General features: G+C 42.6%; 4 protein-coding genes across 10 annotated transcripts in view; 1 reads left to right on the top strand and 3 right to left on the bottom strand.

Annotated features, from left to right (window-relative positions):
- Positions 1–2,772: 2,772 nt before the first annotated feature.
- On the bottom strand, positions 2,773–52,283 carry LOC120024342 (inositol-trisphosphate 3-kinase B-like). Its single transcript, XM_038968563.1, has 8 exons — positions 52,020–52,283; positions 48,073–49,262; positions 14,621–14,720; positions 14,017–14,230; positions 12,609–12,813; positions 9,818–9,919; positions 6,057–6,128; positions 2,773–3,249 (listed from the first exon to the last, which is right to left on the bottom strand). Exons 2-8 carry the CDS (start codon positions 49,129–49,131, stop codon positions 3,028–3,030), a joined length of 1,974 nt encoding a protein of 657 aa, XP_038824491.1. The 5' UTR covers positions 49,132–49,262; positions 52,020–52,283; the 3' UTR covers positions 2,773–3,027.
- A 3,228-nt stretch (positions 52,284–55,511) lies between these two features.
- coq8aa (coenzyme Q8A, genome duplicate a) lies at positions 55,512–84,361 on the top strand. The gene is made up of 15 exons (XM_038968382.1): positions 55,512–55,619; positions 67,493–67,650; positions 68,117–68,512; positions 68,605–68,671; positions 74,249–74,323; positions 76,808–76,933; positions 79,049–79,134; positions 79,404–79,544; positions 80,259–80,340; positions 80,687–80,780; positions 81,849–81,990; positions 82,233–82,340; positions 82,537–82,602; positions 82,697–82,783; positions 82,962–84,361. Exons 2-15 carry the CDS (start codon positions 67,510–67,512, stop codon positions 83,253–83,255), a joined length of 1,905 nt encoding a protein of 634 aa, XP_038824310.1. The 5' UTR covers positions 55,512–55,619; positions 67,493–67,509; the 3' UTR covers positions 83,256–84,361.
- Positions 84,362–86,032: 1,671 nt separating this feature from the next.
- Positions 86,033–91,925, bottom strand: LOC120024362. 5 transcript variants are annotated; one of them, XM_038968587.1, is made up of 11 exons: positions 91,840–91,924; positions 91,556–91,650; positions 90,604–90,662; positions 90,428–90,494; positions 90,207–90,334; positions 89,993–90,062; positions 89,683–89,892; positions 89,425–89,463; positions 87,311–87,430; positions 86,727–86,918; positions 86,033–86,585 (listed from the first exon to the last, which is right to left on the bottom strand). In XM_038968587.1, the coding sequence occupies exons 4-11, from the start codon at positions 90,483–90,485 to the stop codon at positions 86,368–86,370; spliced, it is 1,035 nt and encodes a 344-aa protein (XP_038824515.1). In that variant the 5' UTR covers positions 90,486–90,494; positions 90,604–90,662; positions 91,556–91,650; positions 91,840–91,924; the 3' UTR covers positions 86,033–86,367. The 5 variants fall into 5 exon arrangements, with proteins under 5 accessions (XP_038824515.1, XP_038824514.1, XP_038824518.1 ...); XM_038968586.1 differs by having other exon boundaries at positions 91,556–91,727; positions 91,840–91,905; XM_038968590.1 differs by having other exon boundaries at positions 86,800–86,918; positions 91,556–91,925.
- A 28,594-nt stretch (positions 91,926–120,519) lies between these two features.
- The window catches only part of LOC120024385, a 15,114-nt gene continuing 13,737 nt past the window's right edge, over positions 120,520–121,896 (bottom strand). For all 3 annotated transcript variants that reach the window (XM_038968619.1, XM_038968621.1, XM_038968620.1), the window contains exons 11-13: positions 121,877–121,896; positions 121,692–121,776; positions 120,520–120,957 (exon numbers count right to left, since the gene is read on the bottom strand). The exon at positions 121,877–121,896 is cut by the window's right edge and continues 183 nt beyond it. In XM_038968619.1, the coding sequence (XP_038824547.1) occupies positions 120,863–120,957; positions 121,692–121,776; positions 121,877–121,896 (200 nt within the window). In that variant the 3' untranslated portion in view covers positions 120,520–120,862. The remainder of the gene's footprint in view (positions 120,958–121,691; positions 121,777–121,876) is intronic.

Raw genomic sequence — 121,896 nt, 5'->3', positions numbered from 1 at the left:
GTCTTTGAATTCGGAGATAATTCAATATTATCCCCAACAATTCCCACATTCCAATTCGAATTCAATTTCCTCAGGCTTTCAGATCATGTCACTGTTCAGACAGCCTAGCTACACTGGAAATATAAGTTGAAATTATTTCAAACAAATCCTGCGGTCAATGTTTGATACTAAGTACATTAATTCAATTTACTAGGAAATGTACCAATATTGAATTCCAATGCTGATTCAATTTAAATTCAAACAGTCCAAACAATACCATTTCAATTCAATTACAATTCCATAACTTGAAGATAGTTGAATTAAATGTAACTCTCCACTTCATGAGCGAATTAAAGAATTCCAAATTAAATTGGAATGAACCCCAACCCTGCAGAGGATCTCAGGCGCAATGTCCCCACAGTGTCACAGCACAAGGCTGGGAGGGGAAGGACTCAATCATGTCAACCTGGACCAGGGATGACAGATGAGGTTGCTATGGCAATCTCCATGTCAACCACTCTGTGGCCAGCGTAGCCCAAAACCAGGTCTACAGATCATAGGTGTCACAAGGCACAAAAGAACGCCTGGTAGAGTGCACAGAACACAGACTTCTTGTTCATCTCTAAAACATACAGTATTATTTACACATTGTAAGAAGCAGTGAGTCAGGCCTATATTACAGTGACCTACTAAATGATTATATAATGACTGACTTTCAACAAAAATGAAAACACATGCATTAGTGTTATTGTGCAAATGTCACAAAGAAATAAATATGGTCATGAGTATATCATTCTAAGAGACTTCACAAAAACGACAAGCACAACGACAGAGCGATTTGAAAGAAGCTACTGAAGAAATATTGAAGTAAGAGAATAAAGGCAACATATTAAAATCAAATGTGTTTCTGTAAAATGCACCCATGTCATTTGTTTTATGCTGCTCAATGTAATACAATTCAGTAACAGCAGAGGACACTCTACTCTTTATTTCTGTCCTTTCTGGTCCAGTGCAATTGACCTATAGTCTCACTCTCATGCAAATGTACCACAATCCTGTACATCACATTAGATTTAGATTCAGAGAGTGTATTAGTCACATGCACAGGGTTGCAGATGTAAATGCAGGGTACAGTGAACATCTTAAGCTCCGAGCTCCAACAGTGCAGGCCATTAATATCAAGTCATACTTTAACATACCAAACTGTACTTATTTCGAAAAGTTTCAGGTTGATAACCCTGATGCAAAGGTAAAGTAGTTCAACGGCACTCAAAGACAGGACAAGTAAAGCACAAAGTTTTACACCTTGGGTATTGGTCAAAACTATTGGTCCAGTTTGTCCTGCTAGAATCAACTGCCTCAAGCTCCACCCATTAAAGGCCGTGGAGAAGTGAGCTGTTTCTTTAGGACATGATGTTTGCAGTCCTAACACACCACACCCCTCTCAGTTCCTTAGATATAGGTGACAGAACAGTCATTTCAAAACAAGGCCAACCTCACCTCACTCTCATAACTAGGACTATTGTATGTGATATGGCTATTAAAGGTGAATGACTATTAAACCCTGAAGTAAACATTTAAAAAAGGGTATTAAGTTACTCTTTCTATGGTCAATGTCATGCGCGTGTGATCCGACAGTGATCAAAAACATGACTCAATGCTAATTGAATCCAAACAGACAATGATGACAATGTTGACCTGTTAAATGCCTATCTCTCTGTCTGTAGACTTAATAAATAGACAGTAGACAGACAACACCCCATTCGTTTTGTTTGCCACCTCAGGATGTTTGGGCATCAGGCAGGAATGGTATATATGAATGTCAAATTGCCATGCAAACAGCAATCACCATCTGTCTTGTGCACAATAACAGGATCCTAGGAAAACAGGATGGGGTGGGTTCATTCTAAGAGCAGTGACTATTATGGGTGTACAGTGGTAGACGATATACATTAATGACGGAGTCATAGGTGATGTCATCTCTGACTAATGGAATCATTAAAATAAGAGAATAAAACCTAGGCCTGGTTTCCCAAAAGCATCTTAAGACTAAGTTCATCTTAGAACCATAGGGTCCTAGCATGCTAGCAGATACCCATAGACTTTTGAGTCATTGCGCTAATGCTAGTTAGCATTGGCTCGCAAAACTACCTCTAACTTCCTTCATACTGGACACAGAGACATGACAATGGTATCCACTAGTTGATCTGACTCTGGGGAAGTAGACAAAGGGCCTCACTGCCAAGATCCCGAAGTATCCCTTTAAGATGCTATTGGGAAACTGTGCCCTGGTCTTTTAATGTCTGCTGAAAGGCTGAGGCACTTGGCATATTTAGAATGCAAACTCATTCTCACTTGGTTAAGGGCCATTTCCTGTTAGTCGCCCACTCCCTCTGCTTCATGTACATTGACCTCTGAACTGACAGTCACTCCTCAATGGTTTGGATTACAGGAATGTCAACATTAGCCTTAATAAAATAGGTTATAATTACATATCGGAGTGCATTAACTTATGCCACCTTCTCTACTTTCCCTCCAAAGGCACTGGAATGAATATAGGCACATCACATAATCTCAAGTACACTATTACATAATGAGGTACAAATGAATAATAAACATTGGAGAATTCAGCAAGGGAATATTACAAATAGTATTACAAATATTACAACTGAATGCATTCTACTGAAATGTGTCTTCTGCATTTAACCCAACCCCTCTGAATCAGAGATGTGCAGAGGGCTGCCTTAATCGACATCCACGGCGCCCGGGGAACAGTGGGTTAACTGCCTTGCTCAGAACAACAGATTTTTACATGGTCAGCTCGGGGATTCGATCCAGCAACCGCCCAACGCTCCTACCCGCCAGGCTACAGAATCTACAAGTTTACACAAAACACTTGTATGGTTACAGTTTGATATTTGGGGCCAGGTCAGAAGGGGAATAAGGGAGGGAGGGGTAGCTTTTTGGGGACATCAGAGGCGTCATTGTAGTGCGAGGTGGTGGTCCTGTCGGGGTTAGGATTGAGTTGAGGGGGGGGACAGTCCCTTTTTAGAGTGAATCTGGCTTTGGGGTCACCACCATGTGGGTGAGAATGTCTATGAGGTGGTCCAGGCCATAGAGGTAGCCATCCTCGCGGTTGCCCTCCTCCCAGGTGGCCCTGTGACTCAGGACCTGTCCTTTAGGCAGAGGGGTGGTCTTCCCAAAGTCTATCATCCACACCTTGGCCTGCTCACGCTTGTCATGGACAAACAGCAGTGAGCTGCCAATCACCTGGGGAAGGAGAGAGGGATCCATCTTAGTCCTCAAAACACTGAGACCAAAACCAAAAAATCTGTTTACAATAGGCTAGGACAGAAAGTTTCAAATAGAGTTGGAATGTGTGTATGGTAGCCATTTTAATAATAATAGTAACTTATTACGTTTATACAGTGCCTTGCAAAAGTATTTACCCTCCTTGGCATTTTTCCTATTTTGTTGCATTACAACCTGTAATTTAAATTGATTTTTATTTGGATTTCATGTCATGGACATACACAAAATAGTCCAAATTGGTGAAGTGAAATGAAAAAAATAACTTATTTCAAATAATTCTACAAAAATAACCCCGGAAAAGTGGTGCGTGCATATGTATTCACCCCCTTTGCTATGAAGCCCCTAAATAAGATCTGGTGCAACCAATTACCTTCAGAAGTCACATAATTAATTAAATAAAGTCCACTTGTGTGCAATCTAAGTGTCACATGATCTGTCACATGATCTCAGTATATATACACTTGTTCTGAAAGGCCCCAGAGTCTGCAACACCACTAAGCAAGGGGCACCACCAAGCAAGCTGCACCATGAAGACCAAGGAGTTCTCCAAACAGGTCAGGGACAAAGTTGTGGAGAAGTACAGATCAGGGTTGGGTTATAATAAAACATCAGAAACTTTGAACATCCCACGGAGCACCATTAAATCCATTATTAAAAAATGGAAAGAATATGGCACCACAACAAACCTACCAAGAGAAGGCCGGCCACCAAAACTCACGGACCAGGCAAGGAGGGCATTAATCAGAGAGGCAACAAAGAGACCAAAGATAACCCTGAAGGAGCTGCAAAGCTCCACAGCGGAGATTGGAGTATCTGTCCATAGGACCACTTTAAGCCATACACTCCACAGAGCTGGGCTTTACGGAAGAGTGGACAGAAAAAAAGCCATTGTTAAAGAAAAAAATAAGCAAACACGTTTGGTGTTCGCCAAAAGGCATGTGGGAGACTCCCAAAACATATGGAAGAAGGTACTCTGGTCAGATGAGACTAAAATGTAGCTTTTTGGCCATCAAGGAAAACGCTATATCTGGCACAAACCCAATACCTCTCATCACCCCGAGAACAACATCCCCCACAGGGAAGCATGGTGGTGGCAGCAACATGCTGTGGGGATGTTTTTCATCGGCAGGTACTGGGAAACTGGTCAGAATTGACGGAATGATAGATGACGCTAAATACAGGGAAATTCTTGAGGGAAACCTGTTTCAGTTGTCCAGAGATTTGAGACTGGGACCGAGGTTCACCTTCCAGCAGGGCAATGACCCTAAGCATACTGCTAAAGCAACACTCGAGTGGTTTAAGGGGAAACATTTAAATGTCTTGGAGTGGCCTAGTCAAAGCCCAGTCCTCAATCCAATTGAGAATCTGTGGTATGACTTAAAGAACCCATCCAACTTGAAGGAGCTGGAGCAGTTTTGCCTTGAAGAATGGGCAAAAATCCCAGTGACTAGATGTGCCAAGGTTATAGGGACATATCCCAAGAGACTTGCAGCTGTAATTGCTGCAAAAGGTGGCTCTACAAAGTATTGACTTTGGGGGGGTGAACAGTTTTTTTGTCTTATTTCTTGTTTGTTTCACAAAAAATAATATTTAGCATCTTCAATGTTGTGTAAATGAAACAAGACAAACCCCTCAAAAATCTATTTTAATTCAGGTTGTAAGGCAACAAAAATGTAGAAATGCCAAGGGGTTGAATACTTTCGCAAGGCACCGTATAGCGCTTTTCATCGAATCTCAAAGCGCTTAATTATTGTTACCTTTATTTAAATAGGCAAATAATTTAAAGAACAAATTCTTATTTACAATGACAGCCTACCCCGGCCAAACTGTGCGGCACCCTATGGGACTTCCAATCACAGCCAGATGTGATACAGCCTGGATTTGAACCAGTGACTGTAGTGATGCCTCTTGCACTGAGATGCAGTGCCTTAGACTGCTGCGCCACTCGGGAGCCCAAAAATAAATGTAAGAATAAAGTCGGAGAAGCCTAATGAAGCATATCCTGTTTAGTACTGTCTATAATCGCCATATATAATCACGTTAAGTATGTTATCTGCACCGAGTAAATATCTGCCCATTAAATCAACATTCTTCAAGCACCCCTATTATTACTGTAAAGGTCCATCATGATTCAGCTGTATTTGACAATTGTATGTACATAGTTCATTTACTGTCATACTTTATCTTCCGACTTAGAAGATCAGATGCATATTTGATCAAATAGTTCTATGCTTTCTGTAGTTAGGTGACGGGGAAAATACTATTGTATGTTACAGGTGTGTCTCACTACAGTATGTCTGGACAGATGGTTGATGTAAATGGGATTCCAAATAATCGTATTAATCAGCTATTCCTGAGTTTACGTAAAATGTCACTATAAAGACCCACTGATGTAAAATACAGTAGGCATTTTTGAGGGATTAACAGACACACTCTGTACTTAATGTACACACCCTGTATTTGACTCCACCTAAGCAGCAGGACATAGGCTATTCCAGAGAGGTTTGTTCTAGGGCCTGTGTCTCAACCTTTCCTCTGAAACGCCACAGCATCGTCAGAAGCCTGACTACGCTTCCTGTTTAGAATAACAATGTCCTGTGATTGGTTGGTGTTTGTGTGAATGCCATTGTTCATGGGTTTCCACGGCACAGATTGTAGCCTCCTGTATCAGTTGAGTGGTACATGGGCGGATCTCAAATGCTTCCATTTCGGTAAATGTTACAACTCAAAAATACCAGCGGAGGACAAAAAATAGATTTGTTTACCTCGTGGGTCTTGAAGAAGGTTGATATTTCCAGAGTGTCCCTAATGTCCTTCAGTCGGTGCAGATAACAGTTCTGAAAACAGACAGATGAGAGCACAAGATGTATTATTAAAACTACCCAGGGTGACATGGGAAAATCTGAGCTGGAAAGCTTTCAGTATTTCTCAAATTGTAAGGACACAGAAAAAAACATAAACTAAACTATTATTATACTGGATACCGGATATATACTGAACAAAAATATAAACACAACATGTAGTGTTGGTCCCATGTTTCATGAGCTGAAATAAAAGATCCCAGAAATGTTCCATACGCACAAAAAGCTTATTTCTCTCAAATGTTGTGCACACATTTATTTACATCCCTGTTAGTGAGCATTTCTCCTTTGCCAAGATAATCCATCCACCTGACAGGTGTGGCATATCATGAAGCTGATTAAACAGCATGATCATTACACAGGTGCACCTTGTGCTGGGGACATTAAAATGTGCAATTTTGTCACACAACAATGCCACATATGCCTCATGTTTGAGGGGAGCGTGCAATTGGAATGCTGACTGCAGGAATATCCACCAGAACTGTTGCCAGAGAATTTAATGTGCATTTCTCTACCAACGTCGTTTTAGAGAATTTGGCAGTATGTCCAACCGGCCTCACAACCGCTGACCACGCCTAACCACGCCCCTCCAGGACCTCCACATCTGGCTTCTTCACCTGCGGGATCGTCTGAGACCAGCCATCCAGATGGCTGATGAAATTGTGGGTTTACACAACCAAGGAATTTCTGCATAAACTGTCAGAAACCGTCTCATGGAAGCTCATCTACGTGCTCGTCGTCCTCACCAGGGTCTTGACATGACTGCAGTTCGGCGTCGTAACCAACTTCAGTTAGCAAATGCTTGCCTTCAATGACCACTGGCATGCTGGAGAAGAGTGTTCTTCACAGATGAATCCCAGTTCAATAGTACCAGACAGCATGTATGGCAGAGTGCCCCATGGTGAACAGAGTGCCCCATGGTGAACACAGATGAATCCTAGTTCAACTGTACCGGGCAGATGGCAGACAGCATGTATGGCAGAGGGGTTACGGTATGGGCAGGCAAAAGCTACGGACAACGAACATAATTGCATTTCATCGATGGCAATTTGAATGCACAGCGAGACCATGATGAGATCCTGAGGCCCATTGTCGTGCCATTCATCCTCCACCATCACCTCATGTTTCAGCATGATAATGTGCGGCCCCATGTCATAAGGATCTGTACACAATTCCTCAAAGCTGAAAATGTCCCAGTTCTTCCATGACATGCATACTCAGCAGACATGTCACCCAGTGAGCATGTTTGAGATGCTCTGGATCGATGTGTACGACAGCGTGTTCCAGTTCCCGCCAATATCCAGCAACTTCACACAGCCATTGAAGAGGAGTGGGACAACATTCTACAGGCCATAATCAACAGCCTGATCAACTCTATGCGAAGGAGATGTGTTGTGCTGCATAAGGCAAATGGTGGTCACACCAGATACTGACTGGTTTTCTGATCCATGCCCTTAACTTTTTTTGAAGGTATCTGTAACTAACAGATGCATATCTGTATTCCCAGTCATGTGAAATCCATAGATTAGGGTCTCATGAATTTATTTCAATTGACTGATTTCCTTTTATGAACTGTAACTCTTTAAAATCTTTGAAATTGTTGCATGTTGCTTTTATATTTTTGTTCAGTGTACTTTCTTTTTTCCCGAAAGAAATAACAGCATTCTCCATGCACTGTAATTTATAGATGGATAAGAGCTAGGTAAATGAGTCATCCGTTTGGATAAGGGGATTGTAAATACAAATAGCAATTGTTCCCTATATTTCGATTTATGTACATTTTAGCAGACACTCTTTTCCAGAGCGACTTAGAAGAGCAATTAGGGTTAAGTACTGTACCTCCCTCAAGGGCACATCAGTATATTTTTCACACAGACTGCACAGGGATTCAAACCAGCAACTTTTCGGTTACAGGTCCAACACTCTTAACCGCTAGGCTACCTGCTGACCTTTTAGTTTCTGGAGACGAATGTGAAACCAGCCATATGGAATCAAACTGAAAGTCATATCATCATGACATGTATTGCGGCCCCTTTTCCACAGTGAAATAGGCTATAAATAGCTGTGCCATTGTTCCGAATTTGTATTGTGTGCCCTCATCATTTGCGTGGATGAAATTTGGACACCCAAGCCATAGGCTTCTTTAGGGCTGAACCTGCCGAGCTGATGTATGCGCTTTATAATGTTTTAATTATAGCCTATGCCCAGGCTTTCCTCTCTTCTTTTTTACAATTTGTATCATGTTAAATATTAGCCACTATCGGAGGCCACTGTCAGTAATACCCACATACATTTATAACTGTCACTTCAGTGTAAGTTTCCTTCAATTTGTACAGTAGCTTCCATTTTGCTTCAATCCATTCCATGTGTTACACCTTCCATTATTTCATGGAATGAACTTGAATATGACAACAGGATGAATCAAACCACTGTATTTTTTATTCATCAATATATGTTGTGCTTAAAGGCTCTCCAAACCATTTCCCTAACCCTAAAATGTGCCTAAATACCAGTTGGTGCTGAAACGGAGACGAAGATGCATAGATGGCATTCTTTCTTTGATCCCAATTTTCTGAACTTGTTCTCTCAATGTATTCTAGTCTGTGGACAAAAGTCCAAATAAAGGTAAACCGTATTTAAAGGGATGGCTTAAGATAAATGTACTGAAATCCCTATTGAATGAAAACTCCACGAGAAAATCTGTTGGCCAGCAAGTGGGAGGGTTTTCAGCAGTTGAATTACATTTATTCAGCGCGTGCAAGGGAACCACACCTGCAAAGCACATTACGAACCTGCATAATGTAAGTCTGAATACCAACTACTGAGAACTGCGTAGGAAAGCCGTGCGTAAGAAAGGCGTAATTTCCTAAGTTGGAATCGGCCCCCATAGCCTAGTTGATTTGATTATGTTTAAAAGTTGAAATGGTGCTGGAATAGCGGATGCAGTGCTCACTTGTTGTAGCTCTCTGTGGTTCTAAATCAGTAGTTGTTTAGTAAACTGTTGGAAACATTAACTTGATTGACCATGTTGTAGGTCAATAGTAATATGTAATAGTAGTTTTTTCCTGGCTTGGCTTCCACAGTGATTTTACCCACACACCGCTACTGGATTCCTAGGACCTTTTCTGATACGCTTTGCGGATACAGGCCCTGTATTCATTACAGAACATTACCCATAAACAGACCATTCTATGAATTAGGATAACTCCATAGTGCAAAACCCTATGGGACAACAGCTCAGCTCAGTAGAGAGAGAGAGATGAAGACCACACATGAGTGACAGTTAAGTACACAACAGTAGGGCCAAGGCCCACCACACAGTGACAGATACAGTGTGTTTGGCTTGGCTTGCCCGCCTTGGCTTGGGCCTAGTGGTGCTAGATAAACACATGACAAACCAATGTGGAATGGAATGGAGGACATCTTGTTTGAGTGTTTAATTTCCCTTCTCTGTTTCCAGGACCCCGGGAGACCTAAATCACACACAGCCGTCCCGGCTATGACCTCACTTCCTGGGCCATTAGAGAGGTGGAAGTCCTTGGGAGTTCCCTCCAGGGGCCATTTGACCATGGGGCAGGGAGAGGTCTGCCGCAGCATTAGGGGGCTCCGGCTCACACACAAACACACCCCGAAAGAATCACAGAAACACATGCACACACACTCACCAGGATGTTCTGGTTTCCTTTGACAAAGTCGTTGAATGCCTCTGTCACTTGATCCATGCTCCTGGTCTTTTTAAAGTCTCTGTTTACCGTCCCGTCTTCCTTCTGCACAGACGAAGGGAAAGAAAGGCAGATATTTTTAGAGTCCAGCAGGATGGGGCCTCCAACAATTACATGATGTCTGAGGTCCCCCGTATACATGTGACACACACTGGTAGCTTGATACAAAGGCCTCCGTCATTCAAGGGGAGGCTAAAGAGCTTCAGAAGTCAGACCGTGGCATCAGCACGCTTCGGTTAGGCTGGCGGCTAGCGAAAGTCAGCTAAGCAAACCGAACGAGTGTGCTCGCATACTCCCTTAAAAGAATAAGAGGCAATAGTTTGTTCCTTTTGAGAAGCCGTAGCCAGTATACGCTTCCTCAAAATAGTCCGAATTCATCTAAGATAACTAAAGAAATCGTTCATTAATTTTGACGTTTTTGCCGAGGAGATCTTATTTTATATACATTTTATATCTACTGTAACTGAGATGTTTGGTTCAGTATTTCTAACTGAAGAAATGTGCATGAAAACGAGTCATCTCTCGTTAAATGACAACAAAGACTTTATTGAAGAATCCCTACTGTTGACCAATCACCGATGAAGGGGCATAGACTTCGGCTACCGACTTCGGCTTGCCTCCAGAAAAATAATTGTCTGCCCGAACAGCCGAAAAAAACCTCACCGAAGTCTAAAACGTCACAAAATGTCGTCATAATATACTGTATGCACAAACTCATCCAAACAGTTTCGGCTGGGAAGCATGCGAACTCCTTTATTCCTACTACTCAGTACTATACTATTATGCATAGCCATTTCTTTTAAGCAGCAAAACCCTGCTGAAAGAGGTGACTAAAACAGGAAAATGGCCCAACGTTTTGCATCATCTAAGACAGGAGGACGTGTCTCCACACACTTAATGTGCTCATATTGTAACTCTACCACAGCACTGTGCTCTACTGTCTCCGTAGAAATGCAGGCAAATAATAATATGGGCATTGAGCTGGGGCCCAACAGACACAACAGCAGCTGTGTGCTCTCTAAAAACTCACAGAACCTTTTGATTCTACACACAGTCTCCGAGGGCAACCCCTGGTGTCATGACAACAGAGAGAGCCATCAAAGCTCTGCGGGCCGTGGCCATCTATGGACATGGCTGGAGTCGGGAAAGAGAGACAGAGGAGTGGAAACTCCGGACAGCCCTGTTGCTGCTACTGCTCCCTACGCTGCCAGTCCAGTCTGAACTATTCATCCTGCACATCTGTCTTAAGCCCTCCAGAGTCAAATATCAGGGCCTCATTAGAGGAGACAGATTCTGGAAGATGGTGTTACGGCCAAACATAGCCAGGATTTCTCCCTCTTGGCTTTAGGAGGAATTAGACCCATGTCATCTAATTGTCTTGGAAGAATATGTTGCAGATATGCTCTTTTTGTTGTTGCACCCAGCTTTCTCCGAATAGGATTATTAGTGTGCTTAGCTTTACTAAGGCAGAATCACATGATCAGGCTGTCTGTCAGTCAGTCTGTCTGTCTGTGTGCTGCTGCATTGAATCTATTAGTTTCAGCTTGAAGGAGACTGATGGTGTGTAGGAGCAAATGGGACATGTCAGCAACTGAAGTTACTGTCAGTAGAGGTGTCACAAGCAGGCCCTATGTGTGACAAAAACACGCAACACACTCTATACACACTGACACCAAATAGAGGATATTCCTTCCTGTTGGCCCTGGCAACCCTCAGTATGAAGAATGCTATTAAGGGGCGACTGCAGGGTATGTCTGTACACAAACCAAGCAGGACCATCACGGTCAGCCCTTCTAAGTGGAATTACACTCTCAATTTCACATTATTACTGTTTTAATTATTATAATATCAACTAGTAACTACTGAGTGTACAGACTGACAGATGGAGTATTTGGTCACCTTTTGTCACGGCCGTTGGTAGGAGGAGACCAAGGTGCAGCGTGGTATGCGTACATTCTTATTTATTTTAACAAATGAACACTGAACAAACTAACAAAACGAACCGTGAAGCTATATGGATAGTGCAGACAGGCAACTAAACATAGAACAAGAACCCGCAAACACCAAAGGGAAAATTGCTACCTAAATATGAACCCCAATCAGAGACAACGATAAACAGCTGCCTCTGATTGGGAACCATATCAGGCCACCATAGACATACAAAACACCTAGACCTACTATAACCCTTGACATACAAAAACCCTAGACAATACAAAAACTAACGTACCCACCCTAGTCACACCCTGACATAACCAAAATATAAAGAAAACAGAGATATCTCAGGTCAGGGCGTGACACCTTTCCTATAGTGTTTACTTCTTCCAATAACGGACTGTTAAATTAGTTTTACAGAGTATGACTTTATGTCACAATGCATCACTCCACGGCAGGGATAGGCAACTAGATTCAGCCAAGGGACCATTTTTGTCAGAGCGGATGGTCGGGGGGCCGGCACATAATTATAATAATTTGTACTCTGCTAAATTTACCACAACTAAGCCCAAATGTTGTAGTTTTTTTTGAAACTTTGATTACATTGAGACACGCTCATATACGTCTCTTTTTTTATCCATGGCAATAGCTGGGAACAGATTTCCTTGATTAAACAGATGTATTTTTTGCTGAATTCCTGGTGATTTTATAGTCATTTTTGACCCCCCCCCCCCAAAAACACTCCTGTTGCCGACCACTGCTCTACCGTATATCCCAGTGCATGATCTGTCCCGTAGCTTACCTTGATGCCCTCGATGCGGAAGCCCAGGGTAGCGGTGGAGCTGATGGTCTCTCTCCACTGCATGTAGCGGGGCTTGGTGACCGCCTGCTGCTCCTGCTCCTCGGGGGTGGGTGCCAGGGGTTCCACCTCCACCATCTTCTGGTACATGTCCTTCCTCAGACTGGAATTCTTACGGGCCTTGGTCAACTCCTCCTCCAGGTACGTCCTTTGGTGGATAGAGAAGCTACGTCTGTTTGGTACTGACTTTGTTGAATGAGATTTTATGTTGTAACCAGTCCAGCAATCAAATTAATTTCCTTTTATGAGCCAATATAAAGGATAATTTGACTCTACTTCTTAGAATACAATCATTGCACAATATACTGCAAACATTGTGCAATACAATAATGATCATTCAGATCTTGTTTGACAAAGCAATTGAGTGATCATGCCCCAGGGGACAACATGTGAATGAAGAAGAGAATCTGTTTTCTTTCACATAACAATTATACTGTAGAATTATTATTGCAGTGAAGACAATAGGGATTTCCTTCTCTTCAGTTCATCCCTGAATAAGGGATTGTCTTAACCTTTCCTAGATTCATATTCTCCTTCTCATTCTTCCTGCAGTAGCCAGCTACCTCAAGAACAGGCCAGGCTTTAGTCTGTTAGCACTGCACCAAATTGTTGTGTTTGGAGGGGCTGGTTTATCATTTCCTAACATCCCGGCCATTCCAGAGAAGGCTCACACAACCAAAGTTGTGCTAGAGAGGAAAGGAGATGAGAGTAGAGGGATATAGCAGGGAGAGTGATGAAGGCCACCGGGCAACAAAGCTATTCGTCACAGCGGTAGAGTACAGGATACTGTAGCAAAACAGGCCTGACCTGTTAGCACCCAGTTCAAAGTGCCTCAGAAGAGTCTCCAATATTTCACTGGTCAGTAATAACTTTGCAAAGTGTCTCGGTATACCCATATCTGGTATACATCTGATGTAAACGTAACAAGGGAGATTTTGACAAATGTAACACGTACAGTATGTGGAGTTCGGCAGCCCAATAATGAACCCAAAGGAATGGAAGTTGTTTCCCAATACTTTCCCCACAGGCTGATTTAAGTCATGGTGTGTCTGAGAAGGGCCAGCTGGCTACAGTACATCTCTCCTCTCTAGGGGAGTGTGATGGTCACTCTTAGACCTTATGCCTAATGGATGTCTGCCTGATTGAATATTGGACCTTACCCTAACCTGTCAAAATGGAACAAAGAGATCTGAGAGCTACAATGACGTCCAACACTGATTTAAGGTCTATTTTCATTCACCCCCAAAAAGTTTAGATTAGGATATCCAGAGGGTAAACTGAGATATGTGCCTATGTGTAACTTCAACACAGAGATGCACCTGCCTATAAAGGTCCGTCAACCCACACTCACCTGACACCCATCTTGCAGTCCATGACGCAGGGCAGGTCGAACTCAGAGAGCAGATCATCCATCTGGTTGTACTTCTCCCCGTCCTTCTCCACGTCTCCGTGGTAGGCCGGTACGTAGGGACGCAGCACGTCTTTCATCAGCCAATCCAAGCAGCGCTGCTCACAGTCACAGTGCTTCTTCAGGATACGCCCGTTAGCCCCTGCCTTGAAACTGCCTGAGAGGAACCAAAACATGCAATAAAAACATTAGAGGATGTTCAGTGTTCACAGTAGGCCTGCTTTACTTTGTTTTGTCCTGTTGCTAAAGAAAAGGTCGTATCTGATTCTGAATGGACCATTCCATTTCAGATAGCCTAGCTACAGTATATACAAATAGGATGAAACTCTTAGTTATGCCCTAGTACTGAGCCTTTGAATATATGATTTGCAAGTATATCCCAACACTTAGCCTGAGACTAGATTTGAATTCCAAACACACTGGCCAATGGCCACTGTATCGTATCCAATCCAGCCAGGAGAAGGAGAGCGGAACACAGAACACACATTCCTTCCATAGCCTTATCCCAGAATCCCCGCATTCCAGAGGCAGCGTTGTCAAGGCCTACCTGCATGACCCGCCAGCTGGATCCAAGGGTACTTCTTCTTGAAAGACATGACGAATGGAGACCAGTGGACAATGTTCTTGATCTTCTTCCATGACTTGTGCTGTATGGATGACAAACAGAGGACGCTTCGAGTAAACCTACTGTGCGTTGTGTTCCTCGCACAATCCTCGTCTGTTTTCATTACAAGCACTGTAGTATTACAAGAGAAAAAAACACAGAACAATGCTCTGTTGTGTGTGGACGGCATTGTTACTTTATTACATTTAGAATACAGCCCACCACACATTAACATTTGACTCCTTTTGTTGTCATTCATTGATGTAGTTGAATGTATTACTTAGCAGTTGATGATTCAAACAGGGATTTCTCTCACAGAAGACAGTCACAGAGTCAGGCACACATCTTAACCAATATTAGCATACACCACAGAATTATTACAGACCACAGGAAACAACAACAAAAAGTAGAAACAACAACAAAAAACATCATTTGCATACATAAGACATCCAGTGTCTCTCCACGTGACTGCTGAGGAGAAGAATCTGCAATTGTTTACACTAGAGTACAAATGCTTTCCCATATGAAATAAATTAAATTATTTGTGGCTATAGGAAAACGTGATAATACCAGTTATTTCAGTATAACTCAGAAAATGGTATAATATACTTCCTCCAACCCAACTCATAATAACAGTCTGAAGTCAGTATTCAGCTCATTGATTGGGGATAAGAGCTTATTTAGTTGCTCTTGCTGCTTTAACACAAAACAAATGCTGGGTTAAAAACAACCCAATTTGGGTTCTTTGGTAACCCAGTGCTGGGTAAATATTGGACAGGACACACACTGGGTTATTTTGACCCAGCCAGTTGGGTTGCGTGAATAACCCAACATGTTGGGTTGTTGGGATTACGCAAACATGGGTTCATTTAATCATCAATTGGGTAGTTGGGTAGTTATTTTCATGCTGCTGGGTTGATCTAGCAACTGGGTCTTTTTTAATGTAATCCTCAGGTTATTTTCAGGAGGAGTGGCTTATTGGAGGCGTGGATTTCAGATAGATCTTATTGGCCACCTGTGAGAGTCATGTTAAGTTTACAGTTGAAATGTTCCTTGATTTTTTTGGTGCATTTTACACATTATTCTAGAATATAAAAATGATTTATTACATATTATAATAAGGTGGTATCTATCCCAACAATGGGATTTCCATTGGCTTTTAGGGAACTGTAAGCCTCTTTGAAGCTACAAAAATGTAAATGTTTAACCTTAACATGTGTACAGATAAACAGCAATGACATTTACTCTCACGGGTGGCTAAAAGTAACTATATGAAAGCCACGACCCTACTAAACTACTCCTCCAGTCTCCTGATCTGACTCGCTGGGTCATATCTCAATAACCCAGCACCAATAACCCAGCATCAACAACCCAAACCTACTCTTTTTAAAGAAAACAACCCAACTAAGTGACCAATGCCTGCAACCCAGCAGTCGGGTCATCCAGACAACCCAATATTGTTTAGAGTGTAGACATACTGAGCACCTATTCATGCAGAAACACCTCCAGATGGTCAGATTCACACACCAGTCCAGTGCTGCCGATGGTTAGCTAACTGTGCTTGGCAATCTAGTACCCATCGATTTGGGCCACTTTTCAACGGAGAGCCTATCACCTCAGAGAAAAGGTGTTAGGTGTCTGCTGCTATCAAATCATTAGGATGGTATCAATCTAACTAAGGGCATATGATCAGAGCCATGGTTAACTTCCTTTAGGAGTCTGAAAATATTTGGCATGGGCATTCAAATCCTCAGAAAGTTCTACAGCTGCACCATTGAGAGCATCTTGACTGGCTGCATCACCACTTGGTATGGCAACTGCTTGGCATCCGACCGCAAGGCGCTACAGAGGGTAGTGCATACGGCCTAGTTCATCACTGGGGCTGAGCTCCTTGCCACCCAGGACCTCCGTACCAGGCTGTGTCAGAGGAAGGCCCTAAAAATTGTCAAAGACTCCAGCGACCCAAGTCATAGACTGTTCTCTCAGATACCACACGGCAAGCGGCAAGTCTGGAACCAACAGGAATCTGAACAGCTTCTACCCCCAAGCAATGAGACTGCTAAACAGTTTAAATAGTTAACCAAATAGCTACCCGGACTATCTGCATTGACCCTTTTCGCAGTAACTTTTTTGACTCATCACATAAGCTGCTGCAACTGTTTACTATCAGTTACTTTATTCTACCTCAATTACCTCTTACCCCTGCACATCAACTCGGTACTGGTACCCCAAGTATATAGCCAAGTTATTGTAACTAATTATCTATTTATTATTATGTGTTTTACTTTTCTATTATTTCTCTATTTTCTTTCTCTCTGCAATGTTGGGAAGGACCCGTAAGTAAGCATTTCACTGTTAGTCTATACCTGCTGTTTACCAAGCATGTGACAAATACAATTTGATTTTGATTTAATGGCAGAGTGTGTTTTTGGGTTCCAGCCTAGTCGCTGTGCTCTGCTGATGGTTACACTGTATTATTTCCTCACTAGACGTCCCGGAGAGAGCTCTCTTTAATTTTCCGTCTTGGCATGGCCAGTGCATTCTTCACTCCACTAGCTGCTCTCCACCATGGATGGATGTGGGGTTTCCCTTAGCCACCAACTAACCACAGCACTCTGGTCTCTCTCGCCACAAGCACCAGAGCCAGCAGGGTAATATCGTTGTTCCAAGCCTGGGAGTTCAGTGCCTCCCTCACACACACAAACACACAACAGCAAGGACAAATGCACAAACAAGAGCCGTTCTGGCAAACAGAAGTCAGTCACAAGAAGCCCCTTCTCTCTCAGAGAGACGTTTAAGAGCCATTCTTAAGAGTCAGTACCATTAAAATGTACTTAATCAGAAGTTAGATACAGTATATTCTTGGCTATATATTTTCTCTCAGCTGACTTTGAAAAAACAATGACAAAGCAACTTCCCATACATGGAAGGATTTATATCTAGATGTGATTATAAGGTATAGGGCTATCTTTGGCCAGTGGACTTCTGTTTTCAGTAACACGGTAGATTAAGTTACATTCAGACGCTCATAAAAGGCACTGGAGTTCCTCTCAGTGCTGGCTTGGTTTCTCATCACGAGACTGTGCTGCTGTGCTCCAGCGGTGGGGGAGTCACTCAACTTGCTCTTCACACTACAGTGGGTGTGAGAGAGTATCAGACATACATGTAAGTGCGCGAAAACACACCGTGCTAGCTATCTCTCTCTCTCTCTCTCTCTCTCTCTCTCTCTCTCTCTCTCTCTCTCTCTCTCTCTCTCTCTCTCTCTCTCTCTCTCTCTCTCTCTCTCTCTCTCTCTCTCTCTCTCTCTCTCTCTCTCTCTCTCTCTCTCACGCACGCACGCACGCACGCACGCACGCACGCACGCACGCACGCACGCACGCACGCACACGCACACACACACACACACACCACTCGTCTTTCAGGTGGTGGAAACTGACTGATCTTGGGGTCAGCGGCAGAGAGGAGGCACTCAGGGGACAGGCAGGGCCCAGCCATCACATATAGGCCTGAGTGTGAGCTTTCCCCTTAGACCTGTTAATGTGTTTTTTAGATAGGCCACGATCATAACAGTAACACAGCCACACCCTCACAGGACAAACACTAGAAATACAGCACACACAAACACAGGCCTACAACAATACATACATCAACGACACACTTAGATGACCACATGCTTTAATGCTTTCCTGACGTTACTCGGTCTAAAAAAGTAAGCAGTTCAAGTATAATGATGCAGTAATAACATCACACGCATTCCCACAGAGGACACACACCAGATATACTCATAAATGCAGTAGTTTAGTTCCACGAAATGAGTGCCTTTTGCGTCCCTTTGATATTTTAAGTAGAAATTCTGCACTAATATTGCATTTTAAAAGCCTGTTATATTCAATGAAGTGTCCTTTAATATAGACCACATGGAAAATTCAATAAATCAGATTGTGTACATGAATAAAGACTTGCTAAAGTGCCGAAATGCAGCATTTAGCAATGGTGAAGAGTACTTAAGTAAAAATACTTTCAAGTACTACTTAAGCTACTAGTAGTCAGCTAGCCACTGCTAGCGGTCATCAGCTAACCTTTAGCCAGGACAACTCCTGCCAGTCTGTACAGCGTGTTTCAACCCAGATCTTATCGGACTTTTGCTAGCCTGCTAGCCCCCAGCCCACTAGCTGCCTGAATCGACGTGTCTCCAGCCCGTCCAGCTACTCATTGGACCCTATGATCACTCGGCTACGCATGCCTCTCCCTAATGTCAATATGCCTTGTCCATTGCTGTTTTGGTTAGTGATTATTGTCTTATTTCACTGTAGAGCCTCCAGCCCTGCTCAATATGCCTTACCTAACCCTTAAGTTCCACCTCCCACACATGCAGTGACATCACCTGGTTTAATTGATGTTTCTAGAGACAATGCCTCTCTCATCATCACTCAATGCCTAGGTTTACCTCAACTGTATTCACATCCTACCATACCTTTGTCTGTACATTATGCATGGAATCTATTCTACCGCGCCCAGAAACCGGCTCCTTTTACTCTCTGTCCCGAATGTACTAGACGACCAGTTCTTATAGCCCTTAGCCGTACCCTTATCCCACTCCTCCTCTGCTCCTCTGGTGATGTAGAGGTTAATCCAGGCCCTGCAGTGCCTAGCTCCACTCCCATTCCTCAGGCCCTCTCATTTATTGACTTCTCTAACCGTAAAGGCCTTGGTTTCATGCATGTTAACATTAGAAGCCTCCTCCCTAAGTTTGTTTTATTCACTGCTTTAACACACTCTGCCAACCCGGATGTCCTAGCTGTGTCTGAATCCTGGCTTAGGAAGGCACCAAAAACCCTGAAATGTCCATTCCTAACTATAACATTTTCTCACAATATAGAACTGCCAAAGGGGGCGGAATTGCAATCTACTGCAGAGATAGCCCGCAGAGTTCTGTCTTACTATCCAGGTCTGTGCCCAAACAAATTGAGCTTCTACTTTTAAAAATCCACCTTTCCAAAAACAAGTCTCTCACCGTTGCTGCTTGCTATAGACCACCTTCTGCCCCCAGCTATGCCCTGGACACTATATGTGAATTGATTGCCCCCAATATATCTTCAGAGCTCGTGCTGTTAGGTGACCTAAACTGGGACATGCTTAACACCCCGGCCATCCTACAATCTAAGTTTGATGCCCTCAATCTCACACAAATGATCAATGAACCTACCAGGTACAACTCCAAATCCGTAAACACGGGCACCCTCATAGATGTCATCCTAACTAACCTTCCCTCCAAATACACCTCTGCTGTCTTCAACCAGAATCTCAGTGATTACTGCCTCATTGCTTGCTTCCGAAATGGGTTTGCGGTCAAACGACCACCCCTCATCACTGTCAAACGCTCCGTAAAACACTTCAGCGAGCAGGCCTTTCTATTCGACCTTGCCCAGGTATCCTGGAAGGAAATTTACCTCATTCCGTCAGTAGAAGATGCCTGGCTATTCTTTAAAAGTGCTTTCCTCACAATCTTAAATAAGCATGCCCCATTCAAAAAATGTTGAACCAGGAACAGATATAGCCCGAGGTTCACTCCAGACCTGACTGCCCTTGACAGCACAAAAACATCCTGTGGCGTACGGCATTAGCATCAAATAGCCCCCGCGATATGCAACTTTTCAGGGAAGTTAGGAACCAATATACACAGGCAGTTAGGAAAGCAAAGGCAAGCTTTTTCAAACAGAAATTTGCATCCTGCAGCACAAACTCCAAAAAGTTCTGGGACACTGTAGTCCATGGAGAATAAGAGCACCTCCTCCCAGCTGCCCACTGCACTGAGGCTAGGAAACATTGTCACCACTGATAAATCCACAATAATTGAGATTTTCGATAAGCATTTTTCTACGGCTGGCCATGCTTTCCACCTGTCCACCCCTACCCTGGTCAACAGCCCTGCACTCCCCACAGCAACTTGCCCAAGCCTCCCCCATTTCTCCTTCACACAAATCCAGATAACTGATGTTCTGAAAGAGCTGCAAAATCTGGACCCCTACAAATCAGCAGGGCTAGACAATCTGGACCCTCTCTTCCTAAAATGATCTGCTGAAATTGTTGCAACCCCTATTACTAGCCTGTTCAAACTCTCTTTTGTATCGTCTGAGACCCTAAAAGATTGAAAACCTGCAGCGGTCATCCCCCTCTTCAAAGGGGGAGACACTCTAGACCCACACTGCTACAGACCTATATCTATCCTACCCTGCCATTCTAAGGTCTTCGAAAGCCAAGTTAACAAACAGATCACCGACCATTTCGAATCCCACCGTACCTTCTCTGCTATGCAATCTGGTTTCAGAGCTGGTCATGGGTGCACCTTAGCCACGCTCAAGGTCCTAAACGATATCATAAACGCCATCGATAAGAGACAATACTGTGCAGCTGTATTCATCGACCTGGCCAAGGCTTTCGACTCTGTCAATCACCACATTCTTATCGGCAGACTCAATAGCCTTGGTTTCTCAAATGACTGCCTCGCCTGGTTCACCAACTACTTCTTAGACAGAGTTCAGTGTGTCAAATCGGAGGGCCTGTTGTCCGGACCTCTGGCAATCTCTATGGGGATGTCACAGGGTTCAATTCAAGGTCATCTATAAGTCTTTGCTAGGTAAAGCCCCGCCTTATCTCAGCTCACTGGTCACCATAGCAGCACCCACCCGTAGCACGCGCTCCAGCAGGTATATTTCACTGGTCATCCCCAAAGCCAATTCCTTATTTGGCCGCCTTTCCTTACAGTTCTCTACTGCCAATGACTGGAACGAATTGCAAAAATGAAGCTGAAGCTGGAGACCCATATCTCCCTCACTAACTTTAAGCACCAGCTGTCAGAGCAGCTCACAGATTACTGCACCTGTACATAGCCCATCCAACTACCTCATCCCCATACTGTTATTTTTTTTCTTCTCCTTTGCACCCAGTATCTCTACTTGCACATTCATCTTCTGCACATCTATCACTCCAGTGTTTAATTGCTAAATTGTAATTATTTCGCCACTATGGCCTATTTAATGCCTTACCTCCCTTATCTTACCTCATTTGCACACACTGTATATAAACGTTTTCTCTATTGTGTTATTGACTGTATGTTTGTTTATTCCATGTGTAACTCTGTGTTGTTGTTTGTGTCGCACTGCTTTGCTTTATCTTGGCCAGGTCACAGTTGTAAATGAGAACTTGTTCTCAACTAGCCTACCTGGTTAAATAAAGGTGAAATAAATAAAATACAAAAATAAAGTGGTTGTTTTTACTTTACTATTTTATTTTTGACAACTTGTACTTTTACTTCACTACATTCTTAAAGCAAATAATGTACTTTTTACTCCATACATTTTCCCTGACACCCAAAAGTACTTGTTACATGTTGAATGCTAAGCAGGGCTGGAAAATGGTCCAATACATGCACTTATCAAGAGAACATCCCTGGCCATCTCTACGGCCTCTGATCTGGTTGACTCACTAAACACAAATGCTTTGTTTGTAAATGATGTCTGAGTTTTGGAGTGTGCCCGTGTCTATTCGTATTTTTTTTTTAAAGAAAATGGTGCTGTCTGGTTTGCTTAATATAAGGAATTTGAAATGGTTTATACTTTTACTTTTGATACTTAAGTACATTTTATCAATTACATTTACTTTTAATACTTAAGTATATTTAAAACCAAATACTTTTAGACTTTTACTCAAGTAGTATTTTACTGTGTGACTTTCACTTTTACTTGAGTCATTTTCTATTAACGTATCTTTACTTTTACTCAAGTATGACAATTGGGTACTTATTCTACCACTGTCATTTTGACATGTCCCTCAGTGTACCTACCCTCTGTGACTTCTAGGAAGATTTTAACCCACTTAACCCCAAAATGTTTTCACCATCATTGTAAAGCCCTCATCGTTATTTTGTTGCTTTGACAAAGTCATTTCTGAAGATTATTATTTAGTTAATGTGATTAGTGATTCATCTACGTCAGCCCCTCATTTTAAGGACACCCTATGACCTGAAACTATTCCTTTTTTTTATTCAAAAGAGACATTCAACATGTAATAGTGAAATCATAGTGTAAAAGCAGGTGAGCTGGTTCTACTCGTTTTGGCTATTTTCTGGTGTTTTGTGGTGGAAAACTGAGCAGATCGAGTATAATACGTCAACCCTGTTACCCACAGATTTAAATAGCTTTTGTGAAGCTTGCATTCAATTGCCTCTCCCTGTTGCACACAACAAGCTTCCATTCCCCCTGTCACAAGGAGATTTATGGCTGATGTAAGATGAAATCGTCAACCCTGTTACTGTCAACCCTGTTACTTTATTTGGCACTTAATATCCACTTACTATAGGAATTTTGTTTTATTTAACCTTGAGATTGGAAAACATGTTGTTGTTTTTGCCTAACTTTTAATGACATCATTAAAAAAATTGTGAAATCAACAACACAAAAATGACCAACTTACACATCTCAAAGGACACCGAATTGGTGGAACGACCCAGTACATGTACATCTGAGCAGAGGAGGCTGGTGGGAGGCACTATAGGAGATTTGGCTCATTGTAATGGCTGGAATGGAATAAACGGAACGCTATCAAACACATCAAATATATGGAAACCACATGTTTGACTTCGTTCCACTAATTCCATTCCAGCCATTACAATGAGCCCGTCCTCCTATAGCTCCTCCCACCAGCCTCCTCTGCATCCGACGTATAATAGCATTTTTTGGTGCTACTCCATCCATAGTGAGAAAGTAGCTAAGTAGTGAGCACAATATAATGGCTCCACCTAGTTCTGTTCAAAATAAATCTCTTAGAAATCCTCAAACCCCATCCATCACTAGTGTTGGAACATTGTGAATAGATTTTCCCTTTGAGTTAACGGTTTAAAAGAGAAGGTATCTCTGTGTTCTGTGATATTTCTGTGCATTCAGATGAAAGCAGAGTGAGTGGCTCATCTGAGTCTCTCACAGCTCAGCTCAGGCACTGGGGTTCTGGTCTGTATCAAAGTTGCTGATGGGAAACAAAACCGGCCAGCCATGGTGGTTTGGGTTGTGGTTGGGGGTGCTTAAAAAGACATTAGTCACACAGACTGACAGGTACTGGGCCACTGCACTGAGCCGACATGGAGGGGTGCAGGAGAAGACGACCGACAGTACCCCTCACAGACAGGAGAGACGGATCAAAACAGCTCAGTGTTAGAAGGAAGCAGAGAGGAGCCATGGAGACGCACTGGAGACTGGGGAAACAGACGATGCAGGAAGAGTCTGTGAGACAGGAACTGACTGGAGACTGGGGAAACAGACGATGCAGGAAGAGTTTGTGAGACAGGAACTGACTGGAGACTGGGGAAACAGACGATGCAGGAAGAGTCTGTGAGACAGGAACTGACTGGAGACTGGGGAAACAGACGATGCAGGAAGAGTCTGTGAGACAGGAACTGACTGGAGACTGGGGAAACAGACGATGCAGGAAGAGTCTGTGAGACAGGAACTGACTGTAGACTGGGGAAACAGACGATGCAGGAAGAGTCAGTGAGACAGGAACTGACTGGAGACTGGGGAAACAGACGATGCAGGAAGAGTCTGTGAGACAGGAACTGACTGGAGACTGGGGAAACAGACGATGCAGGAAGAGTCAGTGAGACAGGAACTGACGGGAGACTGGGGAAACAGACGATGCAGGAAGAGTCTGTGAGACAGGAACTGACTGGAGACTGGGGAAACAGACGATGCAGGAAGAGTCAGTGAGACAGGAATTGACTGGAGACTGGGGAAACAGACGATGCAGGAAGAGTCTGTGAGACAGGAACTGACTGGAGACTGGGGAAACAGACGATGCAGGAAGAGTCAGTGAGACAGGAATTGACTGGAGACTGGGGAAACAGACGATGCAGGAAGAGTCTGTGAGACAGGAACTGACTGGAGACTGGGGAAACAGACGATGCAGGAAGAGTCAGTGAGACAGGAACTGACTGGAGACTGGGGAAACAGACGATGCAGGAAGAGTCAGTGAGACAGGAACTGACTGGAGACTGGGGAAACAGACGATGCAGGAAGAGTCAGTGAGACAGGAACTGACTGGAGACTGGGGAAACAGACGATGCAGGAAGAGTCAGTGAGACAGGAACTGACTGGAGACTGGGGAAACAGACGATGCAGGAAGAGTCAGTGAGACAGGAACTGACTGGAGACTGGGGAAACAGACGATGCAGGAAGAGTCTGTGAGACAGGAACTGACTGGAGCGACTCTGGTATGGAGGGATGGAAAAGGGTGGAGGGAGGATGTCAGGTCAAGATGACCGCATGTGTGGTCAAAAGTATTCATGGAAGTTTGTGACAGAAAAATGTTATGCATTTATTAATTCAATATTATCCATGCTGAATAAGATACAAACAGTATATAAGCATTGCAGTCATAACCTAATTCCTCATATCTAAAAGCACTTTACATATGTCACTGAATTCCTTTTATGACCTCTGACCACCCATCAGAACTTACAAAACATGATAACTTTTTATCAGGATAGAGATAAGACCTATACAGAACACAGAACTAGTTTTGGTTTAATAAACAAGAGTAGCACCTCCATACTGCTATAAAATAAAGCAACAGGCAAGCGTTTCCCATATATTCATTGGGGGACATCGCTGCTAAATTGTTGCCACCGCTACAAAAAAATATATTGTAATTTTTCTTCAATATATATTTCTGCCCCTGCTATCCTTGCCACCACTGCTGAAAAAAATCATAGTGGAAACACTGAACAGGCACTTCAGTATAAACTGATGTCTAAAGCCAGCAAGTTGCTGTTACAGTACCTGCAGCTCTCTGAGGAAGAAGAGGATAGACGCTGAGACAACATCCAGCACAGGGACAACCAGGCTCCACATGTGAAAGACAAAAGACGACATGGTGATAGATGAATGGATGGATGCTGCACTCTGTCTCTCCACTTTCCTCTCTCAAGGATCAGACAAGCTGCTGGCTATAATCTGAGGCTTCACAGGGGCAGGACAATAGGGCTTATGGCTCATTTGTTTCACAAAGCCACCTTAGAAAAACAAAGGGCCATGCAAATGAGTTGGTATGACTTTGAGAGTGAGGACTTGAGAGGCAGGCGACCCAGCGTCCGTAGACATGGCCTTGCCTGCCTGTAGTCAGGTCTGAATCTATGTGCCTTCCGCGTCCATGCAAATCACCTGTTCCTTAAACACACAAATCACAAACATGTGGGCAATGCATAGACAGCAGACTGCTCAGGTAGTGACATGTAAGACACACATCAGGACTAGGGTTGAATGGAGGGAACACGGTTACCAAGATTTACCAGGATTTAACGCCCAAAACCACTCCCTTTTCCCGGGATAAATAACTGCGAGAAACCAGTCAATTCTAATAAATTATTTATTTGAACAGCATGGTGTGAAATGGAACTGTTAAATTATATGCAATGTCTAAATCTGGCTTCTCTACGGCCTCTGCATGATGAATCATCAACGCTCAGGTTGTGAACAGACAGCCCATCTCAGTATGGAGCGCATGTAGATTTCATCATGGTAACTTTTATTCTTGTGACAGGTAGGCTTGCATTTTCTGAAGCATAGTCTATGCTACAGCCTATCACTCGAATATCATTGCTTTAAATCAGTGCATGCGCAAGCAGTCTCTAGCAGTCTTTTTCTCTCTCCATCAACTCCATTCAAATTGCATTCAAAATAGGTCATCCTGTTCTACATTGATATATAGCTCTATATATAGATGTCCTAGCCTACCTCTTTCAGGTAACACATTCAATGCAGCATTAGCCTAATTATTTGCTAATTAATGATGGGTTATGCATAATACGTTTCTAATTTATATCCTCTGTCTCTTGCACACGCACACACTATGCTTACTGGCCTCTCTCCTTAAAAAACGCTCCTTAGCTCTTGGAGCCTCATGCAGGAAAAGCTAGACTAGAATAGCTTTAATGCACAAGACTATTTGAAGAGGGACGCAAGGGCTTTTTTGATGAATGTTAAATACAGAAGCCAATAGAACTCAGGGGTAGTGTGATAGAAAAGCGAACGCGCGATGGCAGTAAGCTATAACCATTCAATCTTCGTGAAGAGAAGTGAAAGCCTTCTGCATCTAATTATAGTCCTATATTATTCAAGGATGTCGTTAGAATGATGAAGATAAGGACAACAAAACGTATTTAAGTGTTGAAAGCGAGGAAGGAATGAAGCAACAATAGAGAAAGAGGTAGGCTAATAACATCAGGGGAAATATTATGAAAAGGGTACATGCATCAGCCTGCTAATTATACAAATAGGCCCTATTATATATCAAAAATCAAATTAGCTAGCCTATACTTGCAACTTTGTAGGTCGCATGTGCTGCACCATAATCGCATGTTCTCTTCTGCTGTATCATGGTTTGAACAATGTTTGTAATTCCACACCATATAATACAGTATAATACAATACAATACAGTAATACAGTTTACACTCAAAAAGATTAGCCTACTGGAGCTAGTATAGTTTATTTAGCCAAGAGAGTAAATAGCTAGCTACATCTATGGGCTTTTATGTTTTTCTGTCGTGCGTAATGTGCAGTAGCCTATATCATATATGTATTGGATAACGGCACAATAATTTGGACGTTTTTGGGCTACGGCTCATAAAATGTATTTAATGTAGGGCTCATAAAATATCTTTAATGTAGGGCTCATAAAATATCTTTAATGTAGGGCTCATAAAATATCTTTAATGTATGGTTCATCAGGCTCAGGTAGCATCAGGCTTGAATTTTCGATCAAAGCTCTAATCAAATCCAGCCGTAGGCCTATTTAAATGCATTATAATGTTTTTGAATGAGACTTCCGGTTTTGGCAGGAAAGACTGGGTTACCCGGGAGAAAAGTGATTTATTCTCAGTATGGAACATTTGTAAAATACTGGGAAAATATTCAACCCTAATCAGGACACAGTGGGACGAACAGACAGACCGACACTCAACAGCACACAGTTAACATACTAAATCCCAGCTCTGTCTGAGAAGGAATGATTGAGGGCGGGGGTGGACTAATATGGAGTTTCAGTGTATTTAGGCTATACTTGGTAAACACTTGGTAGTACAAGAGTAGTGTTTTCACTGTTTATTTTTATATCCAGATTGTAACTGCCACTAAATCCATAAAACACACAGTGGTTTACTTTTAGAATCAAGATTCAGTGTGTGACTATTGGCTAACTAAAGTACTAGAATATACCACGTGTACAAAACATGCTCTTTCCATGACATAGACTGACCAGGTGAATCCAGGTGAAAGCTATGATCCCTTATTGATGTCCTTGATAAATCCACTTCAATCAGTGTAGATGAAGGGCAGGAGACAGGTTAAAGAAGGGTTTTTAAGCATTGAAACAATTGGGAAATGGATTTCTTATTTGTGCCATTCAGAGTGTGAATGGGCAAGACAAAAGACAAAAGTGCCTTTGAATGGGGTATGGGAGTAGGTACCTGGCACACCGATTTGAGTGTGTCAAGAACTGCAATGCTGCTGGGTTTTTCACACTCAACAGTTTCCCGTGTGTATCAAGAATGGTCCAACACTGAAAGGACATCCAGCCAACTTTACACAACTGTGTAAAGTGGAGTTACAGCCGTATTCTAAAATGGATTAAATAGTATTTTTCCCTCATCAATCTACACACAAAGCCCCATATTGACAAAGCAAAAACAGGTTTTTAGAAATGTTTGTAAATTTAAAAAAAAATCTAAACTTCAATATCACGTTTACATAAGTATTCAGACCCTTTACTCAGTACCTTGTTGAAGCACCTTTGGCAGCGAATAAAGCCTCAAGTCTTCTTGGGTATGACGCTACAAGCTTGGCACACCTGTATTTGGGAAGTTTCTCCCATTCTTCTCTGCAGATCCTCTCAAGCTCTGTCAGGTTGGATGGGGAGCATCGTGCACAGCTATTTTCAGGTTCTCTCCAGAGATGTTTGATCAGGTTCAAGTCCGGGCTCTGGCTGGGCCACTCAAGGACATTCATCCCTATCATCCCCTGGTAGGGATGGTGCCAGGTTTCCTCTAGACGTGACGCTTGGCATTCAGGCCAAAGAGTTCAATCTTGGTTTCATCAGACCAGAGAATCTTGTTTCTCATGGTCTGAGAGTCCTTTACGTGTCTTTTGGCAAACTCCAAGTGGGCTATCATGTGCCTTTTACTGAGAAGTGGCTTCGGTCTGGCCACTCCACCATAATGGCCTGATTGGTGGAGTTCTGCAGAGATGGTTGTCCTTCGGGAAGGTTCTCCCATCTCCACAGAGGAACTCTGGAGCTCTGTCAGAGTGACCATCGGGTTCTTGTTCACCTCCCAGACCAAGGCCCTTCTCCCACAATTGCTCAATTTAGAATATTCTTGGTGGTTCCAAACTTCTTCCATTTAAGAATGATGGAGGCCACTGTGTTCTTAGGGAACTTCAATGTTGCAGACATGTTTTGGTACCCTTCCCCAGATCTGTGCCTCGACACAATCCTGTCTCAGAAATCTATGGACAATTCCTTCGACCTCATGGCTTGGTTTTTGCTCTGACATGCACTGTCAACTGTAGGACCTTATATAGACAGGCGTGTGGCTTTCCAAATCATGTCCAATCATTTGAATTTCCCACAGGTGGACTCCAATCAAGTTGTAGAAACTTCTCAAGGATGATCAATGGAAACATGTACCTGAGCTCAATTTCGAGTCTCATAGCAAAGGGTTTGTATACTTATGTAAATAAGATATTTCTGTTATTTGTAATACATTTGCAAAAATGTCTAAAAACCTGTTTTCACTTTGTCATTATGGGGTTTTGTGTGTAGATTGATGAGGACATTTTTTTACTTAATCCATTTTAGAAAAAGGCTGTAACGTAATAAATGTGACAAAAGTCAAGGGGTCTGAATACTTTCCGAATGCACTGTAGGTTATTTACATAAGCTCATTTCCTGAGGATTCTCTGGGGTTGTGTTCAGAGAGGATCTGAGGTCACTCCAGTGGTGTGACGTATTTGGGGTGATTTGTCCCAGTGAGACTTCCTTTTCCTGTATTCCTGGGATGATGGATTCCCCCAGTTCTGCTGCTCCTCTCTGGACTCAATAATTCTCTCCACTTCCATCAAAGTTAGGAAGCACATAATATACCTGTCATTATTCCTACTCAGCAGCCATGCCAAGCACTGGAGAGAAGTGTTTCGAGGGAAAAACTGACAGTACTATCCATTCAAGTGAAATCTAGTCATTGTTTACTTTCTAGTAACATAATCCTTGATGGAATACTTATAGCTGTTACCTATGCAGTTGTATAGTATTTGTCGTGCATAATGAACCATTGTGTTCACACATAGACGTTAAAGGCCACTCTGTCATTGGCAGAGCTGAAAATGGTCAGGTACTTGCATCCAGACTCAGAGACAGATTTGCATGACTATACTATTGAGGAGTTGTTTCTGCTGTATCCATCAGTTTCAATTAGGTTATTGAGGCTGTTTTACATATGCAAGTTAGTCTACTAAATTCTACAGAGGTTGAATAGATTTGTTAAGTTAAAGACAAAAGATCATACCAGGCCAAACACCAGGTATTGAGATGAGTTGAGACTACGTCATTGGGTATCTATGACAATTGTGGCCATTGGCCATAATCAAACTAAGTTAGTTCAATATTGAGGTTATGGGCAAATGAGCCTTAAACTCATTTGTAACTCTCTTAAGCATTTATTCTCCAGATTTTCTCAACCTGCTTTGTGCTCTTAAAAATCTGAAATGTTACACACATCATTGACATCCAGATCTTGGCTCCAGGTGATGTGTTTTGAATGATTTGATGAGCCCAAGTTTGTCTGTACCTGTTTGTGGCAATTATGATGACAGTAGCATATACAGCACATACAGGGCCTTCAGAAAGTATTCACACTCGTTGACTTTTTCCACATGTTGTTGTGTTAAAATGGAGGAGCCCTTTCCTGCAGTCAAATGGGTGGAATGTTAGAAACTTGACTTTTTTATTGTTATATAGTACCAGTCAAAAGTTTGGATACACCTACTCATTCAAAGGTTTTTCTTTTTTGCCTAGAGTGTGCAAAGCTGTCATCAAAGCAAAGGGTATATAAAATATATTTTGATTTGTTTAACACTTTTTTGGTTACTACATGATTCCATATGTGTTATTTCATAGTGTTGATGTCTTCACCATTATTCTACAATGTAGAATTTTTTTTAAATAGAGAAAAACCTTGGAATGAGTAGGTGTGTCCAAACTTTTGACTGGTACTGTATGTGTAAAGCCTCTGAGAATATGATGTCAATTCTTCCAAGCTTTAGTCTTCCCTCAGCAGCATCACAACAGTAACCATTCAGAGGGCAATCAGACAGGAAGACAGACAGACAGACCTAGTCCTGGAGGACAAGGGGTCCTCAATTACATTCAGCAGTGGGCCGATTCTTCTTTGAGCGGATGGTCGGAGGGCCGACACATAGTTTAAAATAATTTGTACACTGCAAATTGACTGCAACAATCCCAATCAGATATAGTATTTCACAAAAACAAAATAATTTCAAACCTTGATTACATTAGTAGACGATCACATATGCCACTATATCTATGCGTAGCAATACTTGATCAGGTGTGTCCAAACTTTTGACTGGTACTGTATATATAATTTCACAATTAATACACTTTTTTATTTTTTTAACAGCAGAATATCTGTTGTTTCTATGTCAAACGATTTTGTTATATTTCAGTCTTCTATGATGTATATAAAGTGTAATATTGGGAAGCCAACTCAAAATTGAATACATTTCAACACTATATCTGACACGGTCAGGTGTCTTTTTTTCTTTAAGCCCATAACCATGTCTGTGAAGTGTATACTTTGGTTTCAAAGTACATTTGTTTAAGACAACCAAGAAACACACTGTGTGACCATGATTTAGCCCACTGCAGTAAAAGGTTAAATTTAGATTTTTTTGTCACTGGCCTACACATAATACCCCATAATGTCAAAGTTGAATTATGTTTTTTCAAATTCAAAATTTGAATAACATTTTTACAAATCAATTAAAAATGAAAGCTGAAATGTCTTCAGTCAATAAGTATTTAATGGCTGTAATAGGATAAAACTGAGGAAGGATCAAAAACATGGCAGTTACTCCACAATACTAACCTATTGTAATTGACAGAGTGAAAAGAAGGAAGCCTGTACAGAATAAAAATATTCCAAAACATGCATCCTGTTTGCAATAAGACACAAAGTAAAACTGCAAAAAATTTGGCAAAATAATGACCTTGAATACAAAGTGTTATGTTTGGGGAAAATACAAGACAACACATCACTGAGTACCACTCTTCATATCTTCAAGCATGGTGGTGGCTGCATCATTTTATGGGTATGCTTGTCATCGGTAAGGACTTGGGAGTTTTTTATAATAAAAATAAACGTAATAGAGCTAAACACAGGCAAAATTCTAGAGGAAAACCTGGTTGAGACTTTTTTCCAACAGACACTGGGAGACTAATTTACTTTTCAGCAGAACAATAACCTAAAACACAAGACTAAATATACACTGGAGTTGCTTACCAAGATGACATTGAATGTTTTTGAGTGGCCTATTTACATGTTTTACCTAAATCAGTTAGAAAATCAATGGCAAGACTTGAAATGGCTGTCTAACGATGATCAACAACCAACTTGACAGAGCTTGAAGAATTAAAAAATAAATAATGCAAATATTGTACAATTCAGGTGTGAAAAGCTCTTAGAGACTTACCCAGATAGACTGCCAAAGGTGATTCTAACATGTACTGACTCAGAGGGTTGAAAACTTATCTAATCAATATATATTAATGTTTCATTTTTCTTATTTTTATTTTTTTACAAATATTAAAATATTTCTATTTCACTTTGACATTACAGAGTATTTTGTGTAGATCGTTGACAAAAAATTACAATTAAATCAATTTTAACTGCACTTTGTAACACAACAAAATAAGAAAAAATTAAAGGCAATATATCTATACATTTAAACGCAAGCCACACAGACAGGACAAATAGTCGAGCCGACTTCACATTCAGATAATGCAGTTGAAGTCAGAAGTTTACATACAGTTAGGTTAGAGTCATTAAACTTATTTTCAAGCACTCCAAAAATGACTTGTTAACAAACTATAGTTTTGGCAAGTCGGTTAGGACATCTACTTTGTGCATGACAAGTAATTTTTCCAACAATTGTTTACAGACAGACTATTTCACTTATAACTCACTGTATCACAATTACTATGTTGACTGTGCCTTTAAACAGCTTGGAAAATTCCAGAAAACAATGTCATGGCTTTAGAAGCTTCTGATAGGCTAATTGACATCATATGAGTCAATTGGAGGTGTACCTGTGGATGTATTTCAAGGCCTACCTTCAAACTCTTTGCCTCTATGCTTGAAATCATGGGAAAATCTAAACAAATCAGCCAAAACCTCAGAAAAAAATGTGTAGACCTCCACAAGTCTGGTTCATCCTTGGCAGCAATTTCCAAACGCCTGAAGGTACCACGTTCATCTGTACAAACAATAGTACGCAAGTATAAACACCATGGGATCATGCAGCCGTCATACCGCTGAGGAAGGAGACACTTTCTGTCTCCTAGATGAATGTACTTTGGTGCGAAAAGTGCAAATCAATCCCAGAACAACAGCAAAGGACCTTGTGAAGAAGCTGGAGGAAACAGGTATAAAAGTATCTATATCCACAATAAAACGAGTCCTACATCGACATAACCTGAAAGGCCGCTCAGCAAGGAAGAAGCCACTGCTCCAAAACCGCCATAAAAAAGCCAGACTACGGTTAGCAACTGCACATGGGGACAAAGATCGTACTTTTTGGAGAAATGTCCTCTGGTCTGATGAAACAAAAATAGAACTGTTTGTCCATAATGACCATCGTTTAGTTTTTGAGGGAAAAAGGGGGAGGCTTGCAAGCCGAAGAACATCATCCTAACCGTGAAGCACGGGGGTGGCAGCATCATGTTGTGGGGGTGCTTTGCTGCAGGAGGGACTGGACTTCACAAAATAGATGCCAGGAAAATTATCTGGATATATTGAAGCAACATCTCAAGACATCAGTCAGGAAGTTAAAGCTTGGTCGCAAATGGGTCTTCCAAATGAACAATTACCCTAAGCATACTTCCAAAGTTGTGGCAAAAGGACAACAAAGTCAAGGTATTGGAGTGGCCATCACAAAGCCCTGACCTCAATCCTATAGAAAATGTGTGGGCAGAACTGAAAAAGCATGTGCGAGCAAGGAGGCCTTACAAACCTGACTCAGTTACACCAGCTCTGTCAGGAGGAATGGGCCAAAATTCACCCAATTTATTGTGGGGAGCTTGTGGAAGGCTACCCGAAATGTTTGACCCAAGTTAAACAATTTAAAGGCAATGCTACCAAATACTAATTGAGTGTATGTAAACTTCTGACCCACAGGGAATGTGATGAAAGAAATAAAAGCTGAAATAAATCATTCTCTCTACTATTATTCTGACATATCACATTCTTAGAATAAAGTGGTGATCCTAATTGACCTAAAACAGGGATTTTTTTTACTAGGATTAAATGTCAGGAATTGTGAAAAACTGAGTTTAAATGTACTTGGATGGCTAAGGTGTATGTAAACTTCTGACTTCAACTGTAGGTATGAAGACATATCAGCTTCTGTTGAGTTTTCAGTACAGCACAGCTAGCACCACGTGAAACCACAATACTTTCCTACTACCGTCTCCCCCGTGCTGCAGCAATCACTCACCTAGTGTCAGGCATGAATAGAGGTAAGCAAGCTGCCATTGTATCCTAGCAAAGCAGGCAGGGAGGCAGGCAGGCAGCATTCATTTTGTTCAAGCGATAATAGATGGGATTTTTCTGTTCATTTTGTTCAGTGACTGTTGACGAAGACGTTGAGGTTCAAAACACCTCCATGTGCAGTGTGTTTTCCTAACTCAAATCCTCAGAGCAGAGCGAGAACGGGTGATTTGTAGTCAAGCTCATGGGATATTACCACCTTAATTGGGATATGAAGTGCTCCTCAGTGCATCAGTCACAGTCATCTAATGGTCTGGCACAGTGATGAGAATCACATGGCCAGTGCTGGAGGTAAATAGTTAGATAGACCATACCAAAACAAGCAACACAGCAGGGCAGAGGCTGGGGGCAGACGCTCAGTATAACCTCTGAACAAGTGTTCCACAGTCTTCATCCATCCTAATAGGCCCACAGATCCTCCCTTCTCCCCCTAATCCTGTATGACTGTTCTATCCTACTGTAAATAAGTCTCAGCCATGGTGGGTTGAGATTCGTGAAACCATTATTCCTCAACATAGTCTACATGTCCCCACATATGTTTAAGTCATAAACTCTATTATACTCCCTGATATTAATTTGAAGTTGAATGAACCAACGTTTTGGCATCCAGTGTATACAGGGGCCCTGACAGAATGGGTGTGAATGTTCAGCCACTCTTTTCAGGACAGCCATGGACCAGAAGACCTCTCTCTTTCTCTACCCCTCACCATCTATCCATCCATCCCTCTTTCTCCATTCCAGCCATTCTACATGCACACTATTAATAGCACCGCCACGTTTGTTAGTTGGGGACTGGAAGAGGCAGCTCTGTATCGTGGGGAGAGCGCGCAACCTCATTGCATCGTGCTATTGTTCTGCTATAGAGACCCAGGCAGCGTTCTATATTGAACAGGAGGAAAGGGATGCCGCTGTTCTACAGTGACTCCTCCACCTCATTGGTGTTGTTAAAGTTTCCACTGAGCACGGCGCCGAGCACAGAGAGGAAGTGGTTTTTAACCCCTCTAAAGGAACCTCTCTAAGAGAGATAGGAAAGTGGTAGGGGCTCGTTAGTGGCGACAGTATTTTCCACATCTGCGACAGAAAATGTATCAAGTGACAAAAAAAGAGAGATCTTATGAAGATAAGTATACAAATTCCACTGACCAACAAAATCTGTCTGTCTGACCTTTATCTGAGCAAAGATGAGGTCCATTTAGTCATTTACATTTGACTTTTATTCATTATTATTTTTATATAGCAGACAATCTTATCCAGAGTTACTTACAGTTAGTGCATTCATCTTAAGATAGCTAGGTGGGACAACCACATATCACAGGCATAGAAAGTTCATTAGTGTCAGAGCAAAGGTTTTCAGGTTTTTTGAGGTGAGGAGGATTATTAAAGATACTTTTTGAAGAGGTAGGGTTTCAGATGTTTTTGGAAGATGGGCAGAAACTCTGCTGTCCTGTCGCCAGGGGGAAGCTGGTTCCACCATTGGAGTGCCAGGACAGAGAAGGGCTTGGACATGGCTGAGCAGGTGCTGCCCTCCCGTAGGGGTTGGAGGGCCAAAAGACCTGTGGTGGCAGAACAGAGTGCTTGGGTTGGGGTGTAGGGTTCCTCTTCCTGTTCCATAGGTAAGCATCATGGTCTTGTAGCTTTGACTTGAAGCCAGTGGAGTGTGTGGAGGAGCGAGGTGACATGCAAGAACTTGGGAATGTTGAAAACCAGGCGGGATGCAGCGTTTTGGATACATTGCAGGGGTTTGATGGCACAAGCGGGGAGCCCAGCCAACAGTGAGTTGCAGTATTCCAGCGATAGAGGACAAGTACCTGGATTAGGACCTGAGCCGCTTCCTGTGTGAGGTAGGGTCATACTCTACAAATGTTGTAGAGCATGAACCTGTAGGAGTAAGTCAATACTTTGATGTTTGCAGAGAATTACAGGGTGTTGTCCACGGTCACGCCAAAGTTCTTTGCACTCGGGAAGGGTGACACTGTGGAGTTATCAATCATGATGGAGAAGTTCCCGGGAGGAAGAGCAGCTCCGTTTTGACAAGGTTGAGCTCGTGGACGTGGGCCGACGTCCAAGTTGAGATTTCTGCCAGGCACACAGAGATGCGTGTCGCCACCTGGGTGTCAGAAGGCGGGAAGTAGAAATGTAGTTAAGTGTCATCCGCATAGCAATGATAGGAGAGACCATGTGAGGATATGACAAAGCCGAGTGACTTGGTGTATAGAGAGAAAAGGAGAGGGCTTGAAACCAAGCCCTGGGGGACACCAGTAGTGAGAGTATGTGGTGCAGACAAACATCCTCTCTACGTCACCTGGTAGGAGCGGCCTGCCAGGTAGGATGCAACCCAAGAGTGTGCAGAGCCTGAGACGCCCAGCCCTGAGAGGGTGGAGAGGAGGATCTGATGATTTGTGGTATCGAAGGCAGTGGATAGATCTAGGAGGATGAGAACAGAGGAGAGAGAGTCAGCTTTGACAGTGCGGAGAGCCTCCGTGACACAGAGAAGATCAGTCTCGGTTGAGTGACCCATCTTGAAGCCTGACTGGTTAGGGACAAGAAGATCGTTCTGAGAGATAATGAGAAAGTTGATCAGAGACAGAATGCTCAAGTTTTATGGAAGAAAAGAAAGAAGGGATACAGGTCTATAGTTTTGATGTCAGATGAGTCGAGTGTTGGTTTCTTGAGGAGGGGAGCAACTCGGGCCATTTTGAAGTCAAAGGGGTTGCAGTCAGTGGTCAGGATGAGTTGATGAGGGAAGTGAGAAATGGGAGAAGGCCTCCAGAGATGGTCTGGAGAAGGGAAGAAGGAATGAGGTCGAGCGGGCAGGTTGTCAGGCGGCCAGACCTCACTAGTCGCAAGATGTCATCTGGAGAGAGAGGAGAGAAAGAGGTCAAGGCGTAGGGTAGTTATGTTTGAGTGGAAACAAAGGACTCAAAAGGCTGAATGAGGAGCGAATGTCATCAACTTTCTTTTAGTCCGCAAAGTCGTCCACAGAGAGGGAGGAGGGAGGGTGAGCGGGTGGAGGATTAAAGAGGGAGGAGAAGGTGGAAACCAGTTTCCTAGTTCCAAGCTAGAAGCTTGAAATTTAGAGTGGTAGAAAGTGGCTTTAGCAGCAGATACAGAGGAACAGAAGGTAGAGAGGAGGGAGTGAAAGGATCCGGAAGTTTAGTTTTCCTAAAATTTTGCTCAGTTGCCCGCAGCCCTGTTCTGCAATGAGTCTCTCAGCCACGGAGCAGGAGGGGAGGACCAAGAGGAAAGGGGACAGTGCGAGTCATAGGATGCGGAAAGGGAGGAGAGTAGGGTCGAAGAAGCTGAATCTGTGCTCTGCACCTTCCCATTAACACCAGAAATCTGTATATAATGATGTGATTCTCATGTCTCCGCCGCAACAATGGGAGTCGTTGTTCCAAAGGCAGGAATGCAGGCGACAAGCTTGGGTTCAAAATAAGCGCATTGAAACGCATTGGGCTTATTTTGGACAGAAGTCCTAAGCCCCTCCCCCTACCACTCAGAACAACAAAGATGAGATATAATTTTCCCTCTCTGACAAATGGTTTAAACTCACTATTTGCATTTGAGGTTTGGTTCAACAGAATCGGTCATATGGACACCGAAACACATGGAGACATTATTTTACTGTAATAGAGGAGAAGGTAACCTTTTGAACTGTGTTTATGTTTCAACTCCTCAAATTTTGAGCAGAGCAGACACTACTAAAACAGATGTACCAATGAACATTAATTCTGGAAAATTAATGCTCAGTTTGTAGCGCGCATCACGGTACCACGTATCACTAGCAGCATTTTAGTCAAATAAAGATTGTTATAGTAGCTGTTTAGTCTGTGTTTTATAAATGTGCAATAAGCATAAAACAATTATATAAAGAATTGGAAACTCGTTCTCATTAATGAGAAATAAGGCAGGCCACTTGATTTCAACTTCTGAACAAAGTGGACAGGCTAGCACGCTGTTCAAACAGTTGGAGACGGACAGAAGGGTGTGTTCATAACAATTCAACTGTTCTACCTTGTTAGCTGAATCCAGAGCTTGTGAAATTATACCTAGATCCAAGTTGGATAAACTTGAAATATAAATATTATCTGGCTACTCACTAGAACGTGGGCTTGTGCTTGAGAGATTGTTCATGAGACCGGTGTTCATTTTCTATAATGCCTGCTACATTATTAGTGAATGTGCCTTATGCATGGTTCTGGTTACATTTGCGACAAAAAAAAGGCTTTTTTATAGACAAACCTGAAAGCCAGATCAGTGATTATTGCAAAAACAAAAAAACAGGTACAACAATTCTGATAAAATAATGTAATGATTAGTGGGTCTTATGATTGTGGAAGACATATAGTCAGCCTTGGTTTAACTTCACAAGCCCTGTATTCATTACATTATTGCTGACTGTTTAAATGCAGTGTTCTTGATCTTTAATTGTACAACAAAGCTTAATTAGAAAAAACATTGAAAAAATCGAGATATATATTGTGAATCGCCCATAAGTTTGAAAACATTGAGATATGAGTTTTAGGCCATGTTGCCCAGCCCTAACCTGTAGTATACTGTGGTAGTAAGAGGAGAGGTTGTTTACAGATATAAAAGTCAAGGAGGGGCTGTGAATCTAATTCTATGAATCCACTTCAAGGAAGAGAGCATCAAAGCAACATCTCTCTGCTTATTTACTGCAGTTCAACTCTGCATGTCACTGTAGGTCATTGTGTGTCAGGCAGCAGCAGCTAGTCACTCTTCAAACACTCCAAATGTATTATATTACTGTACAGCCATATGACTGTATGGTATATCTCTCACCACTCTTCTACTAAATGAGGAATGCATTTACTTAAAGCTGATAACTACTTTCATCTCTAATCCTCAGGTTAAAGGTTCTGTAGAATGTAATAACTATGTGTAAAGCCTCTGAGAATATAATCTAAACTCATCCGGGCTTTAGTCTTCCCTCAGCAGCATCACAACAGTAACCATTCAGAGGGCAATCAGACAGACAGACAGACAGACAGACAGACAGACAGACAGACAGACAGACAGACAGACAGACAGACAGACAGACAGACAGACAGACAGACAGACAGACAGACAGACAGACAGACAGACAGACAGACAGACAGACAGACAGACAGACAGACAGACAGACAGACAGACAGACAGACAGACCTAGTCCTGGAGGACAAGGGGTCCTCAATTACATTCAGCAGTGGGCCGATTCTTCTTTGAGCGGATGGTCGGAGGGCCGGAACATAGTTAAAAATAATTTGCACACTGCAAATTGGCCGCAACAATCCCAATCAGATATAGTATTTCACAAAAACAGAATCATTTCAAACCTTGATTACATTAGTAGACGATCACATATGCCACTATATTTATGTGTGGCAATACTTGGGAACAGATATCTTCAATTAAAAAAACATTGAGCTCATTTCCTGGTGTTCTTACAGTCTTTTATATCCAACAAAACTTGGGGGGACAAATAAAATCACCCGCTGGCCAGGCCGCCTTGTGGGGAACTCTGAAATATAGCATGCTAGTTACTGGCAATAGGCCATAAACAACAAGGAAATGCTTTAACAGGCCTCTGCTAAAATCATACCTTGTCATTACAGTCTTTATTATGCTGATACCCTGAGAGAGGCAGACATGTGGAAACTTGTAAATAACAACCCTAGACTGAAAGCATGCACACAATAAACTAGACTAGAGGACTCCATGTCCCACTTCTGTTCCACTCTACACAGGGTAAATGACTTGCTTTCTATGTAATGAGAATTGTTCGATGCACATCACTTGTGTTTCTTCAATAACAGTGCGAGTTAGACACACAGTAAACAAGGGCCAGGGGTAGGATTCATCTAGGTAGACTATACCTGTAGTATACTGTGGTAGTAAGAGAAGAGGTTGTTTACAGATATAAAAGTCAAGTAGGGGCTGTGAATCAACTGCTATGAATCCACTTCAAGGAACTGAGCACCAAAGGAGCATCTCTCTACTTATTTGCTTATTTGTTCAACTCGGCATGTCACTGTAAATCATTGTGGCAGGCAGCATCAACTATACATGGGTTACCTTACCCTTAGGGTATCTAACAGGTTTATCAATTCTAAACACAAGGTTTTTGAGTGAGTGGCAGTTGCTTACAAGACCTAGGCCCTTGTTCTCACAATCCGTTCATAACACAACTTGCAAATAAATCAACCTGGACTCAGGGGTAGACCTAATATAGTAAATATAAATCTGTCTCCCCCATTTACCATGATATGTTTCGTATGGTATGTATTAATTTGTGGATGTCCATAATTTCGTATGATATATTACGAATTGCAATTCGTATAGTATGTTATGAATTTGGAATAAATATGATACACTATATATACAAAAGTATGTGGATACCCCTTCAAATTAGTGGATTTGGCTATTTCAGCCGCAATCTCCATAGGCAAACATTGGCAGTAGAATGGACTTACTGAAGAGCTCATTGACTTTCAACGTGGCACTGTCATAGGGTGCCACATTCCCAACAAGTCAGTTCATCAAATTTCTGCCCTGCTAGAGCTGCCCCGGTCAACTGTAAGTGCTGTTATTGTGAAGTGGAAACATCTAGGAGCAACAACGGCTCAGCCGCAAAGTGGTAGGCTACACAAGCTCACAGAATGGGACCACCGAGTGCTGAAGCGGAATGCTCAAGCTTCGGCTGGATTGGTGTAAAGCTCGCTGCCATTGGACTCTGGAGCAGTGGAAACGCGTTCTCTGGAACGATGAATCACGCTTCACCATCTGGCAGTCCTATGGATGAATCTGAGTTTGGCTGATACCAGGAAAACGCTACCTGCCCCAATGCATAGTGCCAACTGTAAAGTTTGGTGGAGGAGGAATAATGGTCATGGGCTGTTTTTCATGGTTCTGGCTAGGCCCCTTAGTTCCAGTGAAGGGAAATCTTAACTCTATAGCATACAATGACATTCTAGACGATTCTATGCTTCCAATTTTATGGCAACAGTTTGGGGAAGGCACTTTCCATGAAATGCCCCACAATGCCCCTGTGCATAAAGTGAGGTCCATACAGAAATGGTTTGTCAAGATCGGTGTGGAAGAACTTGACTGGTCTGCACAGAGCCCTGACCTCAACTCCATCGAACACCTTTGGGATGAATTGGAACGCCGACTGTGAGCCAGGCCTCATCGCCCAACACCAGTGCCCGACCTCACTAATGTTCTTGTGGCTGAATGGAAGTCCCCGCAACAATGTTCCAACATCTAGAGTGGAGGCTGTTATAGCAGCAAAGAAGAGACCAACTCCATATTAATGCCCATGATTTTGGAATGAGATGTTCAATGAGCAGGTGTCCACATACTTTTGGTCATGTAGTGTATGTTACAAATTCCAATTTGTTGTGGCTAACGTTAGCTAGGTGACTGATGCTTAGCTAGGCTAGGGGTTAGGGGTTAAGGTTAGGGTTATGAGTTAAGTTAAAGGGTTAAGGTTAGAGTTAGCGGAAGGGTTAGCTAACATGCTAGGTAGTTGCAAAGTAGCTAATTAGCTAAAATGCTAAAGTTGTCCGTGATGAGATTTAAACATGCAACCTTTTTGTTTTTGCCTTAAGTAAGCTTATGTCTCAAGTAACCATACCAAACGTAACATATCAAAGTCATTTGAGTGTCCTGGATTTATGTTTACCATGTTACGTCTAGTCTATGAGACCAGGCTGAATAGAGAACTGGTAAGGCATCGCCACTTCTAAAAGTTGAGTACAACCGCCAACAAGCCTCTTGGAAATGCAAATGCCTTTTCTACGTCGAAGTTAGTAAACACAAACAGATTAGGAGTTTACTGGTACTTTCCCTACCGTGGCTACGCAACCAGCAAGCCTAAGCTCTCTGCTGTGCATTAGGGTCTGCCTCATACACACTAAAAGACACTTCCTGCCTCATGCATAAGAAAGCAGGTCCCTCCCTCCCTCCCTCCAGCAGTCCTGCTCTCTCTCAATTCAATTCAATTCAATTCAAGGGGCTTTATTGTCATGGGAAACATATGTTAACATTGCCAAAGCAAGTGAAATGGGTAAACAAAAGTGAAATAAACAATAAAAAGTAAATATTACAATCACTCTCTCTCTTACTCTCTCTTGCTCGCTCTCTCTCTCTCTCTCTGTTTGAAGCAGGCTTGACGTCACATGGTCTCCCAGGCAACAGGCTACCACAGGAGTGTTACTTTTTCCATTGCTTCTGAGCCCTCAAGATCCTTCCCCTAAATTAACTTGGGTTTAGAAAGTTTACTTTTGGATTGAAACCATGACCAAATAGTGTGTGTGTGTGTGTGTGTGTGTGTGTGTGTGTGTGTGTGTGTGTGTGTGTGTGTGTGTGTGTGTGTGTGTGTGTGTGTGTGTGTGTGTGTGTGTGTGTGTGTGTGTGTGTGTGTGTGTGTGTGAAAGGTGCGTGTGTTTGAGAAGTGTGTGCGTGTGTATTTTGTTAACATCACTGCTGAGTGTGAATAGTGAAAACTGCGATAGAAAAAGGGAGTGATGGGTAACACTTCATATGTCCCTCTCACTGAGCTCAGAGGAATGCCTATCTGTCAAAAAATATATATTGTCTGTAATAAGAGACTGACTATTCCTCCTGCATTGACCCAACTACAATAAAAAGGAATAATGGCGATACAAAATCATTCAAATTAATTTAGACAAATAGTCCTGAGTAAACAACAATAACACAAAACATGTCAATCTCTCTCATTAAAACACATGAGATAAGTTCATTATAAAGTGTGTGTTCAAAGGATATGAGGTCATCTAAACCCTGAGTGAGTGTCATTATCCTGCTAATAACCCAGGCACCACAACACATCACCTCCTGATAGCCTTAGCAAGACAACACCATGTCCAGCCTTGTGGTTGTGATAAGCGCCCTTCATCCTTCCTGTTGGAGACAGGAGGCTGTCATCAGTCACTACAGCCTCATTGACTACCCAGCCCTTTACACTGGTGTGACCAGGAAAAACCCAAGCATCAACAACAACAACAAACTGCTAACACAACAGATAAAGCTACATGGGGTTTCCAATGTGAGTCTTCCTTGTGAGTCTGGCCATTTGGATTCTGCCTGGACTTGAACTGAACTTCAATTCATGAAAATCTGTCAGGTACAAAAAGAACTGGCCACAGTCCAGGAGAAAAATTTAATTTAAATATGTATGTATTCTGGCATGTGAGTAATAGTATTTTTGCCGTCATAATAGAATATTAGCGCACCAGTCAGTCCAACTAATGACTAATGTTATTGCACCACTGTAGAACTCTTTTACAACGCTAGAGAAACGCCTGCCTGCAACACAGTGCAGACAACAGCTCCTCTGGGCACTTGTTATTGGGTCTGTTCCAACAGGCAACCACAAGCCTTCTGCATCTGCACTGCAGAGAACCTTGTTAGACTTCTACTCTGAGTCGCTTGCTGTAGCACGCAGGGCGCTTTCCTCCACAGGCCAGCACAGGAAAAGGAGACACCACCGTGACATGATTTCACGGTGACATGGTTTCAGTACCCCGACCGAGCGGGTGTCACTATGCCCGGCCGCAGCCAAGAGAACCCACCTAATAAGACTGCATACAGGCCTAGTGAGCCTGGTAGCAAATCAGTTTGTTCTCCAGCAAAACTCCTCTGTTGTGTTCGTTGTCATGCTAAAATCTACTACAGCTCAATAGCACATGACAAAGGACTTGGCTAAACGATTAGTTCTGCATCCAGGTTCTAAAAAGCAACCTGAATACTTGATGCTATAAACAATAGAGCTATAAAGACCGTTTAGTAAAAATATATGCCATTTAGCAGACTCTTTGATCCAAAGCGACTTACATTCATTCACGTGTGCATACATTTTACATATGGGTGGTCCCAGGAATTGAACCCACTATCCTGGCGTTACAAGCACCATGCTCTACCAACTGAGCTACAGAGGACCACAATGTAAGTAAGTCATAATAAGCCAATATATAATGAACCGTTCAATCAAGTTTATTTTATATAGCCCTTCGTACATCAGCTAATATCTCGAAGTGCTGTACAGAAACCCAGCCTAAAACCCCAAACAGCAAGCAATGCAGGTGTAGAAGCACTTTCAATCATACGCTTCCTTTACTTTTGTTGTTGGGATTGGGAAACCTCATTGGTACAGAGGCAAGTAGACAGCTCCTGTCTGAATAGGCATGTTATAATGTCGTAGGTTTGGTGTAGTACGTAGTACGTAGTTGCCATCATTTTAGTCTAATGTATACCTCTCCGGACCCACGCTGACTACAGAACGGCACTCGAGCCATAGGCCTGAGATGTAGGGAAACTCCCACAGGAGTGAAACAACCTGTCCAAATGCACCTCTGTGATTGGGACAGGAAGGGGATAGATGCTAGAACATGTTGAAGTGTTTTGAAGAGCTGAGGTTTTCAGTGTGTGAGTGTAAACAAGGATACCTGCCCAGGGACATTCCATTCTGAGATAATCAACCCTATCAAAAGTAAACCAAACCTTAAGGAATGATCTAGTCTTCTGTGGAATATGCTGTCTTTCCCTATTGGACACTGTTCTACACTGTCTTCCTGTCTCTCTCTCTCTCTCTCACACGTATACTACAGAGAGAATACCAGTGCATGACAGATGACATCTCTCACTTAGCTTCTGTTTCTTTTTCTAATAGCAAAACATATTAGATCCTGCCAAGAAAGCCCTAAAAGGTGTGTGTTATCAGGATGTTGTAACATGGTAGCGTCTTTTAAAATGATTCCAAACATATTCCTGCTGGATTCCTCTTCCAGGGAACTTTCGGTGTACTTTGATCAAATCAAATCAAACTTTATTTGCCACATGCGCCGAATACAACAAGTGTAGACTTTACCGTGAAATGCTTACTTACAAGCCCTTAACCAACAGTGCAGTTCAAGAAGAAGAAAATATTTACCAAGTATACTAAAATAAAAAGTAATAATAAAAAGAAACACAATAAGAATTAGAATAACGAGGCTATATACAGGGGGCACCGGTACCGAGTTAGTGTGCAGGGGTACAGGCTAGTTGAGGTAATCTGTACTTGTAGGTGGGGTGAAGTGACTATGCATAGGTAACAAACAAACAGCGAGTAGCAGCAGTGTACAAGAGGGGGAGTGTCAATGTAAATTGTCCGGTGGCAATTTTTATTAATTGTTCAGCAGTCTAATGGCTTGGGGGTAGAAGCTGTTGAGTTGGGAAGAGAAGTGGCGAAGACATTCCAGGGAATTCACAAGGTTCAACTACAACAGTACTGTCCCAAAGGAACAATTACGTAAAACTTTTGAATTTGTCCGAATAGAGAAGATACTATACAGTGATGAACTTGATGAGCAAGAAGAGAGAATACAGGTAACTTCTTCTATTTCAGATCAACAAAATAATGTATCTGGAAAAACTATAGTAGCCCTAGTCTTAGAGGAGGTTCTTGATCTTTTTACACAGTTATCCTGTTATTTACACAGTTATCCTGTTATTTACACAGTTATCCTGTTATTTACACAGTTATCCTGTTATTTACACAGTTACACCCAGTTAACTTGATCTAATTGTAAAGTAGCATGAATACATTGTAAAGTAGAATGAATACATTGTAAAGTAGAATGAATACATTGTAAAGTAGCATAAATACATTGTAAGGTAGCATGAATACAATGTAAAGTAGCATGAATACATTGTAAAGTAGCATGAATACATTGTAAAGTAGCATGAATACATTGTAAAGTAGAATGAATACATTGTAAAGTAGAATGAATACATAATAAAGTAGAATTCAATCTAATAAACCTCTTTATAAAACCAAATATGCCCTTTCAAGCTGAGTTAATTTCTCCTGTCTACACTCCAGACACATTATCCAACTATTTGAGCTCACTGCAAGAGATCAGTTACAGATCAGTGTATCATCGAGTGCAAGAAAATGTCTCTCATTAATAAGCAGAGGTCTCCTAGGTGATGGTTCTGCCATCACGTAGCTTGCTACATGCCTCTTCCCTTTTTCTGAGACTTACACTTTCCTCAGACATTGGCCAGAAATGATAGAGAGAGGGCTGCCTCGCTGTCATGGACACATCAAAGCAAGACATTCCTCTCCAAAGCAAATCCGTTACAGTGTAAACAGCCTTCACAAAACCAGCGCAGTTCCATCCACTTAACTTCAAGGCTATCTTGGCCATCTTGGCCTTGCCGCTCTGCTCTGCATTCATATATTTATTTTGTTTGCTATCGCCAGGCCAGATGGGCACAATGAAGTGTTTTGATTCGGGCGTTTATACCAGATAAGACACCACATGGATCTCCTGGCCACAGGAGGTTGGTGGCACCTTAATGGGGGAGGACAGGCTCGTGGTAATGACTTGGGCGCAATGAGTGGAATGGTATCAAATACATCAATCTAGAGGCGAAAGAAACGCAAACCTATTTAGGCAAGGTGCTGGCTAGCGGAGTAGAACACTTGAACAATTAAAGGAGAGCCACACACTCTAGGAGCTCAGATGCAATAATTTAATAAACTAATATCCAACGTTTCGACAGACAAGCTGTCTTCATCAGGGTATGGTTTCCATGTGGTTGATGCCATTTCATTCGCTCCGTTCCAGACATTATTATGAGCCGTCCTCCCCTCAGCAGCCTCCTGTGCACCTGGCGCACATCCCGTATGCCATGTAGGACCCATTATCCTGCTACTTTAGTCTGCCACTGAAGTCCTGTGTCTGTGTGCTCCAGCTGCATGACGGTAACCAGTGATGCATCTCAGACGTAGAGTCAGAGTCAGACGTAGACAGGCCAAGGAGGTTTCTATGAGATGGCAAATTATCACAGACGATTTCTGAGGTATATTGTAATTAATGTCTCAGTACCTCCATCAGTACACACTCACCACTACAGACATTTATTGGTAATAACACCAATAGCAAATCGCGGTGCATTGTTTAGAATCATTGCCGATCGAGCAGGTGGAAATCACGGCCAAGCAAACTCTTCCAGTAATGTATACACAGCCCCCTCATTTATAAACAGCGCTTTAAGCCTTCTCTTTGAAGGCCGTCCAACAGAGCTCAGAGTCAAAGTGTCTGAGGCTGACGACGGGACACAGAAGTACCTTTGTTTGTGAGAATGTCAACCGTTCCTCAGGGAGGATGCCGACCGGTTTGTTGCAAGAGCGCAGTATGACAAAGAGCTTGGTGAAGAGAGGCCCTCTAACAAACGTAAAAGTTCATTTAGAGATGGGAGAGTCGGCCCTAAATGCGTGCTCTTAAATGTGGCGAAACAGAATTGTCCAATTATTCCAAAGATTTCTTAAACATTTTTATTATCAACTTCAGTCCCTATTCCATTGAACAATAAACCAAACGTAAGACAAAACCCATTCAATGTGAAAGAGAGGATGAATTGATGACAAAGTAACAAAGTAAAGTGACAAAGTAAATAATAAATAACTTTGTTCCTTAATAAAAGTGTGTTACTCACAGCTCTCTGCTGGGTGTTGAGGAAGGCAAGTGACAGTCCCTCGGCTCTATCCGGGTCGCTGGAGATGTCCTCCTCTGATTCCTCCCAGGAGGAGGAGAAGCCTGTGGAGGAAGCTGAGGAGGAGGACAGCTTTCTCAAGCCTCGGGACGACCTGGGGCTCTGCTGGGGCTCACTGCCCGGATCACAGCCTTCTCCCTGGGCCTCCATCCCGTGGTCGGTGACTATGACGGCTGGGATGGTGGTCCCCACTTTTGGGCAGCTCCCCTCCTTGCCGGCCCAGGGTGCTTGTGGCTGGGTTTCCGTTGGCTCTGCTCCTGCCTTTGTCAGGCAGGTCTGGGCCCACTCCGCAGGGTGCTCGCTGTTGCTGCCTGCCAAGAAGCTGCCAACCCCCAGTGAACTCGGGGAGTAACTGCCTGCTGAATTGTCAGCTTGGGCCCAAGTTCCTGCTGATTTGTTCACAAGCAGACTGCCCTGTTCCGTATTTGGGTCAGCCGTGTTATTTTCCACTCTGCCGTTCCCTGTTACTCCCTCCTCCAAGCAGAGACAACCTTTCCCGTTCTGGAGCTCCTTGGAAATGCTTGGAGGGCAGTCTCTCCGTGGGGGGTTAGGGGGAGGCACCTCGGCAGGCTGGCTGGGCTTGGAGGCTGGGACTGTTCTGCACGGGGCTCTCAAGATGTGGGCCTCAAACAGACCCACCTTTTTGTTGACCTCCACATTCAGGAGCTCCTGGTGGATCTGCAGGAGCTGCACCGTGCGCTTAACCTCCCAGTTGGGGGCCTCATCATCTCCGTTGTTGCTGAGCCGGCGGACACAGTTGCCCACGATCTCCCCCAAGGTTTCAGGGTGGCGGCAGGGGGAGCGGGCCCTGGGGCTGCTGGGGCCTGGAGAGGGGAGGGAGACGAAGGAGCCCCCAGGGGAGCCAGGAATCAGGCTACCAGGGCTGTAGTAGGTGGAGCAGTTTGGCACATGCAGCACAGGCCTCCCAGTCCGAGGGCTGCTCGCATTCGTCAGATTGTTGCCATTCATCATAATCAGACTACTCAGGGCATAAGCAGCCATAGTATCAGGCTGGCACTGTCAGTATGGGCTCCCATCTAGCCCTAGTCCTGGTTGCTGCTCTGGTGTCTACACCCCACCATAGCATTTGGTGGGGTATGTGAGAGGAGAGGTGGAATTCCCTGCTGAATCTTCTATGGAGGAGTTGTTGAAGAGGAAAAACAAAAACACAGACAGTAAAAGCTTCAATAATGGCTGTGATTTTATGACTTGCATTTGAATAAGAATAACATGTATTTCCCCCACTGTGGCGTGTGGACTTTCACTTTGTTCTACAAATATTATCCAGCAAATCCCTCACAAAGGGTAGCATTCCTTCCCAAAGCAAGGCGGATAACTTGCCTATTTACAAGATACAAATCAATGTTCCAAGAAATAATCATGTGTTTGCTTTCTCTCTAGCTAAGAAAATACCCAGAGTTGAACTTTTACTACTTAAAATCTACTGTAGATAATGAGACACAAGAATAGATTTACTTGTTGCCATTAGTATTAGAGAGAGAAAGCAACAAACCATATCAGTATTCACTGTAGTTCTTACTACTGTTAACTACATTTGTTATGTGTTTGGACCCAAGGAAGAGTAATGGGGATCCCTAATGAATAGAAATACCCTGGATCAGAAGCCAGAATAATGTCAACCCTGGTGAATGTATGTCACACAAACCAAACATTGACTTAACATTTCAAAATGAGTCCCTATTAACTTTACCACACAGAGTTGGGTTTGGGATTTTCCCGTGAATTATGTAGGTTCTAAATTAGTTTTAGTTGCTTTGAAAATGACACACTCAGTAGATTCAGTAGATTCAGTAGATTTTTACACTGACAAACCTTGTAGAAAATACTACTGTTCACCTCAAACTGAAATGTCGGTTAACGTGGCATAATGCTTCAATAACAGCAGCAGTGTGGCTCCCCACACAATCCTCCCCAGAGTCCCCACCATCAGCCCACACAATCCTCCCCAGAGTCCCCACCATCAGCCCACACAATCCTCCCCAGAGTCCCCACCATCAGCCCACACAATCCTCCCCAGAGTCCCCACCATCAGCCCACACAATCCTCCCCAGAGTCCCCACCATCAGCCCACACAATCCTCCCCAGAGTCCCCACCATCAGCCCACACAATCCTCCCCAGAGTCCCCACCATCAGCCCACACAATCCTCCCCAGAGTCCCCACCATCAGCCCACACAATCCTCCCCAGTCCCCACCATCAGCCCACACAATCCTCCCCAGAGTCCCCACCATCAGCCCACACAATCCTCCCCAGAGTCCCCACCATCAGCCCACACAATCCTCCCCAGAGTCCCCACCATCAGCCCACACAATCCTCCCCAGAGTCCCCACCATCAGCCCACACAATCCTCCCCAGAGTCCCCACCATCAGCCCACACAATCCTCCCCAGAGTCCCCACCATCAGCCCACACAATCCTCCCCAGAGTCCCCACCATCAGCCCACACAATCCTCCCCAGAGTCCCCACCATCAGCCCACACAATCCTCCCCAGAGTCCCCACCATCAGCCCACACAATCCTCCCCAGAGTCCCCACCATCAGCCCACACAATCCTCCCCAGAGTCCCCACCATCAGCCCACACAATCCTCCCCAGAGTCCCCACCATCAGCCCACACAATCCTCCCCAGAGTCCACACCATCAGCCCACAGCATGGTGAGGGTCTGGAAGCAGAGAAGGGGGGGGGGGGGGGGGGCTGAGCCAGCCAACATTAAAGTGGACCAAGTAAGAAGAGAAACAGGCATTCACAGGGACACCATTGTGCCTGTGGCCAGGTGCCTGGGCGGGTCAGTTTCTGTCTACCTAGCACCTCTTTTTCCCAGTCAGACCCACACTGCTCAGAGGCAAAGTGACACTTCCAGTGTCTATGGAGGGAGTAGCGCCTATGATGGTTCCCATGAACCCTCCATCCTAGTCAGCACTGACTAACTGAACTCCCTGGCTCTCTTTCTATGACCTGGCATTTCCATCGAAATGAGGAAAACAGAGTAGAGAAGGACAAAAACATGAGGATGTGCCAATCAATGATACGATAAATCGGGTCCATACAATACATTGACTGTGGTGACTGTATTTCATTGGGATATCGTCAAACTAATATTCAATGATTTACAAGTTAGGTTTGTTGTGATTATATATTTTTCAACTTTGACAATAATTGGTTCACATGGCATAAAGCAAACGCTCTCCAGTACAATAAGCACGTGGTAATCTAACGTTACTCTAGCTGCCATGTGGGTTTTACTGCAAGCTCAATTTGACAATGTTGTTATAACGCTTACTGGGATTCAATCATTACCATTATGACATTCTTTAGCGAATCGACATAAATATTTTAGCTACTCTTAATCTAAAGCAAAAAGAAACCAATAGCAAAAGTGCAGTAGTTTATAAGCCTTAAGCCAATTAATAACTACCATTAGTAATATTTCCTCTGACCTTGTTTGAAATAATAACACTAATAAACAGATGTATTATTATTGTTATTCGTATTATTATTGTTATCATCATCATCATTTTCCCAGCATCGTCATCATCACTATCATCATCTGGGCTATATCTTTACAGTTGAAACATTGTTATAACCAAGTAACAACTTGCTGCTGTTACTCCGTTGTGCGCAATCAATATTGTTGGCTTATGTCCTTGTTGCCAATAGCTACGTAGAGTGCCTATAACGTATTTCTTATTCACAATACTATTTTTGTGAACAGTGTAGGTGTAAATAAAGGCTAAAAAGCTTTAATATAAAGAGCGTTTAATCTAAATAGATTTTACCCACGCAGCTAAATTGTATTTATGCTGACACCTTGCTTGGAAAGTTTGAATGACACTAAACAGACTCATTGGAGATGGTAAGTGCAAGTCTTACCTTGTACTAACAGACACCTCGTCCTAATAGGAGTCCTGCTATATCGAACCAGTGGCTGTCCAACCCTCAAAGCCGTTCAGAATGTCTACAGCACTGAGTGCAATTCAGCGCGATTCAGAACACTAAACATCTATTAAATTAAGCGGATTTCACAAAGCACACACTCTTCTTATTCCCTCACAAGCAAAAGGAAGGCCAGTTCAAGTATAAATAAACTTTTTCTCCCACAGCGTGTCCAAAAATACTTGCTCTTATGACCCCTTGACTTCTTCAACCCTTCGCTTTGGCGTAGTACTAGGCCGTTGTTTGCTTACTGTACTTCAAAAAGCAGGAAGGAAGTAGACGCTTACAGTAATTTCTACGCAACAAGCAGCTTTTCTCTCAACTCTCCAATTGCCTAGCGAAGAAAAAAGCTCGATGCGCACACAGCCTTGAGTTTTGACTTCAACGACGACTCTGTTGTCTGGGCTAGTGTATCTGTTTGGGTCATCACATAATAAAACTTAATTGGAGTGACATTTATTCGATAAACCCAGGACAATGATGATGAACTCTTCTTGTTGGTGATATTATAGGCTAATATCACAAAACATATTTAATATCATGTAGGACCAAACAATTCTGCATGTTTTTTATTTTCTTATTATTATTTTCTTCCACAAACCATGCAACAGGTGACATTTTACCTGTCAATATAACGAAATGTTCAAACATTATGGATAATTTATTACTGTTTGATCAAACAGTGTTTTAATTGCTTTATTTGGCTTACTGATTTTACAGCAACTGTTATATTGAATAAATATTATATAATATAGGCTTACAGTAAATATACCTACAGTAGGCTAAATATTAGCATTTTACAACATGAGAATATAATGTCCTGCCTGTGCTCTTACCATATATTTAGCATATTGCTTGTATTTTCTTATGCTTTATGCTTGTGGCCCTAGGGGTAAGTGGTCAAGGTGGTCATTCCCCTAATGGCTCATCAACTAGCTTATCAAATAAGACCATACATGAATTATTCTAGTTTGTCTTGTAGGCAAGTTGTCTAAAAACATGTATCATTCATAATAATGTATTTTACTCATATGATATCAATGATCATTTTAACCTTTTTGAAAGCAACTTTGGTAGCCTACCACACAAGGTACATTGTGCACAATGTGTGTGAACAGATCTTTGTAAAATGCACAGAGTACTAACTTATCTATTTCATAAATTCAATCAGCCATTTGCTGTTAAGCTGTCATTACTCACCCACGAAAATTCGACCCCATGACTTCGTAGATTAGCAGCCAAACAAATGACGATTTCGTAGAATGAAAGAAGTGTGTCAGCTGGCAGAATAAACTGGATGGAAGATACAGTACAACACTAGTGGCCTTTCTGATTTGAATGGGCTCGGCTGCCTGATAGGCGGTATGAACATCTATATTTCATCCCTTAAGATTTCAGACCAGGTTAAGTCATTGTGGCTGTGAAATGAACATGATTGCCTCATGTTTGACAATGTTAGTGTCTGTTTATGCACAACGTCCAGCTTGCAGCCCCACACAACTCTGACACTTTTATGAAGTTACTAAGGAGAGAACATTTACACACGCTTTAGACATATAGTCACAGATCTACTGTGGTGTATACTTCATCAGAACAACATAAAAATATACATTTCTGATGCCAAGAAAGTAAGATTGTATTAAACCACAGCACATAAACACTGGAAAAAAGGTATGGAACGATGAATTTTGATGTAAATGTTTGCATATGCACATGTGTGTGATGTGAATGTTTACAGACGCACGTGTGTGTGTGTGTGTGTGTGTGTGTGTGTGTGTGTGTGTGTGTGTGTGTGTGTGTGTGTGTGTGTGTGTGTGTGTGTGTGTGTGTGTGTGTGTGTGTGTGTGTGTGTGTGTGTGTGTGTGTGCACCTTACAAGTGGTCATAAACATGAAATTAACTTTCTAATGTGTGCACCTGTCATACATAGACATCACATCATGTGACCTTTCTATGCCCCATAAGGAGGGTATCATGAGGTGAACTTTGAGACAATAGCCCTGTGTGTCAATAAAGACCACATGGAAAGCTAAGGCTGCAGGGCACTACCCAGATCTGTTGTTGACTGAGGTAGAGAAAAACAATCTATATCTGTCCCTGACCTATGCAGATGTTGGTGGTCATCATTTGTCAAATGTCAGATAAAGTGCACTGTGCATGGTCTCTCTTTTAAGTATTAACAATACATGTCATGGAGGGTGACTTTATCCTGTGATTGATCGAATAAAGAAAATAAATGGCAGAGTGGAGAGGGCTTGTAATTCAATTTTTCAACTGCCTGAATGATAGCCATATTGATGATAAGACATTCTATAGATCAACAACAGAATATGGTTCATGAAGCTGTTATGGCTACTGCATAAAGAAAGATTCAGATGATGAACTCTATAAATAGACTAGATACAAATATGAACTAAATGAAAACGTGTAGTCCAATTCCCGAAATTCTTCAACAGTTATTGTTCTCTCACAACTATATTTTACAAAGGTAATGTAATTTGCCTGTCACGTACGCCATCTCTTGACTGATATTGGTACAGCAAATGTGTAAACGTTATTAGAAGAGGAAAACTTTCGAAAAATCACCAGCAGGCGGCGGTAAATATTCACAATAAAAACCTGTCTTTTAAAAATTCCAAATCAAATGTATTTATAAAGCCATTTTTTACATCAGCAGATGTCACAAAGTGCTTATGCAGAAACCCAGCCTAAAACCCCAAAAAGCAAGCAATGCAGATGTAGAAGCACGGTGGCTAGGATAAACTCCCTAGTGAGGCAGGAGCCTAGGAAGAAACCTACAGAGGAACCAGGCTATGTGAGGGTATAATTTAATTTGATGGTCTTCTAGACTACTACATTCCTGTAAGACAACTAATAAAATCAATTGATCCTCTGTGACTTGTATCTCTCTAATAGACACGTTTAGTTTGTAAACTATTACATTTTTGATCCATGATAGAGAAGGTCTAGCTCACAGGTGTCAAACTCATTCCACGGAGGGCCGAGTGTCTGCGGGTTTTCGCTCCACCCTTGTACTTGATTGATGAATTAACATCACTAATTAGTTAGGAACTCCCCACACCTGGTTGTCTAGGGCTTTATTGAAAGGAAAAACCAAAAACCTGCAGACACTCGGCCCTCCGTGGAATGAGTTTGACACCCCTGGTCTAGCTATTCTCATTTGTAACTAACTGTACATTGTTAAAAGTAGCTTCCTTATTTTTCTTTGTCCAGAGCAAAGACCGCCCTTTCAAAGGTGTTCTGACTTTTCATTGGCTTTAAACTTGGAGAGTACACCCTTTTCTTGGAAGATTGGCCAATGAGGGATCATGATTCAGCCACCACCTCTCCAAAACCTGCTTCGCTTAGCGCACGACCAATAGGAGATGTTTAGGGGCGGGGTAAAAGCCCTCTCACAATCACGGTTTAGCGTAGGTAAACAGCGTTTACCTCATGGTGTAAGACAAGACACACTGTTTAGGCCTTTAGGGGACGAGGTAGCATTGAAAAGACAACTAGACAGTCGCAATTACTGGGGGTAAGTGCATTATTTTCCATATTACAAGTAGCATAATGGAATAAATACGTATTCATTTGACAATTTGGACATTGCAGCATTGGCGAAAAAAACATCTAATCTGCCTTGAAACGTGACCTAATTCTCAACTCCACGATATGTAGCTATTGTAACTAGCTACATCACATCTGAGTTGAGAATAGCTGGCCAATGTTATCAGAATAGCTTTATAACGTATCCTAATGTCGGTGAACACAAACAGCCTAACGTTAGCTAGTTTACTTACGTCGTGCGAAATATTTTATGCAAGTCTTTGACGAAATCCAAACATTTTTACTGGCCACTTCACCTGCTTAGTCGATGTTGTTGTTTGCTTGTTTGTCTAGACTCAGTCATGATGCACAGTGGAAGTAATACAACATGAAACTAACTGGCATCAAACTTTCATGTGCGCCAGAAAGCAAGCGCACAGGTCGGAATCTTCTGGCTAATGCATTCTCTGCTAGCTGGTGTGACATTCGGCCAACAGTAGGTCATTTGTGCACATTTTCCTGCATGCATTTCAATCAGCTTGTAGACGTGAATGACAACTGTGTTTTGAAACAGCCAATTTCCATAAAAGGCAGAGTAATCGCACCTTGACTACTGTTCAGTCGTGTGGTCAGGTGCCACAAAAAAGGACTTATGAAAATTACAATTGGCTCAGAACAGGGCAGCACGGCTGGAGAGATTGACTTCATTACTACTTTCGTTTATGACATGTTGAATGCACCAAGCTGTTTGTCTAAACTACTGGCACACAGCTCAGACACCCATATATACCCCACAAGACATGTCACAAGAGGTCTCTTCACAGTCCCCAAGTCCAGAACAGACTATGGGAGGCACACAGTACTGCATAGAGCCATGACTACATGGAACTCTATTCCACATCAAGTAACTGATGCAAGCAGTAAAATTAGATTTAAAAAACTGATAAGAAAGACCTTATAGAACAGCAGGGAATGTGAAGCAACACAAACATTGGCACAGGCACACACACGATAACATACGCACTATACGTACACGTGGATTTAGTACTGTAGATATGTGGTAGGGGCCTGAGGGCACACAGTGTGTTGTGAAATCTGTGAATGTAATGTTTTTAAAATTGTATAAACTGCCTTAATTGTGCTGGACCCCAGGAAGAGTAGCTGCTCCTTTGGCTAATGGGGATCCATAATAAATACAAATCATGAGCATTAAGAAGAATCATCTACGCTATATTGGTAGTTTTGCCTGAAGGACAAAACTCTGTCAATGGTCACAAAGGCCAGGGCTAGAAGAGGAGCTCAGCTGGCCCATAAACAACATTCTGTATCAGTGTCAGTCGTGCCACATGCAGACTACAGGCCTGGTTATTTTCAAAGTGGAGGACTACCTACCAGTATGTGTCTGCAAATAGGCTACATTATATGTGTATGCATTATTAAAATACTGTAGCAAGCCAGATACTATTTGTCCTTTACTATCAGTGAAATGAAATGGATACTATGCATTGCACACTGTACAGTGTGAGGACATTGAATTGTACAGTACAAGCTTTGAATGTCATACTGTAAAACAGATAGTTTGCTTGATTGGGTTGTTAACCTACTGCATTGCCTTCTTTTCATGGTTTGTAAATTTAAATTCTGGATTTAAGTTAAGAGCTGTCTAGTATTCTTATCAGTGGTTGCTTTTATCAATGTGATCAATAGAGAAAGCAGTGACCTACTTAATGCAATCAAATCCAATCATACTGTAGTTGCAGATGAAATCTCATGTTGATTTTGGTGCAGAGGCCACCTCAAGGAGAGAGAGAGAGCTATCTTGTTATGTTGAACATCAAGTGGCAGCTATGGTATGTGCTATAGGTCAAGGTCTAATCCAAGGTGTCATTAGATAAGATATGGCATGTAGGCCTCCCGAGTGGCGCAGCGGTCTAAGGCACTGCATCTCATTGCTGGAGGCGTCACTACACACCCTGGTTCGATTCCAGGCTGTATCACAACTGGCCGGGATTGGGAGTCCCATAGGGCGGCGCACAATTGGCCCAGCATCGTTAGGGTTTGGCCGGGGTAGGCCGTCATTGTAGATAAGAATTTGTTCTTAACTGACTCTCCATGTCTGGTGAGTATGCAGGCCATGAGAGAACTGGGACATTTTCAGCTTCCAAGAATTGTGTACAGATCCTTGCGACATGGGGCTGTACATTATCATGCTGAAACATGAGGTGATGGCGGCAGATGAATGGCATGACAATGGGCCTCGGGATCTCATCACGGTATATCTGTGCATTCAAATTGGGCAACCAACGTTGTGAATAGAGTGCCCCATGGTGGACGTGGAGTTACGGTATGGGCAACCATAAGCAACGGACAACAAACACAATTGCATTTAATCGATGGCAGTTTGAATGCATATAGCCCATTTGTATTTGGCTGCTCTTCATAATCACAACCACTTTTCCACCCTGGCTTCCGCTATCTGATATGTCCTGTTGTTTACACTCACACTCAAGTAGCCTATCTATCTCATGAGGAGAGGCCATTGTTGCTGTGCAGAGCTAGGCACGTGGGCTCTTAGACTGGCAGGAACAATAGGACAATTGTGGTGATATATTGGATAGTAGTGTAGGTGAATGTAAACAGCACACAAATTGTTTAGATAACAATTTCCACTGCTAAAAATATTATTTTCGGTTAGACAAGCTGTTCCTCTTTATCAAATGGGAACTTGCACAATTCAGCCTTCTATTACATAATCAACTGTAGCTTGGCAATATCCTTATGTTTTGCTACAGATTGACACAAACACATTCCTTCTCTGAATACCAACGTACATGTGGATCAGGCTCTGACCTACAGACTGCTTTCAATTGTCTTACAAAAACATTAATTGACCTCAGGAATAAGCCACTCAACAATCCTTTGGTATTCTTTTTAATTAGACCGCTGGTTAATACAGTCCCAAAATGTTTTGCATGTCAGCAGTCAAGTTTTCAAGCTATATGCTGCGTTCAAAAAAACTGGGAACTCGGAAATCTCAGACTTCAGTGCATTCAAGACAACTGGGAACTCGGAGAATAAAAAGGTGCTCTGACTGGGAAAAATAGTTTTGAACGGAGAACCAACTTTTTCCCCTTTGACTTGAGCAACAATACATCCTATTGGTCCAAAAGCAGTTGTGTTGAGGCTTGGCATCACCCATACAGCTGTAAGAAATATGCCTACTGAATAACTAGGCTAAATCATAAAGCAGTGGAATGCTATGGCACTCCCACATGCCTAGCCTAAACAGGTTCATTGTGAGTTGAACTGCCAAGGTACAGAAAGGTGTTTCCTCCTACTCCCTTCGAATCACCCTCAGCGGGTTGGGAAAACCGGATGCATCTGGTTTTCAAGGGAAATTGACGCGACTAAAGCTTCTGGATGTTAACAAGGTGACACTCCACAGCATTTCACTTGCATTTGTGAATAATAATAGTAAAGTAGTATCACATTTATAGTAAAATAAATGCTGCAGTAGCAGTTTAAGTATTTCCGCCATTTTGTTTCATAGCTGGTAAATGAATCGCACAAAGTCTTAACTATGAATCCTATATAGCCTAATCCACTTCGTGTTGCAACACCGCCTGGCTGGGGCTGTGCGCAAGTGAAGAGCTGCGCACAGACATAAAAGTTTATTTTAATTTACTTGAACTGTTTCTTGGCTATTTACATTGTTTTGTTCAAGTTAGGTTGTTTTTCTATTTGAGTTTCAACTGCTAGGGAAGAGAAGACGACGCTTCTACTAGTCAGACTCAATCTCACAGGCACAAACATGTCGTGACGCGCTACCACGGTAACCTCCCGCCCTTAAATATCTGTGAAATTTTGGTTAAAAGACACACACACACACACAAATTAAATTAAACAATATACCACATTACTTGTTACTTGTAAAACATGTATATTGTTTTAAAAACATTACAAAGCATGCTCATCTTTTTTGTGTTATGTTGGTGTAATTTTAGCAGGGGAAAATATATATATTTTTTAATCTACCTGCCACATTGGCTGGTGGACCAAAAAGTAAATGTTATGCCCTGCTCCCTTTGTACTCTACCACAGCAGCTCACAATAGTTTTACCCCTCACTATCCCTGAGTCAGATTATTTACTGCAAACCTACTTGTAGTTACACTGCATACAACCGCTTTTTATTTCTAGCTGGTGTCACAGCAGCTCACAATAGTTTTACACCTCACTATCCCTGAGTCAGATTATTTACTGCAAACCTACTTGTAGTTACACTGCATACAACTGCTTTTTATTTCTAGCTGGTGTCACATAATACTTCTTAAGATTTGGATGAAAGTGCTGGAGCTGCTCTCTGCCAAACTCCAAGAGTAGGTCTTAAATCAGACTTGAAAGAGCCTGTCACTTCACTGGCATGGGTGCATCTCACTGGAACTCATGGCTCAGTCATGGTTCCTATTACTGTATCTGATCTCAAAAGGTAGCCTCACCGTGGAGAACCAGAGATACAGAACACAGTTAATGCAACCCAGACTAGACTTGTACTTATTGAGTTAGGAGAAGGGTGTGCCAATCACATGCATACTAAACAAGCCTCACATGCACTGCAGTCGTCTCAAATCAGCCCCACATCCCCCAAGCACGTGCGGTCGCACACACACACACACACACACACACACACACACACACACACACACACACACACACACACACACGCACATACACACATTACATGCCTGTGCATTGCAATTCCCCACCTTCCTCCATGTTGTTGTTTTATTCATCATGTACAGATGTGAGAGTCGGGGTCAGGTCTGAGCAGCAAAAGGTAGGATTATTTTAGTGCCAGCCAGAAAGTCATTTTGGGAGATTTTATCTGGAGGAGAGTAGCCTGTGTATATGTGTTAGAGGTCGACCGATTTAATCGGCACGGATGGTTAATTAGGGCCGATTTCAAGTTTTCATAACAATCGGTAATCGTATTTTTTGGATCCCGATTATGGCCGATTACATTGCATTCCACGAGGAAACTGCGTGGCAGGCTTGACCACCTGTTACGCGAGTGCAGCAAGGAGCCAAGGTAAATTGCTAGCTAGCATTAAACTTATAAAAAACAATCAATCTTCACATAATCACTAGTTAACTACACATTGTTGATTATACACTGCTCAAAAAAATAAAGGGAACACTTAAACAACACAATGTAACTCCAAGTCAATCACACTTCTGTGAAATCAAACTGTCCACTTAGGAAGCAACACTGATTGACAATACATTTCACATGCTGTTGTGCAAATGGAATAGACAAAAGGTGGAAATTATAGGCAATTAGCAAGACACCCCCAATAAAGGAGTGGTTCTGCAGGTGGTGACCACAGACCACTTCTCAGTTCCTATGCTTCCTGGCTGATGTTTTGGTCACTTTTGAATGCTGGCGGTGCTTTCACTCTAGTGGTAGCATGAGACGGAGTCTACAACCCACACAAGTGGCTCAGGTAGTGCAGCTCATCCAGGATGGCACATCAATGCGAGCTGTGGCAAGAAGGTTTGCTGTGTCTGTCAGCGTAGTGTCCAGAGCATGGAGGCGCTACCAGGAGACAGGCCAGTACATCAGGAGACGTGGAGGAGGCCGTAGGAGGGCAACAACCCAGCAGCAGGACCGCTACCTCCGCCTTTGTGCAAGGAGGAGGAGGAGGAGCACTGCCAGAGCCCATGCTTGGGGTCATTGTCCATTTGGAAGACCCATTTGCGACCAAGCTTTAACTTCCTGACTGATGTCTTGAGATGTTGCTTCAATATATCCACATTTTCCTTTCTCATGATGCCATCTATTTTGTGAAGTGCACCAGTCTATCCTGCAGCAAAGCACCCCCACAACATGATGCTGCCACCCCAGTGCTTCACGGTTGGGATGGTGTTCTTCGGCTTGCAAGCCTCCCCCTTTTTTCCTCCAAACATAATGATGGTCGTTATGGCCAAACAGTTATATTTTTGTTTCATCAGACCAGAGGACATTTCTCCAAAAAGTACGCTCTTTGTCCCCATGTGCAGTTGCCAACCGTAGTCTGGCTTTTTTTTTATGGCGGTTTTGGAGCAGTGGCTTTTTCCTTGCTGAGCGGCCTTTCAGGTTATGTCGATATAGGACTGGTTTTATTGTGGATATAGATACTTTTCTACCTGTTTCCTTCAGCATCTTCACAAGGTCCTTTACTGTTGTTCTTGAATTGATTTACACTTTTCGCGCCAAAGTATGTTCATCTCTAGGAGACAGAACGCGTCTCCTTCCTGAGCGGTATGACAGCAGCGTGGTCCCATGGTCTTTATACTTGCGTACTATTGTTTGTACAGATGAACGCGGTACCTTCAGGCGTTTGGAAATTGCTCCCAAGGATGAACCAGACTTGTGGAGGTCTACAGTTTTTTTTCTAATTTCTTTTGATTTTACCATGATGTCAAGCAAAGAGGAACTGAGTTTGAAGGTAGGCCTTGAAATACATCCACAGGTACACCTTCAATTGACTCAGGCTAATTTACATCATTTATCAGAAGCTTCTAAAGCCACATCATTTTTGGGAATTTTCGAAGCTGTTTAAGACACTAAGTTGACTGCGCATGTAAACTTCTGACCCACTGGAATTATGATCCAGTGAATTATAAGCGAAACAATCTGTCTTTAAACAATTGTTGGAAAAATTACTTGCGTCATTCACAAAGTAGATGTCCTGACTGACTTGCCAAAACTATCGTTTGTTAACAAGACATTTGTGGAGTGGTTGAAACACTTAGGTTGGAGTCATTAAAACTCGTTTATGTAAACTTCCGACTTCAACTGTCTATATAAAAATCAACTTTTTTTGGTCGTCCAATAATCAGTATCGGCGTTGAAAAATCATAATCGGTCGACCTCTAATGTGTGGGTGGTTTGTGTGATTTTGAGTACAGGGGAAGTCTGGCTGGCTAGTGTGCAGTAGATACTCTGTTGCCAAATTAATGAGGCCAAGTTATGGTGGTGACCTTGTTTCCAGATTTAAAGTCTCGGAGTGAGGGCGTCCTTGAAATGAAATTGTATACAGTGCCTTCAGAAAGTATTCACACCACCACCATTTCTTCATTTTTTTTGTCTTACAACCTGAATTTAAAATTTTCTTAAATTTAGATTTTTTTTGTCACTGGCCTACACACAATACCCCATAATGTCAAAGTTATTTTTTTATTTTTATATACAAATGAATGAAAAATGAAAAGCTGTATTATACCCCTTTGTTATGGCAAGCATAAATAAGTTCAGGAGTAAACATTTGTTGTCACATAAGTTGTATGGACTCACTCTGTGTGCAATAAGTGTTTAACATGATCTTTGAGTGACTACCTCATCTCTGTACCCCACACATACAATTATCGGTAAGGCCCCTCAGTCGAGCAGAGAATTTCAAACACAGATTAAACCACAAAGACCAGGGAGGTTATTAATTACACTTTGGATGATGTATCAATACACCCAGTCACTACAAAGATACAGGTGTCCTTCCTAACTCCGTTGCTGGAGAGGAAGGAAAACACTCAGGTTAGGGCCTCATGGTGAAAACCCTAATTGACAGAGTGAAAAGAATGAAGCCTGTACAAAAAAATATTCCAAAACATGCATTCTTTTTGCAACAAGGCACTAAAGTAATACTGCAAAAATGTAGCAAAGCAATTAACTTTTTGTCCTGAATACAAAGTGTTATGTTTGGGGCAAATCCATTACAACGCAATACCGAGTACCACTCTCTATATTTTCTAGCATTGTGGTGGTTGCACCATGTTATGGGTATGCTTGTCATCATTAAGGACTGAGGAGTTTTTCAGGTAAAAAAAATGAGTTGAATGGCGATATGCACAGGCAAAATCCTAGAGGAAAACCTGGTTCAGTCTGCTTTCCACCAGACACTGGGAGATTAATTCAATAACCTATAACACAAGGCCAAATCTACACTGAAGTTGCTTACCAGGAAGATGGTGAATGTTCCTGAGTGGCCAAGATACAGTTTTGACTTAAATCTACTTGAAAATCTATAGCAAGACCTGAAAATGGTTGTCTATCTTTTTAGTGATAGGGGGCAGTATTTGGAAATTCGGATGAATGACGTGCCAAAAGTAAACTGCCTGTTACTCAGGCCCAGAAGCTAGGATATGCATATACTTTTTAGCATTGGATAGAAAACACTCTGATGTCAATTACACACACATATATATATATATATATGTGTGGAAATGAGATTTCTGTATTTAATTTTCAATAAATTTGCTAAAACAACAACCAGACAGTCCTAGCAAAATAATTTCTTGAGAAATTGCTCTTTGCTAATGTAGCAGATGTTATCGTACCTCTCTTGCATTGTGTTTTTAAAGAAAGGACTGTCCAGCCAGTGAGCCCAGTTGATTGGTAGTTTACTCTGACGATAGACACAAGGAACCACATTAAATGTGCAGGACAACAGTCTGTTGATGGCTGTAGATTCGTGAGTCGTCGCTTGCATGTCAATATCAGACTGGGTATTTTGAAGTCAAACATAACAATGACAAAAATAGTACAAAATACAATAAATGTAATAAGTACCTGACGATAGACACAAGGAAGCATATTAGATGTGCAGGACTCCCGAGTGGCACAGTGGTCTAAGGCACTGCATCGCCGTGCGTAAGGGTCACTGTAGCCCCGGGTTGGATCCTAGGCTGTGTCACAGCCGGCCGTGACCGGGAGACCCATGAGGCGCCACACAATTGGCCCAGAGTCGTCCGGGTTAAGGGGGGGGGGGGGTTTGGCTAACCTTGTCCCATCGTGCTCTAGCGACCCCTTGTGCAAGCTGACTATGTCGTCAGTTGGATGGTGTTTCCTCCAACACATTGGTGAAGCTGGCTTCCGGGTTAAGCAAGTAGTGTGTCAAGAAGCAGTGAGGCTTGTCAGGGTTGTGTTTTGGAGGACGCATGCTATCGACCTTTGCCTCTCCCGAGTTCATAGGGGAGTTGCAGTGATGACACGACTGTAACTACCAATTGGATATCATGAAATTGGAGAGAAAAAAGTACAAATAAAAAAAGATGTGCAGGACGATAGAATATTGATGGCTGTAGATTCAGGATTTGTCTGTTACCATGGAAATAACTGAATTAGCAGAGAGCTAATGCGTGTAAAGTGTTGGTCCCATGTTTCATGAGCTGAAATAAAAAATCCTGTGTGTGCGCACACATCAGGACATGTAGATAGTGAACTCGTACACATTTTAAATATGAAAGTAGTGAACAGTATTTCAGAGCGTGACCTACCGCTTGCATGTCAATATCAGACTGGGGAGAGTTTACATTTGCGATCTCCGCCAATCAGAAAGCATGACCAATTGCATAATATTTTAATGATACAGTGCATTCGGAAAGTATCCAGACCCCTTCACCTTTTCCACATTTTGTTACGTTACAGCCTTATTCTAAAATTTATAAATTGTTTTGTTTTACTCAGCAGTCTACACACACTACCACCATAACGACAAAGCAAAAACTGCCATTTAGAAATGTTTGCAAATGTATAAAACATTTACTGAAATATCACATTTACATAATTATTCAAACCCTTTACACAGCTTGGCACACCTGTATTAGGGGAGTTTATCCCGTTCTTCTCTGCAGATCCCCTCAAGCTCGGTCAGGTTGGATGGGGACAGCACAGCTGTTTTCAGGTCTCTCCAGAGATGTTCAATCATGTTCAAGTCCGGGCTCTGGCTGGGCCACTCAAGGACATTCAGAGACTTGTCCCGAAGCCACTCCTGCGTTGTCTTGGCTGTATGCTTAGGGTCGTTGTCCTGTTGGAAGGTGATCATCAAGGATCTCTCTGTACTTTGCACCGTTCATCTTTCCCTCGATCATGACTAGTCTCCCAGTCCCTGCTGCTGAAAAACATCCCCACAGCATGATGCTGCCACCACCATGCTTCACTGTAGGGATGGTATTGGCCAGGTGATGAGCAGTGACTGGTTTCCTCCAGACATGACGCTTGGCATTCAGGCCAAAGAGTTCAAGCTTGTTTTAATCAGACTAGAGAATCTTGTTTCTCATGGTATGAGAGTCCTTTTTGGTCATGCTTTTTTCTGAGGAGTGGCTTCCGTCTGGCCACTCTACCATAAAGGCCTGATTGGTGGAGTGCTGCAGAGATGGTTGTCCTTCTGGAAGGTTCTCCCATCTCCACAGAGGAACTGGAACTCTTGTCAGTGTGATCATTGGGTTCTTGGTCACGTCCCTGACCAAGGCCCTTCTCTCTTGATTGCTCAGTTTGGCTGGGCTGCCAGCTCTAGAAAGAGTCTTGGTGGTTCCAAACTTCTTCCATTTAAGAATGATGGAAGTCACTGTGTTCTTGTACCTTCAATACTGCAAAGAAATGTTTGTACCCTTCCCCAGATCTGTGCCTCGACACAATCCTGTCTCTGAGCGCTACGGAAAATTCCTTCGACCTCATGGCTTGGTTTTTGCATTGACATGCACTGTCAACTGTGGGGCCTTATGTAGACAGCTGTGTGCCTTTCCAAATCATGTCCAATCAATTTAATTTACCATAAGTGGACGCCAATCAAGTTGTAGAAACATCTCAAGGATGATCAATGGAAACAGGATGCACCTGAGCTCTTTCGAGCTTCATAGCAAAGGGTCTGAATAGTTATGTAAATTAGGTTTTATTTATTTTTTCTACATTTGCAAAAATGTTTATCACCCTGTTTTTGCTTTTTCATTCTGGGGTATTGTAGATTGGGGATTGTTATTTTTTTTTTTTATCCATTTTAAAATATGGCTATAATGTAACAAAATGTGGAAAAAGTTAAAGGGGCTGAATACTTTCCGAATGCACTGTATGTAACTTCAACCAACCAATACATTGAATACTTATTTCTGCAGTGTCAAGTGGAGAAACAACCAACCATGTTACACTAAGAAGCAATTTTTTCCCTCTTCATTTTAATTGATTTTCAATCACAGAAAGTTAAGGTACTTAATTGTTACCCAGAAATGATATTGAGATAGATTGCTGCATCTGACCTTTAAGGCCAGCCCAATTATGTAATTTACAGCAATGAGATTTATGTAATTTACAGCAATGAGATTTGAAAAGGGCAGATATTACACTTTTCAGTGGCCTTTCTCTATTTCACTCACTGCTGGAAGATACTTGCGGGTATGACTACAATATATCTCAAAATAATGAATAATAAGGTCCGGCACTGAGAGCCAGGCAAGGGTACTTTCCATGCAAAGCCTTCCTGTTTCCTTCCAGATAATCTTACTGTGAAGCTGAAACATGCTCGTGTTTGTTGTAACGTAACACCTGTTATTCCCGGTGTAGCCCTGGCGTTGGAAGTCGTTACCTAAAGGTTTGTCCCCTTGAGTGAAAACATGTTTAACCTTTGCGAGGTTGTCTTGGCTGTGATGAGCGTTGATAACAGCTGTGTTTTGCTGCCTGCCCGACCAGGCACTCTCTAGTTGTTGACTGACAGCAGTGCTGACCTGATAGCTGGCTATTAGCATGTGAGACTTAAACCTCAGCCAATGGCCTGTAGTGGTGTGACTTTCACGTCCTCCGATAGGCCATTGGTGACCGTACACGATTTTTATTCCACCAGTATGATTCATCTCCTTTCCCTTGGTCACGCTGTTATATTCACTATTGAATTGACATTTACTGTTATGAAGGTTTGTCTTTAGATTATACAAGAAGACTTTCAGCACGACTACTTTCAGTACATCTAGCCTCAGACTGTTGTATGTATGTATGTACATACTGTCGACTTTATGTAACCCCCTTTTATGTAATCTTTCCACGTCTCTGTTCTAGGTGTGAGGGAGACCATCATGGCAGGCGACATGATGTTGGTGATGCGTGGCTTGACCAAGCTGAGCCAGGCCATCATGGAGACTCAGGCCAACACCCTGCGTAATGGAGGAGCCCAGGCCATGGCCCAGAGCATGGGAGTAGCCATGCAGAAGATGCAGGTGGGCACAGCAGGACATGAATGGGGGTAGTGGACAACCGTGATTGTTACAAAGATTCTGTATTTTTCATTGTCAGACAACACCTCCAGTAGCCAGATCTAAAATGGATGACAGAGCTTCAGTGTCAAATAGCTTCCTATCCTTCCTTTGTGCCTAATCTAATTTATACTAAGCACAACAAAAGGTTGATTCATAGAGTTTTGGAATATTATCATGGCTGAGTTATTTGATCGGAGTAGTACAATGGAGAACTAAGCCCCCGCAAAGCATGCTGGGATGTAAATACAGTTTGACTTGAGATCAGATTTATAAATTTATTTATTTTTACCAGATGACCTGAAAATATCTCGGGCTGAGTTTTTCCTGGTCAGGAAACATGGTCAAGAAAAACTCTGGCCCTATCCATACCAGTGAAACCACACCAAGCTCCTCATTGACCTCTTTCACTTCTGTGTATCTGTTCAAGGAGTTTGGTGGGCAGCAGCAGCAGAGTGCGTCTGATGACTTCCCAGCAGACATGGACAGCAAGTATGACTTCTCTGGAGCAGAAGGAAGCAACATGGACAGTGGGGAACACGTGGGGTCAGGGTTCCGGGATGAGGGGGGCTTCTCATCGGAGGGGACAGAGAGCGCAGACGGAGCGACCAGCGGGACATACAATGGCCAGGTCTCAGTAAAATCCAAGCTCTTTGATGGCTACAAGGACCCCAGCAGCCAGTTCTCAGGACAGATCCGTTCCTATCGATCCTATAGCTCCTACCGCTCCTATCACCAGGACAGCTCGGGGGTTGGGGGCCTCACGGCCGAGGACATGGAGAAGGCCAGGGAGGCCAAGAGGAACGAGAAACCACACAAACAAATGGTACATCTACACCTCATCTCACTGTTAACTGTGACTCCGAGATGTGCTGAGTGTGTATCTTGTCTACCATTGTGTTGTTCTCTCTGTTTTAGCTCAGTGAGAGGGCACGAGAGAGAAAGGTACCCGTGACACGGTTAGGGAGACTGGCCAATTTTGGAGGTAAGGCTTCACATTATTTTGGTTTCTACTGTGCTCTTACAAATGTCAAGTGTATTATGTTGTATTTTTAGGAGGGGAAGGTACTGAACATTTTATTGGATCAGTAACATGTTGCTGTTGACTACATTGCTTTGAGTGTTAAGAACTTGATCCTCGTAACTTGGGAATATTGATTTGGTGACATCAGCATAATGACAGATGGTGCTTTATTTCATCTTTGTTTCTTGCTTGAGCTCACCTTTTATCCCCCTTTTCATTTCATCCAAACATCACATTAAAGGAAAAGTATTGTACAACTGATCAACACATGCCAAACCTTCTCTCCTACCCAAAAACGTTTAGTGACCATCGTTGCTGTAACCAGTGTCAATATTTACAATTAGAGCATGTATTTTTGAACCCTCTTACGTCATAAAGGGGGGATGGTCGATGATGAGAGCTCTCCAAGAAGGCAGAGGGACGGGGAGATTTGAATGCGGTGACCCAAGAGGGTAGATAGTTTGTATTGTTTCTTTCCAGAATTCTAGGGTGGCTGGACAGAGCTAGGTGATGTGAAGGTTAGTTGTCTAGAGTGTTGTGACTACGGTGCGAACAGATGTTGGTGTCAATCAATCCCATTCTGTGCATTTTGTGTCGAGTTCTAGATGCTCTGTGCATGATCCTGTAATGTATAAGTTGTGGTTTAGGGTTGTTAGTGGGTTCTCCTCTGAGACCTGTCCTCTTCCCTTGACAGCCAAAGGGACAGATTGAGGCCTGGAGGTTAATCTGCACTTTGACCAGTAATAGGCCTGCAAAGCAGACTGCAGATTAGCTACTAGGGAGTTCTTAACTAGTCTGCTAGTGCCAGTCAGCTTCTGGCTCTTCAGAGAGACACCTTTACTGTTATCAATCTGACCTGTACTACACTAGCTGAAAGCTCCTGTTTTTTTCTCAGTGTGAATGATATTTATTTTCATGGTTTTAGCAGTGTTTTATGTCATCAAAGGCTGTTTTATTTGGCTACCTGTAGATGGATGGATGTATTGATATGGTGTTGAGAAGATCAAATTGTATTGGTCGCATACACATTTAGCAGATGGTATTGCGGATGTAGTACAACTATTGTGTTCCTAGCTCCAACAGTGCAGTAATATCTAACAGTACACAACAATACACACAAATTCAAAGTAAAAGAATGGGATTAAGAAATATAGAAATATTAGGACGAGCAATGTCTGAGTCCGGAGTATAAATATATACTGTGTTGTGTGTGTGTACAGTATTCCATCTACTACAGCTGTAGATGGGACGCAACGAGCTGTCTGTCATGTAAGCACTATGATATCTGAGCGTCCCACCACATCACCTTGGCCTGTGACTGAATAGGAGGAGAACAGAACACTACAGATGTAGGCAGCAGAGGCTGAATGAGTCAGAGCTCATGTTATGATAAAGGGAGGTAGCGGGATTAATGTGAGCAGCATCTCTAGCTGATATCCTGGCCTGGGTACAGCTGATCTCTGGGATCTGGACTGACAGCCGGCCCCGGCCTAGGTCATCCATCTCTTTGCCAGCATGCTGCACATTTTGTGGCTGTTTGGGAGGTTATCAGATCCACGCAGCGAGCCGATACACAAGTGAGAGGAAAGCCACTTAGGTGCACCTCTGGGTCCATACATGGCCCTGACACCTTCTGTATACATTACAGGACCAGCTCCGGCATTCTCTATCTGTCAGGGCACCGCACTACCACAAGCATCATGGGAGGTTGGGGGGTGGGGTGGGTCTCGGAGAGGGATCTGCTGACGGATCACTCCATCATTCAGCTGGAAATCAGGGTTGCCGGGTTTGGGGGCATTTGAGTGATGTGGGTCTCAATAGACGGACACCTGTCAGTCCAGCACTCTGGAGCCTTATTGGTCTGCTCTCCCTCCCCATCATGGCTCAGGGGGATACCTGGTAGGCTGGCAACCGAGCCCAGGGCCCGCTCCTCCAGGGGAAAAGTGCTATACTGTCCCCCGAGGACTGACCATCAACTGGTCACACTTTGAGATAGCTGCTGACAGGCTATCCAGTTCCTGATGTCTGTTAGTCGGTGAACCAATGTGAGAGAACACCAAGCCATGCAGGTTTCCTGTTCTGTTCTCTCCTGGTTGTTATTGTGGGTTGGATTATGGATACATAAATTAACACCATGCTCTCTGAGTTTCAGTTCCCTTTGACAGGTACTCATGATGCTTCAGGAAACACCACACATGGATGCTTCCATGGAGAGATTGTAGTCTTACCACTGAAGTTAGCAGGATGTTCAGAAGTTGTCTGACCAGTTGTCTTTTTATGAACCCCCAGGCCCCGCTGTTATTGTCATGTCCTAAACAAGCCATCTATTTTTCACCATAAACAAAACTCTCTATTTCTGTAAGGTGACCAGGGTGATCTATTTCTGTAAGGTGATCAGGGTGAGCCTGCAGCTTTGAGGTATGACAGTGTCAGGAGCTGATGGCGCAACTCGGTGTCACCCCTTTGAATTTCTGCAGGATTCTTTGACTTGACTGATAGAAGGACTTAGTCAGCTACTGCTCAGGAAGTTGAGCTATGATTGGATGCAGTTTACCAAGAAAGGAGCAATCCTGAGGGGGTCTATGGGTGTAAACAAGATATCCTAATATCATGGTGACGCTTTTTGAATGTGTCGCTTCGATTTATTTAGAGGACAACGTAACGTTAGTGAACAAATCGGTTGCTGAACATATTTCAGAGTAAAAATGATCTGAAGCCAGATTTGATTAGCATATATATATGCACACTATCAATTGTGTCCTGTCAACAACCCTTAGGGATCTCTCCAGTGTAGGAAGTGCTACTCAATCATTGACAAGATTACACACTACACACAGTGGTATTTGGGAGCACAGGTACGGCTGGCTGAAGGGGACAAGACTGGACTTGTTTTGGATATCTATCAAAGGTCACTGGTTCAAATGGTGCACGCTCGTTGACCACATTTAACTTAACAGCATTTCAGGGGAGTTCTCAGGTGGTTTGTGCACAGTGATTTCTTATGGAGAGTATTACGTCACGGTGGAGTTATATAACATACTAGTGTAGTGTAGGAAGGTTGAACCGTGCCCAAACTTGTTTCTGTTTCTGTGCCATGTGGGTTGTGGTATAAAGTGTTCTGAACTCAGCACTATTGATTAACATTTAAATGCCATGGAATGAGCCAGTGAGCTGTGATCTTCATTCTGTGCTGTAGATATGGATGCCCACCATATTCTCAGTACAGTGAGACATTCTTTTTCTGTGCTCACATTCCTACTTGCTTATTGACTAGAAAGTAGAGAACGATCCCAGAATGAATCGCAAAGGGATTTTATGTTTGTTCATGGACTCGGTACTGGTACCCAATGCTTATAGCCAAGTTACCGTTTCTCATTGTGTATTCATTATTACTTTTATTATTACGTGTTATTACTTTTCTATTACTTCTCTATTTTCTTTCTCTCTGCATTGTTGGGAAGGGGCCCGTAAGTAAGCATTTCACTGTTAGTTAGCTGTTGTGATTTGATTTTAGATGTGCTATCCAAAGAGGAAAAGGGGTGATTATTTAATAGATGACTGTTATTAAAAAAAAGGGTAAAACAATCACTGACACCAAAAATACCTTCTACGTGTTTATTTATACTAAACTTCTGTTAATTTCTTAAGATAACATCTGTATGTAACTGAAAGTCTGAACTCAACTCCATCAGTGTCTTAAATAGATTAGTGGCATAAGTGAATGTCCCATGAGCTACCAGGAACTGATTTGACCTGACTGATGTATCATGGGGAAGCAAAAGGCTGTGGGAAGCAATTTATAGGTGTACCTGTACAATATGGAAAATAAGAAAATGTACATATCAAAGGCTGGTTTGCCTTAAGGAGGGCACAATCATCTGAATGTTGTAGACAGAAATAACATATAGGAGGTTGTCTACTCACTCTGCCCAGAGTGGCCGAAAATGCGCTTTGGTGATGAAATTTTACTTCCTTATGTTATTAAATACATTTTACCAAGACATATGATTTGTAAATGTTCTGAATCGTTTAGTGGGGTCTTTCTCTAACATATCATTAACATTATATCCTAAAAGTCAGGTTTTGTAACCTAATTAACCTAATACAGCTGATTAATAAGCACCGGGCTCTTTTGACATAGTGGAACAGGTTTCTCGTGACAACCTTTGAGGATTGTACATTTTGTGGTTGTCGTCTTCAAAGTTGTTTCTTGGGGTCGCAAGATTGGCATGAAACGAGCTGACATACATGTTAAAAGCTTGGTATACGCTCAGTGCTCCATTGACATTTCACAGATACTCTTGTTTTTGTGAGAAATCTTCGAAAAATAATCGGAAATTAATGCCATGTCTCAAAATCAATATCCGTCTTTCCTTTATTGTTTTATGTCCTTTGGATTCGAGAAGATGACGAGTTCAAAACATTTCCCCCTCATCAATCTACACACAATACCCCATAATGACAAAGCAAAAACAGGTTTTTAGACATTTTTGCAAATGTATTAAAAATGAAATCTCATTTACATAAGTATTTAGACACTTTTACTCAGTACTTTGTTAAAGCACCTTTTGGCAGAGATTACAGCCTTGCGTCTTCTTGAGTATGACTCTACAAACTTGGCACATCTGTATTTGGGGAGTTTCTCCCATTCTTTTCTGCAGATCCACTCAAGCTCTGTCAGGTTGGATGGGGAGTGTTGCTGCACAGCTATTTTCAGGTCTCTCCAAAGATGTTAGATCGGGTACAAGTCCCAGGCTCTGGCTGGGCCACTCAAGGACATTCAGAGACTTGTCCCGAAGCCACTCCTGCGTTGTCTTGGCTGTGTGCTTAGTGTCGTTGTCCTGTTGGAAGGTGAGCCAGTCTGAGTTCCTGAGCACTCTGGAGCAGGTTTTCATCAAGGATCTCTCTGTACTTTTCTCTACGGACAATTCTTTCAACCTCATGGCTTGGTTTTTGCTCTGACATGCACTGTCAACTGTGGGACCTTCTATAGACAGGTGTGTGCCTTTCCAAATCATGTCCAATCAATTGAATTTACCACAGGCAGACTCCCAAGTTGTAGAAACATCTCAAGGATGATCAATGGAAACAGGATGCACCTGAGCTCAATTTCGAGTTTCATAGCAAAGGGTCTGAATACTTATGTAAATAAGTTATTTCTGTTTTTAATTTTAAATGTGCAAAAATGTCTGTAAACCTTTTTTTGCTTCTTCATTATGGGGTAATGTGTGTAGATTGCCATTTTTTTTTTATTCCATTTTAGAATTAAAAGGGAAGGGGTCTGAATACTTTCCGAATGCACAATTAACATTATTTTACCCATCTGTCAAAAGAAGCATTTTTGATTGGACACCCTACATATATAAAGCTGATATGATTCCTTATGCTACATGACAGAGAACCATGTCTGTTCTACACAAAATATTTCTATCTGAACGTCCTGTACATTGTACCCTACTGAATGACCCAGATCTTAACATCATGTTATGTCAGGATGGGATGTTGTGTGATTGTTAACACTGTGGGTTGTGTCTACAGGTCTTGCTGTAGGGCTGGGCTTTGGAGCGCTGGCTGAGGTAGCAAAGAAGAGTATGAGGCCAAGTGAGGAAAACGGTAACTGTTTAACATAAACTGATTTCTATGGTAACTGGAAACGGGCTTATGTTTCACATTACGTGTACAAGCCTGCACACTCACGTACTAGACACTTACCCAGCAGTAACATGCAGGCAATGCCCCTTTGACATGTCTGACATGATTTAATTAATCTAAGAATTACATTGTAACCTATTTCATTTGCATGCATTGTACGAGGGCATGATATGATGTCACCTATGCAAAGAGGCATAATAATTCCTATCATAATTCATTGTAGTTGAACACACTAGGCTATAGTTCTTAGACTCTACTGTAGTTGGGCTCAGTTGATGAGTGTGGTCTTAGCTCTTACAAAAAATAAGTGGAGGTGGTTTAGCAGTCTAATCTAGTGCAGGGGAGATGGACATTATAGAGCCATTCACAGAGCCAATTAGTACGGTTATTGTGGATAATCAGATTAATATAATGCTTTGCAAGAAGAATGATTTCCCTAATAATCCTGTTTTACATAGACACATCTGAAATCCAACTACCTGATGGTACTATGATAAAGGCAGAAAATCACCAATCAAAATAAACGTTCTACCACTGCGACCATTTTATTTTTTGGAAGTTTGATTCTGAGTTCAATGTATAAGTGAAAACGACTTCTAAAAGGCATACATTCTGTTGTTCTGATCTCCTCACGTTAGAGGGAGGCTCGCTGGTGCTGGCACATGCGCAGATCAAATCCACCGCTGAAACGCCGACTAGTGTGTTTACACGTCCTAATCATTTGAAAGATTGCTCAGAAAACCAGGGGTTTTAATCGGCGTACGCTTACTTCGATTTTGACCTTCCGTCGATTTTAAGATAAGCAGAGTAAGGTGTTTATATGACTATTGCATAGTCTGTCTACCGCTATACTCTGTTTAATATTTAATTATACTGTGCATGTAAACGTACTCATTGAGTGTATTTACATGCACAATAATAACTTGATATTAAACTTATTATGGCGGTAGGCTGTCTATGCCATATAAACACCTTACTCTGCTTATCTTAAAATCGGCCGATGGTCAAAATCGAAGTAAGCGTACGCCGATTACAACTCCTTGTTTTCTTTTGAATTATTAGGACATGTAAACCACTTAATCGGCGTTCCAGTGGTGTATTTGATCTGCGCCTGTGCCAGCACCAGTAGCGCCTGCCTCCCTCTTTTGCACGAGTGAAGTGAGTTTGGAAAAACTAAAAGTACGCATCGATAGTTTTCCCCATGCAAACTTTATATGTCCAAACTCCAAATCAAATAGGCTTCGCCCAAAAAAAATCACATGATTGGCAATTTTCTACATATATCAAAAGTCTTGTCAGGTAGCCTGATTTCAGATGTGTCCATGTAAAGAGGATTATTAGGGAAATAGTTCTTCTTGCAAAGCATGTAAACATTTTAAACATACTATTATATTAGTCTGACTATCAACAATAGTCATATTATTGTGTGCATGTAACTGTGCTCATTGTCTCCTTTAATACCCAGGAAGAGGGACAGTACATTGAATCTAGGGCTTTGAATTGAGATCAACCTTTAATCCAAGAAGTTATCAGAAATGATCAAGATTGATAAGTCAAACTTGATAAGTCATAGATGGTATTCAAGCGCACATTCATTCTAAAATGAGCACCATTTCTGCACAATACAGAGTGAGTATGTAGTGGTACGGTATAGTTTGTCATCAGAGCGCATAAGAAAAGAAAATCTTGATCTAATGTGGGGAAACAGAGTAGCAGCAGACAGAGTAGCAGCAGTGTGCCTGAGCTTAGTCCTTTTTTAAAATCTGCTGCTCATAAAGCCTTAATACGCCCTGCTGTTGATGTCAGTGTGGCCCACTGACACACATTCTCCCCCTCACTCCACCTGGGCTGCCTGGCAGGCGTGCCCCTCTCTCCCTGCTTGAGGGCATCTGGGGGCTTCAAACCAGACAGACTGGTTCCGCTACACAAAACACAGCCTAGGACGCAAAGAGATTTTTTTAGCCTGCTTTTAATCAAGTCAGTTGGTTTATGAAAATGCCCTGTTTTCTATAATTAATATGTTACATCGTATAAGCTGATACAATAACAGAATATGGACTAAACAAACATTCACGTCTCGGCAGTCTTCTAGTAAACACGTTTTAGTTGTCTCTCTGATCGATGGGAATGGGGTGCTCTGGACAGGGTGTGAGGAGAGCGCTGGTGTTCTCTACCATGTCTTGAGAGAGTATCAATAGCGTGGAAGTGACACTTCTCTCACCGCATTAGGCCTTCTCCTCAGTCAGGAATCACCACTGGTTTGAGTAAATAGTGTTGCCGTTAGATGCTATTTATGAAAGCATTATCTCCCTTAAGCCAGACCTCCGCTATCTAACCCATGAGATTCAACATTAGTTTGCGTCTCACCAGGATAATCACTACAACTTCATTTTCCACGCCAACCTCGGAGTTTAGCATAGAGCTGACTGTTATTTCTCCCCTCAGCTGACAAGAAGGCCGTTCTGGACTCCAGTCCGTTCCTGTCGGAGGCTAACGCAGAACGGATCGTCAGGACGCTGTGCAAGGTCCGTGGAGCCGCACTCAAACTGGGCCAGATGCTCAGCATTCAAGGTGACTACTGGCAATCCTTGATCCTGTATGTTTTATTTGTGTCTGGGCCGTTCCCTCTGTTTACTGCCCTCTTCAGCTGTGTCTACTGTGCTGCAGCGTGGCAGGCTTCATGACCCTTAACCCTAGTGTCACGGGAATCATGAGTCATCTTCATAACCTCTACTGGGCCTCCCTCCAGCCTCTGTAGATCAGAGTTATTTCTGGCCTCCGGTCAGATCACAACAACACACAACACTTATTTTAGCCTGGCTGGACCCTGCTGTGTTGCCCTTGACATTGACTTTTTACTGGCCTCCTAGCTTGCCAACTTGTCTGCTTGTCTATCTGGGCTGGTTGTTTGTTTTTTGGGAATGTGAGTGGGGTTCTGATTTTAAAAATAGATTGCCCCCTGCACACAGCCTTGCCCGCCCTTCTGAGTGTTGGCACGCAAAGCGGTTATCCTCTCATAGCGCTGCCTGGCGCTGAGTCAGATTAGTGCTCTAAGTTTGGCAAGCAGGTACAGCTTTAGAGGGAAGCTTACCCCTCAAGCCCCTAATTTGAGTAGTTGCTACCCAGCCAAGCCTGCCTATAGGTCTGCATGGTCACCATGGTGATGGTGTCACAAATCCTGAGCATTGTAATGTGTAGGATATAGGGGAGAAAGGGTTTCTAACTGCTCCAGCTAGCTGGTAAACAGTGTCACAGCATAAGATTAATGCAACTCAATGCACAGGGCAATGGTGGCGGCAGGTAGACTAGTGGTTAGCGTTGGGTCAGTAACCGAAAGGTTGCTAGATCGAATCCCCAAGCTGAGGAGGTAAAAATCTGTCGTTCTGCCCCTGAACAAGGCAGTTAACCCACTGTTCCTAGGCCATCATTGTAAATAAGAATTTGTTCTTAATTGACTTGCCTAGTTAAATAAAGGTTAAATAAAAAATAAAACATTTTAAATGGCATTCTCCCACCATTCCCATGTCAGTTGTGTGACACGTACCAAATTTACTATTGATGGACAGCAACAGCCAAGGCATTGCCAGGGCTAAAAATAAGCCACCAACTATGTCAGAGCTGCGACCTTCGAGTTTGAAGTGACCGGCCTCTGATATTTCCACTGATATTTCCCTATGTAAACTGATAGTGTCTAGGCTAATGTCCCTTTGTTCTAAAACGTGTTGAATGATTTTAGATAAAACTGGTTTTCAAACTGGCTTGGTATTCTAGGAAGGTTGTTGCATATCAATGGCTGTCTAATCATAACAGAAAAATGTGTCTGTTCAGCAGTCCTCATCCAAGTTAGGATAAACATACATGACGATAATCACTGTAATTTACAGTAAGACAAAGGTAAAATCCCCATTACTTCAGTTGATCCCTCCATTTATTAAGTGCAGCCGACGCTTAAATGAGAGAAGTAATTCTCATGTCAGAAAACAGGCCGACAGATGTGATTCAGAGAATAGGTGAGTGTTCTGCTTAACTAAATACTAAAGGCACCCTCACTCACAATCAGCCGGGTCTGGCAGGAATATCTACCCTATTAGTATCAGAAAGCAAAGACCTCAGGTCCCCTCTGACCACTGTGGTTTGGGTTCTATTTCATCTGTGTTTGATGCCATTCTCCTCCGCTGCCTTTTTCCACTTGTTGTCGGAATGGTGACCCGGTTATAGATCTTTCCCACAATGCTCTGCAGCCCAGCTCCCACCACGTTGTTTTGGTTAACATGCAAAGTCATCGTTGTTGCTATAATACATCTGAGGGACTGTTTTAAGGCACTGCCAGCTAAAGCTATGTGAAGATTGTTGCTGTGCCAAATGTGTTGGCCTCCCAGAGACGTTTAGTGAACACTGGCGAGGACTTGTGATAATCTCTGTGATTGAACTGTTTACTGTGATAAGGCCCAGAGGCACCAAGGTTTTAAAGATGATTTATAGACCTGTTCATTTATTACTCAACGTGTTGGAGTTGAACTGAACAGGATACTGCGATTTAAGACCTGTGATTTCCTTTCCTGTATTGGTGCATAGTGTAATGAACAGGTTGACAGACGGGAACAATATGGCTTGTCTCATGTTTTGTTCTGACTGTTGTATGTCAGTCTGACACTTTCATCTCTCTGTTTTGTCCTTCTCCTTCAGATGATGCCTTCATCAACCCCCAGCTGGCCAAGATCTTTGAGCGCGTGAGACAGAGTGCAGACTTCATGCCCATCAAACAGATGACAGTAAGGTTTCACCTTTAATAACCTGCTCTTAAGTTCCCTCCTCACTAGTCCTTTAGCCTCTTGCTAGAAAGAGGTACTAGAAAACAAATGAGTATCACGCAGCTCTCTGAATCATTAGTCTGTCAGTAAGAAAAGAGAAAATCAGATCTGTTGAACCCCAGTCTTTTAATGAGGGTCCATAACTGAAGACTGACGCCCATCTCTGTGACAGACATACCAATGGCAGCTCCCTCAACAGTGTATGTGTGGTTGTGTTCCTGTCCCTGCAGAAGTCTATCAACAATGACCTGGGCCCTAACTGGAGGGACAAGCTGGAGTCGTTTGAGGAACGTCCGTTTGCTGCAGCCTCCATCGGACAGGTCCATCTGGCTAAGATGAAGAACGGCAAGGAGGTGGCCATGAAGATCCAGGTGAGATAGAGAAACCTGCTGCTGCTTATTCTGGAGTTACAGATAGAAGTGTAAGGAATAGAGCTGAGCGGACATGATTCCCTACTCTATATGACAGACTATCTTTTAGAAACAATACAGAACGTTCAGATAGAAATGTAGCGTTGCACCCTCCTAAAAAGTCCCCTGGTAATAGTACAAGTTCATATTAACACACACAGTATAGGCTTTTTACAACCTCATTAAAGGTATCGTGCATCGTCACATTGTAGAAGTCCACAGTGTAGAGATGACCGATGTTGAATGTCAACAGTGACCAGCAGCATTGGCTCTGCAATCTGATTGCTTTTCTGCTGTTCTCATGGCTGCATTGAAGGCAGTGCTCGTCTTTTCAAGAAGAAATCAAACAAGTCTTTTATTTATTTTTTTACTTTTTAAGCACATGGGAATCTTACGTGTCAACTCAGTATTGTTTATCTAAATTGTATTAGAGTAAGCTCTTCCCACATGTTCACCAGTCAAAAGACCTACAGCATGGAAAGCATGTTTGTTGTTATAAACTGTATAGGTTTATCTCAAATTGTATATAGACAAGAGAGCTAAGTGCTCCATTAGCATGTCCCATATACAATATCATGGCAGTGTTTTGTTTTCACGTCAGGGCAGGTTTATGTCAAACTGGTAAACATGGTTGTTTTATCATGCTGTTTCTCCTGCTCTGTTTGTCCCATGCAGTACCCCGGAGTGGCTAAGAGCATCGACAGTGACGTCAACAACCTGATGACCCTCCTCACCATGAGCAACGCGCTGCCTGAAGGTGACGACCCCTGGAGGGATTGAATTGGTTATTTATGGGCTCATACTATACACAACTGACATAGCATGACATGGCTCACATTACGTACAATAATGGGAATTTTCCAGCCCCCCTCCCCTCAATATAAGCAAACACTATCATCCTGTTCCGATCCTGCTCACACACATGCAGTGTCACAGACGGCAGAGAGAGACCATCATTGATCCTCGGTACGGTGACTAGTTCCCATCAGTCAGGGCTTCCACTGAGCCTCTGCGTGAAAGAGAAATTATAATCAACCCCTCTCTCTCTCTTCTGCTCACCGTCTCCCTCCCTCTCTCTCTCCCTCTGTTTAAATCTCGTGCAGGTCTCTTCCCTGAGCATTTGATTGAGGTGATGAGCAGAGAGCTGGCGCTGGAATGTGATTACATAAGAGAGGCCAAATGTGCCAAGAAATTCAAGTGAGTAATGAAAACCACAAGATGTGCTTCTTCTTACAGACCACCTCCCTGTAACTACTTTCATCATCTAACCTGTCACTGCTCTGCTCCTGAAATGAAAAGTAAAGGGGGTAAAATTGCTCTATTTTGGATGAAGTTGGCCTGTAGGGGCTAAGAATAGCTGCTCTAGCCCTCTGTGGAGCATTAGGTTTCGATATGAAGGTGCACCATTTGGCTTGCAGCCAGCTTTTAAATATAGACATACTAGAAATAATACAAGGAGACAACAAGCACCCCCTCCGCATGCCCTCCTCATGTCCCCTGTCCCCGTTCCATGATCTGTTGACGGGCAGGCAGGGTGAGGGTTTATGTCCAGAGCGGGGGCTCCTGTTACACACGCAGTACACACCAGCTGTGGATGACATATGCTTTTCACCTTGACCGTGGACAGTGACACCTCTCCCTTCTATGCATAGTCATACAGTACATGGTTCACCCTCCCCATTAAACAGTGATTTCTACAGCCCAAGCACATGGAGTTAGTGTAGACACTGGATGGTTATTTGAGGGATTGTGGCGATGCAATGAGCTGTTGTTGTTGAGGACACTCACTGATTTTATTTATTTTTATTTAACCTTTTATTTAACTAGGCAAGTCATTTAAGAACAAATCCTTATTTACAATGACGTCCTACCCCGGCCAAACCCTGACGACGCTGGGCCAATTGTGCACCACCCTATGGGACTCCCAATCACGGCCGGGTGTGATACAGCCTGGAATCTAACCAGGGACTGTAGTGACGCCTCTTGGACAGAGATGCAGTGCCTTAGACCGCTGCGCCACTCGAGAGCCCTACACTACACTGATAAATCTGTGTAGTTTGAAAAGAGGATCATGTGGTGATATTTTAAACTCACATAGTAGGACTATAATGCTATTTGCAAACTAAAGATCCCGTGAATCTTTGTCACAAATAATGTACATATACTCCCGTTTAGTCCTAATTGCTGACTTATCCAGCAGTAGTTTTCAGAGCTGTATGTTGTTGTTCCTGTCTGACGAGTGTTGCATGTATGTGATTGGTACAGGGAGCTGCTAAAAGACCACCCGTTCTTCTACGTACCAGATGTAATAGATGAGCTGAGCAGCAACGCCGTCCTCACCACAGAGCTGGTCCCAGGCTTCCCTCTGGACCAGGCTGAACAACTCTCCCAGGAACTCAAGAACGAGGTCAGCACATGCTGCAACTTTATTCAATAACCAAAAAATTGCACCATTCTGGTGATTACTACTTGCCTACTGTATATTGTGGAATGTGTGTGTTCTCTTGCCAAGCTTGTTTTGATGTGTAAGACAAACGCCACAACAACCTCCTTTCTCTGTCGCCTCATACACCAAAACACCAGTGTAATACTGCCCCTTGGTGGCCACACTACAGAATGAAAAATGAGATCTCTCTCTCTCTCTGTCAGATCTGTGAGAATATCCTGAAGCTGTGTTTGAGGGAGCTGTTTGAGTTCAGATACATGCAGACTGACCCCAACTGGTCCAACTTCTTCTACGACCCGCAGACACACAGGGTGAGTCTGCCTTTTAACTCTTATCAATTTCATCATTAGAGTCCACTGATTTTGATGACCCTCCTAAAGGTCCTTTCTGTTTAAATGTAAATACGGTGTCTTCTGTAGAGTCAAGCCTATACAGTAACCCCCATCCAGTAGCACGATTTTGCTGAATGCTTCGAATAACTAAACATTGCTACTGTTTCATCCATAGGTTGCGTTGTTGGATTTCGGCGCAACGAGAGGATTTAGTGAAGACTTCACTGACATCTACATTGAGGTGAGCTATTGGGCTATATCCCCCAACAAAACATAACCGACCATAATGATTTTGTTCTACGTGTGCGACATCCTTTCTTTCTTGTTTTAACCAGCTCATCAAGTCCGCAGCAGAGGGAGACAGAGAGGGGGTTCTGAAGAGATCAAGAGACATGAAGTTCCTCACAGGTTATGAGTCAAAGGTGAGTGACTTCATTCTTTCTCAACACATGCATCAATAATGCTGTATACCATTTTATTTAGTCACAATGAATTAAGGCCCTTCATTAATCTATGGCATAGACTTAGTAGTGAAAACTTAACTTAATTTCAAAACACACACACTTGATTATTACTGAGTATGTTCTGCCCGTCCCTCAGTCCATGGAGAACGCCCATGTGGATGCGGTGATGATCCTGGGTGAGGCCTTCGCCTCCACAGAGCCCTTTAACTTCGGGGCCCAGAGCACCACGGAGCGCATCCACAACCTGATCCCCGTGATGCTGAAGCAGCGCCTCACCCCGCCCCCCGAGGAGACCTACTCCCTCCACCGCAAGATGGGCGGCTCCTTCCTCATCTGCTCCCGCCTTGACGCCAAGCTCAGCTGCAAGAACATGTTCCAGGAAGCTTATAACAACTACTGGAGGGACCGCCCCAACCGACCAAGCCAGTGACGAACACTGCAGAGGGCCAATCGCAAGGCTACGGCACCAGGGTTAGAGAGGGTGTGGACTATAAGGGAGGGATGTTGAACCAGCCTAGCCAGACTTGCTCTGCTGTAAATTGAATGTATATTAATGGCACTTTTCCTCGTCCCTCCCCCGAACCAGAATCTGTCTTTTTTGTTGTGTTATTTGGAGTATATTAACCATGGCTGTCCAGTTAACATATTCACAAGACGTATGGTTGTATAGGTTGAGTTAACTGGGATGAATGCTATGACGTGTGTCTCAAGCGAGAATTATGAAATCAAGACATTTGGTTTCTTTTGACGTGGGGATATGATACTATCTAATGGTCATAAAACACAAGTGGGGGTGACAAGGTAATGTATTGAAGAACAGTGACCTACTTACTGTTGATCACCTATATTTTCCAGAATGTGGAAGTAGTGCTAGTGTCCTATGAGGACAAAACAAATGCACACCGATGTGTGAAAGGGAGTTTAAGTCACACTTATGCATAGTACAGACCAATTCCTGTTGAGGGAGAAGATTTGAGGACAATCTCCTATTTAGCCTGTCCCTATAAGAAACACATGACATTTTGGGCCACCTGAAATATCATAGTAGATTTAACAATGATGGCACTGTCAAGACATCAGTTGTTTCTGAGAGTTGGATGTGGCTGATGGGTTTACTTCCAGTGCCTGAGGAAATAAGAACATGTGTTCTCATTGACTGATCTACTCTACTCTGGACCTGTAGCACAAAAATGGAGTGTTTTAGCACCAGTGTTGCTCGTGTGTCCTGGTGGGCCTGTGACATGTTGAGTAGGTTTTCCTTTATCATCAGGGGGGATGACAACTGCAGGGTTTGCATCAGTTTAGAAAACACTAACTCCTGTTTTGTCATTTACTTTGTGGTGGAAAGATGAAAGTGATCCTAAATCACTTAGTGTGAATAAATGCAAATGTGCCTATAGTTTTTCTAGGATATTTAGAAATAAATAACGCTTTCTCTTTATATTGATATCAGAAGTTTGAAAAACATGGTTTTTACATTTTCTAATCAATGGCATTCTTAATACAAGGGTTGTGATTAAATATGATTCAACACTTTTACGCTTCTATTTTATGAAAAGAACAACTATGAGGAACTTACATTTTATTTAGCTTTAAGTCCATCTATAGAGAAATTCCTCACGAAACACAAATGAATAATGCATTGGGAAAGTATTCATCCACTTGACTTTGAAATAAAACATTTCTCATCAATCTGCACACAATACCCCATAATGACAAAGTGAAAACAGGTTGAATTTTTTGCAAATGTATTAAAAATAAAAAAAACTTATTTACATAACTATTCAGACCCATTGCCATGAGACTTGAAATTGAGCTCCGGTGCATCCTGTTTCCATTGATCATCCTTGATGTTTCTACAACTTGATTGGAGTCCACCTGTGGTAAATGTAATTGATTGGACATGATTTGGAAAGGCACACACACCTGTCTATATAAAATGTCCCACAGTTGACAGCATATGTCAAAAAGCCAAGCCATGAGGTCGAAAGAATTCTCTGTAGAGCTCCGAGGCTTAATGGTGTCGGCACAGATCTGGGGAAGGGTATCGGAAAAATGTCTGCAGCACTGACGGTCCCCAAGAACACAGTGGCCTCCAACAGTCGTAAATGGAAGAAGTTTGGAACCACCAAGACTCTTCCTAGAGCTGGCCGCCCGGCCAAACTGAGCAATCGTGAGAAGGGCCTTGGTCAGGGAGGTGACCAAGAATCCGATTGTTCACTCTGACAGAGCTCCTCTGTGGAGATGGAAAACCTTCCAGAAGGACAACCATCTCTGCAGCACTCCACCAATCAGGCCTTTATGGTAGAGTGGCCAGACGGAAGCCACTCAGTAAAAGGCAGCCCACATGAGAGCCTGCTTGAGGTAGGCCAAAAGGCACCTAAAGGACTCTGACCATGGGAAACAAGATTCTCTGGTCTGTAGAAACCAAGAGTGAACTCTTTGGCCCGAATGCTAAGCGTCACATCTGGAAGAAACCTGGCACCATCCCTAAAGTGAAGCATGGTGGTGGCAGCATCATGCAGTGGGGATGTATTTCAGTGGCAGGGACTGGGAGACTAGTCAGGATCGAGGGAAAGATGAACGGAGCAAAGTACAGAGAGATCCTTGATGAAAACCTGCTCCAGAGCGCTCAGGACCTGACTGGGTCAAAGGTTTACCTTCCAACAGGACAACAATTCTAAGAGCACAGCCAAGACAAAACAGGAGTGGCTTCGGGACAAGTCTCTGAATGTCCTTGAGTGGCCCAGCCAGAGCCCGAACTTGAATCCGATCTAACATCTCTGGAAAGACCTGAAAATAGCTGTGCCGCAACGCTCCCCATCCAACCTGAGTGAGGATCTGCAGAGAAGAATGGGAGAAACTCCCAAAATACAGGTGTGCCAAGCTTGTGGCGTCATACCCAAGAAGACTCGGCTGTAATTGCTGCCAAATGTGCTTCAACAAAGTACTGAGGAAAGGGTCTGAATACTTATGTAAATGTGATATTTCCATTTTTAATACATTTTTTGCTTTGTCATTATGGGGTATTGTGTGTAGATTAATTCATTTTAGAATAAGGCTGTAACGTAACAAAATGTGGAAAAAGTCAAGGGATCTGAATACTCTGTATGTTGATATCACAAGAGTTTGGGGAAAAAAAGTTATTCAATATTTGATGTAACACTTTCTTACTTGTTCTGAATTATTTTCATAGATAAGGACATCTGTAAGCAAAACAAATATAATTTAATGATACTGTAGTTACATAGACAAGCATTTGTTAAGTACATCCAACAACTAAGTGCTTCTAATACCAAAAGAAGGAAAAGCTCAAATTCACAAATATGAGGCATCCCGCATGATTGGTAGTGTTAAGAGGGCATCCACTGCAAAATTCCCTTTCTACAGCGAGACATCTAATTTAGTCCTGCTTGAGTATCAACACAGATTGATATGCTTTATTCTAAACTAGAATGAATTACCAACGCCTTGAATGGTAGAATGAGGTTTTTAAATCATGTTTGCGTGTTAAACTTCTTTGTGTTGCCACCAGGGGAAACTTAACGTGTGTAAGTAGTGCTGCTGTATTTCTGTAAGGCCTTGTGTATGAGAGTCGCTGCTTTATCATTTGTTTCACAATGCAGAAGTCCCAAAGAGTCATGGAAGAGAACATTAACTTCCTCCACTATGTTTTTGTAGTGAGATGCAGATCTCTGGCTTGTGACAAAGCAGTGATCAAAAGTATGGTTCATCACCACTAGAATGACATCTTTGTTACCTGTTGAGAGACAAAATGTAATCTTTAGAAATGTACTTCCACTTAAAAATATATTTTTCATTAGAGTCAGTCATTCTACAATTTGGACCAATACATCCTGTTGAGTTACTTTCATGCTGTAATCTTAAAGGGCTTTCCTACTTGGAACTTTGCTCATGGCGGCATCAATGTCTGTTCCCACACGAGATGTAATAGGACAGAAGGCTATTATGACCTGGCAGTCTTCTGGTCTGGTCTCCTCTCGCTTTAGTCCTACTGCCAGATCATCCACTTGTTTCATGAGTGCAAGGTGAGTGTTCAGGGTTTTTCCACAGACTTGTGAATGGACTTTAACTGTTCAAGACAAAATTACTTCACACTTTATACAACTCCAATATAATAATAATTCACCATCTTTTTTTATAAATTAGGAGGTAAGATGAGTATCATATTGATTAGAGTCTCACATGCTTGTTTCTCATTTCGAGGTTCACTTGCGCTAAATTTCGACCAAAATGAAGAAGACCTATCTGAAAGTATTAATTTAAATCACACACTTAACAATAATTGTGTCCAATTACAAAATATCATTAAAGGATTATGACATTGAACAGTTTTTAGGTTTGATATTGACCTGTGTGGCATTGTGCAGAAAGCTGGTTCCTACCTCCTGCTCCTAAACAGTCTGCAGAGTTTTTAGGTTTGATATTGACCTGTGTGGCATTGTGCAGAAAGCTGGTTCCTACCTTCTGCTCCTAAACGGTCTGCCGAGTTTGATTTCTCTAGTTTGCATCGTGGCTCGGTCAGCCCACTACCAGTGGAAATTTGAGAAGCAACTGTTCTTTTTTGAAAATGGGTGTACGCACCTAAGGATGAGAACCACATAGCAAAATAGTTTGATTAGAATTTACAAGTAGGCTAAGGATTTTAATACCAGGTACACAGCCAACAGTTTGATATACCACATACAGTTGAAGTTGGAAGTTTACATACACTTACCGTAGGTTGGAGTCATAAAAACTTGTTTTTCAACCACTCCACAAATTTCTTGTTAACAAACTATAGTTTTGGCAAGTCTGTTAGGACATCTACTTTGTGCATGACAAGTAATTTTTCCAACAATTGTTTACAGACAGATTATTTCACTGCATCACAATTCCAGTGGGTCAGAAGTTGACTGCCTTTAAACAGCTTGGAAAATTCCAGAAAAATATGTCATGGCTTTAGAAGCTTCTGATAGGCTAATTGACATCTGAGTTAATTGGAGCTGTATCTGTGGATGTATTTCAAGGCCTACCTTCAAACTCAGTGCCTCTTTGCTTGACATCATAGAAGAAAAAAAAAGAAATCAGCCAAGACCTCAGAAAAAAAAAAAAACTGTAGACCTCCACAAGTCTGGTTCATCCTTGGGAGCAATTTCCAAACGCCTGAAGGTACCACGTTCATCTGTACAAACAATAGTACGCAAGTATAAACACCATGGGACCACGCAGTCGTCATACTGCTCAGGAAGGAGATGCTTTCTGTCTCCTAGAGATGAACGTACTTTGGTGCAAAAAGTGCAAATCAATCCAAGAACAGCAAAGGACCCTGTGATGATGCTGGAGGAAACAGGTACAAAAGTATCTATATCCACAGTAAAATGAGTCCAATATTGACATAACCTGAAAGGCCGCTCAGTAAGGAAGAAGCCACTGCTCCAAAACCGCCATAAAAAGCCAGACTACAGTTTGCAACTGCACATGGGAACAAAGAGCGTACTTTTTGGAGAAATGTCCTCTGGTCTGATGAAACAAAAATAGAACTGTTTGACCATCGTTATGTTTGGAGGAAAAAGGGGGAGGCTTGCAAGCCGAAGAACACCATCCCAACCGTGAAGTACGGGGGTGGCAGCATCATGTTGTGGGGGTGCTTTACTGCAGGAGGGACTGGTGCACTTCACAAAATAGATGGCATCATGAGGAAAGAAAATTATGTGGATATATTGAAGCAACATCTCAAGACGTCAGTCAGGAAGTTAAAGCTTGGTCGTAAATGGGTCTTCCAAATGGACAATGACCCCAAGCATACTTCCCAAGTTGTGGCAAAATGGCTTAAGGACAACAAAGTCAAGGTATTGGAGTGGCCATCACAAAGCCCTGACCTCAATCGTATAGAAAATTTGTGGGCAGAAGGGAAAAAGAGTGTGCGAGCAAGGAAGCCTACAAACCTGACTCAGTTACACCAGCTCTGTCAGGAGGAATGGGCTAAAATTCCCCCAACTTATTGTGGGAAGCTTGTGGAAGGCTACTCGAAATGTTTGACCCAAGTTAAACAATTTAAAGGCAATGCTACCAAATACTAATTGAGTATGTAAACTTCTGTCCCACTGGGAATGTGATGAAAGAAATAAAAGCTGATATAAATCATTCTCTGTACTATTATTCTGACATTTCACATTCTAAAAATAAAGTGGTGATCCTAACTGACCTAAGACAGGGAATGTTGAATACGATTAAATGTCAGGAATTGTGAAAAACTGAGTTTAAATGTATTTGGCTAAGGTGTGTGTAAACTTCCGACTTCAACTGTAGGTTACCAGCTGCTCCTGAAGTATGAGAGTGTGACATTGAGGTCTCATCTTGAGTTTCTTTGAAGGTGTGTCTGTTCGGCGCACCAGACACTTCTGTTCTGCATTGTTTGGGCTGGCTGTCAGCGGCACATAAAATACTATTAATTAAAATCAACAGTATTGCAGCACATTCTTGTGAGTCTGTGCAAGTCATTGTGGTTAGCTTTGCAAGCTGTAAAAGGGTATAATAACATCTATAGAATTATTACGTTTTGACAATAAAGTGCCCTGTTAAAGGTTTTGCGTTACCTGATGGTCCTGAGGTGCCATTAACAGATGTTTTCTGGACTAAAAAAAGATTGAAGGATTAGGGCCGTTAACTGGGCTTACAGTCCCACTAGTTGAAGCCAACCTAGGTCTTGAATGTTGAACTTCTCAACAAAACTATTCATGAAATCTACTACAGTGTTTATGATTTGTATGCCATCATCTACCATCTTTTGATTAATGAAGAATGAGGAATGAGACCCACTGTGCTGCAGCTAACACAGCAGTTCAGTCATTTACCCTCAACATTTGATGGCTGGTTTCCTGCTGTAGCAGAGTCAACTGATGGAGATGCAGCACTGCTCTGAGCCTCCATGGACTCTTCTCCAATGTAGCTCTCGAGCAAACCAACGTGTGCCTGAATGAAGTGCAGGGCTTCGGCCAGCTGCTTCTCCAAATCTCTAAGAATAGGGAAGTAGCCATGTAACACTCCCCCAGGAACAAGTGCATCTGTAAGGAGAAAGTGACCAGTGCATACAATTACAACCAAAGATGCACCAAAACTGTATTGGGTGAGTGCTATGCTGAATTGTTTTGAAAAGGGACTTACTCTCCATGACATCAACCGGAAGGAATTCCCTCAGCTTGTTAAGAACTAAAGCAATAGGCTTAGCTGTGTCCTAACAATCAGAAATATTACAGAAAACAGGGGAATTAGTACATCCAATGGAATTGCACATTGAATCAAACATCATTCTATTAACTAGTGAATGATTCCAGAATAGTGGTACAGTAGCTTTAGAAGCTATTGGGGCTATACCAACCTGTTTAGATTTGTTTATAAGTTCACTGATCTTCTTTCTAAGTTTAAAATGCTGAACGCCTGGCAGAAGTTCGTTCAGATCTCCTCTTGTTAACTCTTTAATTTCAATGTCATCTGTAATTTCAGCACCTAGAAACAAACGATGTAACACAGTTGTCATCGACTGACAACACAATGCATAAAGCTCAGTCAGATGTTCCATGATGTTCCATGTTAACTTACTTGCCAGGGCATGTGCTGCAACTGGTGAGAGGCCCCTGATTTGCTCTTCCAAACTCATTGTCCTTGCCTAGGAGGAAGACATTGATATGCTATTTATAAGTCCAAAGCATTGTTCACAGGTTTACACAGCTGCTTAATGTTACTGTATAATGTTATTGTAGTTACGTGACTCATACTTGTACTTTCACACTGATGCTGCTGTAGGGGAATAGGATTTGATCCCAGCTGCTCTGACCTGTCATTATGGTAACAACACAATAAGGAGGGTATGTTTACTAGTCTGGGCACAATGTTACAACACTTTCAGAAAAAACATGCATTGTGAAGTAACCTACAATATACAATTTATCTGCAACGTTTTACATGTTGCAAAATATTGAGTAAGCTAAGCCTGGACATTGAATTTACGATTCCAATAATAGGGACAAGGTAAAGTAGATGTTAAACATTCAGCCTGCCACAGTCACTATAGAAGCTCTACTCAAGAGCACCTGGTTAAATTGTGGTTAGGAGCATTTTTAAACTCTCCATGGTTAAAGTAGTAAGAAATATGTTATTGTTTTCTATCATCTTATATTTAATTATTTTGACAATTGTATTTTACACAAAATTCCCTACGGTAGACATTACACAAACTAACGTCTTCACCACACATGATTTACAGGAAATACACATCCCTTTTACCTCAAATAAGTGACTAGTGTGTTTAGGGATGAATTGTTAATGTCTTTTCTTCAACATATAACGACTTATTTCAGCATATTGACTATGAATTTGGACATCTAAAACCGGTAATTTGACACTGGGCTACAAATAAAAATTCCATAACATCAGGAAGCAGAAACAGTATCATTTTCAATGTGTGTTTTAGGAATATAAATGATCATTTTAACATTATTTTTCAACATGAATCTACTTAATTTGGTAAAACTACCGAATGAGTCCAAAAACCGTGCTACAATGTATTGATTTTATAAGTGAAATCGTGAAAATAAGTTTGTCCTAGTGCCTAGTCATAAAGTAGACATTAAACATTCAGCCTGCCACACAGTCACTATAGAAGCTCTACTCTAGAGCGCGAGTCATAGGCCACGAATCGAGGCATGAAAATTATTAATATCAACTCACCTGCTGCTGTTTAATATCGAACTTTATCACGCTGCCAAGATCAGACAGGCCATACGAAACCGTCACTGGGTTTAGATTTGTTTTTAATGCAATGACTGTGGGTTGGATGAGTTGGACGTCAAAAACAGCAAATTATCGGTGTCCTTTACCAGAAATTGTACTGACATGATTTCTAGTAAAGTGAAAGTAAAGCCAAAAACAGATTCGAAAGGTTTAGTGCTGTTCGGGATCCTTGGGACGTCCACATTCTAAACCCTAACCCCTACTTTAACCATAACCCTTACCTTAACATCGATCTATAAAAAGAAGTATCATAACCATTTACAATGTCAACTTTAATGGTGTAACGTCAGAGTTGGGACGTCCCAAGCATCCCGAATAGCAAGGACAATACAGGAACTGCTTCTCCAGTACGTCACACTTGTAGGCACTGGGTGCGTTTGAGTGGCAAACCGAAAGTAGCCGACTGTAGACGGAAGTCGATGAAGGTACATATCACAGATTTGGCCACTAACAATGAAAATAAATGTATTTAAAAATGGAGTGCAGTCGGGAAGAGGCAATGTCAAATGGACCATTCTAGCCAATGAGGCCAAATACGAATGTGATAACTGTTTGAATGTTAAATGACAAGACAGAGGCATTCATGCGAATAACCAGTCTTGGTCAGTACATTACAATTCATCCGGGTATTTCAAGCACACCGGTAAAACACTGGAGTTGCAGTAATTAACATTTACCAACAGATGGCATCACTGTGCCATCTTACACCCATAACAATAACAGGCACAACGCCTATATAGTGTTTTTTCTCAAAGTTGCCGGGATGTCACGTGTCCTACTTATATCAGTACACTCGTAACAACCTAAGCATTAAGGAACTTCTATTCAATCAAAAGCCGCACGTAACAAATAAGCCATTACATTTTTTGTTAACCAAATTTGACACCCTCCCATTGACCTCCATACAAAAACTCCTCGCTTGGTGAGCGAATAACAAAAATCGAAAAAACGCCACCTTCTGGAGAAGACAGATTTTGGGCCCATTTATCCCTTTTCCTCAGTATATGTATTGTAACGACCCTGGGTTTATAAGCGCGGAAATCGACTCTGCCGCTTGAGCATGCTTTTGCGGCACAGTCGATAGCGCGCCGGACCTCGGGCTAGAAGGTCGAGGGTTCGAGACCTGCTCCCTGCCTGTTTCATTACAGTATGCACCTACAGCAAGTCGGGCAACTTCTGCTGTTTCTAGGGAATGCGCCTCCAGCTAGGATTTTTTATATATTGGCTACTTAACCAGACGGCCTGACGTCACCACTACTCACCAAATCTTTCCCCCAGTGGTCCCATGTTCTGAACATGGCTGATCACTTATCAACACCTGCACCAAACTTTGAGCAACAGGTAATTCATATGTTTACCTTAGTCGTTACATGGTTTGTCATTAAATATTAGTATTACATAGACACGCTTCTAATATCCATAGATTATTGACCCCTGACTGACCATTTTTTAAGTACGTTAGCTTAGTTGGTTGGCTTTTGTGTCAGACTAGGTAGCCAAATGGAATGAATCGCAAGACTGCATGCATGTAATGTTACAGCTAGCCACTGCCACCCATACTGAAATTTGTGAGTTTGAGTGAGTGTGAGAGAGAGAGAAAACAGTGACAACCCTAAATGGCTATTCCCATAACAATACCTGAAGCCTAGACCCAATCTTGCCTGATACCAGCTGGTTGCGTGACATTTCAAATGACAATTTGTATATGTCCTCACAGGCGATGGAGAGACACATTATGGACAAGCTCCTGTACAGATTGCAGCGGGCCATGCAACGCCTTCCTCTTGATCTTGATTACCTAGTTTGTCTGCAACCATTGAGATGATATTTGTCAGCTCACTAGCAAATCAAGTACACTTGCCTCAAGAGGTGTGAAGGGTCTCTCCAATCTGTATATTCTCGTAAATGCTGAAATGGAAGAAGAAAATGCCCCATCAATTGTTGTTGATGAGTTGGATGGCGAAATGGGACGTCTTAAACTGACTGTTTCAGAACAGCACCTTCGACAGCTGATTGAAATGGATCTGCCTGTTCCTTGCATCGCCAAACTGCTTGTCATCTCAACACAAACTGACCAACACAGAATGCAGGAATACAGTATTGTGGTGAGGGGAACATACAGCCAAATGATAAACGAGGAGCTGGACAATCTGGTGGCCACAATCAAGACAAGTTCACCACAATTAGGATGGTGAGAGAACGTCTGAAAGCACTGGATCGTCGAGTCCAGTGGACCCGAGTTTGGGACTCAGTGCTTCGTGTAGACGCTGCAGGAATACAGGAAGGAATAATATGACTTGGATGTGTTGTCAGAAGAACATACGCTGTTCAGAGTCCTCTTTCCCTCATACATGTGGACACCAACCACAAGATGATCAGGTAAGCTTAAACCTCCTTCAGTTCGGGGGGGTCTCATAGCCCATACAATGCTGTCTCTGTTATATTTTACTGCAAGATGGCTGATTTGGCAGGTATACAAAACTGTCCAAAACGGTCTTTCAACAGATATGGCTTTGTAATATTTGGTGGCATAGACAGCTTCTCAAGGAAGGTAACCTATTGATCTCCCATGGTATTTGAAGTTCGTAATGTTTGTCTGACTCAATGTGGATAATCCAATGCTTTAAATAAACAATTCGTTTGAATTGTACAACAGCCCAGCTGTTTTTGTATATGTGTTATTTTTATCCTATAGATCATGTACCTCGGTGCAGCAACCAACAACAAAGCATCAACTGCCCTTGGATTCTTCCTGGAGTCTGTAGCGAAGCATGGCTTTCCATTAAGGTAACAGCATCATTCCCTCAGTAGTGTTGTGTGGAATCAGGCATTTGTTTGTAAATTGACACCGTTGGTTGCTTTGTATATGGTCTCGAATCAGACCATATGCCTGGTCTGCCTGAGGCCTTGTCTATCAAGACAAATATATTTATGTTGACCAAGTTTCATACACCACATAGAGGAGAGTAATTGAATTATGATGAACAGTTGTCTTGATTATAATGCTAGTGTCTGTATCTCATCATCTAGGTGAGAGCAGACCAAGGTGTGGAGAATGTGGACATCGCAACATGCATGTTTCATGTCCGTGGTTGTGGCAGGGGAAGCTTTATCTCTGGTAAAAGTGTTCACAATCAACAGTAATTTCCACCACTATTTGTGTGTGCTGAATACATAGATTACCACATTATTGAAATTTGATCTGTACTATACTTTCTAGAGTGTAGTTAGGCAGGTGGCCTACACCTAAATTATAACCCCTGCACTGAGTAGAGATGACAAGCTGTGCTGTTTCATGTATAACTGGTATTTAAATGCTTTGCAAAGGAGTGCCTTATAGACAACGTTTCCATGAATTTTTTGGGCAAGTAAAGTCATACCGTATAAAAAAAGATATGCAATGACAGTTGTATTGGAAACAGGAAGTTTCGGTACAATCTGATAAATGCCGACAGATCATTTGTTCGTTGGACATGGTGTTCGATCTTTTTGCCGGTAAAACTAATTGTGCGAGAATTGGTGGTGGAAACGCCTTTAAGCACAAATAATGATATAATACCCATCATATCGAAGTAAACTTAGTCACACATTGTATTCAACATTTTGAGCATTGAGATATTAAATAAATGATAGGAAAGAAGCATAGAATCAAAGGAGAAAGACTGGGCCTCTGTAGAAAGACAGATAGCTGTGGAATGTGTTGGAATGTGTTGGGGGAAGGGAGTAGAGCAACAGTTGAGATAGGGGAGACAGATGGACATCTGTGCACTCGGGGAAGGAACGGTTGCGGTCAGGAGGTGAGGTCAGTTCCTCTTATGGGAGTAATCAGGGTTTAGTATATGGTTACCTTCTTCCTGTTGAGCATAATATGTAAGGATTGGAGAGAAGGTGGAGTGTCTTAAGTGGGATATAAATATCTGCATGGGACAAATGTTGGGTTGTCTGAATACAGCTGTGCAGGACCTTTGGGAAGAATTAAACGTGGGTAAAGCATCTCTAGTGCCCGTTGTAGCGGTATTTATTAGAGAGGGGCAAATAAAGATTTTGTTCGGGCACCAGGCAGGTATTAACCATGCCGAAAGGAAAAGAGTAGAATAGAGAGAGTTCCAGACCCACACACACATCTGCAGAAGAGACTGCCTAGAGTGCAGCCTGTTTGCCAGATAGCCAGTGGAGAGCCTCCACACTTTCACTGAGTTTGCAAATGGCATTCTCCTGCATTGTCAAACTATGATTGGTGTGTGTCCATTGATGTTCCATTTGTCGAGTGATCACAGAGACACCTCTCCCAGTCTGTCTGGGCAGGGTAACAGGAAGAGGTTGAGGGGAGCGTAATGGTGGAGATGTTATAGGCAAGCCAGAAGCCTGGGGATTAGGGTTAGGGCTATCTAACTCCATTAGTCCATCGAGTCCTTCCACAATGAAAGAATCCCGAACATGATTACCATCAGGTGTGTCCACATTAACACAGTATGGGGTTACAACAAAATACATGATTCAACTTTGTGTGGATGGTGTCATGGGTGTTTCTCTTCAAGTCCCTGTTCGGGCGCCAATTCTGTAGCGGTATTTATTAGAGAGGGGTAAATATAAAGATTTTGTTCGGGCGCCAGGCAGGTATTAACCATGCCGAAAGGAAAAGAGTAGAATAGAGAGAGTTCCAGACCCACACACACATCAGCAGAAGAGACTGCTAGAGTGTAGCCTGTTTGCCAGATAGCCAGTGGAGAGAAAAGAGAAGACACACCATATAAACCCACGTCACAGCCCAGGGGTAACCCCACCAATAATACCTCATACAATAATGGCAGAGCAATTGAACAGCAACTTCATAGAAACAATTTACAAGAAAGAACCCAGTCATCAACAGAGGATTTGCAATAATCTGTATTATCTTCTAGTGGAGGAGTGCAGAGGGTATGAAGGTGGGGGGGGTGTTCATAGACAAACAAAGGCCTTAAAAATGTCCACAATCTTCTTGGCCACATGTCATTAGTACACACCACCTCAATACAGTTCAACTAACAATACACAAGCAACCTCCCTTTAAACTAAAATGTCCACCCAAATACTTCTGGCAGGGCAATAATAGTCCAGCACTAATGAACATCAACGGGAAGTGCATTTGAAAAATAGAACATCTGCTGCAGTGTAAAGCACTGGAGCGATAGAGGGAAGAAAAAGAGAGAGAGAGAGAGAGAGAGAGAGAGTAAGAGAGATCTTAGCTGTGGTCTTCAGGCTTGCAGTTGTCCTGTCTGACCGTCCGATGGTTTGTATGTCAAAGCTTCGCAACAATGTTGCTACTAATCCATGCGATCCATAACAGGTGCGGTCCCAAACGATAACAACCACGACCTAGAGTGGTCACACCGATGATTGAGTTAAATACTTTATAAACTACACACGCTGAAAATAAACAAGGACATCTGCAGCATAGCACACACAATCAAACTGTCGCGCCAACCAAGAGCTCCTCCCCAGAGAGCTGAAAGAGCCGCCTTTATTTCCCCCTTCCTTACTGCTCATGCGCTCTTAAAGTGGCAGCGCACGGTGAAGGCTCCATGCAGGATTTCGCCACACTCCTCCCCCCATGAAAAAACCCCCCTGTAGAAACAGAGAGGATTGCAGGCTTTGACAGGTTCATGTTCCTGCTACACAAAACCAGGGAAGTCCTCAGAGTCCTCCACAAAGAGATCCTGCAGGTGTTGCTTTTGCCTGCGATCCAGCTCTTCTGCCGTAGGGTAGCAGGGCTTTAGGTCAACAAAATGCACTGTCCTGACATCTTCCCCAGTGTCCTCCAAACAGACCAAGTAGTTCACTGGTCCCAACTGCTGCAGTACACGGTATGGACCTTTCCATCTCGAAGCTATCTTGGCAGTGAACTTCTTAGATGCCTTTGACAGATGATGTGAACGTACCCAGACACGAGATTTGGGCGGGAAACACACGTCTCGTCTATGTTTGCCATAGTTTCTCAGCTGTCGTTGTTTGGCTTTGATTGTGGTGGTGTTAGACGGCATCAAACGCTGGGAAGTCAGGTGAAACATTGGAACTTTGCAAGACTCTGTCCATCGGACATTTTAGTGGTCTTCCCAGGTGGAGTTCAGCGGGAGTGACCCCAGAAGTCTCCTGCACCGCAGAGTTCAGTGCAAAGCGAAATTCAGGAAGATGCTGATCCCACCTTGTGTGCTGATTCCCCACAAATGAAGCAATCATCCCCTTCAGGGTTCGGTTTACCCTCTCGGTCAGGTTGGTCTGAGGATGGTAGGCTGTGGTCAACTTGGCAATTATACCCCAGTAGGTACAGAGCTCTTTGTAGATTCCTGATATGAACTGCGGACCTCGGTCAGAGATGATTTGGTCTGGAATCCCAAATCTGGTAAAGACCTCCCTTCGCAGAATTAGAATAATGGCTGATGCAGTGGCTTTGTGGAGGGGAAACAACTCCACCCAGTGTGTGTAGTAGTCCACTACCACCAATAAATTCATTCCGGGTCCCCCGGCTGGGAGGAAAAGGTCCCATGAGGTCAATTCCCAACATTTCATTTGGATGGTTCACCACGGTCTGCTGCATTTTCCCAGCAGGTCTGCCAATGTCTGGTTTGTATTTCTGGCAGACTTCACACTGCTGTACAAACTTCGCGTATCAACCCACATGTCTGGCCAGTAAACCACCTCTTGTAGTCTTCGGTAAGTCTTAAAAACTCCAAGATGGCCACTCATGGGATTGGCATGATAAACTTGGATTATCTGGTCACTTAATATAGAGGGAATGAAGACGTGGTAATGGGTGCTGTGTATTCCATCTCCTCTTGGAGTTTTTTGATACACTTTATCCTGAATTATGCTGAACTTATCATTGAAGCGACTCTTCGAGTCTTCTTCAGACAGACTCTTATGGATCGCCATGATGGCAGCATCCTTCTGCTGTGCTCTCCATACACTCTCATCATCCAGAGGAAAGGAATCATCCAGACACTTAGCGCTAGTGTAAGTGCTGCACAAGGGAGGACAAACATTGGCAGTCTCTGTAATCCGAGAAAGGGCATCTGGTACAACGTTCAGTTTTCCTTTGCGATACTTAAATGATGAAGTCAAACTTCTGCAGTCTGATAGACCAGCGAATAAGACGGCTGTTGGTCTTGCCTGATGCCAGAACCCACTGCAGAGCAACGTGGTCTGTGATAATGGTGAAGACCTTTGCCTCCAAGTAGTAGCTCCATTTCTCCAAAGCCCAGACCACTGCGAGGCACTCCCTTTGTCGTTGAATAATTATTCTCGGCTGAATTAAGGGTGCGACTTGCATAGGCAAGAACTTCTGTTCCAAGTCCTGTTTGTTGAGCCAAGACTGCTCCAAGTCCTGTTTGACTTGCATCTGTGTACACAATGAAATGAGCATTCAGGTTAGGATGTCCAAGCACTAGAGGAGTAATAAGACTGTTTTTGAGTGCTTCAAATGCACTTTGGCATGCAGGCGTCCATTGGAATTTCACACCCTTCTTCTTAAGGTGGTTGAGGGGTTCGGCGACCTTTGAAAAGTCAGGCACAAACCTGTGGTACCATCCAGCCATACCCAGAAAACGCTGAACAGCCTTGAAGGGTGTGGGAATTGGGAATTCCTGCACTGCTGCAACTTTGGCTGGATCTGCATGGATACCTTCAGCATTAACCACATGACCAAGGAACTTGAGTTCTGGCAAACAGAAACGACACTTCTTCAAGTTCAAGGTCAAACCTGCAGCCTTTAGTCTGTCGAAGACGGACTGTATGTCTTGCAGATGATCCGCGACAGAGGAGGAGTAGATTATGATGTCATCCAGATACACAAGACAATTTCTACCCGTCAGATCTTCCAGGACAGTCTCCATCAACCTTTGGAAGGTTGCTGGAGCATTTTTCAAACCAAAAGGCATGACTTTGAAGGAGTACAAACCAGCAGGGGTGACAAAGGCAGTCTTGTCCTGACTAGCGGGATCCATCCACTAGTGGGATCCACCTGCCAATAGCCACTGTTCAGATCCATATTACTAAAGATGGATGCTCCTGCCAGAGATTCCAGTATGTCATTTATGTTTGGTAGAGGGTAGGCATCGCTTTATTTATGGGATTCGGCTTCCTGTAGTCCACACAGTATCGATATCCACCATCTTTCTTTGGAATCAGGACAACCGGAGAAGCCCATCCGGAAAAATAAGTTTCCACAATTCCATTCTCCAACATGCTTTTGAGCTGTTCATTGAGAATTGCCAGTTTGCGGGGGACAGCCTGTAGGGACGCTGCTTAATGGGAACATCATGCCGGGTATAGATTTTGTGTTTGAAGACGGTTGTACTGCCGAGTGTAAGAGTACAGACCTCACTGTTCATCTCCAACATCAGGGAGAGCTGCCACCTCTCATCATCCGACAGACATGCCTGTTCCACTGCTTGTTTGATGTAGAAATCAGCATCAGGTTTGCTTTTGCTCTCAGATAGAAGGGGGGGGGGGGGGGGGTACGGCGGTAATCAGGGTGATAGTTGGGTTCTCTGACTTCACTGGTGGAATGTGTTTTTGTCTTTGTCTCTTTGTATTTTCGCTGTCTTTGTCTCCGACTTGACCTAGTCTGGCTCCAGCCTGAAATCAGTGCATTACCAGGTTGAAATGGATGAGGCTGGGAATAGTCAGAGTGCAGCCGATAGGATGGTTCGGACATCGAGATGGTCAGTCCACTGAAGAACAGGAAGTCTAGGCCAAGGACTACAGCAAATGCAAGGCTTGAGTCTGCAAGAATAGCCACAGGAAGATTTATAATCTCATCATGCAGTTTTATTGTTATACCAATCCAGCCCAAGGGGGTGGTAGGTTCTCCATTGGCCAAGTACAATGGTCCCTCCCATGTTCGTAGCTCCTCATGAGGTAATGCCATGTTCTACCACAGGGCCTCTTGCATCAGTGTGTAAGTTGCTCCTGTGTCGACTATGGCCTTCCCTCTCCAGTTCCTAACAATCAGAGGAACCAATAGTTGTTGTGGAATAGGAATAAGACCGCTAGTTGTGCTGTCTAAAGGCTTTCATGGTGGGCATTAAGGCTGACCCAATTGTATGCAAGCCACCACGCCTGTCTAGACTGTCGGTCTTCTGTCCTTTCTGACTTTTTCCTGAATCCTGACGCTGGCCATAGAGGGGGCAAGAACCTGGAGGATGTTGGACTTTACACCTCCAACACATCACTGGACTTTTGTTTTGGATCTTGGGCACAAATACCTGAGATGATTTAGCCCAAGGAGAGCTATGGGTATACTGGGATGAGGGAACAGGGTTTTTAGTTTGGAGGTGGTGCTTCCAGTCCTTCTCAAACTGAGTCCCAAGACGCACCAGATCATCCACATTCTGCACACGTTCTCGAAGTTGACTAGCAAGGTGGGGAACCATGTTCTTAAGAATGAGTTTGACCATCTCCTGCTCAGTAATGTCAGCCTTCCATCTCCTACATAGAACTCGATAGAAGGCTCTGCTTCACCCTGGACTCTTATGAACACGTTCCGCCAGTTCATCCCCATAGTCCTCTGAGAGGAAGGCTGAGAGGAATATTTATTTTAACTCCTCCCAGGTTGACACATGTTCACGGGCTATCTCCCACCAGTCTCTTGCTGTACCATGGAGAACACTGCGGAGGGTGGCAAGAACATCCAAGTCAGTAAGGGGCAAGATAGAAAGAAAATCATTACACTTAGATAAGAAAAACAGTGGATCAACATCTTCTGGGCTGCCAAAAGTAGTTTGATAGGGGGGGAGCGCTCTAGAGGAGGCATGACAGTGGCAGCGGGAGCTCTGTTGTTTAAAGTATCTTCAGAGGGGTTTTGTAGTGCTACCTGTTCCTATTCCCTTAATGGCAGAGCCAGTGGCAGAGGTAAATTCTGAGGGTGGTGCAGCGGATTTGTCCAGAAGGGAAAGCACTGCATTACCTCCAGGTGCAGCTCCTCCAGTTGAAGGTCTGTGGCCTTCTGTGCTTTTTCCATTTCATTAAAGGTGTCCTTTTGAGTCTGTTCAATCAAAAATCATAGTTCCCCTGTGAGAGTTCTTCATGTCCTCCATAACTTCCTTCAGATAAGAACACACTCCCTTCACAACAGAGGCTGACTCCTCTGCTCTCTGTTTTTGTTCCTCCTCAAGATAGATTATGACTTGATGATGGTTAGTTTCCATTTGTGTTTTGAGCCTGTGCAGTTTTCCTTGAATATCCTGCTTCAGAGAATCTTGTAAATATTTCTGTCTCTGAACAATTTGTTGTTGGTTTTCCTCCATTTGACAGGGAAGGTAATCCAACCTCCGCTGCAAATCTGTCTGATGAGCCTCCACACTTTCACTGAGTTTGCAAATGGCATTCTCCTGCATTGTCAAACTATGATTGGTGTGTGTCCATTGATGTTCCATTTGTCGAGTGATCACAGAGACACCTCTCCCAGTCTGTCTGGGCAGGGTAACAGGAAGAGGTTGAGGGGAGCGTAATGGTGGAGATGTTATAGGCAAGCCAGAAGCCTGGGGATTAGGGTTAGGGCTATCTAACTCCATTAGTCCATCGAGTCCTTCCACAATGAAAGAATCCCGAACATGATTACCATCAGGTGTGTCCACATTAACACAGTATGGGGTTACAACAAAATACATGATTCAACTTTGTGTGGATGGTGTCATGGGTGTTTCTCTTCAAGTCCCTGTTCGGGCGCCAATTCTGTAGCGGTATTTATTAGAGAGGGGTAAATATAAAGATTTTGTTCGGGCGCCAGGCAGGTATTAACCATGCCGAAAGGAAAAGAGTAGAATAGAGAGAGTTCCAGACCCACACACACATCAGCAGAAGAGACTGCTAGAGTGTAGCCTGTTTGCCAGATAGCCAGTGGAGAGAAAAGAGAAGACACACCATATGAACCCACGTCACAGCCCAGGGGTAACCCAACCAATAATACTTCATACAATAATAATGGCAGAGCAATTGAACAGCAACTTCATAGAAACAATTTACAAGAAAGAACCCAGTCATCAGCAGAGGATTTGCAATAATCTGTATTATCTTCTAGTGGAGGAGTGCAGAGGGTATGAAGGTGGGGGTGTTCATAGACAAACAAAGGCCTTAAAAATGTCCACAATCTTCTTGGCCACATGTCATTAGTACACACCACCTCAATACAGTTCAACTAACAATACACAAGCAACCTCCCTTTAAACTAAAATGTCCACCCAAATACTTCTGGCAGGGCAATAATAGTCCAGCACTAATGAACATCAACGGGAAGTGCATTTGAAAAATAGAACATCTGCTGCAGTGTAAAGCACTGGAGCGATAGAGGGAAGAAAAAGAGAGAGAGAGAGAGAGAGAGAGAGAGCAAGAGAGATCTTAGCTGTGGTCTTTGGGCTTGCAGTTGTCCTTTCTGACCGTCCGATGGTTTGTATGTCAACGCTTTGCAACAATGTTGCTACTAATCCATGCGATCCATAACAGGTGCGGTCCCAAACGATAACAACCACGACCTAGGGAGACGACAGACAGACGGGAGACCCTGGCAGCGCTGGACAGATGGGAGACTCAGGTGGCGCTGGACAGACGGGAGCACCTGTAGTGAGGAGACAGAGAGACAGCCTGGTGCGGGGGGCTGCCCCTGGAGGGCTGGTGCGTGGAGGTGGCACCGGATAGACCGGACCATGGAGGCGCACTGCAGGTCTTGAGCACCGAACCTGCCCAACCCTACCTGGCTGAATGCTCCCCGTAGCCAAGCCAGTGCGGCGAGGTGGAATAGGCCGCACTGGGCTGTGCTGGCGAACCGGGGACACCAGGCGTAGGGCCGGTGCCATGTACCCCGGCCCGAGGAGACGCACTGGAGACCAGATGCGTTGAGCCGGCTTCATGGCACCTGGCTCGATGCCCACTCTAGCCCGGCCGATACTAGGTGCTGCTACGTACTGCACTGGGCTATGCCTGCTCTCCGGGGACACCGTGCGCCTCACGGCATAACATGGTGCCTGCCCGGTCCCTCTCTCTCCAATGTAAGCACGGGGAGTTGGCTCAGGTCTCCTACCTGGCTTAGCCACACTCCCCGTGTGCCTCCCCCCAAGACATTTTTGGGGCTGCCTCTCTGGCTTCCAGCCGCGCTTACATGCAGCCTCCTCATACCACCGCCTCTCCGCTTTCGCTGCCTCCAGCTCAGCTTTGGGGCGGTGATATTCACCAACCTGAGTCCAAGGTCCCTTGCCGTCCAGAATCTCCTCCCAGGTCCAGGAGTCCTCCGATCGCTGCTGCTGCTGCCCGTTACCACGCTGCTTGGTCCTTTTTCGGTGGTTGGTTCTGTAACGGTTGTCGTCTGGAGGAGAAGAAGAGGACCAAGGTGCAGCGTGGTAATTGTTCATCTTGTTTAATGAAGGTGAACACTCAAAATACAAAAACAACAAATGTGAAAAACCGAAGCAGTACTGTCTGGTGCAGACACACAAAGACAGGAAAACAACCACCCACAAAATCAAACACAAAACAGGCTACCTAAATATGGTTCCCAATCAGAGTCAATGACTAACACCTGCCTCTGATTGAGACCATATCAGGCCAAACACAGAAATAGAAAAACATAGATAAACAAACATAGACTGCCCACCCCAACTCACGCCCTGACCATACTAAATAAAGACAAAAACAACGGAAATAAAGGTCAGAACGTGACATGATGATCTTATTCAAAATGCACTCTCAGGAATTCCAGTTCCACAATAAATGTTTGTTTTGCTCGATAAAGTCCATCATTTATGTCCAAATACCTCCTTTTTGTTTGCGCATTTAGTTCACAAATCCAAATTCATGAGGCGCAGGCACACTTAGTCCAGACGAAAGTCTAAAAAGTTATATTACAGTTTGTAGAAACATGTCAAACGATGTATAGAATCAATCTTTAGGATGTTGTTGACATAAATCTTCAATAATATTCCAACCGGACAATTCCTTTGTCTTTAGAAATGAAAGGGAACGCAGCTAGCTCTCACAGGCGTGTGCCTGACTGAGCTCATGGCATTCTGCCAGACACCTGACTCAAACAGCTCTTATTCTCTCCCCCTTCACAGTAGAAGCCTGAAACAAGGTTCTAAAGACTGTTGACATCTAGTGGAAGCCTTAGGAAGTGCAATCGGACCAAATTTCCACTGTATATTGGATAGGCAAAGACTTGAAAACCTTCAAACCTCAGATTTCCCACTTCCTGGTTGGATTTCTTCTCAGATTATTGCCTGCCATATGAGTTCTGTTATACTCACAGACATCATTCAAACAGTTTTAGAAACGTCAGAGTGTTTTCTATCCAAATCTACAAATATGGATTTCGTGTACACTACGTCATCACACACTGATTTTGGATCTTCAACAAGTCTGTTTGGTGGAAACACCACTGTTGGGAAAATGTGCATATTATCTTAACGCAGACTTCAGAATATTCGCATAAAAAATCTGTCGCCAATTGGATGGAAACCTAGCTACAGAATCCAATGTTAATTCAATCTCTCACATGCATTGAAGAAAACTGTCACGACTTCCGCCGAAGTCGGTCCCTCTCCTTGTTCGGGCGCCGTTCGGCGGTCGACGTCACCGGTCTTCTAGCCATCGCCGATCCACTTTTCATTTTCCATTTGTTTTGTCTTTGTCTTACACACCTGGTTTCAATCCCCCAATTACTTGTTCATTGTTTAACCCTCTGTTCCCCCATGTTTGTTTGTGAGTAATTGTTTGTATGTATTACGGTAAGTTATTGTGGGCTTGCTTTATTGTATTGTATTTGGCTATTTTGAGTAAATTACGTTTATTTACTCATATCTGCTGTCCTGCGCCTGACTCCTCTACACAAGCTACACACAGACCTCATTACAAAAACAGTTCAATTCAACAGGAGACGGTGAAGAGAAATGCAAAGTACCTTAGAATATTTTGACTAATTACATCTCCTTATGCTTAGTAAGGTTACAATAATAGTAATAACTTGTGTAGGCCCAACCTCACCATCAAGACTATGGACAAGATATTTATGCATCTGTTTTGAACTATGTGCTGCTACTTATGGCTGAATGATCCTTATACCTCTGCTGATACTGTCTCAAGGAATAACCGTCTAGTCCAGTAATTCTAAAATGCTGCAATATTATGTAATGTGGTCGCAGCAAAATTATACCAATTGGTTGATTTTGATTGGTCACTAATGTTGTGGAAAATTTTATCCAAAGATTAAGGCAGTGACTATTTAATTGTATAATAGATCAATATTTAATCAAGCAGCTGCAGGGGAGATCTGATTTCATAGGGAAGTACTCGAGGAGTAAATTACATGTTACATGTTGTAAATGGTAAATGGTTAAATGGTTACATATTGTTACACAACAGTTATTTTATACAAGCAACAGTTCCAGAACACAATGGCCTTGTTTTAGTGTGCAGACATACCAGGAGTCAATGAAAGGCATAACATCAGTCTAACACAGAACAGGCTACAGAACAGCTCACCCCGAATTCTACCAACATAATCAATGTTTATCTAAATGACTAAATGGAGATGTTTGAATACAAAAGAGATGCAGTCCTTAAATGTTAACTTTTCATTTTCCTTCTCATTTCTTTTTACTTTATGGGGAAAAGTGATCCTTTTGACAGAAAATAAGCCTTCAAATAGAAACAATCGACACTCGGCAAGACGGAGCTGCTCTTCCTCCCGGGGAAGGACTGCCCGTTCCATGATCTCGCCATCACGGTTGACAACTCCATTGTGTCCTCCTCCCAGAGCGCTAAGAACCTTGGCGTGATCCTGGACAACACCCTGTCGTTCTCAACTAACATCAAGGCAGTGACCCGTTCCTGTAGGTTCATGCTCTACAACATTCGCAGAGTACGACCCTGCCTCACACAGGAAGCGGCGCAGGTCCTAATCCAGGCACTTGTCATCTCCCGTCTGGATTATTGCAACTCGCTGTTGGCTGGGCTCCCTGCCTGTGCCATTAAACCCGTACAACTCATCCAGAACGCCGCAGCCCGTCTGGTGTTCAACCTTCCCAAGTTCTCTCACGTCACCCCGCTCCTCCGCTCTCTCCACTGGCTTCCAGTTGAAGCTCGCATCCGCTACAAGACCATGGTGCTTGCCTACGGAGCTGCGAGGGGAACGGCACCTCCGTACCTTCAGGCTCTGATCAGGCCCTACACCCAAACAAGGGCACTGCGTTCATCCACCTCTGGCCTGCTCGCCTCCCTACCTCTGAGGAAGTACAGTTCCCGCTCAGCCCAGTCAAAACTGTTCGCTGCTCTGGCACCCCAATGGTGGAACAAACTCCCTCACGACGCCAGGTCAGCGGAGTCAATCACATTTACATTTACATTTAAGTCATTTAGCAGACGCTCTTATCCAGAGCAACTTACATTTAACCTTTTTTTTTTTTTTTTTTTTAACTAGGCAAGTCAGTTAAGAACAAACTCTTATTTTCAATGACGGCCTAGGAACAGTGGGTTAACTGCCTTGTTCAGGGGCAGAACGACAGATTTGTACCTTGTCAGCTCGGGGATTTGAACTTGCAACCTTTCGGTTACTAGCCCAACGCTCTAACCACTAGGCTACCCTGCCGCCCCGGGTTTCAGGTGTCACCTTCCAGAGACACCTGAAACCCCACCTCTTTAAGGAATACCTAGGATAGGATAAAGTAATCCTTCTAACCCCCCCCCCCCCCTTAAAAGAGTTAGATGCACTATTGTAAAGTGGTTGTTCCACTGGATATCATAAGGTGAATGCACCAATTTGTAAGTCGCTCTGGATAAGAGCGTCTGCTAAATGACTTAAATGTAAATGTAAATGTTATGTGATACATGTAACATCAACTCAGCAAAAAAAGAAACGTCCTCTCACTGTCAACTGCGTTTATTTTCAGCAAACGTGTAAATATTTGTATGAACATAATAATATTCAACAACTGAGACATAAACTGAAAAAGTTCTGCATACATGTAACTAACAGAAATCGAATAATGTGTCCCTGAACAAAGGGGGGGTAACAGTCAGTATCTGGTGTGGCCATCAGCTGCATTAAGTACTGCAGTGCATCTCCTCCTCATGGACTGCACCAGATTTGCCAGTTCTTGCTGTGAGATGTTACCCCACTCTTCCACCAAGGCACCTGCAAGTTCTCGACATTTCTGGGGGGAATGGCCCTGGCCAACACCCTCCGATTCCAAAAGGTCCCAGACGTGCTCAATGGGATTGAGATCCGGGCTCTTCGCTGGCCATTGTCATGCTGGAGGGTTGTGTCAGGATGAGCCTGCAGGAAGGGTACCACATGAGGGAGGAGGATGTCTTCCCTGTAACGCACAGTGTTGAGATTGCCTGCAATGACAACAAGCTCAGTCTGATGATGCTGTGACAGACCGCCCCAGACCATGACGGACCCCCCCACCTCCAAATCGATCCCGCTCCAGAGTACAGTAATCGGTGTAACGCTCATTCCTTCGACGATAAACGCAAATCTGACCATCACCCCTGGTGAGACAAAACCGCGACTCGTCAGTGTTGCCAGACATCATTCCTGGTGTAACTCGGGCAGTTGCTGTTGCCATACTGTACCTGTCCCGCAGGTGTGATGTTCGGTTGTACCAATCCTGTGCAGGTGTTGTTACACGTGGTCTGCCACTGCGACCAGCTGTCTGTCCTGTTTCCCTGTAGCGCTGTCTTAGGCCTCTCACAGTACTGACATTGCAATTTATTGCCCAGGCCACATCTGCAGTCCTATAATGCCTCCTTGCAGCATGCCTAAGGCACGTTCACGCAGATGAGCAGGGACCCTGGGCATCTTTCTTTTGGTGTTTTTAAAGTCAGTAGAAAGGCCTCTAGTGTCCTAAGTTTTCATAACTGTGACCTTAATTGCCTACCGTCTGTAAGCTGTTAGTGTCTTAACGACCGTTCCACATGTCCATATTCATTAATTATTATCTTTGAAAGGCAGGGTCCTGAAAAAGGGACGTTCCTTTTTTTGATGAGTTTAGAAACAAAAGTGATGCAATTAAGCACGTCGAGTAATGACTATGTTCTGTGTTCACATGTAAAAGTGATTACTTTTGATAATGCTTTATATGCCTTTCCAATAAAAACTAGTTTGAAAATTCTTACATTTTATGGAAAAGATGTGTTTCTGGACGATGCACCATGTTGCCTTGTTGAAAACCTGACCGACACATCATGGGCCATAGACGGGTGGTGACCTGCAGCTCAGCAAACCGAATCCAAAATGTGTGTGAGCGAGCGAGTGAGTGCGAGAGTTATGATAATGAGAAAAGTAATATGTCATTTACAGATTATTGGCTGAATTGATCAATCATCAAAATGGGGTAGACCCTATAATGGGTTGGGTATAGACTGCAAAATGACACATTTCCTGGATTCTGGGACCATTGATATGCACCTGGCCATCTCCAGGTTACTGGAGGAATGCAGCGGTCTCTGGGTCTGTCCCTGCACCTCTGTCTGCTGATGATGTCCCTGATCATGCAATGGATGCACCTGAGCTTGTTGATGCGGTGGCACTGGACTCTGACCCTGATTAATAGTCTGGGTCAGCCCAGAGATGAGGCTGTGTGCAGCTGAAACCACCTCTGAATACTCTCTGCTGAACACAAAGTGAACATCAGCTGGATATAGAGACAAGGGAAAAGCATTAACTGACTTGACCAATTTTGAATGTCTCTAGCTTAAATAGCCAGCTAGTCCAGAACATTTTGCTAAGGGTAATTCAGATACAATCAGATATGTATGACGAGTTTGAACGTAAACCAAGTAGCTGTAAACCAAGTAGCTGTACATAAAGGTCGAAATGTGATTTCAATCTCATGATGTAAGAGTGTTAACTAGCTAGCTAACTGAAGACATTCGTGATGGGACTAAAATCACAATGGCCTATTTCGACGTGACTTGGTTTAATAAAAACATACGGACAACCCTACGGCTGGCAGTGGCTAGCTACAGGCTAGCAGTGACTAGCTACAGGCATGTAGTGTCTAGCGATTCAGTACATTTGACTAGCTTGTCAGACATTTAAACCAGCCGACTAAACTATAGTTAAGTAAAGTACTTCAAAATTGTCACGGGTCAATATACACTGACTAAATATATAAGCGCAACATGTAGTAAAAGATCCCCAAAAGTTTTCATCCGCACAAAAAGCGTATTTATCAAAAACATTTGTGCACAAATTTGTTTACATTCCTGTTAGAGAGCATTTCTCATTTGCCAAGATAATCCATCCGCCTGACAATTGTGGCATATCAAGAAGCTGATTAAACATCATGATCATTACACAGGTGCACCTTGTACTGGGGACAATAAAAGGCAACTAAAATGTGCAGTTTTGTCACACAACACAATGCCACAGATGTCTCAAACTTTTTTGAGGGTGCATGCAATTGGCATGCTGACTGCAGGAATGCCCACCAGAGCTGTTGCCAAAGAGTTGAATGTTAATTTTTCTACCATTGTTTTTAGAGAATTTGGCAGTACGTCCAACCAGCCTCACAACCGCAGACCACGTGTATGGCGTTGTGTTGGCGAGCAGTTTGCTGATGTCAACGTTGTGAACAGAGTGCCCAATGGTGGTCGTGGGGTTATAGTATGGGCAGGCATATCTTACGGACAACGAGCACAATTGCATTTTATCAATGGCAATTTGAATGCACAAAAATACTGTGACGAGATCCTGAGGCAATAAAAAAAAAAAAAGGTAACTGTGACCAACAGATGCATATACAGTGCATGCATGGAAAGTAGTCAGACCCCTTGACTTTTTCCACATTTTGTTACGTTACAGCTTTATTCTAAAATGGATTTGATTGTTTTTTCCCCCTCATTAAACTACACACAATACACCATAATGACAAAGCAAAAAACGGATTATTAGAAATTGTTGCTAATTTATTAAATCTGAAGTATCACATTTATATAGGTATTCAGACCTTTTACTCAGTACTTTGTTAAAGCACCTTTGGCAGCGATTACAACCTCCATTTTTGGGGGGTATTACGCTACAAGCTTGGCACACCTGTATTTGGGGAGTTTCTCCCATTCTTCTCTGCAGATCCTCTCAAGCTCTGTCAGGTTGGATAGGGAACGTTGCTGCACAGCTATTTTCAAGTCTCTCCAGAGATGTTCGATCGGTTTCAAGTCCGGGCTCTGGCTGGGCCACTTAAGGACATTCAGAGACTTGTCCAGAAGCCACTCCTTCATTGTCTTGGCTGTGTGCTTAGGGTTGTTGTCCTGTTGGAAGGGGAACCTTCACCCAAGTCTAAAGTCTTGAGTGCTCTGGATCAAGGATCTCTCTATACTTTGCTCCGTTCATCTCTGCCTCAAACCTGACTAGTCTCCCAGTCCCTGCGCGCAGAAAAACATTCCCACAGCATGATGCTGCTACCACCATGCTTCACCGTAGGGATGGTGCCAGGTTTCCTCCAGACGTGACACTTGGAATTCAGGCCAAAGAGTTCAATCTTGGTTTCATCAGACCAGAGAATCTTGTTTCTCATGGTTTGAGAGTCTTAACTTCTTATGGCTGCAGGGACAGTATTGAATAGCTTGGATGAAAGGTGCACAGAGGTGCCCAGAGTAAACGGCCTGCTCCTCAGTCATAGTTGCTAATATATGCATATTACTATTAGTGTTGGATAGAAAACACTCTGAAGTTTCTAAAACTGTTTGAATTATGTCTGTGAGTATAACAGAACTCATATGGCAGGCAAAAACCTGAGAAAAAATCCAAATGGGAAGTGGGAATTCTGAGGCTGGTCGATTTTCAACCAAGATCCTATTGAAATCACAGCGAGATATGGATGAGTTTGCACTTCCTACGGCTTCCACTAGATGTCAACAGACTGTAGAACCTTGTCTGATGCCTCTACTGTGAATGGGGGCCGAATGAGAAAGGAATTAGTCAGGTCTGCCATGACCTGACCATGCTCTGACCATGCGCATTCACATGAGAGGGAGCTCTGTTCCATCGCACATCTGAAGTCAATGGTATTCTCCGGTTGGAACGTTATTCAAGATTTATGTTTAAAACATTCTAAAGATTGATTCAATACATCGTTTGAAATGTTTCTACTGACTGTTACAGAACTTTTGGACATTTCGTCAGCTTTTAGTGAACGCGCTTCCTGACGTTGGATTTGTTTACCAAACACGCTAACGAAAATAGCTATTTGGACACAAATGATGGACATTACCGAACCAAACAAACATTTCTTGTGGGAGTCCTGGGAGTGCATTCCGACGAAGATCAGCAAAGGTAAGGGAAAATTTATAATGCTTTTTATGAGTTTTGTTGGCTGCACAATTTGGCGGGTAACTGTATGGCTTGCTTTTGTGGTTGAACGCTGTTTTCAGATTATTGAATATTGTGTTTTGCCGTAAAGCTTTTTGAAATCTGACACCGGTTGCATTAAGAACAAGTGTATCTTTAATTCTATGTAAAACATGTATCTTTCATCAAATTTTATGATGAGTATTTCTGTTATCTGACGTGGCTCTCTGCAATTTCTCCGGATATTTTGGAGGCATTTCTGAACATGGCACCAATGTAAACTGAGGTTTTTGGATATAAATATGAACTTAATCGAACAAGACATATATGTATTGTGTAACATGAAGTCCTATTAGTGTCATCTGATGAAGATCATCAAAGGTTAGTGATTAATTTTTATCTCTATTTGTGCTTTTTGTGACTCCTCTCTTTGGCTGGAAAAATGGCTGAATTTTTCTGTGAGTTGGTGGTGACCTAACATAATCGTTTGTGGTGCTTTCGCTGAAAAGCCTTTTTGAAATCGGACACTTTGGTGGGATTAACAACAAGATTACCTTAAAAATGGTATAAGATACATGTATGTTTGAGGAATTTTAATTATGAGATTTCTGTTGTTTGAATTTGGCGCCCTGCACTTTCACTGGCTGTTGTTATATCGATCCCGTTATCGGGATTGCAGCCATAAGAAGTTTTTAAGGTGCCTCTTGGCAAACTCCAAGTGGGCATTTGTGCATTTTACTGAGGAGTGGCTTCCGTCTTGCCACTATAACATAAAGGCCTGATTGGTGGAGTGCTGCAGAGATGGTTGTTCTTCTGGACGGTTCTCCCTTCTCAACAGAGGAACTCTAGAGCTCTGTCAGAGTGACCTTTGGGTCTTGGTCACCTCCCTGACCAAGGCCCTTTTCCCCCGATTGCTCAGTTTGGCCAGCTCTAGGAAGAGTCTTGGTGGTTCCAAACTTCTTCCATTTAAGAATGATGGAGGCCACTGTGTTCTTGGGGACTTTCAATGCTGCAGAAATGTTTTGTTACCCTTCCCCAGATCTGTGCCTCAACACAATCCTGTCTCGGAGCTCTACGGACAATTCCTTTGACCTCATGACTTGTTTTTTTCCAAATCATGTCTAATCAATTGAATTTACCACATGTGGACTCCAATCAAGTTGTAGAAACAGCTCAAGGGTGATCAATGGAAACAGGATGCACCTGAGCTCATTTTCGAGTCTCATAGCAAAGGGTCTGAATACTTATGTAAGTAAGGTATTTCTGTTTGTAATTTTTAACAAATTAGCAAACATTTCTAAAAACCTGTGTTCATTTTGACGTTATGGGGTATCGTGTATAGATTGTTTATTTCTTTATTTTATTTAATCCATTTTAGAATAAGGCTGTAACATAAGAAAATGTGGATAAAGTCAAGGGGTCTGAATACTTTCCGAAGGCACTGTCTGTATTTCCTGTATGTATATATTTCACTCAATCTAAAGCATAGACTTTGAATATGACATAGTCAGATTTTAGTTTGGAGAAATTACTTAACGGACTATTGGTGAAATGCATGTTGTCAATATAGGATGAATGAAATGAATGATTGATGATTTACATTTTTATTTTGGGTAATGCAAGCGACCGTTACTGAAATACTAGCTTTTTATTTTTTGATTGCTGATTCAGTAATGATCATCTATTTTATTTTGAGTGTATAATGCGAGCGACCATTATCAATGCTAGTTGTTTTGGTTTTGGAGAGGTGGTTATAATACTCATCTCTTCTATTTTATTTTGAGTTGTAATGTGAAGAGACCATTACTGTAACACTAGTTAATTTCTTTAGGAGAGGTGGTTCAGAGATAATAATCACCTATTTTTTATTTTGTAATTCAGAGATACTAGTTATTTTGGTTTTGAAGAGGTGGTTCAGCGTTAATCATCCATTATATATTGGGAAGTAATGCAGCGATCATTACTTAATGTTATTTTGGTTTTGGAGAGGTGGTTCAGCGTTAATCATATATTTTATTTTGGGTTGTAATGCGGGCGACCATTACATAAATACTAGTTATTTCTTATTTTGTAGTGTTTATTTTGAAGAGGTACCCAGTGAATGAGTTGAGTTGTTTATGAATAGTGGTAATTCTGTGTGAGATTTACCAAGTGAATGAGTTGAGTTGTTTATGTATAGTGTGTTGTATGTTTCATTGTTTGGTTGTCTGTGGATTATGGCATGGTTTATTGGGTAATGGCCCAATAGTGGAATAAAAAAGTTAGGAGTAGGACAGAAATTTGAATAGAAGGTTAAAAGTATTTGTCCATATAATGTTACTTTGTATCACCACCAGGGGGCACTGGTGTATAACATATTACTATCACTCTACACCCTTAAGATATAACATTAGGAATTAAATATATATATATATATTTCACCTTTATTTAACCAAGTAGGCTAGTTGAGAACAAGTTCTCATTTGCAACTGCGACCTGGCCAAGATAAAGCAAAGCAGTTTGACACATACAACAACACAAAGTTACACATGGAATAAACAAACATACAATCAATAATACAGTAGAAAAATCTATATACAGCATGTGCAAATGAGGTAGGATAAGAGAGGTAAGGCAATAAATAGGCCATGGAGGAAAAGTAATTACAATATAGCAATTAAACACTGGAATGGTAGGATGTGCAGAAGATGAATGTGCAAGTTGAGATACTGGGGTGCAAAGGAGCAAGATAAGTAAATAAATAACAGTATGGGGATGAGGTAGATTGAATGGGCTATTTACAGATGGGCTATGTACAGGTGCAGTGATCTGTGAGCTTCTCTGACAGCTGGTGCTTAAAGCTAGTGAGGGAGGTAAGAGTCTCCAGCTTTAGTGATTTTTGCAGTCTGCCATGCGGGTTCTCTGTGAGGCCCGTGTGTGACATATATTTGAGTTTAGTAGAACCAATTACTATCTATAGCCTGGATTAAGTGAGAATAGAATTAGTATTACAGTATCACCCACTGTTATTTAACACACACTGAAAGAAGATAGATGAGAATTTATAAAGGCATATTCCTACACATTACACCCACTTTAGAATAACCCTATAGAAATTGGAAAACACAGTACACGCAGACTATCTAAATAAAAAAAAGCCAGAGCACCATGGAACAGTCAAACCAGAATGAGGAGATAGGAACAATGAAACCTGTCACACATGTTGAATATATGCAAAAGAAGTTTACTGCAGTGGAATTTACGTTCACTTTTAAGAAATGGCATGTCTGGACAAAGATGGCAGGAGAAAATAGATATCCAATGGCTGGAGATGTTGTGTTGACAGGATTAAAACCTACAATAACTTCCCCTGTTTGTATCTGCAACTCAGGGAATGTGGATGTAGGAAACACCACTAATTGCCTGTCTTACACAGGCCTAAAAACAGATGCCAGTAGTTTTGATGTACTGGATGGTCAACAATTAATAAGCTTATGGGCATGTGCTGTCTCAGATAGAGATGGCAGCCCAACGTAATCTGTCTAGGTGCAAGAGTAGTAGTAAAGGGTAAGGGGATTAACAATTTGACATACTCCATGCAGGCCCTTACTAATTTGATAGTACAGGGTTTTACTCAGTTGTCACTAAATGTGCGAATTTGAAGGCAGAAGTGACCAGAGACGAAATGGCACATATTGGCTAAAGACAGAGGGGCCTACAGGTCCCTTGGAATAAACGATGAGGATTACTGTGTCATGTTGCTTCCTGACTCCTCTGACAACATGACAGCTATTATAAACGACCTGGCTAAATTAGGACGTACTCTGTGAAAAGCTGACAACATCTTCTTTGACCAAATTGGACACTGGTTTAATGGTGTATTTGGAAACGTGATGGGTAAGGTAATGCTGTCCAGGTCTGCCATGATTGTTCCACTCCTGGTAGGACTACTGTGTTTTGCTGTTGCTTTATGAATAATAAAGTGCTTGGCTAGAAAGACTGTTGAACATTTGGGGATTATGGGACACGTATGTTTGGGTGGTCACAAGAAAGGAGCAAACTTACCTAATGTGGTAGAGGGAAGATATGGGAGATACTAGAGCTTGTCGTGTATATATGGGTCAACTGAGAGTAGAGTATAGTGATAGGATACCACTTTTTTAGGAGAAACTATGATAAAGGGAATTTTAGTGTGTTAGACTTACAGCAACAGGTGACAGGTGTAAACATTTCCAGGATAGGAGAAGGCATGGGAGCACCTTTTGGATGGATGTGGGTATGCAGTGAAAAGTGGTATCTCACTTTACCTTCTGGATGGGGGGGTGTTGTTATTTGGGGAGAACAGAAATGTACATGTTAAGAATTCCGGTCACCGATCTTTTCAATGAGACAGGTAAAACCAACTCTGGGGTACTGCAGCGTGTCAAATGACTCATCCCAGACAATCAGGAAGCCTATGGTCATGTCCTACACCTGGGTGAGATTTTGGTATGTCAATCATACCGTCCTGGGGTGTGGCTGTCCTAGGAAAGTGGGTAAACAATTTAACCTACTCTTTACAGGCCCATATGAATTTAACAATTAGATGTCCAGATTTTGGACATTAGATGTCCAGATTTTGGACATTAGATGTCCAAAATCTGAAAGCAGTCGTCAGCCGCCATGAGTTTGCTTTAGATGATCTTTTGGCGAAGGAAGGAGGACACTGTAACGTATTAGGTATTATTGATCCTAAAAATTGTGTTATGCTCCTCCCTGACTCCTTTGAGAATATGACTGCAATAATTGATAAGATTGCTGATCTTAGTAAAACTCTCTCAAAATCTGAAAAATCTGTTTTTGACAAAATTGGTGACGAGTTTAATGCTGAATTTAGAAATGTGATGGGAAAAGTTATGTTGACTCTGTTTTCATTGTTTATTCCTATACTTGTGGGAGGTTCGGTGATTTTGGTTACTGTTTATATTTGAAAGAAAATGACTGTAACTGCTCATGAACATGCTGGAATGATGATGTTGGTGGAAGCTCATACAAATCATGCTGAAAATGATACTGGTACAATTCTGGTTTCTCTTAATCCCATTGTTTAATCAACTCGTGTGGTTTCTCCCAGGACTCAAGAGGAAATGGGAGTATAGACAGACTCACCCCACCCCCACCAGCATTCCAGGAACCTCAGGAGTTGTTTCTCCCTTTAGCAGGCCTTCCCTGGGATCAAATGGATCCAGGTTGATTTGCCTAATCTATTTGACTTCAGAGGAGAATATTATGATTGAAGCTGTGAGACTAATTAGTCTCAAAGGGGGAAATGTCAGGAGTTCACCTAGGGGTCCTGATTGGGGCTGTACCAAATGATTGATGTATTAGAATAATTGATTATGCTATTGTTGTATTAATAGAAGGGGAGGGGTTATAAAACCAGATTAACAATATATATACATTATGAGGTTTTAATATTGTTCCACAGTTGTTTTCTAGTTCTCTCTCTCTCTCTGCCTCTTATAAAGAGACCCCTCTGAGAAATGTGTGACCGAGACAGAACTCTGCAGGGGAGCGTAGGAGATAAGACTAGTCAGACATTCCACTATAAATCAACTTGGACATTTACTGCTAAGCTTTTAGATAACACACTAAAAGCCTTGTTTATATAGCTTTGTAGGCATGGTTTCGGTCTCATGAGTAGAAGATAATGATGTAGGCAGTGACATCACAAGGGCTGGAGTTCGGGTTTGATAAAATAACATGGGACCTTTTCTTTGATGCAGAACTTACTCGGAAACATGCGTGCTATGTTCCTGATTGTCAACTTCTGTCTGCAATTGCATTAATAAAGGTTTTTGACTGATTTAATGAAAGATATTGTCATAATGCTAATTCCACCAATGAGCCAATGATTGACAAGGAAACAGGAACGAACTCTAACAGAGGCTGAAGGGAGGGGTTCGCACATGGAGCCATACAAGGTAGAACCACCATTGGGCGCAGGTGTTGGTAACTGGTCAGCCACTAAACCCCCTAAACTGCTCATTGGGCGCTGCACTGCGGCTGCTAAAGCCTCTCCAACCTTGTGTGTATATGTGTGTGTATATGGGAGGATTTGGATAAAAGCAGAAGACACATTTCCATCTCACAGCGACAAATAAAGTATATAATCTAATCAATGAGGTAATGAAAGAGTTGGGACGTCCCAAGGATTACGTTTAGAATTTTCCACCCCAGATTACATTATGATTAAATGAAATGCAACACAGTGAACAATAGTTATTGACCTCAAATAATGCTTGAAGAAAGAAGGGTTGCCTACGCTCCTTTAAAAATACATGCAGCTGACACAAATTGACACTCCCTCAGATGTGTTAATTCATTTTTATCAAAATGTACAATCTGAGATATTCAATGCTGTTGAATAGTCCTTTTAATAGGCCCCTTGTCACACCCTGATCTGTTTCACCTGTCTTTGTGAGTGTCTCCACCCCCTCCATCTTCCCCAATATCCCCTGTGTATTTATACCTGTCTTCTCAGTTTGTCTATTGCCAGTTCGTTTTGTTCATTCAGACCTACCAGCGGTTTCCCCCTTGCTCCTGTCCTGTCTATAGTGCCCGTTTCCTAGTTTTCCCGGTTTTGACCTTTCTGCCTGCTCTGAGCCTGCCTGCCGTCCTGTACCTTTGCCCCACTACTCTGGATTACCGACCTCTGCCTGCCCTGACCCTGAGCCTGCCTGCCGTCCTGTACCTTTGCCTGCCTGTGTTCAATTTAATACACTTTTGTTACTTCAACATTGTCTGAACCTGGGTCTTACCTTCAAACCTGATATCTATTGATTCTTGAATAATATCTTATATGCCACGTGGGCTTAGTAGGTTACAGCTGTTGATGTGAGAGTAGTTATATTTCTCTTTATTCCACACCCAAGTGCCAGGGTTGCCATTGGGCCAAAACACTTCAAGATAATGTGGTAATGCAACAACAACAAAAATACAATTTCAGCTATATTGAAATGCCACATGATTATGATCAACCCTGTGTTTGCAAAATCACAGTATGTATCATAATAAAGTATATTATTTATATACACACCACCGGTCAAAAGTTTTAGAACACCTACTCATTCAAGGGTTTTTCTTTATTTGTACTATTTTCTACATTTCAGAATAATAGTGAAGACATCAAAACTATGACATAACACATATGGAATCATGTAGTAACCAAAAAAGTGTAAAACAAATCAAAATCAAAATATATTTTATATTTGAGATTCTTCAAATAGCAACCCTTTGCTTTGATGACAGCTTTGCACACTCTTGGCATTCTCTCAACCAACTTCATGAGGTAGTCACCTGGTATGCATTTTAGTTAATTAACAGGTGTGCCATCTTAAAAGTTAATTTGTGGAATTTCTTTCCTTCTTAATGTGTTTGAGCCAATCAGTTGTGTTGTGACTAGGTGGGGGGTATACAGAAGATAGCCCTATTTGGTAAAATACCTAGTCCATATTATGGCAAGAACAGCTCAAATAAGCAAAGAGAAATGACAGTCCATCATTACTTTAAGACATGAAGGTCAGTCAATACGGAGCATTTCAAGAACTTTGAAAGTTTCTTCAAGTACAGTCGCAAAAACCATCAAGCACTATGATGAAACTGGCTCTCATGAGGACCGCCACAGGAAATGAAGACCCAGAGTTACCTCTGCTGCAGAGGATATGTTCATTAGAGTTACCAGCCACAGAAATTGCAGCCCAAATAAATGCATCTCAACATCAACAGACACATCTCAACATCAACTGTTCAGAGGAGACTGCGTAAATCAGGCCTTCATGGTCAAATTGCTGCAAAGAAACCACTACTAAAGGACACCAATAAGAAGAGACTTTCTTGGGCCAAGAAACACGAGCAATGGACATTAGACCGGTGGAAATGTATCCTTTGGCCTGGAGTCCAAATTGGAGATTTTTGGTTCCAACCGCCGTGTCTTTGTGAGACGCAGTGTGGGTAAATGGATGATCTCCGCATGTGTGGTTCCCACTGTAAAGCATGGAGGAGGTGTTATGGTGTGGGGGTGCTTTGCTGGTGACACTGTCTGTGATTTATTTAGAATTCAAGGCACACTTAACACTTAACCAGCATTGCTACCACAGCATTCTGCAGCGATACACCATCCCATCTGGTTTGGGCTCAGTGGGACTATCATTTGTTTTTCAACAGGACAATGACCCAACACACCTCCAAGCTGTGTAAGGAAGGAGAGTGATGGAGTGCTGCATCAGATGGCCTGGCCTCCACAATCCCCCGACCTCCGACCTCAACCAAATTGAGATGGTTTGGGATAAGTCGGACTGCAGAGTGAAGGAAAAGCAGCCAACAAGTGCTCAGCATATGTGGGAACTCCTTCGACTGTTGGAAAAGCATTCCAGGTGAAGCTGGTTGAGAGAATGCCAGTGTGCAAAGCTGTCATCAAGGCAAAGGTTGGCTACTTTGAATTATTTCAAAAAATGTAATATATTTTGATTTGTTTAACACATTTTTGGTTACTACATGATTCCATGTGTGTTATTTCAAAGTTTTAATGTCTTCACTATTATTCTACAATGTAGAAAATAGTAAAAATATTGAAAAACCCTTGAATGTAGGTGTTCTAAAACTGTTGGCAGGTAGTGTATATTTATTTATACTCCCATCAAAAGTTGTCTCAAGCATTATATTACATTATCTTTATACTTATCCACATTAATGGAGTTCATTATTAAGCAATTTTGACAAAACACACTTTAGTTGTTCCAGACTCACTTAGGCTATAAGTGCATATTCTAACGCTTATAGTTAGTTATATTTCTAGGGTTAAATTGTCAAATGTTTTGACTATGAATAGACGTTTTTCAAAATCAGACTTCAATCCACTTATTCACTCATTATTACAACTTAAAGGCTGGGGAGCAATGTGCTTCATCTTAATGTTGCACTTCATGATCGCAAACAGGCACTTCATCTGTTGCAGTGGTTGAGGTAAGACTCGGCCACTCTGGCCAACCCACCCATTGCCAACCTAAAGAAACAAAACCACATCAGATGTTACTGACAGTATCTTGTCCTGATATAAATCTAATATCCTGCAGCTTTATGAGAGTCAGGCCCTTGTTGTGTCATCCTAAATCCTAAACATCCATTGAATATGTTTTTCATTAAAGGGATACTTTGGAATTTTGGCAAAGAGCCCCTTTATCTACTTCCCCAGAGTCAGATTAACTCGTGGATACTCTTTTTATTTCTCTGCGTGCAGTTTGAAGGAAGTTGTTAACTAGCGCTAGTGCAATTGCTAACTAGCGTTAGCGCAATGACTGGAAGGCTATGGGTATCTACTAGCATGCTAGCAGATACCCATAGACTTAGTTATTTTGCTAATGCTAGTCAGCATTGGCTCGTGAAACTACGTCTAACTTCCTTCATACTGGACACAGAGACATAAAAATCATATCCACACGTTCATCTGACTCTGGGGGGAGTAAATAAATGGCCTCATTGCCAAAACCCCGAAATATCCCTTTAATCTTCCTGTTATTCATAAAAGCAATGTCAGCATCATTGTCTTCTTCACACGGTAAACACCCAGGCACAATTAACAGTTAGTACAACTAGGAGCTAGTGTGGTATCAGTTTGCAGAATTCAATTTTGATTACTGATGCTAACATAACATTTGAAATTGTACTTTCATCTTATCTTGATGTGATATTGATTTGACCTGTGTTCATGTAAAGAATAATATCAATTAATACACTTACATGAAGTTAGAACTGACTTAAACAATTGGTAAACTTCAGTTGAGAACTGCCAGATGATATGAGGGCCAAAGGAAGAAACTGCAATCTGTGAAAAAATAACAAGAAATAAAAACTGGTTCTCCTTGTATAAAATGTGTTCTATAGAGTCACATTGTATTTAAAAGAGTGTACAAATTATAGAATACCTCAGGATGTATATTAAGCT

This window comes from Salvelinus namaycush, chromosome 29 (genome assembly GCF_016432855.1).
Source record: "Salvelinus namaycush isolate Seneca chromosome 29, SaNama_1.0, whole genome shotgun sequence".
Classification (NCBI taxonomy): Eukaryota; Metazoa; Chordata; class Actinopteri; order Salmoniformes; family Salmonidae; genus Salvelinus; species Salvelinus namaycush.
Note: the sequence above shows the minus strand (reverse complement) of the source record. Positions and strands in the feature narration are given on the sequence as shown.

Coding starts and splice junctions, on each gene's coding strand:
- LOC120024342 (XM_038968563.1), bottom strand. CDS start 49,131: ATGGCTGCTTATGCCCTGAGTAGTCTGATTATGATGAATGGCAACAAT. Junction 14,721..48,072: donor TCAACACCCAGCAGAGAGCT/GTGAGTAACACA, acceptor TCATCCATACAG/CACAAGTCATGGAAGAAGAT. Junction 12,814..14,016: donor GACTGCAAGATGGGTGTCAG/GTGAGTGTGGGT, acceptor TATCCACCAAAG/GACGTACCTGGAGGAGGAGT.
- coq8aa (XM_038968382.1), top strand. CDS start 67,510: ATGGCAGGCGACATGATGTTGGTGATGCGTGGCTTGACCAAGCTGAGC. Junction 68,672..74,248: donor GAGACTGGCCAATTTTGGAG/GTAAGGCTTCAC, acceptor TTGTGTCTACAG/GTCTTGCTGTAGGGCTGGGC. Junction 76,934..79,048: donor CCAGATGCTCAGCATTCAAG/GTGACTACTGGC, acceptor CTTCTCCTTCAG/ATGATGCCTTCATCAACCCC.
- LOC120024362 (XM_038968588.1), bottom strand. CDS start 90,485: ATGAGTTTGGAAGAGCAAATCAGGGGCCTCTCACCAGTTGCAGCACAT. Junction 87,431..89,424: donor TGGCACCTCAGGACCATCAG/GTAACGCAAAAC, acceptor TCTCATCCTTAG/GTGCGTACACCCATTTTCAA. Junction 86,586..86,726: donor CGCCATGAGCAAAGTTCCAA/GTAGGAAAGCCC, acceptor GTCTCTCAACAG/GTAACAAAGATGTCATTCTA.